We start from the raw sequence: 144,179 nt of genomic DNA on the forward strand, positions 1-144,179 counted from the left end.
CAGCCTGGTCTACAAAGTGAGTCCAGGCCAGCCAGGACTGGTCTCAAAAAAACCAAAAACCAACCAAACAAAGAAAGAACCCCCCAAAACAAAACCTGAGCTGCTGAAGCTGCCAGATGAGAGCATAGGGGACACCCTTCAAGACGTGGTGGCAGGCACGCACTTCTTAACAGAACTTCAGCAGCACAGGCAGAGCAACGCGAAAACTAAAGGCTCTTCGCAGCCAAGGAAACAATCACCGGAGCCCACAGCACGGGAGGCAATCTTTACCAGCTGTACTGCAGAAAAGGGGCTGATAGCAAGAATTTATAAAGAACTGCAGATGAAACAAAACTACCAATAACACAGTAAAAAATTAAATAGTTAAAAAAATTTTTTGAGGGTGGTGGCGGCACTCATCTTTGATCCCAACAGCTGGGAGGAAGAGGGAGGTGAATTTCTGAGTTGGAGGGCCAGCCTGGTCAAAGTAGCAAGTTTCGGGACAGCCAGGGCTACACAGGAAAACCCTGCTTTTTAAGGGGGGAAAAAAGGGCAAAATGAAACCTCATAAATGGCCAGTAACTGTATGTATGTATGCATGTATGTAACTATTGTTTATTTATTTATTTTAATGAATTATTTTGCAGTGTTGGAAACTGAACCTAGGGCCTGTGTATACTAGGCAAGTGCTCTACCACTGAGCTATGTCTTCAGCCTGATGAATTATAAATCTATTTTTAAAGCTGTTTCACATCCTTAGTCATCAGGGAAGCACAAATAAAGTGCTACGTGAAGACACCAGTACAGCCAGCCAGAATGGCTGACCAAGAAATTTGGCAACAAATGTTAAAGAAGGTATGAGAAACAGGAGCCCTTATTCATCATTAGTGAGAGAGCAAATTAACACAGCCATTATGAAAATCAGTTCGGGGGTTCCTTAAGAAGTGTAAAACACATCTACCATATGACCTAGCAATTCCTCCCCTGGGTACACACCCAGAGAACTCTATTTCCTTTTATTGAGATAGCTGCATACCTATGTTTACTGCTGCTCTATTTACTGGAGCAGGGGACCTAGATGCCCATCAACAAATGAACAAATAATGAAAGTCTGCTGCATTTATGAAGTTGAATATTCATCTCTAAAGAAAAACAAAATCACAAACTTTGCATGAGATGATTGGTTTTTATTTTTGAGATAGGATCTCACCCTGTAGCCCAGGCTTGTGTGGAATTCACTCTATAATACAGGCTGCCTCAAACTCAAAGCAATCCTCCTGTCTTAGCTTTCCATATACTGGGATTATAGGTGTGAGTCAGCATGCCCAGAGCAAAACAGACTTTGCTCCCTTATGGATTTGTTTGTTTGTTTGGTTGGTTTTTGAGACAGGGTTTCTCTGTTTTAGCTAGCTGTCCTGGAACAGTCTCTGTAGCCTAAGTTGGCTTTGAATTCACAGAGATCAGAAGTCTCTGACTCCCAAATGCTGGGACTAAAAGCATGCTCCACCATGCCTGGCTCCCTTATGGAATTTTCTCAGATTGGCCACTCAAGAGACTACAATTTAAATTGTACTTTATTAGACTTTAGATTTCTCAAATTGATCAACCTCAGTAGACAGATCATCCTTATGCTAGAAATTACCTCCTGTCTACTCGCTACATCACATACACTGAACACCTCTCCCTCTCCTAATCATCTAGTTATTAAAGATAGACTCTGCCCAGACAGGTATGGTGCCACTTGCTTGAGGAGGCGGGAGGATCAGTAGTTCAAGGTCATCCTTGCTAAATAGGAAGTTCTAGCCTGGGCTACATGACATACTGTGTGTGTGTGTGTGTGTGTGTGTGTATTTTGTTGTTGCTATTGGGTTTTTTGTTTTGTTTTTGTTTTTTTTTGAGGCAGGGTTTCACTGTGTAGCCCTGGCTATCCTGGAATTCACTCTGTAGCCCAGGCTGGCCTCAAACTCAGAGATCCACCTGCCTCTGCCTCCCAAGTGCTGGGACTAGGACTTGGACACTGTCTTAAAAAAAAAAAAAGTGGGCTGGAGAGAGGGCTCAGTGATTAAGAGCACCGCCTGCTCTTCCAAAGGTCCTGAGTTCAATTCCCAGCAACCACATGGTGGCTCACAACCATCTATAATTTAACCTGATGCTCTCTTCTGGCCTACAAGCAGACAACACTGTATACTTAATAAATAAATCTTTTTTTTTAAAAAAAGTGAGCTACAACTACCTGAAATGTCCTAAATTGCTGTCTCCCCCTGCCCCCTCTGCCCCTGCTGAGACAGGGTTTCTCTGTGTAGCCTTGGCTGTCCTGGACTCAGACTCACTTTGTAGACCAGGCTGGCTTCAAACTCACAGCGATCTGCCTGAATCTGCCCCCTGAGTGCTGGGACTAAAAGTGTGCTCCACCTCAAAGCCACCCTCTGTGGTATGCTGTGTGGAGCTGGATCAGGACGGCTGCAGTTTTCTCTTGCTGCCTGGATCTCTGTTAGGTGAAGCCGAACTGGAAGATCTGAAGGGATAATGAAGGGGAAAAAAGACTCTCTTCTTCCTGTTGTTTCCCGCTCTAGCAGTGTCACCCAGGCAATGGCCAGCTATGGGTTTCCCTAAGCCCTCATCACATTCCTTCTGAGAGACTTCCACCTGTCACCTAGCAGTCCTTCTCAAGGGCCACAGCAATGCAGGGACCCTCCTCTGAGCTACTTGGGGTACCACCATAAATAGGACATCACACTTTTCCCTGGGTCTGGGCTTCTGCTATCTAAGGCTCCTCTTTCAAGTTGTTTGGTTTCAATAATCTCAACTTTAACCTTTTATTTCCCTATCCACTTCTTTTTTAAAATTCTTTTAGTGTGTGTGTGTGTGTGTGTGTGTGTGTGTGTGTGTGTGTCGGAGTTGACTATGTGCATGTAAGTGCAGGTACTCTGAGACTGGAGGTGTAAGGAGCTAGGGTACAAACATTCATGGGTCACCCAACATAGATGGTGGGAACGAAACTTGGACCTTTATAAGAGCAGTAACGTGTTCTTAATCACTGAGCCATTTCTCCAGTCCCCACCTATTTCCTGATTTCTTACCATTACTACTTCTTTTTCTACTTTTCCTTTTTAGTTCTCCTTTATTCTATCTTCAACAATTCTTTACTCTCCCTGTATAGGGATTGAACCCAGCATCTTGTACCTGCTGGACTCTACCCCTGAGCTATACCCCAAACCTGTGTTCTAATTCAAAATTTCAAGATGACTTACTCCTACTTGCGGGGAGTCCCTGCAAGCTCTACTGTCAGCAGGGAAATGATCAGGGTGAGGTAAGAAGGAAAACTGAAGTCAGCACGACTTTTAGCTAGGCTGGATCAAACTTCCGGAGTCTGACATCACACAGTTTATTTTAGACGTATTTAATATAAAGTATAATTTTGGAAAAAAAGTTTTGTGGTAACAATTATCTCAATCCCATGTACACAACAAAGCTTAAGGCATGACTACATTGAAACTCTTTTGCAAAGTACAGGCGACCATGAAGATAGCATAGAGGTCACCAGGCTATAAAGTACATCCCCCCCAGGGTAGGTCCTATTGCCTGAAAGATAAACATCTAAGAAGGGAGAGTGTGAGATAAACATTCTGGGGGATTTGAGTGAGGGCTGGCTCTTCAGATCACAAAACAGCCAAGCCCCCTCTTCTGGGTTGAAATAGGAGACAACCCAGCATGGCTGACATTGCTGCTTTCCCCATTGCTAATCTGCTGGTGCTCAAGCCTTCCCCCCATGCCCTTCCCCTCACTGTGGAGCTGATCGCTTACCAGTTGGAAGTGGAATGGGCCAGTATGGCAAGAAATCAGCTTCTCACCTTTAGTCGACTGCGTTGAAATGTCTAGATAAACAAGTACTTTGGGGCAACACTTGATTTATAATAATAATTTATAAAACCGTAGGTTGGAGATGGCTTCATTTAAACGAACCGAAGACTTCAAAGATGAACTGTTTGCCGGACATGGTGGTGCACGCCTTTAATCCCAGCACTTGGGAGGCAGAGGCAGGCGGATCGCTGTGAGTTCAAGGCCAGCCTGGTGTACAGAGTGATTTCCAGGACAGCCAGGGCTACATAGAGAAACTGTGTCTTGAAGAAAAACAAACACAAACCAAAACAACAACAAAAGCCCAAACAAACATTCAGTTCAAGTAAAAGAAAAAAAAACCTCCATTGGGAAGGCTAAGAGATTTCTGTCCCTACAGGTGATTTTTTTTTTTTTAAAGCTCAACACAAAGTTGACTTAGAATAGTGACATACTGATTGACTATGCCACTGGAGCTTAGAATAAGGACAGTTGGTCAATTCAGTTAAGATCCAGTGATAACCAAATCTCCTCACAACTCCAGGTGCCAACAAAAGTGGTGTCTCCCTCCCAGAGGCACTATAACTATCCCATCACTGGAGGAAAAACAAACAAGCAAACAAACATTCCCAGCTTTAGAAAACACATCAGTTCATGCAGGGCAGTAGTGGTGCGGACCAGTGCGGTCTATAGAGCGAGTGCCAGGACAGCCAGGGCTGCACAGAGAAACCTTGTCTCGAAAAACAAACCAGCTAAACAATTTCAATTCAAGGTACAGTGTAGCTTACGGTATACCTTTGGGGAAGAAGGAAAAGGAGGAGGAAGTGGGAAGTACAGGTAGATGAAAGTGAGGGGGAGTGCTGCAAGGGGCTTGTATCGGTGCCACTCACTCGTTTTCCTAGATACATCACTGCCCAGCACTGGTATGATGAACTGGCTCACTGCCGGCTATGGTTTCAATGCCAGTGCTAGAGACAGCATCCTGGATGACTGGGGTTCTTATTATAAAATTCATAACTGTCCAATAAAAACACAAATTTTTCATATGTTGATGCTTCTCCACAGGCAGCATATAGGGATCCAGGAAACAAGGATTAAAGATGGAAATGAACTGTCTCTAAGAGCCACTTTCTATTTCTGCAATTTTGAGTCCTTCTGATTTGTAGGTCTTAGTTCCCAACAGAGAAATGTGTCTGCCTTGAAATACAAACAGTTCTGTTGCAAAAGAAATTGAGATGCTACCTAGCCAGTTGGCCTCATCAGGACCCTGAACCAATAGCCAAGAAGAAAATGTGTGGTTACTGCACTGACTGGTCCTAATTATGATATGGAAATTGGATTTATTTTTTTTAAGTCTGTGTGTGTGTGTGTGTGTGTGTGTGTGTGTGTGTGTGTGTGTGAGAGAGAGAGAGAGAGAGAGAGAGAGAGAGAGAGAGAGAGAGAATGCAGACACCTGCTGACCTGCTAAGACCAGAAGAAAGCCTTAGATGTTCTGTAGCTAGATTTACAGGTGGTTGTGACCTGTCTAACATGGCTACTGGAAACAAAACTTAGGGTCTCTGGAAGAGCAGCAGGTGCTCTTAATAAATGGGCCAGCCAGATGTGGTGGCACATGCCTTTAATCCTAGCACTCGGGAGGCACAGGCAGGCGGATCCTGTGAGTTTGAGGCCAGCCTGGTCTACAAAGTGAGTCCAGGACAGCCAAGGATATACAGAGAAATCCCATCTCTAAATAAACAAATAACTGGGCCATCTCTCTGACCCCTGAATTTCTATTACATGATGGAGACTAGGACCTAAGTTTCTTTGGAATCAAAGAGATTCTCTGCACATGCTGTGACAGTCTCTGTGACTCCATCTGTCCACCACCATGCTGTGTCTGGAAGATGCTATTTCCTTGGAGTCATCCACCACCTCCAGCTCCAGTCTTTCTACCTTCGCTTGGGAGAGGGGAAGACTATGGACAAAATATAGTTTTTGTTTTGTGTTTTTGGTTTTTTGAGACACGGTTTCTCTGTGTAACCCTGGCTGTCCAGGAACTTGCTCTGTAGACCAGGCTGGCCTCAACCTTACAGAGATCTACCTGCCTTTTCTCCCAAGTGCTAGGATTAAAGGCGTGCACCACCACATCCTGACATGAACAAAATATACTGTATGAAAAACATTTTTAAGGCAGTTTAAAGGGAGAAGAGTATAAGGAAACCTGTGATGATTTCCATGTTTGATAGGAGAAACTAACGGAGAATTAATGCGAGAGAAAAGTATGGATTATTGAAGTGGATTTAGGTCCTTCAGGAATTAGGTTGTGCTTGAGATAGTAGCTAAAGAACACAGACTAGAGACAGGGGATTCTAGAGAAGGGCAAAGGAGCTGACGGCTAAAGCTGGGAAAGAGCTATAGATGCTACCGTCATGACCTCCTACAGAAACTAGCTTTATGGCTCCCTTCTTTTAGACTTGTTTACTTTACCTGTTCCTGGGGGCGGGTGCCAGTGCCACACGATGCATGGGAGGTCAGAGGGTAACTTTACAGGAGTCAGTTCTTCCCTTACACCATCTCGGTCACAGGAATTGGACTCATGGTCATCCCAAGCCATAATGCCTCCACTTGGTGACCTCTTCTCTCTTGTGTGTGTGTGTGTGTGTGTGTGTGTGTGTGTGTGTGTGTGTGTGTGATGTCTATGGATGTGTATATGTATTTGCAAGCATGTTTGTGTGTAGGTGCATTGCACATGGGTGTGCATGCACATGGAGGTTGGAAGTTGGTCATCCTGGATGGGCCCTCCACCTTATTCAATGAGGTAGGGTCTCTCAGTCGAACCCTGAGTTATCTCATATGGCTGCTCTTGCTAAGCCTATTGCTCTGGGGAATCCCCCATTTCTGCTTTCCAAGGCTGGAATCACAGGTAAGCCACATTTATGTGGGTTCTGGAGACCTGAACTCTGGCCTTTTCCCAGTGCTCAGTCGTTTACCCACCGAGCCACTTCTTGTCTTACCGCTCTCTAGCCCTTCCCTGTGAGTTTACAGTAAATATTTCTGATGATCTTTTTCTGTTGTTTTGTTTTTGGTTGGTTGGTTTGGTTTGGTTTTCGAAACAGGGTTTCTCTGTATAGCCCTGGCTTTCCTGAACTCTCTTTGTTGACCAGGCTAGCCTCGAACTCACAGCAATCTGCCTGCTCCTTCTCTGGAGATTTTTGATGTTGCAGCTATTCTTTTTAGGCTTTTCTTTTCTTTTTCTGAGACAGGGTTTCTCTGTGTAGATTACAGTTATTCTTTAAACTTACAAATATTCAGCCAGGACCCCGAACTTCAGAATTGGCATTACCTGTATATGGATATTCGAACATACTATTCAGTGGACGTTTTCTTTGCTTACAGTGACCGTCCCAGGGCTGACAATATGGCTGAACTGGTAAGGACACTTGCCACCAAGTCTGATGACCTGCATTAGATCCCTAGAATTCATTTGTGGAAAGAGTGAACTGACTCTCACAAGCGGTTGACAACATGGTCTGACACACACACACACACACACACACACACACACACACACACACTCTCTCTCTCTCTCTCTCTCTCTCTCTCTTTCACACACACACATTCTCTCTCTCTCTCACACACACACACTCTTTCTTTTCTTTCTTTCTTTTTCTTTTCTTTTCTTTTTTTTTTTGAGACAGGGTTTCTCTGTGTAGCCTTGGCTGTCCTGGACTCACTTTGTAGACTAGGCTGGCCTCAAACTCACAGAGATCTACCTGCCTCTGCCTCCCGAGTGCTGGGATTAAAGGCGTGCACCACCACACCCGGCTCCACACTCTTTCTTTCACACACACACATTCTCTCTCTCTCTCTCTCTCTCTCTCTCTCTCTCTCTCTCTCACACACACACACACACACACACACACACATACACACACAAAATAACTCTAAAAGGATAGGTTTTTTTTTTTAAAGAATGCTCTTCCCTAAATATCTAAAAGGGTTTCTCCTTTATTGTCTTTAAATCTTTAGGTTCTTTCTTTTTTTTTTTTTTTCAAAAAGTGTATTTATTTTAGTGTATGAGTGCATGTGTGTCTGTACACCAGGTGCATTCATGATACCCCTGGAGGCACAGAAGAGGTCGATGTTGGATCTCCTTGGACAGCAGTTACATACAGTTGCGAGCTACCATGTGGATGTAGGTTTTTGAGCCAACCCTGAAAAGATGATCGATAAGATACAAGCCTTAGAAAGACTTATAAGTGAAAGTAAGAAAAATAGACTGGACAGTGGTGGTGCGTGCCTGTAATCCCAGCACTTGGGAGGCAGAGACTGGCAAATTTCTGAGTTTGAGGCCCTTCTGATCTACAAAGCAAGTCCAGGACAGCCAAGGTTACACAGAAAAACCCTGTCTTGAAAAACAAAATAAGCCAGGCGGTGGTGGTGCACGCCTTTAATCCCAGCACTTGGGAGGCAGAGGCAGGTGGATTTCTGTGAGTTCAAGGCCAACCTGGTCTACAGAGCAAGTTCCAGGACTGTTGCACAGAGAAACCCTGTCTCAAAAAACCAAAAAACAAAGAAAAGAAACACACACACACACACACACACACACACACCCCCCAAAAGGCAACCACAGACAGAGGAATTTAGATAAGAGCCTACCATGCCACCACGTGGTAAAACTGAAGAAAGCCAGCCCAAGGTTGTTAGAAAACCAACCTTCCCACACTGAGGAAAAATAGCTCCGTTTCCTACAATCCCCTTCCCTGAACCACTCACTCCTCTCCGAAAAGATGCACCTATTGAACTGTGGGAACCAATGGAATGGCCATAGCATTTGGCCAACGCACAGTTTACTGATGGCTCATCAACTGATGGAAAACGCAGCCTAGAGATTTATAGATAGAATGACCAATGCTATGGTTATAAGACAAACAGCTAGAAAAGCAAAAGGAAAATCTCTGTCTTCTCCAGTTCCTGGTGCATGTGCAATGGCATAGCTCTATGATCATCATACTTAAATGGCAACAATATCTGTCATGGGGGGCATGAATGTGTTATTTTTAAAGAATGAGAATCCCAACTGTTTGATTTTACCAGTGAAGACTCAGGAGACAGATATTGTGGTGAAAGACTACTAGCTCAGAGAGACAGATAAAGCACCTACCTACCTTCCTCCTCAGCTGAAGTCCCAAGCAAAAGCCTTTCTTATTCAGCTCATGTTCCTGCAGGAAAAGGCCTGCTAGCTCACCCAACAGCTCAGAAGGAAAAAGCCAAACACCCAAAGCCAAAGAGCTCCTTCTTCCTCACGATGTCTTAAACACCCTTCTCTCAAAGTCCCTTCTTTCTGCCTTATCCCTGTCAGCTGGCTTCTGGCTACACCTCTTGACCCAGGGTTAACTTTATTAAATCCTTTGTACAGAAAGCTCTTGGATTAAAGGTGTGTGCTAGGGCTCAACCACACCAAACAAGAAACAGATTTTTACAGTTCACAATCTTGGGGTTCACAATGGGATCAAATATCCTGCAACATGAATGGAAATGGCCAAACCTAACAAACTTTAGCAAAGACATCAGACTTTATGTAGCTCATATAGGCAATAAAGACAAAATGGCTGACAATAATGAAACAGTGGACAAAATTGGCATCATGTTTAATTAATGCTAGAATATTAAAATTGGCCAGGGAACAAAATCAGAATAAATCAGCAAAAATGATTACACATTTAAAAAAAAAACAAACTTGAGAGTTTACTCCTAATGCTAAAAAATAAGGGGAAATGGAGAACCAAACTAAACCAGGGCAACCCTATGAGAATAACTATCATAAGGAATCCATAGCCAGGCAAGTTCACACCTTTAATCCCAGCACTTGGGAGGCAGAGGCAGGTACATAAGAATTACGGTGATTTAAATTTAAGAGCCCCTTGCAAAAGGCAGGCTGAAATTCAGTGACTGTCCTTTGTGATCTAAAAATAAATACACTGAAACTTGAATTTATATATAAAGAGAAAGGGGAATATAGGTCTATTTATCCACACATACTAAGGTATGTTTAGTTTGAAATTTTCAAAAGAATTGTTTAAAATTTCAGTTGAAAGATAATACTTTTTTCTGTTGCCAAAAAACATTTTGCCCTACAAAAGATATAACCTGCCGAAAAAAGAACCCTCCAGAGTCAGGACTGTGGCAGGGTTTTGTTTTTACCATTTTAGGGGAATAAAAGCATCCAACTAAGAAATCTGAAGACCGCTGGGCAAACAAAACATCTGAATAAAAAGGACAGATCGGCAAGAAAAAAGGTTGCAAGAAAAACAGTAAATTGACCAAATATTATCATCCATTTCCAGCTTGTCTCTGCTGCCCTCTACAGACAGAAAACATCAAATAGTCTCCATGTGGTCTCAATTCAACTAAAAATTAAAGCGGTCTTTCCGGGAGCGTGGTGCTCGCCTTCTCCAAACCCACACACGCCTGTTAAAGGAAAATCCAAAATCTTTGTCTCATATATCAAAAAAGGCACCTGGTATGGGGCAAAGGAAAATAAAATATAAAAGACTAAGTCAGGTGCAGTGGCGCATGCCTATAATCCCAGCACCCAGGGAGGCAGAGGCAGGCCAACTGCTGTGAGTTCAAAGCTAGCCTTGTCTATAAAGTGAGTCTTGGGCAGCCAAGGCTACACAGAGAAACCCTGTCTTGAAAAGCCAAAAGAATAAAAAATAAAAATAAGGGGAATAGTCAGCCGGGCATAGTGGTATAGACCTTTAATCCCAGTACTTGGGAGGCAGAAGCAGGCAGATTTCTGTGAGTTCTAGGCCAGCCTGGTCTACAAAGTGAGTCCAGGACAGCGAAGGCTAACACTGAGAGACCTTGTCTCAAAAAACAAAAACAAAAACAAAAAACCCAAAAGATATAAATATTATCTCAAAATCTCTTAAGATTATTATGTATATTTAAACTTTCTGTCATGAGACTAGTAGTCATACAGAATTCTAATTGTAGAAATAAGCTCTGTCTAGCTTCCTGTACGTGTTTCCAGGCTGGAGTCTGAAACAGGTAACTAGGAACAAAGTTTATGTACCTTGGATGTACTTAGATTTTGGTCCTCAAACCTTGCTGAGATCTCCTGACTAAGGCATTTGAATGTTGACAGGGGGGCTGGAGAGATGGCTCAGAGGTTGAAAGCACTGGTTGCTCTTCTAGAAGTCTTGAGTTCAATTCCCAGTAACCACATGGTAGCTCATAGCAATCTATAATGAGATCTGGTCCCCTTTCCTGGCGTGTAGGCATACAGGCAGGCAGGATACAGTGTATATAATAAATAAATCTTTAAAAATACATATTTATGTATTCTACCATTCCTGATCGTAACCTTCTAGGTCTCCAAGAAGATGACAGGCCCTGCAAATCCACCTGGAGTGTGGTACCGCTAACCACTGGGGTAAAGTGCCTCATATCTCTTCTGCTGCATTCTGCCTAGCCAGGATTGCCACTAAGCTGACCAACACCACCCAAAAATCAGCTTCAGACTGCAAACTGCTCAGGACATTCAAATCTCTGAATTCCTATGAGACAGACAGAAACATTTTCAGAACTTTAAACTCAAAATACTTAATCCTAAGACTGCCAAATACAACCAACTTGGACACTGTAGAAAGCTTGGCAAAAATAGCTTCATTATTGTGCATAGTTTTACTGTGACAGAGTTAAAAATCTCTTCTTTTTATTTAGACAAAAGGGGGGAAACGTTGCAGGATATTTGATCGCTGTGAACCCCAAGATTATGTTGTTTATTGGAAAAACTTGTTTCTAGTTGTGGTGTGGCTCAGCCCTAGCACATACCTTTAATCCAAGAGCTTTCTGGTTGAATATTATAAATAGCATTAAATAAAGTCAACCATAGGTCAAGAGGCAGAGCAAGCAGTTGACAGGGAGTGAACACAGGAAAAAGCCATAGAGAGTAAGAGGAAGTCAGGAGGACAGATAGAGAGACAACAGGAAGTAGAAGGGAGGGATATTCAGTTCGAAGATTTTTTTTCAGACAGTGTCGGGGAAGGAGCATTCCTTCTTTGGGGATATTGTCTGAGGAGGAAGGTCAGCTGGGCGCTTTCTCTGCCTCGCTGAGGGTTTCTCTGGCCCTGGTTATCCTGGAACTCTCTTTGTAAACTAGGCTGGCCACAAACTCACAGAGATCCACCTGCCTCTGTCTCCCAAGTGCGAGTACATGTGCCACCACACCCCAACTGTGAAACTTAAATCTTTTTTTTTCTTTTTTGTTTTTTTTTGAGACAAGGTTTTTCTGTGTAGCCTTGGCTGTCCTGGACTCCCTCTGTAGACCAGGCTGGCCTCGAACTCACAGCAATCCACCTGCCTCTGCCTCCCGAGTGCTGGGATTAAAGGCGTGCGACACTATGCCTGGCTGGAATTTAAACCTTACAAAGCAGGTTTTTTTTTTCTTTCTTCCTTAGAAGACTTTATTTTTAACTATGTGGGTAGGACATACACCTTATATCCCAGCACTTATGAGGGAGGCAGAGACAGGCATATCGCTTTGAATTTTAAGGCCAGCCTGGTCTACAAAGTGAGTCCAGGACAGCCAAAGCTACACAGAGAAACCCTGTCTTGAAAAACCAAACCAAGCCAAAACAAAACAAAACAAAACCCTATGTGGGTAGATGCACATGATTGCAGCACCCTCAGAATTCAGAAGAGAGTGTTGGATCCCCTGGAGCTGGATTTACAGGTGGTTGAGAGCCATCTATAGAGCACAGGTGCTGTGAACTATCAGAGCCATCTCTCCAGCCCTGACAACAACTTCTTTGGGAGTCACATATCAGATATCTGCATATCAGATATTTACATTATGATTCATAATAGTGCTATAAAGTATCAATGAAATCATCTTATGGTTGGGGGTTACTGCATTAAAGGATTGCAACATTAGGAAGGTTGAGAACCACTGCAATTCAGTTATCTACAATGAGATGCTGGTTGATCAAAAAGGGGGTGATTTCTTTTTTTTAAATAATTTCTTTTTTATGGGCATTGTTGTGAGGATGTCAGATCTCTTGCCACTGGGATTACAGACAGTAGTGAGCTGCCATGTGGGTGCTGCGTCATTTAGAAAAACAGACAGTGCTCTTAACAGCACTGAGCCATCTCTCCAGCCTGGGACTGATTTCATCCAGGGCTCTGATAGGTGTTTCTTGTCCAGTAGTAAGATAGTTGTCAGAATCTATAAATAACTTGTGCTTTTTACAAAAAGCCATGCATTAACAGTCTGCTGACTCTTGTCAATGATAATAAGGCAGCTGTCAGTTGTACACTACTCTGCAGATACTAAGAAACAGTATTTTTAAATTCTGACCCAATGTGGGGTTGGCATTTTGACAAGTGGGAGAACAACTGCTTTCCAAAAGCTGTTTCAAAGGATATTTTGAAAAATGAATAGCCGGGTGTGGTGGTACACACCTTTAATCCCAGCATTCAGGAGGCAGAGGCAGGTGGATCACTGTGAGTTCGAGGCCAGCCTGGTCTACAAAGCAAGTCCAGGACAGCCAAGGCTACACAGATAGACCCTGTTTCGAAACAAAACAAAACAAAACAAAACAAAAAAAAAGAAAAGAAAAAAGAAGAGAGAGAGAGAGAGAGAGAGAGAGAGAGAGAGAGACTCTCTCCAGCCCCTATAATCTTGTTTTTATTTTCTTCCTTGCCCTACGCCCCCTCACCATGGGACTCAACATTGTAAACCAGGCTGGCCTTGAACTCAGAGATACACCTGCCTCTGCCTCCTGAGTTCTGGGATTAAAGGCGTGCACCACCACCACCACCACCACCACCACCACCACCACCACCATGCTCTACATTCTTAAAACAGGCAAATAGGTAACATGTCATTTTTACCTCCTAAAGTCAGTTGTTAGAGATAGAGCTAATCTGACAAATGACTGCAAGATTCCCAATGGGTCTGAATTTCAAACGAACAATGATTGATTAATTAAGTGTATGCCTGATAGTTCATAAATATACTAAAACACAACTCACCATTCATCTGAAATTCATACTGAACTCAACGAATGCCTTTTAATTTTTTTCTCTGGCAATGCTATTTATAAAAATAGAGATAACCCAGAGAAAGTGAGGGTGCAGCTCAGTGGTAGAGCACCTGCCTAGCATGCACACGGCCCAGATTCAATCCCTGCATTTGTCAAAAGGAGAGAATATGATAAGCACAGGTAGCTCTACATCTTTGCTCTAGTTGGTCACTGAATAGTTAGGGAACTTTCCAGCAAAGCCCTAGGATTGAGCTAGCTTGTGACCAGATCCTGAGCTATTCTTAGGCTGAGGTTTTCCAGGGATGGGGGGTGGGGGTGGGGAGGGGAAGATGTCATATTTTAAATTGTGGATTTAAGGTATGTACTGAAGAGAAGGGAAGAGGGTATGGGTTTTTTTTTTCCCCCGAGACAAGGTTTCTCTGTGATAGCTTTGGCTGTCCTAGACTCACTTTGTAGACCAGGCTGGCCTCGAACTCACAGCAATCCCCACCTGCCTCTGCCTCCCAAGTGCTGGGATTAAAGGTGTGCGCCACCACGCCCGGCGAGGGTGTGTCTTATATGTTGGCACAGTAAAGGTCACTTCAGACAAGGCCTCTCTCCCCTACCCTAAGCAAAAAAGGCAGGAACAAAATAATGGTTTATTAATTCAAAGGAGTCAGAGGGCCTTCTTTTTAATTTATTTTGGTTTTCAAGACAGGGTTTTTCTGTGTAGTCTTGGTTGTTCTGGACTCATTTTGTAGACCAGGCTGGCCTTGAACTCAGAGATCTGCCTGCCTCTGCTGTGAATAAATGAGCCACCACTGCCCAGTTGTTTTGAGACCAAGTCTCCTGTAGCCCAGGCTGACCTGGAACTTCTGATTCTCCTATCTCCACTTCCCAGTTCCTTGGATTACAAGCATGTACCACAGTGCACACAGGGTAAAACTTAAAAAAAAAAAAAAAAAAAAAAAAAGCAACCTTTAGGTATTTTCCTATTTGAGGGAGTATACTCCATTGGAATTCTCTCTCTTTTTATTTTATTTTTTTTTTATTTTTTTTGGTTTTTCGAGACAAAGTTTCTCTGTGTAGCCTTGGCTGTCCTGGACTCACTTTGTAGACTAGGCTGGCCTCGAACTCACAGCGATCCGCCTGACTCTGCCTCCCAAGTGCTGGGATTAAAGGCGTGTGCCATCATGCCCGGCTCTCTTTTTAATTTGGTGAGTTTTTAGTAAGTTTAGAATGTTATAATATGAACTTTCAAATTAACTAGTTGCTAAATGACATAATTTTGCTTGATAGGTGAATCTTTTCCATTTTTAGCCCATCTTTATATTTTTTTTTTTATCTTAAGAATTTCTTTAGTCCATCTTTCATCAATGGTTGTATTCAACCACTTCTGTGCCATCTCTGGTCCTGAGGATGCAATTCCTGCTAAATTGAAAGGGCAAACCCGACACCTGCCTATTTCAGGAGTTAATTACCACTAATGACAGGATAGTTTCTTGGAAAAGCACCACATTGAAAGGGGGACTTTCAACTGTACCTGGTAAAATTCCAATGCTCACTGGGGTCAACTTGGGGACTCCTGGCACTACTGAAAGGCAAGGAGCTACTTCTGGCCTGTGCTGTTGCTGCTGGTTAACAGCTGTGCATCCTCAGGGCTCCCTGATTAAGACCTCTGGCCTCACCACTCCGGTGAAATAAGATACTGCTATGTTCTCATAATGTTTCTTGTGGCTTGCAAATGCATCTGGAACCAATGGACAGAGAACTTTCTCAATTTGATTTTGGCAATTTTCTTCTCACTTTCTTTTGTGGGGGGAGGGGATTGTTAGCACTAGGGGTTGAACCCAGGGCTTGAAGCATGGTAAAAGCATGTGCTCTACCACAGAGCTACAATATCAGCTCCTTTCTCTCCCCCAACCCCCAATACCAAGTGTCCTATTAGCCTGAACAATTTTTTTTTAACCCATAGGTGATAGGTTGAGGGTGAATTAGAAAACTGAATTGGGGAGAAGGGTAGTGATAAATTTTTGGAGGGGGGCAGGTGCACTAACAAAAAAACTCACAGACACCCTCCTTCAAGACGTCCAGTCCAATCAATCCCGGGTTCCCTGACTTGGACAGGGACTGGGCGCCCCAGGAGGCAGCGAGCGGCGCTGGGCGAGCCGCTGCCCCCTCCCGAGAAGGAGGGTAAACCGGCAGCCCGGCTGCCACTGTGATTGTTACGCGTGTCCAACTTCACAGAGTGTAGGGCGTCGGGGTGCACCGGGGCCGCCGTCCAGCGCCAACCGCGGCTCGGCGCGGGCAGCAGCCGCTGCGAGCCGCCGCCCGCGGGGGAGGGGCGGCTGGCGCCCGCGTTCTCAGGCCCGGCGGCCGGCGGAAGGGCCCCGCACCGCGGAAGCGCGACCGCAGCTGGGGGGGAGGGGGGGGGAGAAGGAGGAGGGGGGGGCGAGATCAGCTGCTGGAGGAGGCGGAGCCTCGGGGGGAAGGGGAGGGAGGACGCGACAGTGAGGAAGCCGCGAACGCCGCCGCCGACCGTCTGCACACCTCGCTCCGTCTGCCATGGCTGGTTAAAGAAGCCTCCGGCTCGCCGCGCGCGGGGAGGGACGGGAGGGGAGCGACGGCCGGGCGTGCGGCCGAGGGAGGGGCGGCGGCGCGAGCTGCGGCGGCGGCGGTTCCAGCATGAAGAGGAGAGCTGGCCTGGGGGGCAGCATGAGGTCAGTGGTGGGCTTCTTGTCCCAGCGGGGCTTGCATGGGGACCCCCTGCTCACTCAGGACTTTCAGAGGAGACGCCTGCGGGGCTGCAGAAACCTCTACAAGAAGGACCTTCTCGGCCACTTCGGCTGTGTCAATGCCATTGAATTCTCCAACAATGGAGGCCAGTGGCTGGTCTCAGGTAAATCAACCCACTTCCTTCCCCTCCCCGCGCCTCCCGATCCCCTTCCAGCTGCCCCCTGCCCTTCCCCGCCACCCGCCTGCTGCCCCGCGTCCCCACCCCCGCCCTTCTCAACCCCTCTCCAGCGGTGGGAAGATTTGGTGTGAAATTAATACCATTGCAGGGGGAGGGAGGGAGGGAGGGAGGGGGAGGGAAGGAAAGGATGTCTTATATATATATAAAGACCTAAAATGGTTGACAGGTCTTTAATGCGCTTTATCCCAAGTGCAAAGTGGTCCCTCCAGATGCCTGCCCCACAAGTGTGGGTCGGGGAGGGGGGGGCGAGGTTACGGCTTGACTAAGTTGGATGGCAAACTCTTCCTCTGCGTAGTTTAAAAGGTGTGGGGGGCATGGGGGGGGCTCGCAGCGGGGAGAGGCCGAGGCGCGCCAGAGGCCAGGGGAAGCTCGAGCCCCAGTCCTCCGTGTCTTGGGGAAAAAAGGGGCCTGGGAGCCGAAGGCCGGTGGTGACAGGGCGGGACACCGGGGGGCCAGCAGGCTTGGGCGGGTGGTGAGTGGCGGCTGGGAGGCGTCTCCTCCCACCCCCCCTCCCGCGGCCTCTCTTAGGGCCCAGTCCCATCTCCCTTCACGCAGCCTCTTCCGCGTCTTGTTTTTATTATGGTTCCGAGGGCTGTGGAGACCGGGGGGGGGGGGTTGGGGGGACCCCAGCCTGAACTTGGATGCGCTGCTCCAGAGGCAAGGGGTTCGGGACGACCCCCGAGAGACTCGCTTGCGGGAGGGCGGGCCCAGCACCCTTTAACGTCCGCGGCTCCTGTTGCAGGGCTGTTCGCCTCCCCCACCCCGGGCCTACTTGCCTCCAGGGTATCCCCGCCGGGGTGGGGAAAGTGGTGCAATCGAGGCCGGGGCTCCGGCCGGGCGGTGTAGGCCTTGCTCTCCCGGGGCTCTTAGCGACAGGCAACTGAATCGATAGCCTATTGCTCCCGGGGAGGCCCGGCCGGAGCGGCGGCGGCGGCGCCGCCGCCTGCGTGTAAACCGCGGCCCGGGTCGCTGGCTGCGGCCGGCTCCTCCCTGGGGTCGTGGCCCCGGGTGAGGGCGGGTGGGGCTGGGCTCTTGCTGGGGAAGGGGCGGCTCCCAGAAACCGGGCTGCACCACGAAGGGCCTAGACCAGTTCGGGCGTTCCCGCCTGCCTCCTCCCTCCACTGCTTTTCCTACGCTGAGAGGGTTGAAGGGGAGCCCAGCACTGGACGCGGCGCTTACTTCATCCAGGTGGATCCCCGGAATGCTTTTCTAATTTGCGTCAGTGGGCTGCTCTCCAGAAACTTCGGCCAAAGCCTCTGTCTTCGAAAGTAACAGGCGGAAGTGACACCATGAGTATGGTCCAGTTTGTAGGTAGCAGAGATGAGAGGTCTGTGATTGTTTCACGACAAACCGGGTATTTCTCCACAACTGGCCTCACCTTTTCACAGCAGCAGATCGGTTTCCCCTTGCAGAGCTTGGACCTTAGATGACCGCCCCCCTCCCCAAAGAAACCTGGCAGACCTTACTTTAAAAAGGAAGCTTCCTTCCACCAACCACGGCGTTGAATTTTACCTAATACATTTCAAGTACAAAAATGGAGAAAGAACCCCTCCTTGAAGGCTGTTTCTGTGTTTGTAATACAACTCTCTCTTGAGATTAATGTATTACAACAGAGGCTCGGAGACACAGTCTGTACCAACGGAATGAGGGAGTGAGGTACCCTTACAATGAGCTAATTAATCATAAATGATCAGGCATTGCCCCAGCTTAACACACCTTCAGCATAAACATGAAATATAATGTACATGCCACAGTGTTCTCCCGTTTAAAGTTAATGCATTTTACTTTTTTTGTTTGTTTGTTTGTTTTTTGAGACAGATTTTTCTCTCTGTAGACCAGGCTGGCCTCCAACTTAGTGATCCTCCTGCCTCCACTCAGATTAAAGGTGTACTCCAGCACCACCCTGTACATTGTATACTTAATCTTAACTAAAAGGCAGAGAAGTAGAGAAGTAATAGTTAATACATTTAAAAAAAATATGTCAGAAGGGCCACAGAACAGTATGTACTCGAAGTGTTAAATTCTGTGATCCTTACCTGAAGGGCCTTTCGCTTTTGTTTTGGCTACAGGGTCTTGCTGTGCAACCCATGCCGCCTCTACATCCTCTATATCTTATCTCTAGTCTTGGCCAATTTCTTTTTAATTTTTGTTTGAGACGATGTAGTTTCAGTTGGGCCTGAACTTAGTACTCCACTAAGAATGACCTTGAACTCCTAACCGTGCTGTCTCTACCTCCCTGATCTGAGCTTTGTTTCTTTTCGGTTTTAGGAGACAGGGAGGGTCTCACACTGTTACTATTGTGTGTGTGTGTGTGTGTGTGTGTGTGTGTGTGTGTGTGTGTGTGTCTCCCAGGCTGTTGTGGAAACCACACTGATATTTTGGCTGGCCCCAGGTGCCCTACCTTCTAGAGTGTTGGGACTGTAGGTGGGGGAAGCCATCATGCCAGGCTCTTATTTTCAGTTTAGAAAAGGAGGGCTGGTTGCATAGCACAAGTTCTGGTTTTAGGTGTCCGGTTCCTTTTCTAGTCCTGAGTTATCCATCTGTCGCAGTCAGTACTTCCTGGGTTCCAGCTCCGCTGCCCTCCCCCATCACTCCTCCTAGCTCTCTTCTTCCTGGTTTTTGTTTGTTTGTTTGTTTTTGTTTGTTTTTATCTACTCCTGCCTTTGCTCTTAGTCTTTCCAGCAGTCAGTTCTATTGGCCCTTCCGGTTTGAGACATAATGATTTATTCCCAGAACACAAATTTTGGTTAAAGGCAACTCACCTTGCATTATGAGAACAGCTTGTGTTAACACAATTCTTCCTGCTTGCTTTTGACAAGGAAGCCCCCGTGGGGATTCATAAGACACCATAACTTGTTAAAGCTAATTAAAAAATAAGTTTTCCCTTGAGAAGGCCTTCAGTGATCTTTTCAGATTTAAAACTATTCATAGTGTCGTTTTTACATGCTTTTTTTCCTCTGGATTGTTGAGACAGGGTCACATAGCCCAGGCTGTAGCTGAGGTTGACCTGTGACCTAACTCCTTGTTCCTCCTGCTTCCACCCCAGGGGTTCTGGGATTACAGCCGGGAGAACACACCCCTTGGTGATATTTTCCTACCTGTGACTGTCCCTTACTAAAACAGTTATCACCTGAGGGGTAATTACACACTAGTGTGAGCCTGGTGATCTGTTCCCAGTATGGTGGATATCAGACTCTAGGAGTTCTCTTGTACATCTTGGTTTTTTGCCTTGCTTTGGATTGGTAAAAGCCTCTAGCACAAAGTGATATCCCTGACAGAGTGCCTGTAATTGATTGTTTTCATTTGCCAATAGTGTGGGCAGGCCCACATTTTGTAACTGATACACAGGATTTGACAGAATTAAGGCCTAGGACAGGAATATTTGTGTGATTCCTGTGGCCATATGAAGAATTATTGCTTAAGGACACATCACTCTCTTGTCCTAACAGTTAGTTTGTCTTCCAGGGTGTGGTGAGGCTTCTAGTTACAAATGTAAGTTTGAGGAAATCAGGATGAAAAAAGTACTCCGCTCTGATAGCAAGGGAGATACTGGTTGATACTTTAAATTATTTGACATTTCATTAAGAAAATTTTTTTTCGTAATATATTTTTATTTATGTGCATTGGTGTTTTTGCTTGCATGTGTGTCTGGGTGATGGTGTTAGATCTTGGAGTTAAAGACAGTTGTAAGCTGCCCTGTGGGTACTGGGCATTGAACAGTCAGTGCTCTTAACTGCTGAGCTCTCTCTCCAGCCCAAATTTTTATTTATTTGTTTTAATGTATATAGTTGGTTTGTGTGCATGTATGTCTATATACCATGTCTATGTCTGGTACCCTCAGAGCTCTTTGGATTGGAGTTACAGGTGGTTGTGAGCCACTATGTAGTGCTAGGAATAGGACCCAGGTCCCTTGGAAGAGAAGCCAGTGCTCTTAACTGCTGAGACATCTGTCTAGTGTTTTTTTTTTTTTTTTAGATTTATTTATTATGTATACAGCATTCTGCCTGCAGGCCAGAAGAAATGGTTGTGAGACACCATGTGGTTGCTGGGAATTGAACTCATGACCTTTGGAAGAGCAGTGTGCTCTTAACCTCTGAGCCATCTCTCTATCCCCCATTGTCTAGTCTTATTTGACACTTGTAGTGGTGGAAAGTGGCCATGCTGATACACACTTGAAATTTCATCTGCTTGGGAGGTTAAAGTAGGAGAAAGTGGACAGTTCGGGTAATTTAGCAAGAGCCTTTACCTAAAAAAATGGAAAAAAAAAAGATTTAGCTATATGTACATATATAGGGTGATTAGCCTAGTTTCTTGAGATCACTGTTCAAGTCTCATCTTCCTGTCTCCACCTCCCCAATACTAGGATTACAGGTGTGTGCTTCAACCATGGCTGCTCTTAAGGAAAATTAAAATATTGTCATCAAAAAAGTTACTTTTATTACTCTTTATTATTCACCAGGAAACAGTATTGCTATGATACCATGCGAGCAGTGTGTATTGAGGGACATGTAGTTAAAAATCATTGCTAGGCCACTTGGACCTGTGATTTACAATACTGAGAGCATCTGTGCCTCTGATTTCCTGCTTTGTACAGTGGGAAGACCAGGGCCTACCTGAAGGATTGTTGTGAGACTTGATGCAAAGTAGATGTGGGATGTTGAACAGAATGCAAGCATTGGATAATAAGACATGTTTGTTTTCTTAACTTTTTGGTGCTTATATGGTGTCACTATTGTTGCCAATTTGTTCTAACACTGTTGGTAATAGACCTGCAAATTGGGCAGATAGTATGGTTTTGTGACATTGTTGTTATTGTTGTTGCTGTGCTCGAGATTGAACTCAAGTTCTGGGCACTCCAGGCAAGTGTCTTACCACTGAACTGTATCCTTAGCCTTTAGTGGATTGTTTGGTTTTTTGAGACAGGGTCTCAACATGTATCCTTGGCTGGCCTTGAACCTAGACCAAGCTGGCTGAACTTGCAAAGATCTACCTTCCTCTGCCTCTTGAGTGCTGGGATTAACGTCGTGCGCCACCATGCCTGGCAGCCCTTAGTATTTGTTTTTGAGATATATCACTCTCACACTGGCCTTAAACTCTGGATCCTTCTGCCTTGCCTCCAAAGTGCTGGAATTAGAAGTGTGACTAGTTCTATGACTTTGTGAAATGAAGAGGCAGTGTGATATGAAAAGCACCAGGGATAGGGTGAGATGTGATTTGAAGTTAGAAGTCTTAGCAGTCACAGATTGTGTGAGTTTAGGTAAAGTGCTTCATTATTCATTCATAAAATAAGGGTAATAGATTGCCCTAACTGTAAGGCAGATGATAATGAATGGTCGGTGATTTTGCTATGCATGAAAGAGCGGAGGCTGGGGATGTACTTCAGTTGACAGACCAGAGGCTTGTTAGCAGGCACTGAACCTTGGCTCTGATCACCAGCACCACATAAACCTGGCACTGGACAAAATAATATATAAGCCAGCAGTGGTGGCACATGCCTTTAATTTCAGCACTTGGGAGGCAGAGGCAGATGGATTGCTGTGAGTTCAAGGCCAGCCTGGTCTACAAAGTGAGTCCAGCACAGCCAGGGCTACACACAGAGAAAAAACCCTGTCTCAAAAAAACCAAACAAGGCCAGGCATGGTGGCGCACGCCTTTAATCCCAGCACTCGGGAGGCAGAGGCAGGCGGATCGCTGTGAGTTCAAGGCTAGCCTGGTCTACAAAGTGAGGCCAGCACAGCCAGGGCTAACACAGAGAGACCCTGTCTTGAAAAACAAAACAAACAAACAAACAAAAAAAAACCCCAAACAACTACAACAAAAAGTTGTCAGGGTGGTTCATGCCTGTGATCCTCGTACTTGAGAAGTAGAGGCAGGAGGATCAGAAACTTAAGGCTGCACAGTGAAGTGGAGGCCAGTCTAGGCTCATGTTTCCAAAAGGAAAAAAAGCAAACCTGTAAAAGAGCACATAAGCTACAGCAAAGCGCACCCACATAGTTAAAGGCTAAATCTAGGATATTCCCTTCTTAGTACTCTATAGCCTTCTTAATATCATTAGGATTCTTTACAAGAAGCACTCATCCCTTTAATAACACACACACACACACACAACACACACACACACACACACAGGAACTAATAATAAAGCATAAGCTAGACTTTAGAAAGTAAGGTTTACAGCTGGATAGATGGTTCAGTGATTGAAAGCACTGTCTGCTCTTTGCAGAAAACCTGGGTTCAGTTCCTAGTACCCACATGGCTACTTAGAATTGTTCATAACTCAGGATGATGTGAGTAGCTTCCAAGTTGAACGTCTTTGAGATTTTTTTTTTGGAAGACCAGTCTGTGTCTGGCATGGATTATATAATTGCTATTATATGTATGTATGTATATATGCATACACATCTACAGTTATTTGAGACAGGGTTTCTGTGCAGCCTTGGCTGTCCTGGACTCTTCTGTAGACCAGGCTGGCCTCGAACTCACATTGATCCACCTGCCTCTGCCTCCCAAGTGCTGGGATTAAAGGCGTGTGCCACCACTCCCAGCTTATATCTTACTTTTATTAATTTTATGTGTATGGGTGTTTTGCTGCATGTATGTGTCTGTACCACTTGTGCCTGGTGCACATAGGCCAGAAGAGGGAGTCGGCTCTCCTCAACTGGAGGTACAGATGCTGTGAGCCACCTGTAGGTGCTGGGAAAGAAACATAGTCCTCTGGAAGATCATCCAGTGCTCATAACTGCTGAGCCACCTCTCTAGCGTCTCTTATATTTTATAACTGTAAAGGTTTATGTAAACAGAATCTTAGCAGTTGAAAAAAAGGGTTTCTGTTCTTTGCTAATGAGAGTTTACTGTAATATTTTCCCTTCATTAAAGTCTGAGGCATTGGACTCTGTAGAGCTAGCACATTAGTAGCCCATATGTATTAAGTTTTATATTTCAGTGAGATTATTCTTATTTCATTCTGCTACTTATGACTAAATGTTAAGAAAAGTACTTTCAGAAGCTTTTCATGTAGCAGCTGTGCTGTTCCAAAGTGAAGAGTTGTGAATGGGGAAAGACATTTAGTTGTTATAGTCATAATATGTTATAAAGGGAGATAGCTATTCATTTACATGGACTGCCAGCATCATCGGTTATAGGAATCTGTAGTTACAGAGAGAGACTGAGTTGCCTTTGATGATGTCATTTGTGCTCTGTCCCTCCTCATCCATGTAGTGAGGTCAGCAGTATCTTGTGGGGTTGGGATGAAGACTGGATGAGCTGACACGGGGGCCTAGTCCTGGCTCTTGTCTAGGGGTCCTGCTGCTGCTACAGTTGCTGTTTTATTTGCACCTCACAAATGAACAAAAACAAAGACCTGTTCCAGTAGTGTCAAGCTCTCTAAGTGGGTTACTTTGCCAGTGTGGTCTATCTGTAGTTTCATTGTCCTCAACATAATTGTTTGTATTAAATTGGTGGTGTCCCATAACGGGAGATTTTACAGGATTGGGAGGTCTCTCCAACTGAGTCTCCAGTGTGAAGCTGAGCTATACTTCTTTCTTTGGAAGGTCTTGTTTCCTTCCTAGACTATTACTCAAGAAGAGGAGTTTGTTTTCATTCTTAAGGCTGGTTTTATGAAGTCCAGGTAAGCATTGAACTCACTATGCAGCTGAGAATGGCCTTGAATATATGACCCTCCTCTTACCTCGTAAGTGCTGGGATTATGGATACAGGCCATCACACACTGCTCAGGGTTCTTTGTTTGTTTGTTTGTTTAAATATACATGCCTGCCAAAATTACACTACAAAGCTTTTTTTTTTTAAATCCCTTTCTTTTTTTTTTTTTTTTTTGAGACAAGGTTTCTCTGTGTAGCCTTGGCTGTCCTAGACGCTTTGTAGACCAGGCTGGCCTCGAACTCACAGCAATCCGCCTGCCTCTGCCTCCCGAGTGCTGGGATTAAAGGCGTGCGCCACCACGCCCGGCCTTTAAATCCCTTTCAAGTCTTTATCTAAACTCTAGTTGTTTCACTTGGCCTCACACTTAGTTTGAACCCCTGAGGATTGCCTTTCCTAGCCTGAGGTAAGTTGACTGGCTTAGTAACAATACTTTAAGAGTTATTTTGCAAGCTGTGCAGTGGTGGCGCGTGCCTTTAATCCCAACACTTCGGAGGCAGAAGCAGGTCTACAAAGCAAGTTCCAGGACAGCTAGTGATGTTGTCACATGGAGAAACCATGTCTAGATAACCAAAAAAAAAAAAAAAAAAGAAAAGAAAGAAAAGTTATTTTGCAGCCGGGCATGTTGATGCACGCCTTTAATCTCTGCATTCAGGGAAGCAGCAGCAGCCAAATTGCTTTGAGTTTAAGGCCAGCCTGGTCTATAAAGCAAGTCCAGGATAGCCAAGCCAAAAAAGAAAAGTAAAAGTTATTTTGCATATGTGCATGCATGTGTTTTCTCTTTCCACCTCTATATGGTTCCCGGGGATTGAACTCATGTCTCCAGGCTTGCGCAACAAGTATCTTTACCCACGGATCCATCTCCTGTCGCACTTTATTACTTTTTACTATAACGGGTTCTGACAAAAACAATTGAAATTTGGATGTTTGGCAGCTTTTGTTTTAGTCTCAGAGTGTTAAAATACTGTTTATTCTTCCTACATTAATTAATACAGTTACCAGCTAGTCCTTCAGTGACAGACACAGAGGGATTCTGGTGTTTTTGTTTTAAAGATTTATTTATTATTATGTACACAGTGCTCTGTCTGTATGTACACCTGCGTGCCACAGAGAGCACATTATAGATGTTTGTGAGCCACCAGGTGGTTGGTTGCTGGGAATTGAACTCAGGACCTCTGGAAGAACAATCAGTGTTCTTCTAAGCAAACTTTATGGTGCTAAATTTTTCTTTGCAAAGAGTTTTGTGAAAATGTAGGCAGGCAGCGATCTTATATACAGAAATAAAACCATAAACTGCTCACAAGGTGTGGCTGGAGTATCTGGTGGAATTAGAAGGACTTAGTTCCCTACATTAGAAGAGTTGAGACTGGAAAGAACAATGGCCTTGTGGTCTGGGAGTGCTGACCCTGCAGCAGCCGCTATCTTACTAACTCCTCCATGGATCCTTACTGTTTAGGCGCCGAAAAAACTCTTTTCTGTGTCTAGCTTTTGTTCTGCTGAATGTTAACGACTCTATGCTTGACTTGTGTAATTCAAAAAGATATTTTCAGTAGTTATCAGAATATGACAGTTAAGAGAATCCTCCCATCCACTTCTTGTTTTTGTGTATTTTGAGACAGTCTCACTTTGTTGCCTGGGTTGGTCTTGGACTCATGTATCTAGCTGCCCCTGCCTCTTCAATACTGGGACTAAATCTGTGTGCCTTAGAAATTTTTTTTTGTGTGTGTGTGGTAGTACATGGCTTTAATCCTAGCACTTGGGAGGCAGAGGCAGGGGGATTGATGTAAGTTCAAGGCCAGCCTGGTCTACAGAGTGAGTTTCAGGACAGCCAGAGCTACACAGGGAAACTCTGTTTCGACCCCCCCCCCCAAATTGTGTGCATATGTGAATGTGGGCACCCAAGTGTCATGACATGCATGCAGAGGGCAGAAACATCTCTTGGAAATCAGTTCTTTCCTGCTGCTTTCGAGGATTTGGTGATTGAACTCAGTTGTCATCAGGTTTTTGTGAAAGCGTTTTTACTTGCTGAACCACCTTGCCCATCTATATTTTGTTTGGTGTGTGTGTGTGTGTGTGTGTGTGTGTGTGTGTGTGTGTGTGTTGGGGGCAGGAGTGGGGTTGGGGGTTGAAGCCACTGTCTCTCATGTATGCCTGGCAAGGATTCTTTCATTGAGCCCTACCTGCTTTAGTTATAATTTTTGCAAATATTTGCTAATCTGATTTAAAGAAAATGTAATTCTTTGGGGCTGGCTGGCATGAAGGCCCAGTGGTTAGGACCCAGTTCAGTTTCCGACACCCACATCAGGCAGCTTCCAACCCCCTGTAACTCCAGCTCAAGAGGATCTGACACTCTTTTCTGGCTTCTGCTAGTACCTGTATAAATGTGGCATACAAATGCACACACAACACTTAAATAAGAATAAAATAAAGAGAAAAATTCTTCCTACTTTGGATGAGTAATGTTAATGGCTGGAACATATTTTTAGTTTTTTTTTTTTTGATATGTGTGTGCACTTTTTTTTTTTTTGAGCCAGCATCTTGTGTAGCCCAGGCTGCCTTCAGACTATATTTATAGCTGAGGTTGGCCTTAAATTCCTGATCCTCTTGCTCTCATCTCCTGAGTGCTAGGAGTGGATTGTATGGTGGCATGGATATGAATAGTCCCCACAGGCTTACCATATATTTGAATATTTAGTTCCCAGTTTGGGAAGAATGTCTGGGAAGAGTGAGGAAGAGTGTGTCACCTGGGTAGGCCTTGTGATTCCCAGTCTTCCTCTCACTGTCTTGTGGTTATGGATCAAGATGTGAGCACTCTGCTGTTTCTTTGCTCTGTCATCATGGGCTCTGAAACTAAGTAAGCCAAACCAAATGCTTTCTTTTATAAAGTAGGACATGTGCGTACAGATAGGCATCACGGCTGCCCACTATGCCCTTCATTTGGGGCAGGGTCTCATTATGCAGCCCAGGCTGACCTCATACTCTATTTTTTCCTGTCAGCCTCCCTAGTGCTCATATATAGGTGTGTGCCACCATGCCAGTTCTATTTAAATTTTTTTTATTTTTAGGTGAGGTCTCATGAAGCTCATTCTGGCTTTGAGCTCACTATATAGCTAAAGCTGGGTCTTGAACTCCTAATCTTTTGTCTCTATTTCCTCAGGACTGGGATTACAGGCATATATCACCGTGCCCAGATTATGTATGCTTTTAAAAATTGGAATGAGGCCAACTCTATTTATTTTATAACATTTTTCTAATTAAATATTTTTTTCATATGTAATTGACTATTTTGAAGAATATTTTTCTTTTCACTTAGCACTGTTGCTGTTTGGAGACTGATGGTGGGTTATCCTATGCACAGTAGCAGTCTTCCTCCGAGCTTTTACTCAATATATGCCTTGGTACCTATAGTTCCCAATTGTAATAACCAAAAAAATGTCTGTAGATAGGTTCCCCTGCAGTGCCTGCTTACAGAGGCAAAAATCACTTGGATTAAAAAAAAAATTGCTATAAAACAAAATTCTCAAATTTTTGGTCTCAAGACTTTTTTACATTGAAATCATTGAAGGTCTCAGAAAAACTACAGTTTGAGTTATCACCTTTATGATTTTATTGCATTATAATAGAAAATGAGAAAGTTTAGATACACATTTAGAACAAGTATTAATAAACGTGTATGTGAGTGAGTGAGATTCTACTTGTTTATTTATCTTGGAGCTATTTTTAAGCTTTTGGTATGTAGCCCAGGCTAATCTAAAGCCTCACTTTTTATTCCCATAGGCTGGCCTTGAACTCAGGTTCTCCCACTTTAGCCCCCTGAGTGCTGGGATTATAGATAGGTGCTTTGTCATTACTCAGTCTTTTTTTTTTTTTTTTAATGTATATGAGTACCCTGTCTTCATGCACACCAGAAGAGGGTATCAGATCTCATTATAGATGGTTGTGAGCCACCATGTGGTTGCTAGGAATTGAACTCAGGACCTCTGGAAGAACAGCCAGTGCTCTTAACCTCTGAGCTATCTCTACAGCCCCCCATTATTCAATCTTAACTTTAATTTGTTTTGTTTTTCCAGTCAGGGTTTTCTTTTTGTAGCTTTGATTCACCTGGGACTCTCTCTGTAGACCAGGCTGGCCTTGAACCATCTGCCTCTGCCTGTCAAGTTATGGGATTCAAGGTATGAGCCACCTCCACCACCCAGCTAACTTTTTTCTTTTTAAGTTAGACTCTCATGTGTCCCAAGCTGCTTCTGCCTCCTGAGTATTAGCACTACAGAGATGTGCCACCATACCACGTTTATGCTGGGAATTAAACCCAGGGCTTCACGTATGCTAAACAAGCACTCTACCAACTGAACCACGCTGCTAGCCTTTAAAAATTTTTGCAAAAATTATTTACTTTTTTTTTTTTTCCAGAGTAAAGACAACTTGTAGGGCTTGATTCTCCCCTCCCGCTATCAGGCTTATTAGCAAGTGCCTTTATCCACTGAGCCAGTTCACTGGCTCCTTAAACTAAAACATTTAAATCACTTTATTAGTATTGCCACAAATTTCATCAGAACTGTCTTTTAAAACATTAACAAGTAGTTGAGTTCACTGTGGCAAACACAAATTTTGTTGTTGTTTTTTGAGACAGAGTTTCTCTGTGTAATAGCCTTGGCTGTCCTGGACTCTTTGTAGACCAGGCTGGCCTCGAACTCACAGAGATCCGCCTGCCTCTGCCTCCTGAGTGCTGGGATTAAAGGCATGCACCACCACGCTCAGCGCAATACAAGCTTTTGAAAGTTCTTTTCACTTAAAAATTTGAATGTTATCACTGGCTATAGATAACTGCCTGTTATTTTGAGGTTACAGGCTTATCTTGTACATTTTGAGAAAATACTGACAAGTCCTTGAATATTGAAAACAATAGTTTGTCTGTTGCAGATTAAAAAAAAATGTTAGAAATAAAAAGACACCCAGGTGAGCATATGATGTAGAACTCACTGTTGTTGTATGTACTTGTGTATTATTGAGTACTTGGAATTTTAGCATAGTATTAGGATTCAATCCTGTGGTTGAAATTTGATTTCATTATTTTTACTGTTTCATCAAGGGCATGTTAAATGAAGATGGCATTTTTAAAATTTTCATTTTATTGCAAGTGATTATCAGTTAATTAATAAACTAATGAGGGATTGGACAGGTGCCTTCGGTTGAGAGCACTTACTGTTCTTGCAGAGGACCAGGGTTTGGTTTCTAGCACCACCTGTGGACTTACTATCATCTATAACTCTAGTTACAAGGAAGCTGACATCTTCTTACCTCTGAAGGGCACCAGACCACACACATGGTACTCATACATACCTCTAGGAAAAAGACTCATACATATAAAATTAGATGAGCATAAAATATGATAAAGAATACATTGATGGGGGCTGGAGAGATGGCTCAATGGTTAAGAGCACTGATTGCTCTTCCAGAGGTCAAGTTCAATTCCCAGCAACCACATGGTGGCTCACAACCATCTATAATATCATCTGATGCCCTCCTCTGGCATGCAGATGTACATACAGGCAGAGCACTGTGTACATAATAAATAAATAAATCTTAAAAAAAAAAAAAGAATACATTGATGACCAGTAAAATTTGTGTCATTGCTCCAATCAGCACTTGGGTAGCAGTGGATTTATTACCCATCATTACTTTCACAGTGTCAACACAATTTAAAAAGAAAATTTGCTGGTGAGGTGGCTCAGTGGCTAAAAGCCCTTGCTGTACAGGCCTGATGTCCTTAATTTGATTCCTGGAATCCACAGTGAGGAATCCCAAAATCCCAAAAGCTGTCCTCTGACCTTGTGGTAGTTAGAGTGAGAATGGCGTCATTGCTTTGGCCATAGTGTCACAGCAATAGAACAGTAACTAAGACAGGAGTTGGTACCTGTTGCTTTTACAGGCCTAGAGACACACACACACACACACACACACACACACACACACACACACACACACTCTCTCTCTCTCTCTCTCTCTCTCTCTCTCTGTGGTGCAGTGTACACTTTGGTTTAGGAAAGTGGGGCTTAATGAGCTGTCCTAGCGTGGAAGACAGTGGTGCTGACAGCGATAGACTACAAAGGCCCAGTTCAAGATTTCAGAGTGGAAAGATCTTAGCATCTGGACAAGAGACTATTCTTGTGATGATTTGGTAAATAATATGGCTGGTTTTTTGCCCTTGACCTGCCAGGTGTTAAACTGAAGAAGAGTTTTGGACTAATGTCATTGGCAGAGGAGATTTCAAGAGAACCTAGTATGAACTGTGCCCTGTGGTTATTAATAATCACTCTTAGGCAAATCTATAATGAAAAAGAACTAGTAGGGCAAAAAATGATAAATGTATAGTTTAGGAGAAAAAGAGCACCAGGAAATGTTTGTGTTTATTTTTGTTTGTTTTTTTTTCCAGACAGGGTTTCTCTGTGTAGCCTTGGCTTCTCCAGGACTAACTTTGTAGACCAGGCTAGCCTGGAACTCAGAAAGATCCACCTGCCTCTGCCTCCTGAGGTGTGCGCCACCACGCCTGGTGAGCACCAGGAAACAGTTCCAGGACAGCCTGATCTACACAAAACAAAAAACAAAACAACCCCCCCCCCCAATGTTAGAGCCAAGTCCTGAGCTCAAAGAGATGAGAAGTTTAAAGAAAGGCCTATTAACTAAATGGAATAAAGGAAATGGTGATTTCTGTCAAGGCCCCACCTAGCTGAAATGCCTAAGGAATCTCCTAAAGCAAGGTTACTCAACAAAGGCAAGCATCAAGTCAAAACTATGCAAATGTAATTCCTCCAGGGGTCTAGCTTCCATGCCAAACAAACAGAAGAGCTTGGCGGCTTTGACCTTCGTGCCTCTTGAGTGTGCAGCCAAGGATGCAGGCCTAAAGGAGTTGTGGAGTCGTATTCCACAGTTCAGGGAAGCTGCTGAGGCCAGCTGTGTGGCAGGGGTATCCCCGCGTAGAGGCCAGAGAGACCATTGAGTGAAGGTGAAGTCTGGATTCCACTGGGGGGACCAAGATGTTGGAGATGCCAGAGCTATGGGATACCTGACCAGGAGAACTGCAGTCAGCAGTCAGGAGGAGCCCGAGAGAGAGAAGTGTGCTGCAGCCAACAAAGCTGAAGGGAGTGGGATATCTGAAGACCCATCTAATAAGCCCTTTGATCACAGACACACAGGGTGGGGGTGGGGGTGAAGGTGTTCAGGACTTGGAGTTTGACCTGATAGATTTCAGTCTTGCTTTGGTCCAGTATTTCCTACCTGTGCCCCATTTTCCCTTCCCCATTTTCCCTTTTGGAATGGTAATGTATATTCTGTGCCACTATGTGTTGGAAGTATATAATCTCCCCCCCCCCCCCAGTGTAACAGTGAAGAGTTTGCCTTGGTGCACTCAGGAGGCAGGCAGATCTCTGTGAGTTCAAGGCCAGCCTGGTCTATGGAGTTCTAGGACAGCCAGGGATATACCTTATAGGGGGAGAAAAGAGTTTACCTTGAGTCTCAGAGGAGACTTAGGACTTGTAAATGGTTTTGAGACTGTAAAAGAGTATGCAGAATTTTGGAGTTGGACTGAATGTATTTTATATTACGTATGGTATGGCTATTGGCCTATGGGGACCAGGAACTGCAGTGCATTGTTTGAATGAGAATGGTCTCACAGGCTCATATATTTCAATGTTGGGTTCCCAGTTGGTGGGCTGTTCAGGAAGGATTAGGAGGTGTGGCTTTGTTGGAGGAGGTGTGTCACTGGAAGTGGGCTTTGAGGAAGCCCATGTCAGGTTCAGTCAATCTCTGCCTTGGGCTTGAGGATTAGATGTTAGCTTTCAGTTTCTGCTTCAGAGTCATGCCTGCCTGCCTGTTTCCACCTTCCTCACCATGATGGTCAAGGCCTCACCCTCTGAAACTGTAATCAAGTCACCAATTAAATGCTTTTTTATAGTGTGCCTCATGGTGTCTCTTCCTAGCAATAGAACAGTAACTAAGACAGCCCACTATACTCTTGAATGCTACTCACAACTTTTTTTAAAAAGCATACTAAAGCCGGGTGTGGTGGTGTACACCTATAATCCCAGCACTTGGGAGGCAGAGGCAGGCGGATCACTGTGAGTTCGAGGCCAGCCTGGTCTACAAAGTGAGAAGGCCACACAGAGAAGCCCTGTCTGGAAACCCCCCCCCCCAAAAAAAAGCATACTAAAATTGCAGGCTTATTGAAACATTACTTATATTATCAGCTATTTTAGAGGGTGAGGCAGGAAGATTTCTAAGAGTTCTCTAGGCCAGTCATCTTAGTGAGACCCTGTCAAGTGCAAAAGAGCTGGTGACGTAGCTTAGTGTCGAGTTGTTTGTCTAACACCCTCAGGCCTTGGGTTCAACCTTTAGAATACCCAAAAGGAAGAAAGAAAAACTATTTTGGCTTTACAGATTTTCTGAAGTCCACCAACACACACTTTGAAACCAGCTGTCCTGAAGCACATTATGATAGCATTATATGTTGTTAAACATCTATGTTAATACTCAGGAGGCAGAGACAGGCAGATCTTTGTGAGTTTGAGACCAGCCTGGTCTACAGAGTGATTCCAGGACAGCCAAGGCTACACAGAGAAACAAATACAACAATAACAAAAAAAATTCGTCAATTCTTGTTCTGCTTATCTTTTTTTGTGTATTCCTTGTAACTAGATCATCTTAGGAATGAATTTTTCCTTTAGAACATATCTTTAGAAATGTAATTTTGAACCAGTAAGTATGAATATTTTTGTATTTTAAAAATACATTGTATAGTTTGGTAAGGTGGTGTACGCCTGTAATCTTTGTCCTTGACAGGTAGAGGCAGGAACATCAGGAGTCCAAAACTAGCTTTAGCTGCATACTTAGTGTGAAGCTGATCTGGGATATGTGAGATTTTGTCTCAAAGAACCAGAAAAATAAAATACATTTGATATATATTACCAAGTAGTCCTCCAAAGCTGTCTGAACTACTTTATGTCTATTTTATTCTGAGATTCCAGCTGTTGCTGGGCATTATTTTATATGCACCTATTCAACCAGCATGTGGAAAATGATGCTATTTAATAAGTGCATTGTGGGCTGGAGAGATGGCTCAGAGGTTAAGAGTACTGTCTGTTCTTCCAAAGGTCCTGTGTTCAATTCCCAGCAACCACATAGTGGCTCATAACCATCTACAGTGAGATACGGTGCCCTCTTCTGGCAGGCAGGCACACATGCAAGCAGAATATGTATAAATAATAAATAAACATTAAAAAAAATGCATTGTTGCTTAAATTTCCTAACAACTGCCCTTGATTACTAGTGAGGTCCCACAATTTTTTTTTAATCTTAAACTTTGGCTATTGTGTAGTCTTCCTTTAGTCTGATTACAGTGTGTGCACCTGATTATTTTGTAACTGTTAACTTTGTTAAAATAGTTTTCCTGTGCCTTCTGAGACTATCCCGTACTTAAAGTGTTTGCATTTGGGAGTCTCTGCCTCAGATGAGAGGCTCTCTCTTGAGGTAGTGAAGCTGGCTGGTAATTTTTTTCTAAATTCCAGAAGTTTAAACTCTGCATTTAAAATTTTTATCATATTTAACTCATAACTCATTCTGTTATTTAGCTTTTTCTTCAAAATTTGCCCTGTTGATCCCCTTTGTGTACGCACATGTGTGAGTGCTCATGTGCACCTGCATATATGGAGCTGCAATTGCATGAGTGCTTGTGCCTGTGGAGACCAGAAGTCCATGTTGGGTGTATTCCCTAATCACTCTCCACCTTATTGTTTGAGAGAATCTTCTACTGAACCTAAGCTCACCAACTTGACAATGCTAGGCTGGCCAGCAAACTCCAAAATTGTCCTATCTCCACCTGCTGGGCACTGGGATTGCAGGTGTATGCCACTGTACGTGCTCCTAGCCCCAGCCCCACAAGCCATAACTTTATTGGTGGTATAAATAGTGCACATTTCAAACCAAGCTATAATTCCACTCTCCCACCCTCTTTGGCAGGGTCTCACTGTGTAGCCCTGGCTGGAGCCTGGAATGCACACACTGTTGTAGATCAGGTTAGCCTTGAATTCAGAGATCCCTCTGTCTTTGCCTGGCATTAAAGGCGTGCACCACACTCCTGGTTTGTAATTTTCCTTTTGCAAAGTGGAACAAAAGAGTCCTTGTTTTAAGAGAGTGACATTGTTAATTCCATAATAGCATTTATAGGATCCCCATTGTTGCTTTTTCAGAGCTGGCATGGCCTTTGCATTCAACACCTTTACTTGCGAGTTGACCAATTCTGTATTTAACTTCCACATCTGTTAACAGCAACCATTTTCTCATTTTGTGCAGTTGGGAGTCTATTTTCTTGAATGTCTAAAATACTTTAACCTTGTCTGTCAGCAGTTGCCAACTGTGAGTGCTGAGATAAATCTTTAATGCTGGCTTCTCACAAAGCTGTAGGTATCTGGAGCTGGGCTCCTGTAAACATCTGGTTTTGTGATGACAAAAACACTACACGGATTAGAATTCCAAGTAGACCTCTAGCCACCCTAGAATCTGTGGGAGACGCGCTTGGGACATACCTTCCTTTCATTCCCTTGGCTGGTGCTTTTTTTATTTTTTGTTTATTTTTATTTATTTTGCTTTTTTGAGACAGGGTTTCTCTGTGTAGCCCTGGCTATCCTGGAACTAGCTCTGTAGACTCGGCTGGCCTCAAACTCAAGAGAGCTGCCTGCCTCTGTTTCCCTAGTGCTGCGATTAAAGGTGTGCACCATCAACTGCCTGGCTATTGGCTATTTTTATTTATTTTTTAATGTAGGTGCTGGGGATTGAGCTCAGGTCCTCCTGCTGGCAAGGACTCTACTGACAGAACCATCTCTCCAAGCTCTCTAAGTTTATTCCCTTTAAAGTAGTACCGGAAAGGAAATCTTGTATTGCTATAGTCTATGAAGCTGTGAGTTTTGTTGTGCTAGTCTTTGTTGTTTGTTTTTGTTTTTGGTTTCTCTGTATAGCCTTGACTGTCCTGGGCTCACTTTGTAGACCAGGCTGGCCTCGAACTCACAGAGATGCACCTGCCTCTGCCTCCTGAGTGCTGGGATTGTAGGTGTGCATCGCTACTGCCTGGTTGTCTTTTTTTTTTTTTTCCTTACTACAGCTTAAACTACTATAACAGTTTCCCCACTGTCTAGAATCATCCAGTGATCCTTAGCAAAAGCAGGGACATATTGGACTTCAGTCCCCCCTTTTCCTCTAATTGGTGGGACTAGCTAGCTTGGCCTCTTTCCTATGTTTCCTCATGAGCAAAATGGGGCCATTGGAGAAAATGATCTCCCAGGGATCCCTCCAGCCCTGTTCTGTGAGTGGTGTGAGGAGGAAGAACATTTGAGCACTGTAGGTTTCTTTTGTTTCTGCCCAGGGATTAGACATTGTCTAGGACTGGGTGGGGTTTGGGTTGTAAAGCTGTAGCGTTACTGTATTCCAGGACTACTAGTTAGCTGCTTCTAGAGGAACCATTTTGCCATAGGGTCCTAGGTATCCAGTTAAAGCAGTGCTTTGATACCCACTGCTAGCAGTGCTCCAGGACAAGGCAAGCCTCATTCTGTTTTCTCTTTCCTGAGCTGAGTGAGGATCTCATTCTGTAGCCTAGGCTGGCTTCAAATTTTCTCGGTCCTCCTGCCTCCTGAATACAGGATTATAGGTATATATATGTCACCATGCCTAGCCCTTATTTCTTACCCCTTTGAAATGGGAATAATGTTGCTCTCTTACCTAGTTGGGGGATATGAAATAAAATTAGATACATTTATCTTTCAAAACATACTAGGTAAAGATAGGATGCTGGCCGAAGTTAGTACCTGTAATGTTATTCTACCCCAGGCTTAGTTTGTAGCCTAGGAATGCTTTAAAGTTTTTATCTTCCTGCCTCAGTTCCAGAGTAGTTCTAATTATAGGACTGTGCAGCAAGGCCTGGTTCCACCTCTGCAAACAGCGAAGTCCAGATGAAACCCATATGTTTTCAGTCCTGCTTGTACTTGCCATTTAATTCCCTGACCAATACTCCTGACTTAAAAAGTGCCATTGAATGCCAGCTGTGTGCCTTGGCAAATCACCCAACCTAGCTTACCTATGGACAAAGTCTACAAAAACTTGGGCAGGTGGTGTAGCTCAGCTGGTAGAGTGCTTGCCTAATGCCCTGGTACCTAGCTCCACACAAAATCTGGTGTCTTGTTGGTCACGTAACCGAGGCAAGATGATCAGGAGTTCAGGGTCATTTCAATTTTTAAAAATCTGGCCATTTAATCTGGCCAGTAGCTCTTCGTTGCCAATAGGCTGCACTGGGGTAAAGGAGCAGTCTGAAGCCAGAGCATCTGCATTCAGATCATTGGTTTTTTAGTGGCCTCTACTTGCCAACTGCTAGGATTGCAGGTGTGTGCTACTGCACTCAACTAATATTTTTGCTTTTAAAATGGGTATCATGTGATTCATAGTCTTATATTACCTAAGAGAATTTGAAAGACGGGGGCAAATTCTTAATAGAAATTAGGGTGTTTTGAGGTATGTAAGTCAATTTTATATATATATATATATATATATATATTTAAAGTGTATTTAGGTTTAGCATTCAAGGATACAATCCCTCCTGGAGGGGAAGGCAAGGTGGCAGGAGGGTGAAACAGTTGGTCAGATGGCACCACAGTCAAGAGAAGAGCAGTAAATGCTTGTTCAGTACCACCCACTTCAGAAATTCAGATTATTTCTCATTGTCTAGTTTTAGTGGTCCTTTATATCATTTGAATAGCGTATTAGAAAGCACCTGCAATCTTTTCCCTGCTTTGTTACTTGTTCTCTTGAATATGTAGTTCTTTTCCATTTTTCCATTCTTACCACTTTGAAGTGCCCCAATACCAGCCTAATAGAGTGGGCACTGTAATAATTTCCCACACAGTCACCTAGGCATGGCTGTGCAGGTGTGTAAGCAAAAACATGCAAGATAATCATGTTCAGTGCTACTTTCTCTTTCTTATTTTTGTTTTTCAAGACAGGATTTCTCTGTGTAGCCTTGGCTGTCTTGAACTCACTTTGTGGACCAGACTGGCCTCGAACGCATAGCCATCCTCTTGCCCCTGTCTCCCTGAGTGCCTTCACGCATCACGTCTGTCTCAGAGTTTACTTCCAAATTTTTTTTTATTTTTTAAAAAGATTTATTTGTTTATTATATACACAGTATTCTGCCTTCATGTACACCTACAGGCCAGAAGAGGGCATCAGATCACATCATAGATGGTTGTGAGCTACCATGTGGTTGCTGGGAGTTGAACTCAGGACCTCTGGAGGAGCAATCAGTGCTCTTAACCTCTGGATCATCTCTCCAGCTCAAGATTTTTATTTTTAAGCGTGTGTGTGTGTGTGTGTGTGTGTGTGTGTGTGTGTGTGTGTGTGTATGCTTTTGTACATGAGGGCATTGCCCAGGGAGGCCACAAGAAGGCGGTGAATCCTCTTGGAACTGGAGTTACAGATGGTGCTCCTGAGCCCCCTGATAGGAGTGCTGAGCACTGAACTCTTACTGTTCCTCTGTAAGAGCAGTACCTGCTCTTTCTTAACTGCTGGGCTAGCTCCTAGCCCCAGCGCTCAGCTCACTTTTTAGTTCATTCAGGTGCCAGAAATTCTACAGAGAACAAAACTGCCAAAATTACTGATATTCTGTCACTTTAAAAAATGTTTTGCAAGCCAGGTATAGTGGCACACATGCCTTTAATCCCAATATTCAGGAGGCAGAGGCAGGTGGATCTCTGTGAGGTCAAGGCCAGCCTGGCTTACAAAGCAAGTCCAGGACAGCAAAGCCTACACAGAGAAACTTTGTCTCAAAAAACAGTGTTTTACATAAATGGGCATTAGAATCCATACCCTTTTTTTGTTTGTTTTGTTTTTTGTTGTTTGTTTGTTTGTTGAGACGGGGCTTCTCTGTGTAGCCTTGGCTATCCTGGATTCACTTTGTAGATCAGGCTGGCCTTGAACTCACAGATCCACCTGCTTCTACCTCCCAAATGCTGGGATTACAGGCATGCGCCACCACACCCAGTGACCCCATACTCTTTTATATCCAATATTGAGTTGGTGGTCTGTGGCATGGTCTTGTGTAGGTGTGGTAAATGGTCCTAAGTACATAGTTTACGTAGCACAGCATAGCTTCACCACTAGCTTGGTTAGTCCATTCATTGTATTTTTTTGAAAGATTTATTTATGCATGCATATGCATATCCCCTGGAACCAGAGTTACAAACTGTTATGTAGGTGCTGGGAATTGAACCCAGGTCCTCTAGAGGAGCAACCAGTGCTCCCAATCACTGCGCCATCTCTCCAGCTCCATTCATTGTATCTTTTAATTGTGTGTAGGTGGAGGCTGAGAGTGGCTGTGATTTGCTGCTCTTGCAGCTTTTTTTTTTTTCTTTTTTGAAAAGGTATGTTATTGGCTTGTTATAAAATTCAAACAGGAGGTGTGGGCGGGATGGCACAGCAGTTAAGAGCATTGGCTGCTCTTCAAGAGGACCCAAGTTCAGTTCACAGCACCTATGTCAGGCAACTCACAAGTATCTGTAACTCCAGCTCCAGGAGGGATCCAACATCTCTGCCTCTGCAGGAAGCTGCACATATCCACACACCCCCCTCCCACATTTTAAAGTCAGATAGGAATGAATATAACAAACAGTTTAGTGGTGAGGTAAGTAATCCTTAATAGTTTGTTCCTCCTTCCAGACACTTTTGAACACATCTGTAAATATATAGAACACGTATACTCTCACTCTCTGGGAGCTAGCTCATGCAGTATGCTATTGCTTTTGTGATTCAAACCACTGAAAATTACACAGAGGTAAGAGCTGGGCTCCCATGAGAACTGGGCTGTATCAACCATAATAGGAATGTTAGGGCTTGCAGGTCCTTAGTTGTCTGTACACTGTCCCATAGTCTCTAAGACCAGAACAAGATTGCTTTGAAAAGTTATGCTAGAAATACTGCTTGAGAGTCCTTTGATTGCAAGTAGTGAAAACCAGTTCTAGTTCTATTGGCTATTTCCTGCTCCCCTCAAAAAGACTTTACTAGAAAGATTCCAGGTAATAAGCAAATAAATATTTGGTCTGAAACAAGACAGGGTGAACAAAATAGTATTTGGTGAGGTATATGTTATCAGTGTCAGTGGTTATCCATTTTATTTTCTGTATTATCTATTTAAGGGTCAGGCGTGGTGGCGCACACCTTTAATCCCAGCACTTGGGAGGCAGAGGCAGGAGGATCACTGTAAGTTGAGGCCAACCTGGTCTACAAAGTGAGTCCAGGACAGCCAAGACTATGCGGAGAAACCCTGTCTGGAAAAAAGAAAAAAGAATCAAAACTTGGCTGGGCTTGGTGGTACAGGCCTTTAATCCCAGCCCTTGGGAGGCAGAGGTAGGCCAATCTCTGTGAGTTCTGGAGAGAGTTCCAGAATAGCCAAGACTACACAGAGAAACCCCGTCTCAAAAACAAAACAGAACAAACAAACCCAACAACAACATGGTAGCCCCATGGTAGAGCACTTGCCTACTATGCATAAGACACTGAGTTCTATCTCGATCACCACTTTTTTTATATTAAACAGCCAACCAAACAACAAAAATAAAACCCAAACAATTCCTGGGAGAGTGTGGCTGCTGTAGAGTTCATGTGTCTCATGGGTAAAATTCCTGGATTTGTGTGCCCTCAGAATCTTCTGCAGTTGGCGAGATGTAGATTCAGAAAAAATGGGAGTTGAGGTGGCAAAGCCAAGTGTTGGCCTTGTAGTATCAACTGTTTTAACCCTAGGTTCTTGTCCCCCACTAAAGGAGGAGATGATCGCCGAGTTCTGCTATGGCACATGGAACAAGCTATCCATTCCAGGGTCAAACCCATACAGCTGAAAGGGGAACACCATTCCAACATTTTCTGCCTGGCTTTCAACAGTGGAAACACCAAAGTCTTCTCTGGAGGTAAGAAGAGACATTCTACCATAGGAGGTTAGTAAAGAGAGTAGTAAGAGAATGTGTTTTTCTTCTGTATCTTATTGAGCTGTAGAATTACTGGCTTCCTATCATTTTTCTTCAGTATATTACAGCATTTTAGACATGTGAATTAGGATTCCATCGTCCTTTCTTCCTGTCCCCATTCTCCCCTTCCTGCCTCTGTCTTTCTTTGGTTGAAAAAATTTCATGTTCTTTTTTGGTTTTGTTTTTGTTTTTTTCGAGATAGGGTTTCTCTGTGTAGCCTTGGCTGTTCTGGACTCACTTTGTAGACCAGGCTGGCCTCGAACTCAAAGCGATCCACCTGCCTCTGCTTCCCGATTGCTGGGATTAAAGGCGTGCGCCATCACTGCCTGGCTTTCATGTTGTAATTTGTTACATGCACGCACGCACGCACGCACGCATGCACGCGTGCAGAGAGGGAGAGAAAAAGGAAGCAATAACCTTAGTATATATGGTACACTGGTTTTGCTTTCTATTCTGTTGTCTCTTCTGAGATTTTATTTTTGTTCTATTGTATTTATTTTAATTATTATTGTATGTGTAGGTATGTACACTCCTTCCATCTTTATATAACTTCAGGAATCAAACTTGAGTCACCAGGCTTGTGCAACAAGCACCTTTGCCTCCTAACTCATCTTTCCAGCTATAAATTTTCATCTAGAAAGAAAGATTTGACCATGCTATTTTTTGAGACAAGGCTTCATATAGCCAAAGCAGAGGATGACCTTGTATTATGACTTCTGTGTCTGCCTCCCCAGTGCTGGCATGATAAGTATTTCCTGCCTTCCCTCTTTCCATCTCTGTGCTGCTGCTGCTGCTGCTACTACTACTACTTTTGCTTGGCTGATGACAAAGGGTCTCAAGCAGCCCAGGGCAGCCTTAAATTTCTTCTTGAATGAAGCACTGGGATTGTAGGCCCCATTGCTAACAGTCGGCTTGATTTTAAAAAGCAGACAACAACAATAAAAACCTTTTTAAAAATTACACTTATTTATTCAGGGAGCATGCCATGGCAAGCATGTGGAGGTCAAGGACACTTTGCTAATGGTTCTTTCCTTCCACCATATGGGTCTAGGGAATAAAGTATGTGTGCATGTGTCTACATGAGTGTATGTGTGTGCATGTGCCCATGGACTTGTACATGTGAGGGGCCAAAGGAGACCACCAGCTCCTCCTTCAGAGCTGAATCTGTGAGCTTTTTGTGCCTAGTTGTGATGCAAGGGCTAGGATGTGAGGTCCAGATCTCATGTTCCTATAGCAAGCACTCTTAGCTACTGATAGCCCCCACTGTTTCATTTTTCAAGATACTGGTTGTGACTCAACTTGATGTCCTGACCTATAGATGACCCTGATTTGAAAAACATCGTGTCAGGCTATTGTTGGACTGGTTGATATGCAAGCCAACTTTTTGGTGATGGCTACTTCATTAGCCACTGTGTTTCTGACTACAGAATTTCTAGTCCTGACTTTCGTGAAACTGCAGATTTTCCCCTTGGTTATCTCCTGTGTTTCAGAAGCATTTTAAAAGCACATGTCTGGATAGAAGATATAATTCTGTGTAGCACATTTGCCTAGGTCATTCAAGGCCTTGAGTCCTGTTGACCTGGCCAAATTAGGGGTGGAGGGGACAACAATTTTAAGCATCAAAGTAAAAGAAACTGCTGAATGTGCACTTTCACTTGTCAAACATAATTTTTACAAATTTTGTCTTTTTTGTTTGTTTGTTTGTTTGATTTTGTTTTGCAATAAGATCTCCTTATGTAGCCCAAGTTGGCCTTAAGCATGAATCCAGGCATATGTCACCATACCTAATTACATGGTTCATCTTAATTGTGGCCTTGAATTCCTGTTTTTCATATCCCGACTTCTAAATTTGGGATTATGCAAGTGAGCCCCTATGCTTAACTCATTTTTCTAATTATCTAGAATTCATCCTCCAATCTGCCTTTTATATGTGTATTCATATCTCTCACTCTTCCTGAAGTCATTGCTTACACATTATTTTTTGTTTGGTTGGTTTTTGTTTTTGTTTTCTGAGACAGGGTTTCTCTTTATGTAGCTCAGGCTGGCCTTGAACTTGAGGCAGTCATCCTGACTGCTTCCTGAGTACTGGGTTTCTAGTTCTGAGCCACACATGCAGCCTATCCTTGTCCCACTGGCAGGAGTTTAGAGCTGCTTAAGCATCTTTGATGTCTAATTCTTTCTGAACATGAAGGGGATAATTGTCCTTAAAGCTAAAAGCCTCATTTTCCCACAGTTGGCTGTCCTCCTACTGTTGGTGTAGTTGGACTCTTAGTTCTTAATGGATGGGACAGAATCTTTTCTCATGTCCCCAGTCCTCACTGTGTCAGGCCTGGGAGGTATTAGCTTGAGTTCATTTGTCATTAGTATGTACCCTCTGGAGAATTTATAGCTAGGACTTAGAAAATTGAGACTACTTAGACCATGCCCTTACTGATAGCTTTGCCTTCCATTTAGATGGCCTTGGGCTATGCATTTGAGGGTGTGCTAGTGCTATATCTTCACAAACTCTAATTGTTTTTGGCTTTATAAGCCGTTTGAAGGCATATCATGAATATAGTGCCTTTAGATTCTTAGAATAAGGATATTACAGAAAGTTGTGGAAGAAAGCCATACCATCATTTAGTGTTGCACTTGTCAGATTTGAATGCAATGAAGGCTGAGGTAGAAACAACAGACATTCACTGGGGGTCTATCAAGTACTCAGCCCTATTTTGAATGCTTTTATGGGCGTGTATCCTTGTAAAGTAGATAGCTATCGTCCTATGTCCACTTAGACAGCCAAAGCCTAGGGATGCTAAGAGCTTTTACTCCAAGTCTTACAGTCATGGTTGCTTTGATGGGCGTGGCTGGGTTAGTCTGGATGAGTGACTGATTGCACATTCACTTTTCCTGAATGGCAACAGTTGGTCCCTCAGAACTGTTACCAGGTTATACTTTACTGCTTTTTAAAAACAAAAGATGCTTTAATCCCAGTACTCAGGAGGCAGAGGCAGGTGGATTGGTGTGAGTTCAAGGCCAGCCTGGTCTACAAAGAGAGTCAAGGACAGTCAAGGCTACACAAAGAAGCTCTGTCTCAAAAACCAACCAACCAAACAAAAAAAACAAAGCAAAACCAAAAGATGGCTCTGTTCTTAATTTTCTTACAGAAAATATGCGGCTTTTGGAGCCAGGTTCTTATGTATCCTAGCCTGGCCCTGAGCCTCCTGATCCTTCTGCCTTCATCTCCTTTATGTGTTGGGATTATAAGCAGGAACCACTCACTGTGCCTGGCTTCTTAAAGTGTCTTCATAGTTTTTTCTAACTTAACACAACTATTTTGTGTTTTGTATTATGTTGTATTTTGAGTGTCTTGTATTTAGTGTGTGGTGTATGTGCACGTGTGCACACACACATACATCACAGTACATGTGTAGGGCAACTTTCAGTAATTAGTTTTCTCCTTCTACCATGGGTTCTGGGAATCAAGGTCAGGAAATCAGGTTTTCAACATTCCATCTGCTGAACCAATTTGCCAATTTATGTTTTTGTTTTTTGTTTTTCTTGGAAACTTTAAAATCCCGTATTGTCATGTGGAAGGAACCACCTTGCAGGAATTGTGAAATGTCTGTCTTTTTCCTTTATAGGAAATGATGAGCAAGTCATCCTCCATGATGTTGAAAGGTAAATAGATTATCGCTGTGTGAAGGTGACTGACTGCTTTTAGGGGAATAGAGGCAAATATCTCCATAGACATGTATTTTAGCTTTTGAAGAAAATAATATGGAACCAATGTTAGTTTTCTGAAAAAAGAAAACAATTCCTATAATAGTTTCAGCTTTATTTTAAGAAAATGAGAAAGGTTTGCCAAGTTGTCATACAGTTAGAGATAAGAAGAGGGAAGGATTTTCTTCTTTATTATTAATTCATAATAAAGATTAATAGTTAATAACATTTGTTGAGTTTTCACTATCATATGCCAGACACTATTCTAAGGGATTTTTATGAATTGATTCATTTAACCATCACAGTGCTTTTGTGAGGGATGCTGTGATATCCATGACAAGAGAGAGCGGAGGCCCAGTGCTGTTAGGTTACTTAAGGTCATGTGATGCCAGGGCCTGTGCACCAGGTTCTGTATAGCTCAGAGCTGTGCTGTTGATGGCCATGCTGGTGTGCTGGGAGCCCTCTCTGCTTCTGCTGTTACTAGGTCTGGCTACTTTAACCCTCCCACCCCTTTGTTTTTGGAAGTCTAGTATCACCCTCAGAGCTCCATACAAGTGATAAATGGCAACACAAAACTCAGCTACCGAGTCACTTTGTTGTTGTTGTTTTGTTTTTTGAGACAGGGTTTCTTTGTGTAACAACCTTGACTATCCTGGGCTCTCTTTGTAGACCAGGCTGGCCTTGAACTCATAAAGATCCACCTGCTTCTGCCTCCCAAGTGCTGGGGTTAAAGGCATGTGCTACCACGCCCAGCCCTAGTCACTTCTAAATATGCTTAGTTTCAAAATTATGAAATTTATAAAAGTGTAATCCTTTTAAACATATATACACATTTTATGCACACATATGTTGAACATTGAACATTGTCTTTTAGCTAATTGAGTATCTTGTTGGTTTACTTAGGTTAAATTTCTCCTGGGCATGAAAGAAACTGAACCCTAGCTAGGTACTGTAGGCTGGGCCTCTGCACCATGCTTGTGCCTATGTGCTTTTCTCTTGCTCTCTGTTTTTCAGCAGTGAGACCCTGGATGTGTTTGCTCATGAAGACGCAGTATATGGCTTGTCGGTCAGCCCAGTGAATGACAACATTTTTGCCAGCTCTTCAGATGATGGCCGGGTTCTCATTTGGGACATCCGGGAGTCTCCCCATGGAGGTAGGTCACTGTGTACAAAGTTGTTGAATTGTGCTGAACAGCCTGATATCAAGTTCATTTCTATAATCTCTGTAAGTAACATCCAGAGAAAAGAAGCTAGGACCCTCACATGTAGCACACGTGACACTGGAGGTCCCGTCCTGCCCCGAGTAGTCAGAAGTGGAACTACCTGTGACTCTGCAAACCCTGCAGGAGCAGATGTGATGCTTTACTGTGGGGGGGGCCACCCAAGGCGCCTCTCATGTGGTGCTGTCCCACGCAAGAAGAGGGGCAGGCACTGTGTACTTCTTGCAGACACAATTTTAGGCTTGTTCTTTTGTTTTAAAAACACAGATCCTCACCTTATCTGCACCTGGGGTTGTAAAGGGCTTGCACGTACATCCCGCCCCTGGGAATGTTCAGCAGATACCTTCTCCCTGGTGTGTTCCCAGTTTCTGACTGGAGGACTTGTTTTATCGACCCTGAAGCTCCTCAGGAAATGTGTTGTCTTAGCTTATTTCCTGCAGAGGGGTTTCCTCTCTGTCACTAAAGGCTGTTTCTTCTAATCCTGCCACATGGCTACCTCTGTAGAGCTCAAACTAGTAACTTGTGAGGCCATGGTTACTATCCTGCTGCCTTTGTCTGGCAGGACCTCGGTCTGTATTTCCTCATATATCAGACCTTTACAGTGATAGGCGTCTCAGTTCTGGATATCAAAGAAGCCTGTCCTTGGGGTCAGCAGAGCAGCTCACAACAGACTGCATCTGTGGCTGCACCTTTGGTGCTTGCATGTAGACTCTTTTCCTGTTCTGTGTTGTCTGATGGCCAAGGTGACTGAAAGCTTCCCTGCCCAGGGCTCCACACTGTATTTACAAACATAGATGAGGAGGTGGGGTGGTTTTGTCGTTATTGAGTGTAACAGATCCCAGAAGAGTACATTCTTTGAGGTAGCAAAGTGATGGAGCAAAAGGGTGCAGGAGTTCCAGGTCAAGTTGATTAGGGACTGTCTGGATTTAAGGACAACTCAAGTGTTAAACTTAAAATAAGAACTAAGGGGCCACAGAAATGGCTCAGTGGTTGAGAGCACTGGCTGCCCTTCCAGAGGGCCTGAGCTCAATTCCTGGCACCCACATGGCAGCTCACAACAGCCTGTAACTCCAGTTCCAGAGGATCTGACACCCTCTCACAGACATACATGTAGGCAAAACACCAATGCAAAAAAACCAAAAAGATTATTAAAAGAACAAAATTTGAGTCTTGCTGTGTGTGTAACTCAGGCTGGCCTTGAACTCATAATCCTTCTCCCTCAATTACAGAAAAGGGGCCTCTAGGCTTTTTTTTTTTTTTTTTTTTTTTTTTAAATACTGGGAGTCAAATGTGCAGTTCTGGACTAATCATTTAGTTAGGAAGCATTATGACCCAGAAGGGAAACTGTACTGTTGTTTTACCTTGTCTTAATTTTTCACTGTTTTACTTTGTCTTCATTAAATTTATTTGTATAAAACTTGTGGTTTTATAAATATTAAAGGTATAATAACTTTACCAGGAGTTGGTTGTGAAATATTTTTAGTGGAATTCATTTTTAGATCTATAAGCAGCTTACTTTTTTCCCTTTGAAGCTAAATGGATTTGACTGGTATTGGGCGCCCAAGTATACACGAAGGTGGGTTGCCTGATGGGGTATGTTCTAGACAGCAGTGGTACCACCCCTGGGGTGGTGGTCAAAAGTACGCTACTGTTTGCGTCCACACTCCTGCCTGGCCACCTGCCCTTGAGAGAGCGGTGTCTCAGGTGACATGATTGTAATTTCTGTTTTCACAGAGCCCTTCTGCCTGGCAAACTACCCATCAGCCTTTCACAGTGTCATGTTTAACCCCGTGGAGCCCCGCTTGTTGGCCACAGCCAATTCAAAGGAAGGAGTGGGGCTGTGGGACATTAGAAAGCCTCAGAGGTAAGTCCTTGTAAGGACCTCAGACTTGCCTTCTTCATTTCTCAGGGAGTAGAGTAAGCGAGTGCTGAGCTCAGTTGGGATCCTCTTACCATGCTCTGCTCCTCTAAAGCCAGGAGAGCGTGCAGCTAAGTACCAGCCAGACAAGAGAGCAAAACTGCTTTCGTGGAGTCAGAAGGTGTGGACTGGACTCTCTAGGTGGGCGCGTGTGAAGAGTTGAAAGCCTGCCTAGCTCCCTCCCTACTTGCTCAGGAGCTCCGATGTGGGAAGAGGCGGGGCCTTGTGTTCCAAGCTAGGGTTTCTTCAGGCCACAGGATGACCCTCCTACCTAACTCCCAAAATTAAATGTGTTATCTAATCATGTATAGTTTTTGATACAAAATCTTCAAAAGGACTAGTGACTACAAGTTAACAGCTAGTTCTGTGGGATATTAGGCAGCTAATTTGTTTCTCCATTTGGTTGTTTTTTGTTTTTTTGTTTTTATTTTTTATTTATTTATTTATTTATTTTTCCTCCTTTATTAATTTATTCTTGTTACATCTCAATGGTTATCCCATCCCTTGTATCCTCCCATTCTTCCCTCCCTCCCATTTTCCCCTTATTCCCCTCCCCTATGACTGTTCCTGAGGGGGATTACCTCCCCCTCTATATGTTCATAGGGTATCAAGTCTCTTCTTGGTAACCTGCTGTCCTTCCTCTGAGTGCCACCAGGTCTCCCCCTCCAGGGGACATGGTCAAAGGTGAGGCACCAGAGTATGTGAGAAAGTAATATCCCACTCTCCACTCTACTGTGGAGAGTGTTCTGTCCATTGGCTAGATCTGGGTAGGGGTTTAAGGTTTACCGCCTGTATTGTCCTTGGCTGGTGCCTTAGTTTGAACGGGACCCCTGTGCCCAAATCTGCCTATTATAATGTTCTACTTGTAGGCTTCTAGGACCCTCTGGGTCCTTCTACTTTGCCTTTCTCCCATGATTCTCTCATCTAGAGTTTTTGTTTTTAAACTAAGTACACTGGCACAGTCCTGGCTTGATCGTATGAAGCACTAACTAAGGAATCATTAAAAGTGGTGGGGATGGAGTATACAGGAGGCCCTTTCATGTTCCTTAAGTCCCCCAATGAGGCAAGGCCTCTTTTTGGCACTTGTACTGAAAACTTGTCTTATTTATAAAAGGCAATCAACTTCTCTAGAAATCTATGTGGAAATAAAATACTCTGTGAAGCAATATTGCAGAATGCTATGCAAAGTAAGCAAGGTTCTCATTTATTAATGGACCTTGGGTGAAACAGGCATTAAATAGAGGGTTACCTTCCTTGATTTTCAGTACTAGCTGGTTCTCTTCACAGGGCAGTTCAGGGAGTTGGAACTGCTGCAGCAGAGTGTCTGTGTGAGCAGAGTTCCCTGAGGCTCCACAGGACTGAGGAGACTGCCTCTATACTCCATTGCACATTCCCTCACCCCCATCCTGCTCTTCTAGTGCACATAGTGACAGGCCCCTCGATCCCTTTTGTACTGTGTGCCTAAGGCGGGCGCTGGCTGAGAAGAAGACAGTCTCTTAGGTTCACCATTGGTTCAGAACAATGATTCTGTCTAAAAGGCAGAATTTGGACCAACTATGGCAGCCTCCTCCCAGCTTGCTGTCTGCTCTACTTAGAATTGCAATGCCAGCTGGCAACTGGGGTGGCGTGCTGAGGTTGTAGAAGGCTTGAGTGGTTTATGATGTCACAGCAGGGTCTTAAGAAGAGTTGCTGGCGTCTTCATTCTCATCTTCCTCCACTCCCCAGCCAGTTTCCTGCTGTGTACTGGCTGCCCTTCATCCCTTTTTCCCCTTGCTCCTCACTAAATGTGGTTTCTTTTTAAATGTCTAAGACATTCAACATTTTCGTGTTTGCTAAGTGGTAGGAAGAAGGTGAAGTGATGTTTGGGTGCAGTTGCAGGTCCTTGTGGAAGGGTGCTGTGCAGAGGGAGAACAGGGTCTGCCTCTGTAGGAGGAGCCCAGGCCCCTCACTGATGATTACCATTTTATTCGTACAGTAATATATATTGAATTTAGAGCTTTTACATAGAAAAGTGTAGAGAGAAAAGAGGAAAAATCCATTCGAATGTATATCAGTTAATTTCTTCTTAGTTTGTAGTTACTCTAAAGTCACAGTAAATACAGTGAACAGTTTATGTGTCTGTCTTTTAAAAATATAATTTAATGCTGATTCAAGTAAGTATGTATGAATGAAGGAAACATGAAAGAATACCCATGCTCAACTTCCCCCATTTATTTATGGCGCATATGCGAGTGAGTGAGTGTGTCTATCTGTGTGTATGTGAGTATGCACACACACTCATGTTCCACAGGACATGTGTAGGAGAAGAGAACTCTTCCCCCTCTATCATATGGGTCTCATGGGTCAAACTGAAGTCCCTAGGCTTGGCTCTCAGCAAGTACCCTAAACCTCTTAGTCTACTCCTGGCCCTCACCCTTTTCTTTTGTTTGTTTGTTTATTTGAGGCAATGTCTCAGTTTGTAGCTCTGGGTAGCCTAGAAGGCTGACCTTACATTCACAGATATCTATTTGCCTGCTTCTGCCTCTGCTTCCCAAGGACTGGGGTTAAATGTGTGGTACCACACCCAGCTCACTATCTTTTTTCAGTTAACAGTATGATAGAGATCTTTTCAAATTAGCACTTACAGATCTGGCACATTATTCAAGGGGTACATATTCTATTAATAGTATATACCTGAAAGCTGAAACTTCTTGTTTCTTATAAACGATGCTATGCTAATCCCAGCACTCAGGAGGCAGAGGTAGGCGGATCTCTGTGAGTTTGAGGCAGCCTGGTCTACAGAGCTAGTTCCAGAACAACCAAGACTACACAGAAAACAAAAAGCAAAAAACAAAACACAACTATGTTGAACCTTGTGGTTGCATATCTGTTTTGACCTCTTTTTGCAAAATGCCTGTGAAGAATTGGTGCATAAAGGGTGTGTTTTACTTTAAAATTGTTTATTTGAACTTTTTTGTGTGTATGTGTGTGAAGTGAGGGGTGGGTGCTATGGAAAGCATGTGGGGTCAGAGAACAGTGTGCACAAGTTGGTTTTCTCCTTCACCATGTGGGTCCAAAGGATCAAACTCAGGTCAGGACAGGTCATCAGGCTTGGTAGCAAACACCTGTATCCCCTGAACCACCTGGATGTGGGGTGTGGTATTTAAGTCTCCCTCTCTCTTTTCCTTCTTTGTTCCTTTTCTTTTTCTTTATTTTTTATGTGCATTGGTGTTTTGCCTGCATCTATGTCTGTGGGTGTCAGATCTTAGAGTTACAGACAGCTGTGAGCTGCCATGTGGGTGCTGGGAATTCAACTCCAGTCCTCTGGAAGAGCAGTTAGTGCTCTTAACCACTGAGCCATCTCTCCAGCCCCATTCTTTTTTTTTTTTTTTTCTGTTTTGAGACTGGATTTCATGTAGCCCTTGCAACCCAGACTGAACTTGAGTTCCTGATTCTCTTTTATTCTGTTCTTGAAGCAGTAGGATTGTCACTCTCTGTTCCCTTTGTCCCTCCCTCCTTCCTTCCCTTTCCCTATGCTTTCTTTCATCAAGAACTTACTGTATAGCCTAGGCTGGCCCTGAAGTTTAAAATATATATATATACTATTATTTTCATATTCCCACTGCTTTTTCCATTATTGAGGGGGGGTATACTTACACCATGACATGTGCAGGGAGGGTCAGTGACAACTTTTGAGAGTCATCTCTTTCTTTCTGCTGTGGGATCTGGGGATTGAGCTCTAGTCTTCAAGCTTGTATTGCATTGCAAGAGGTTTAACCCACTGGCCATCTTGCCTCCCTAAGCCTTGAACTTTGATCTCCCTGTCTCCACCTCCCAAGTGATTGCAAATGTGTGTCACCGTGCCTAAGGAAGGTGTTTATGAATTTTTGATAAAGTCAAATTGTAGCCAAGTGTGGTGGCACACACCTTTAATCCCAGCATCTGAGGAGGCAGAGGCAGGCAGATCTCTGTGTGTTTGAGAGCCAGCCTGGTCTATAAAGTGAGTTCCAGGACAGCCAAGGCTACTTAAGACTTTAAACTTACTTAAGACACTGTGAGAGGACCTGGGTTCCAGTCAAACTGTACCCTCACCACCAAAGGCTACATTGACTTACAAGTCTACTAACTGTATTCAGACCTGTACCAACAAACTGATGCTAGTCTTCTGGGGGGAAATTGTATTATTATTTTAACATTTTCTTCCGTTATGGGTGGAATTTTATGTTTTCTTTGGTAACCTGTAGTTTTTTAAACACATTCGAAAAAAAGCATCTACTAAGACCAGTGGCTGTCTGGACTGATTTCTGGTTCTGGGATAAGCAGAACACAGGCCCGTTGGAGTGAGATGGCTGCCTTGTTATTGCAGCTCTTCTAATGTTCTCACGGTGACATGGAGTATTAGAGCCTTCCTAACTTCACACGCCTGATTAAGGGACTCAGTTACAGCTCTTCTCTGAATTCCCAAAGTACAAGTTGGTCTAGAGGACGACAATAGGGCTGTCAGTCTTTTCCATGTAGATTAATTATGCTGAGCTGCAGCAGAGATTTATTTCCTGAGTACAGCTGCCTACAAACCCCAGCCCAGATCTTAGGATAGTTTGGAGTCCTTAGGGGGATGAGGCTTGAACAGAAATAGATCTATTTCAGGGATACTCACAGAAAGAGATATTAGGGGTCTTGTAAACCCCTTATAATTGCAAATAAAACTATACCTAATCTGAGAGATGACATGCAGTATTTTTTCCTCAAGGACAAAAATATTTTACTTGGTGTCATAGTGTATGCCTACAGTCAGGAGGCAGAGGCAGGCAGATCTCTTGAGTTCAATGTCAGCCTAGTCTACAGAGTGAGTTCCAGTACAGCCAGGGCTACACAGAGACCCTGTCTTGAAAAATCAAACAAAAGTTAAATGATGTTGAGCAGGGTGTGGTGGTACACAGCTTTAACCTCAGCACTTGGGAGGCAGAGGCAGTGAATCTCTTCGTTAGAGGTCAGCTTGGTCTACATAAGGAGCTCCAGGACAACCAAGGTTACATAGGGAGACCCTAGTTTTGCTTTTGTTGTTGGTTTTTGTGGTTTTTTGAGACAGGGTTTCTCTTTTAGTTCTGGCTGTTTTGGACTCACTTTGTAAACCACACTGGCCTCGCAGAAGAACTCACTGAGATCCACCTGCCTCTGCATCTGAGTGCTGGGATTACGGGCATGTGCCACCACACCCAGCCCTTTTGTTTTTGTTTTTGGATTTTTTTTCCAGACAGGGTTTCTCTGCGTAGTCTTGGCTGCCCTAGACTCACTTTGTAGACCAGGCTGGCCTCAAACTCACAGTGATCCACCTGCCTCTGCCTCCCGAGTGCTGGGATTAAAGGAGTACACCGCCATGCCTGCTATTTGTTGTTTTAAAGAAAAAGAAAAAAGAAATCTTTTTATTAGGTTTCATGGAGACCTCAACCAAGAAAGATGAGTTGCTTGGGGTCCTGAGGATTCTGGGTTTAGTCTGCTGTTATTCTGTACTACGTTTATAAGTTATCTCCGGTTTATATAGCGTGGGAAGTGGGTGAATTCAGGGTCTACTCTGAAGAGCTAGTGGGCTCTTAGAGCTATAGTCCCCTTAAGAGCCGTGAGGAGGCCCTTCCACTGAGTACCTCTCTTCCCCAATTTATGGGTATTAAGGTGTTGAACATTTGCTGTTGCCTTCTCCTAAACCAGACTGCTCTACTTTAGCTTGAAGCTTGTAGGTGTATGAACAGAGCCATTCTGTTCCACTGCTGCCCTGAAATAAACCGATGAGAGGGTTGGTTGGCAGAATAAAAACTTAGTGATGGAAAGGACGTGGGTTAGCATCTGGTCTGACCGGAGGGAACTATACGGGAAGAGGCTGAGGAGCTTGAGTTCTTGTAGCGTGGGTCTGAAGCCTAAAGACAGTAGTGTAGATCAAGGTGGCACATGTTAGGGCCATGTGACCCTGAGCTGAGCTATGCCACATTTCATTACCAGGGATAATGACAATTATAAGTAATTACCACCTTTACTTCCTATGAGGTAGGCTTTTTTTGTTTTCTGTTTTCTGAGACAGGGTCTTTCCAGTCCAGGATGGCCTCAAGCCTGCTACATAACTGTGGATGACCTTGAACTCAGCAGATCCTCCTGCCTCTGCTTCATTATAGGCCTGTGCCACCACATGTGACTAGGTCCTAAGTGTCTGTCTTTTAAAAAAAAATATTGTCCTTTAAAAAAATTATTTTATGTATATGAATGTTTTGCCTACATATATGTATGTGTACCACTTTGAAAAGCCAAAAGATCTTATATATCATTGGACCTTTTTCACAGTAACAGCTAAAACTTAACAGGTACTACTTTAAACATCTTTGTGTAGTCAGGGTCCCACCACTTACTGAAGGTTTGATATTATCTTAAATCCTCAGGTAACTTGCCTGGCCCAATAGACTTAAAAGTTGGAAGGTTTAGCTTTAGGAGTTCGGGTGGTGACAGTTGGGTTATAGAGAGGTGAAACATGCATATAATTGACTAAAAGAGAGACCTTCACACCTACAAATATATTTTACATATTCAAACAAGATGTCCTGTGGGTAATTTCTGGTGTATGCTCACAGCCATCCTCCTTTGTCAGTGCCAACCCCCACTTACGTCATGTTCAGGCTTTTGCAAAAGCCTTGGAACAGTTGTTGGAGCTGAGGTCCTCACTGTCCAGGTACCTGAGAGAAGCGAGGCTTCCCCCATAGTTCTCTGCCTGCCTCAGTCCTCACTCATCGTGTCCTTCCCTTTCACTCTTTACTTTCTGTCAGGAATTGTTAGTTCTATGTCAAGTAGCAGTCTGCAGCTTTGACAAGGATAATAGAGAAATGGTTCTTTCTCTCTCAATAATAAAACTAGGCAAGTCAGGAATTCCTATGAAGATTTGCCTTATTAGATGATATTTTAAGTGGTGGTCAAGTACAGATTTGCACTTGTGTGGCTAGTTTTTGTCAGTTTGACATCTGGGAAGAAGGACTCTCAGTTAAGGCATTGCCTTCATCAGACTGGGTGTCTGTAGGACATTTTCTTGATTGCTGCTTGCTGTGGGAGGACCTGGCCCTCCAGGTGCTGCCACCCTGTGCAGGTGGTCCTGGGAAGAGGTTTAAGGAAGGTGCTCTGGAGCAGTCCAGTAAGCAGCAGCCCTCTGCTTCAGTTCCTGCTTCTAGGTTCCCCTTAAACCAGCACTCAGGAGGCAGAGGCAGGTGGATCGCTGTGAGTTCAAGGCCAATCTGGTCTACAAAACGAGTCCAGGAGAGCCAAGGCTACACAGAGAAAGCCTGTCTCAAAAAAGAAATTAAAAAAAAAAAGAATTAAAAACAAAAATCAGACAATAAGCATTTGAAACTTTAAAGTTTCCTGCCCAGGACTTGAGAGGTGGAAGCAAAGAGGATCAGGAGTTAAAGGTCATCTTCACCTGAATGGCAAGTTCGAGGCCAGCCTGAGTTACTGAGACTTTAGAAAGAAAAACAAGGAAGAAAAGTTAAAGCTGTTCAACTTAATTATTCATGAGGTAACTGAAAATGCTCAGAGTGGTTACAGTGGGAAAAGACTGATAGTGTTGACAAGTTGTGACACTGGTGAAGCTGTCATATTTTAGGCAAATCTAAGTAGGTACAGCTGTGAGGGGAAACTGTTGGTGTCTGCTGAGGCTGAGCATATGATCCAGAAACCTCACTCTTAAATCTACCTAAGAGATAGGATTGTGTCTCTCCATTATAACACGTAGATACACACAGGAGTATCCCAGCTGTCTTTAGTCAGCCAAAAGCTAGAGCAAGCTTAAGTGTCCACTGAAGGAAAGTGGGTAAGCAAAGTGTACAGTGGACAAACATGAAAAGAGCAGACTGTTGACTGATGTGGATGAGCCTCGTGGTTATAATTTTGAGTAAAGGAAGACAGTTCAGCTACAAAGGATCCTGGTGTTTTAAGGAGAGGCAGATTATAGGTGTTTTAGAATAGTGGTTACCCCAGGGTTGGTATTGACTGAACTTGAAGTCATATCTCGATCCACATATCTCGATCCACTTATGAAATACCATATTGAACCACATACATGTAAAGTTAGTGCATAGTACTGTATCATGTTAGGTGTAGGGGTGGGAGCTGAGGATCAAACCCTGGCTTCACACTCTGCCATTGCGGTGCATTCCTAACTTATGTTGTATCTTAAAATAAGTTTGACAAAAAGGAATATAAACTGGAAGCTGCAGAACCAACCATGTAGACAAAGGAGAAAATGTCTTTGTCTGCAGAAGGCAGCCGTCCTACATGAACATGGAGGTCTCTGTCTGACTTAGGATAGCTGGTTAAGTCTGATCGTTCGCCTCCATACAACCTCCTTTAGGCTGTCGCTCTAAATATTTTTCTCCTTATCTCCTTGTTCAGTGTTTCTACTGATAAAGTGAATATATTACAAAAGCAAACAGAAAGGAAACCACTCCATTAAAAAAAAGCGGAAAGTAACTCAAGGCTGCTGTTGCTTAAATGAGTATTTTTACTTTATTCCCTATGATCTGGTGTTGGTAACAACCTCATTGACTCTATAGAGGTGTGACTTCAAGGGACAAAAGAGGGCAGACTGAAGAGGGCCCAGAAGTTTAGATGGCACAGTAGAAAACTACAGCAGAAAATTAAGCCTCATTGGAGTTTAGTTGTCAGATCCATTAGCTCTAGTCAGAGCCCGACTGGTTAGCTTCTCTGTCCTTTATTTTTTTTTTTTTGGTTTTTTTTTTTTTGGGTTTTTTTTTTTTTTTTTTTGGTTTTTTGAGACAGGGTTTCTCTGTGTAGCCTTGGCTGTCCTGGACTCGCTTTGTAGACCAGGCTGGCCTCGAACTCACAGCGATTCACCTGCCTCTGTTTCCCGAGTGCTGGGATTAAAGGCGTGCGCCACCATGCCTGGCTGTCCTTCTTTTTTAAAAAGATTTATTATGTATACAATGTTCTACCCGCTTATATGCCTGGCCGCCAGAAGAGGGCACCAGATCTCATTATAGATGGTTATAAGGTACCATGTGGTTGCTGGGAATTGAACTCAGGACCTCTGGAAGAGCAGCCAGTGCTCTTAATTAACCTCTGAGTCATCTCTCCAGCCCCCCTCCCCCTCCAATCCCTTCTTCCTTCCCTTCTCTTATTGTCTTTGTATTTTGAGACAAGGCATCACTGTGGAGCCCAAGATAGCCTTACTTTCTGGCAGCACTCTTCCTGTGTCAGCCTTCCAAGGGTGAGCCACCATACCTGGCTTAGCTAGACCTTTACATCTCCCACTTATCTTTACACACAATATTTATATAAGTGTTCCACCCCCTGAACAATTGTTAAAAGCCTGCTTTCCCCCCAGTGCTATGTTCCATTCTTCTTTGCTGACCTCACTCTTAGAATTTTTCTGGGTGAAATCCTAGAGTCCTGGGTAAGTTTCCTGCCTTTACTCATCCTTTGAGTATACCTGGAACCTCTTGAGTTCCAAAACCCTGTTTCCACCTCATAGCCATTGCCTTCTTTTCTAGGTGCTGTCCCTACTGGCTCCTCACTTGGCCTGCTGGGTTTAGAGCAGATCCTTAAACCTCACCTTTTACTATTGTTTTACACCTTGTTTGGGTTATCTTTGTTCATATTCATGGCCCCAGAAGCTATATTGTGAAGAATACTATAAGATGTAAACACTTTTTTAAATGAATAATCTATTTCACTGGATAAAAAATGAAAACTGGGGTCGGGTGTGGTGGCACACGCCTTTAATCCCAGCACTAGGGAGGCAGAGGCAGGCAGATTGCTGTGAGTTCGAACCTAGCCTGGTCTATAAAAAGCAAGTCCAGGATAGCCAAAGCTACAGAGAAAACCCCAAAAAAGAAAGAAAAGAAAAGAAAACTGCTTAAGCAGCCTGCCCTTCTGTGCAGTCTTTCTCCTTTCTAGATACTCCGTTCCCACATGTCTTCTTCATTTTTTATTTACTAAAAATTTTGTTTTAAAGATAAGGGTATTTTGTCTGCATGTGCATCATGTATGTGCTTTGCTCCTGTAGAGGCCAGAAGAAGTCATTGGATCCCCTGGAGCTGGAGTTAGAGCTGGTTGTGAGCCAGCCACCATGTGTGCTGGAAATCTTACTCAGGTCCTCTGTAGAAACAGCCAGTGCTCTTACCTGCTGGCCCATTTCTCCATCCCCTTCTCTCTGGTTTTTGTTACAGGGTCTCATTTTGTAGTCCAGACTGGCCTGGAACTCAGAGTCCTCACGCCTCAGCCTCCCAGTGCTGGAACTACAGTTCTGTCACACAGTGCTCTCTATTCTTGATTGTTGTTTATCCATTTAGTTCCTAGCTACCACAATCAAGTCATTAACCCCTCAGGAAAACCCCTCACCAGACCTCCCTGTTATTTCCTTGAAAACTTGCTCCTTGTGCTCTCAGCACCTATCATGGCATTGCCACAAAGTATGTATCTAGTGGTCAGATGTCCCCTTACTCTGAGGGGCTTTCTCTATTCCAAGTCTCTGTAGAGTGCTTAAGGCCTGCACCATTTGTGTTGCACCAGTCAGTCAATTCTATTGCTGCCATTGGCTACTAAGTGACTGTTTTATGTCAGTGAAACCAGTTTATCTGTCCTTACCAGAAAGAGAGGTGTTAACTTGCTCTATAGTTGTTGATTTTTCTCTGAACTAAAGGACAAGACTGTTTTATTCAGCTTTACATTTCTAGTGGGTAGCATAGAACTTGGGATATTATGGGGACCTAGTAAATGTTGAATGAATGCATAATGTTACACTCAGACCTCAATAGCTCTAATCTTATTGTCTCAGCCTCTCCTGCCTAGCAGCCTGTACTTTCAAAGTGTAATAATCCTGCATTATTAGATACAGACAGAAATCTTGTATCTAAGGAGTAACTCCTTAGCAGGGGGTATGCTCATTCTCTTTGGGCTTTGAATGTGAAAGAGGCAGCCAGGTATTCTAGTAAAGTTGCTTTTTAGCTTTCAGACACAAGGTGGCGCTGTGAAGTCAGTTTTGCCCATTGGTGAACTACAGCCTCACATGGCTTCCCTACCTCTGATCATCAGATACCACAATCACCTGGTTGCTTGTTAATGAAATTTGTGTCCAGAGGTTGGATTGTTGGTCTAGAGCAGTGATTCTCAACCTTCCTAATACTGTGATCCTTTAATTTAGTGTCTTATGTTGTGGTGACCCCCAACCGTAAGATTATTTTCCTTGCTACGTCATAACTAAGCTTGTTATTGTTATGAATTGTAATGCAAATATTCTTTGGAGCTAGAAGTTTGTCAAAGGGGTTGAGAACCATTTGTCTAGAGAAAGACCTATGAGCTGCTGGTTTTAAGTATACCCTATAAGCAATTTTAGCAATTTGCCTTTTCTCCAACAGTGGAAGGCATCTATGGTCAGCTAGAGAGGTCTGTGTGAGCTTGCTACCAAGTTTACTAATACCCATAATCTTTGGGCCCTAGGGCAGGGGACAACATTGTGAGTTGGCTTTCTCTCCCTACACCTATATGGGTCCCAGGGATGCAGCTCAGGTCCTCAGGCTTACACAGCAGCACCGACGTCTCTATAGTCTCTCTTTTCTTAAAGGTTTATTTTATGTGTGTGTGTTTGGTCTGCACTTATATGCCTGGTGCTGGTGGACACCAGAAGAGGACATCAAGTCCTCTGGAACTAAAGTTATTTGTGAGTGTTACTGGTGTTTGTGAACCACTTTATGGGTATTGGAAACTGAATCCAGGTTCTCAGCAAGAGCTACAATTATGCCTCACCATAGCATCTCTCTAGCCCCCTCCCCACTTTATTTTTATGGGTGGGAAGGTGATTTTGGTTTTGTTTGAGACAAGATCTCATCATGTATTCAGTGGCCTAGACCTTATGATCTTCCTGCCTTATTTGTTCAGTGTTGGGATCTTAGGCCTTTACCATAATGCTTCCCTGAAGTCCCTCCCTCTCCCTGGCCAGCCTTGAACTACTGGACAGAATTCTCTTAGCTTGCTTGCTTACTTGTTTTTCTTTTTCTTTCCTTTCCCTTTCTTTCTTTCTTTCTTTTTTGGAGACAGGATTTCTCTGTGTAGCCTTGGCTGTCCTGGACTCACTTTGTAGACCAGGCTGGTCTCAAACTCAGAGATCTGCCTGCCTCTGCCTCCCAAGTGCAGCGATGAAAGACATGTGCCGCCACACCTGACTCATCGGCTCTTCAGCAGTGTCCCCTGAGCCTTGTAGGGGTGGTAGTCATGCCCTATTAAGGCTAGGCACTCAACATTCACTTACTCTCAGCATTTTGAACAGTTATGAGTTTGCATTAACTGCTGCCTACTGTATAAAGCTTCTTTGACTAAGGCTAAGAGTCATACTCTCACCTATGAGTATAAACATAAATATTTAGGGCTGTCAAGATGGTTCAATGGGTAAAGTCACTTGCCACAAAGTCTAATGATCTAAGTTCAATCCTCAGGATCCACATGGTAAGAGGAAAACCAAGTCCCACATTCAAGTACCCATATACATGCACACAGAGGAGAGAGAAAATGTAATAATCGTAACTATTTAAAAGGCCATCTAACAACATATTCATTTAGCAAAGGATAGTAATGTGTTCCTCCCTAGAGCCTATGTCCTTCCTAACAAACAATTTTCATAAAAATTTTAAAGAGTTGTATATATGCCCCCTCTAGCCCTTCCACAGGGTCTTGGCATGTAGCCCATGCTAACCTTCAACTAGTGACTCTTGAGTTTTGCGATTGTAGGTGCACACCATTGTGCTTGGTTTCTGGATCTCTCTGCTCTCTCTCTCTCTCTCTCTCTCTCTCTCTCTCTCTCTCTCTCTCTCTCGTATGTGTGTTGCACTTGGAACTATGAACCATAGAATCTTTTAAATATTGGGGAGTTATTTTTTCATTTTATGTAACAGGATTTTTAAGTGTGGGAGAGGGGAAGGGATTTGTACGCTGGAAGCCAGAGGTCCCCTGGAGCAGAAGTTACACGTGGTTGTGAGCCACCCAACCTGTGTGGTGGGAACCAAACTCAGGACCTCTGGAAGAGCAATGCATACTCTTAACCACTGAGCCATCACTTCAGACCCGAGCTCTATAGAATCTGACGTTACTGTATCCTGACGACGAAGGCAAAGGCCGGCTGTCTAAACTGCTGAGATGTAAGGTATCATTCTATCCCTCTGAAAGGAATCACATTTTGTTCTCTATCTGTGAAACACCCCTAGCCACAGCAGATTCTCATGCCCCCTCTGTGTGGGAGATTAATGTTCCTACCCAGAAGTGCAGGAGGAGAAAAGTGAAGCCACAGACACCTGCTCTGTAACCAAACTACAAATAGCAGAGCAAGTTTCTTGGGTGGGGATAGAATAGACCCACCGGCCAGTTCTGGGCATGATCCTCTTCAGGTCTGACTAGAAAGACTGGAGGGCTGCTATTGACTGGTGGAAGGGAGTCTGGTGGGGGCCCTGGCTTGCTGTCAGGGACTTGAGCTGATGCAGCCCTACTGCTGTGCTGGTGGTGCTGGCCAAGTTTGTTTCTGTTGAGTCTTGTTCCACCCCTCCCCCACCCTCAGCTCCACAGATGCTGGCTTATTTGCAAGCTCCATGCTGACTGTACATTGAAAGCCTCTCATTGTTTTTGAACTCAGTGTTTAGATAACACCACATGCCTGTGGTGGCCTGGGCACCCTATAAAGGAAATGCCTGGGCTGCAACAGCCCAACCCCTCCCCCTCCCTCCCCCCCCCCCTCCCTCTCTCCCTCCCTCCCTCCCTCCCTCCCTCCCTCCCCTGAGTGTGGCTTGTGTTCAGGACATTATAAGATCATTTATTTCTTTGCAGGGTTTATTACTTGGGGACTTGAGGGATTCTAAGCTAAAAACAAGTTCTGGAAATGGTTTTTAGTCTTTCCTCTTTTCCCATCCATTCCACCCAGGAGGATTGCAAGCTATTTTATTTAAGCCTTTTCTCTGCATACAGCCCAGCACCACAGCGTTTCTCCCCTTGGTGAAAAGATAGCTTTGGGAGGGTGAAGTAAGCATGACTGTGGCTGGTGTTGGCAAGTTGCTTTTATGACCATGCCAGGTTGGCAGCTGGCCCTGCACTGGCGTTTCCAGCGCCATTCTTCCCGTAGGCTATCCTTATTGTCCCCTTATTCTTCCTCATCACTCTCCTGCCCTAAAAGCTTGCACTTGGATGGCTCAGTAGTTAAGAGTCCTTACTACTCTTGCAGAACATCCAGGTGAGAGTCCCAGCACCAACTCGGTGGCTCTAGTAACTCTAGCCATCTGTAACTCTAGTTCAGGGGGGCTGACACCCTCTTTTTGACCTGCATGGGCGCTAGAGGCACATACTTACTTGCAGGTAAAACATACATACACATAAGTAAATTAATGTAATTAAAAAAAAAAATCTAAATCTGTGCTGGGTATGTAGTTCATTTGGCGTTGTTTGCCTAGCATGCATGAAGCCCTGGGTTCAGTCAGCATCACGTATGAACCTGTGATGGCACACACCTGTAATACCAGCACTCAGGAGGTGGAGACATGAGGATCAGAAAGGCAAGTCAGGACCTTGTCATCAAAAAGTTATTTAGAAGCATATTGTGTGACTTTTAAAATGTTATAAACATGAAGCTACAGAAAAATGGAACAAGAGCATATGGCTCCTTAGTGAAGCTAAATAAGTAAAATTATACACATTAACCAAAGTACATTTCAAAGCTATCTATAAATCTGAGAATTGAAAAAAGAAGTTAAAAAAAAAAAAAAAGAAAAGAAAAGAAAGAAAAAGGCAACAAGAGCCAGAGAGATGCTCAGCAGGTCAAGGTACTGGCCTCAGAGCCTGATGGCTCATTTAATCCTTGGTAGCCACATGGTGAAAGGAGTAAACCAGCTCTCACAGGGACAGGTTGTCCTGAGCTCCACTCAGGTGGCTGTGGCCCTCTCACATAATGTACATGTGTCTGTATGCATTCGAATACACACACACAGACACACACACACACACACACACAAACACATGATAAACAAAGGGTAAAAACTTTTAAGAAGTTCAAGGTCAAAGGTGTGTGTGGTGGTGCACTCTGTGAGGCAGAGGGTAGCCTGGCTTACAGAGTGAATCCACAACAGGCAACACAGAGAAAGGTTGTCTCAAAAAAACAGGAGGAGGAGGAGGAAGAAAGAAACCAGGTCACTTTAAGCCAGCCTGTACTTAATGGACTTTGTCAAAAATTTAAATAGGCATCAATTTAGGTCTCTCTTTTGTTTGGTTGGTTCTGTTTTTTGTTTTGTTTTGTTTTGTTTTGTTTTTCTTTTTAGACAGGTCTCTCTACATGGTCCTGGCACTTGCTATGTAGAGAGTTCTGGCCTTGAACTCACAGAGATCCATGGCTTGTCGTCCAGTCCTCTCCCTCCCCCGTCATCCATCCCCTTGTACTAGGATTAAAGATGTGCATCCAACTTAGGTGTCTTAATTGATTTTTATAACTTAAATTTGTTTTCCTCTAAAACTATTGGAATTTCTCCCCTCTCTTCTATTCCTGCCCTTTCTCTTTTTTTTCTTTTTCTTTTTTAAAAATAATTTATTCAGATTACATCCAGATTGTCTCTTCTTTCTGTATTTTTAAGACACGGTCTCATAGCTCAGGCTGTCCTTCAACTTGCTGTGTAGCCAATGATAATTGAACTTCTGATCCTCCTGCATCTACTGCCCAAGTGCTGGGACTGTAGGGATGCATCACACGCCCAGCTCATTCAGTGCTCCGGATGGAACCCAGGGCTCGTGAATGTTAGGCAAGCACTCTACCGTCTCCACACCATTCCTCAGACTGAGTTCACTGTTTCTTTATGTGGCAACATTGGCTGTGTGAAACAGGTTATTAGCTTTGACCTTGCATTCTTTTCCAGTATCACCGACACACATACCCTGACTTTTTTGGATTTTTGAGGCAGGGTTTTCCTGTGTAGCCCTGGCTGTCCTGGACTTGCTTTGTAGGCCAGGCTTGCCTTGAACTCACTGAGATCCGCCTGCCTTTGCCTCTTTGAGTGCTGGGATTAAAGGTATACACCACTGTGCCCAGTTTAGCCTGACTTTTCTAATGGTAATGCAGTACTCCAAAAAGCAAATCTGAGATACAAAAGAGAACATGGTTGTATCGTGGGCAGTCATCCCTCTGTAAGATAAGATCCAAGTAATCAAGAATTCTGTCGAGGGCTCAGAGATTAAGAGCTCTCGCAAACCATCTGTGTTTGAGGTTCCCAGATCTGTCTGGTGGCCGTCTGTAACCTCACTTCGAAGAGATACAGTGCCCTCTTCTGGCCTCTGTTGGCACCAGGCATATAGACACATACATAGACATTCTCACGTTCACAAATACACACACAGCATACATAACACACACACACTAAAGCATAATAAGTGAGTCTGAATATAGCACTGTTTAGGACCACTAAATAAATGTGATTGCATATATTAATGTAAGCATATTTCAAAGCTAAACATAAACTTGAGAATTGAAAATGACATGCTGCCGGGCGTGGTGGCGCACGCCTTTAGTCCCAGCACTCGGGAGGCAGAGGCAGGCGGATCGCTGTGAGTTCGAGGCCAGCCTGGTCTACAAAGGGAGTCCAGGACAGCCAAGGCTACACAGAGAAACCCTGTCTCAAAAAAAGACAAAAAAAAAAAAAAAAAGAAAATGACATGCTAAGCAAGTCCTCACAAATACGTCTGTCAGATATATTGGGCTAGAAGGCTGAAGATGGTGCTCCATCTTGATGCGGCAAACTGTCATTTTTTTTTTCCTTCTCATTTTGGAAGCTGCTAACCTGCACTCAAGTAATTAAGTTTCATTCCTTCTCAAGTCTCTGATGGGGTTGAAGACCAGATAATTTAATCTTAAAATTAACCTTAGTTGTTCAGAGGTTAAGAGACAGAGATGTGATGAGACAGATATAGGTTCTCATCCAGAATTTTAGACTCACCAAGATAGGAAAGATGTTTTCTACAAGGTTGCCAAATACAATTAGCCAGAACACCACGAGTGTAACACTCATATAATCCCTGAGTGTTTCGTGGTTCTTCTTGCTGTATGTAATTTTTTTATTTATGTGCATTAATATAAATGTATATGCCAATAAAATAAAATCTTTAGGAAGAAAAAGAAAAACTGAGAAGCAAGGGCTGGTGAGATGGTGCAGTAGGTAAGGGCATTGCTGCCAAGCCTCACAGCCTAAGTTTGATCTCTGGATGGATCTGGATGGTGGAAGGAGAGAACCACATCCCACAAATTGCTTCTGACCTCCACACATGCACCATGGTGCATGCCCCTCACCCCACAAGTGAATAAATGGCCAAAACAAAAAACAAAACAACCTTTGTTTTAAAGTAGAGGACGCAGGTGTAATCTTCCATTGCATTAGGTGATGTGCTGTACATTTAAGTTTTTATTTAGTGTTACTTGTTTGATTGTGCCATGTATAATATAATTTTTTCTTTCTTTTGTTTGGTTATTTGTAGTTGTATTTGTTTGTCTCACTATGTACCCTTAGTTGACCTGGCCCTTACAATAGAGATCCACTTGCCTCTCACTCCTAAAGTCATACATCAACAGAGATGGCTATGAAAAGAAAAACTTATGTATATGAATTTTGCCTTGAATATATGTCTGTGCACCTCTAGCATGCCTAGTGTCCATGGAGGCCAGAAGAGGGTTTACTGGCTCATCTTTTAACAAATTAAAAATAAATGCTTTTTATGCTTGTGTAATTATTGAAAATTATCAGAAGACACACTGATGATTCTTGTATTTCTAATGCAAAAGAGAAATATATTGCTTACAAATCCATTATTGGCCATTTGGGGTAAACACTACTGCCTCTTCCAGGGTCTTTCAAGTATCTATTTGGGCATGGGTAAACAAAATAACTTATTTTAATTTCTCTATTTTTGCAAGATGTGTTGATACCTTTTCTGTTACATTTTTAAAAAATATTTATTTTACATATATGAGTGCTCTATCTGCATGTACACCTGCACGCCAGAAGAGGGCATCAGATCAAAGTATAGATGGTTGTGAGCCACCATGTGGTTACTGGGAATTGAACTCGGGACCTCTGGAAGAGCAGATAGTTTCCGTTTTTTATATTTATTTATTTGTGTATGTTTTAGTGTTCATGCCACAGAGAGAGAGAGAGTGTGTGTGAGTGAGAGAGAGAGAGAGAGAGAGAGAGAGAGAGAGAGAGAGAGAGAGTGTGTGTGTGTGTGTGTAGGTCAAAGGACAACTTTGTGCTGTGTTCTTCCACCATGTAAGTCCCAGGTTTGGCAGCAAGTGCCCTTACCTACTGAGCTATCTTCTTGCTCTTGATAATCTTTACTTGTAAAACTTATTCAAAATTTACCATTGAAGATTGAAAGAGGGGCCTAACATTTTTGTTTTGTTTGTTTGTTTGGGTTTTTTTGTTTGTTTGTGGTTTTTCAAGACTGGTTTCTCTGTATTAGCCTTGGCTGTCCTGGGCTTGCTTTGTAGACCACGCTGGACTCAAACTCACAGAGATCTGCCTGCCTCTGCCTCCCAAGTGCTGGGATTAAAGGCGTGCACCACCACACTTGGCTTTACCATTTTATTTTATTAAAAAAGTTATTTTTTAAATATTTATGTGTGCTTTGCTGCATGTATGTCTGTGCACATGTGTACCTGGTAGCTACAGAGGCCAGAAGAGGGCATCACACTCCTGGAACTGGAGTTACAGACAGTTGTGAGCTGCCATGTGGGTGCTGAGAACAGAACCTAGGTCCTCTGGACGAGCAGTCAAGTGCTCTTAACCACTGAGCCATATCCCTAGCGCTGAGGCTGACATTTAAATAATTTATTTTATGTAACCAAAGAGCCCGCCTGCCTGCCTTCCTTCCTTCCTTCCTTCAATTTTCAAGGACTATTTATTGTGTGGTTGTGTTTGTTTGCTTGGTTACTTTTTTTTTGAGACAGGGTTTCTCTATGTAGTCCCGAAAAACGTGTCTTGGAACTCACTCTGTAGACCAGACAGGCCTCTAATTCAGAGAGTTCTAGGAGTAAAGGCCTGCTCCACCACCATCCTGCTTCAGGAGCTGTTTCCAACATAGTTATATTCTAATAGAAGATACTTTTGCATTTCAGTATCCTTTGGTTGAAATTCTGATAAAAGCCTTATAGCCTGGACCCATGAAGAAGCAACTTTAGCGTGTTTTACAGGCTTCTACTGTCTGCCTCAGATGGATCCTTGTGCTCTTGCCTTCCAGTTCTCTCCTGCGCTATGGTGGCAACCTGTCTCTCCAGAGTGCTATGAGTGTGCGATTCAACAGCAACGGAACCCAACTCCTGGCCCTGCGGCGCCGCCTGCCCCCTGTCCTCTATGACATTCACTCCCGCCTGCCGGTGTTCCAGTTTGACAATCAGGGTTACTTCAACTCGTGCACTATGAAGAGCTGCTGTTTTGCAGGGGATCGTGACCAGGTGGGTACCTTCACCTTGTGCATCCCATGACTTTCTGTATCGCTCTCAATTTCTCTTGTGGGCCACATGAAGTAGAAACTATTGAGGAGAATAGTGATTCTCATATTTTTGCCTCATAGTGACTGTCTTTGCCAGGATGCCAAGGGTACATTAATTCAAGACACACACTGTAAACCAAGGCTAGTTATAGCATGGTTCTAAGAAACCAGTTCTGCCACATTTGTGAGTGGGTCCTGAGATTCTAAGGACCTGTCAGTGAGAGACATTTCACTTGCACAGTGATGAATGAAAACCCACATGCCATCCAGAAGACATGCATCTTGAATGGCGTCTTGGGGTGGCATCATTTTCTTAGTTGAAATGGCCTCAGCAGCCTTGTTTGAGAAAGATCTAGGGGCCAAACATGGTGGCACATGACTTTAATCCCAGCACTCAGGAGGCAGGCAGGCGGATCTCTGTGAGTTTGAGGCCAGCCTGGTCTACACAAGCGAATCCAGGATAGCCAGGGCTACACAGGGAAACCCTGAAAAAAATTTAAAATTAAAAACAGAGAAAAAGCTGGCATCATAACAGGGATATCCCTGCCCTAGCTGTGTGTAGTCTTTTCTGGATATTGGGACTGGAGATACTGTGTTGATTTAATGGGGGCAGTTTAGGGGCTGGAAAGATGGCATAGGAGTTAAGAACACTTGCTGTTCTCCCAGGGGACCCTGATTGGTTTCCCATCACCCAGATCAGTCAGCTGACAACCACTTACAACTCCAGCTCCAGGGGAATTCTATGCTCTCTTCTCACCTCTGAGAGTACCCACACATGTGCAGCATACATATACACACTATGTACACATAAATAAGAAGTAAAAAACATAGTAGTTTATAAATGGACTTGGCACACTTAAATCTCTCTGGGCCATAAAAGTTCTGAAGTAACATTTGCCAGTAATCACTTGGACTGGCCTCAGTAATTGATCTGAGCAAAGACAGGTGTAAAGAATCTATACTGGGGGTTCTTCAGCAATATAACATTTCCTTTTTAAGGATAATGAACCTTACATCCAGATTAGAGAAAAAGAAATGTTTGTTTCTTACTAATGTTGTGGACCCCTCACTGATTAATTAGTTTCATAGGCTGTGCCTCATCTCTTTGGGAGTATTGTTTGTTTTTGGAAAGAGATGTAAAAGAAAGAATTCTTTGACCATCTCAAAAGACCCCAGTTTTCATCTAGAAGGGTTTTCTCTCTAAGCTAAAGTTGCAGATGTTGTAAAGATTAATATTTGAGTCAGGAGAAGGAAGGAAGAATGCTTAGTGTGTAAAGTTACATGCAGATAGATGATAGCATTCTTTTAAGTTTTCCAAGATCGTCACCTTTTATAGGTAAAGAATAGATGTCTAAGTGTAGGATTTCTTCTCATTTGGAATTCTAGGGCCTACTTAAGATCCACATCGAACACTACTAGATGGCCTCAGTTATACAAGGGATGTCTCCTACTTAGGAAAGGCCACAGACTCTAAATGATTTTGTTTTTATTTGCCTGTGTGATATTGGGTATGTGCGTGTGTCTGCGTGAGTATGTGGGCACCATATGCTTGTTTGAGCCTGCAGAGACCAGAAAAGGGCATTGGATTCTCTGGAGACACCATGCGGGTGCTGGAAAGTAACTAAGCCCAGGTCCTTTGAAAAGAGCAGCAAGTGCTCTGAACCACTCACCGAGCTGTGTCTCTGGTTCTCTGCTCCCTGACCCCCCCCCCCCCCCCAAAAAAAAAGCCAGGTTTCATGTGGCTCAGACTGGTCTGGAGCTCACCATGTAGTGGAGAAAAACCTTAAACTTGTTAATCCTCTTCCCCTGCTTCCTGAGTCAAGGGCTGAGGCTACAAACATAAGTCACAAAGCCCAATTAATGCTGTTCTGGGGATTGAGCCCAGGACTTTGTGCATGGGAAAACACTATCAACTGAGGCGCATCTTTAGACTGAATTGTCTTTCTTGAGTGGAAAGAAAAAAATCATGTTTTAGATAGGAAGTGATGGGATTCAACTTTTGGTTATGTAGAATGATTGATCTGGTTTGAGTTGTAGAAAGAACCTCCAGGCCTCTTTTTCTTCCCTGTTTCCTTTGTTTTTGTTGATCTTTTCCGTCTTCTTTTAACTTATTATGCATGAGATTCTTATCTCATTGACTACTAAAGAACATGCAATAAATGTGATAGTTTATTCTCTAAGTGCCATGAAATAGGCTGAGGTGAAAGAAAGTAGATGTTCTGTTTTTTTTCGGACTCTATTAGCATCCAGAGCCTGTCTTCATGGAATTCCTAAACCCAGATCAAAGGCCTCTGCCAAAGTAAGGCATGTAGGACCATGGTCCTAGCTCTGTGAATATTTTGGCTAGATGTTGCTGCTAATTTAAAAGTATTGCCTAAAAGTGTTTATTATTAGGCTTATAGTTATTGTGGTGGTATTATCCAACCTACTTTCACAATCAATAAAGGCACAGACATATTTTAGAATAGCCTTATTTTTACTTGGGGCATGGCAGATATTAACTCCTGAGCTACCTTCCATTATAGCCCAACCTCCATCCTATGACATCTGCTTCTAATAATTTCTATATGGGCTCCAACCCATAATCCCAAAATACTTGCTAATGTCATTCATCTGGGCCATTTTGTTCCATATGGAACTTCAAAGTTTGTCTTCTGGGCCCACATGGCTCCTTCCAATCCCAAGGTGATCCTCCTCCTCCTTCCTTCTTTGGTACCTGTCTGTTTCCTTCTCCCAAGATCCTTCTCTCCTCAAAGCCCAGGAACTTTGGCCACATCTACCGCATTTTGCCTTGCCCAGGTTTAGGCCTTTTAATCAGCCAATCAGGAATAATTTCTCAGGCAAGGTTACAAACGTAATTTTGAGGTACATGAGTGTCTGCTCGTAAAAGACAGCAGGCAGACCTCAGGGGGGAAATAATTAGCAATGAAATACAAAGCACTATACCATGCCCCAACAGCTGGGTGAGTCTGTGCTGTGATGGGTTGTTTTGTGCAGTGACAGATAGGTAGCAGCATCTCTGGCCTCTCCTCACTAGATGCCAATAATGTCATCTTTTGTTCTCCTGAGAGGCAAAAATGGCAATATAGTGCCAAATGTCCCTTTAAAAAGGGAATGCATTCTCTGGTTGAGAAACTGTCACCTTAGTTTATAATTATCTAGGGGCACTGGGGTTTGTATTGCCAGAGCAGAACCATATAAAGTGTGTTAAAGATACAACTGGTTTTGCCTTATAGATTAATACGTAATGATAAAAAAAAAAAAACATTGTGTGCCTTTTGATTTTCTCTATTCATATTTGACTAAAGTTGTTTTTTTATGACTTGTATCCTTGTGGAAGAGTTTGTAGACATTATTGTCTCTTTGATAAATTATACTGCTTTTTGATTAAGTAAATGGTTTTTCTTGGATGAACAAGGATTTAAAAGTTATTGACTCTGGTCTTGAGTCAGTCTTCAGTCTGCTCATGTCCCCTTTTATAAATTATCAGAGGCATCTAACCTGGTGGATTAGGAAATAGATTTATATTTGACATGTCTGTTCACTCCTTAGGGACTAAGCTAACTCATCATTGTCCTGTCTCTTATCCTAGGATGTGGTAAGAGCACTGTAAATATTGTTGAACTGACTCCTGAGCACTTTGATCAATGTTTGGTATTTAGCTTTCTGTAACTGTAAATCAGGATTGATAATCGTATCCTCCCCCGCCCCAACTTTTAGAAGCCTTGATTAGGATGAATTAAGTAATAGATTTACACTGGGTAGTGATGGTGCACACCTTTAATCCCCGTACTCAGGACGCAGAGGCAAGCAGATCTCTTGAGTTCAAGGCAGCCAGGTCTATAGAGCAAGTTCCAAAATAGCAAAAAGAGAAGTAATGGCTTTACAGTGAAACTGGTCAACTAAGCTTAGAGCTTTAAGTGTGCAGACAGTTTAAGTGCCAAGCAGACTCTTGGAGCATGCCCCTCAAAGGGTTCTGACCTTGCATAGTCAAGGCTCCTGCAGCAGTGGCCAGGTCACAGTTCTTGACTAGTTCACACAGGATCTTCTATACATGTTGCCCAGTCTGGCCTCAAACTTGCAGTCATGTCTCAGCCTTACATCTCAGTGGGTAGGATAGCAGGCATCTGCCACTGTGCCCAACTGCTCTTTGTATTTGGCATCATTCCTATGTCTCTACTCTTGAGAGCTCCCACAGCCTGGGGCTCTGTGCTCTGCATCTTCATCTAGCCAATGGCTGGATAACCATCCCAGAGAGGAACTTGGAGATTTCCATAATAGGAGTGAACAAACATGGATGAGCCTATCTGTCTGAGAGTGCCTTCTAGAAGGCTTCTACTACAAGGAGATCAGTCAGGACCTATGAATGGATCTAGATACTGTGCCAGAGGGCCTGCATTTGTTCTTATTTTTAATTCTTTTTTTTTTTTAAAGATTTATTTATTTATTATGTATACAATATCCTGCTTGCATGTGTACCTGCAGGCCAGGAGACGGTATCAGATCACATTATAGATGGTTGTGAGCCACCATGTGGTTGCTGGGAATTGAACTCAGGACGTCTGGAAGAGCAGCCAGTGCTCTTAACCTCTGAGCCATCTCTCCAGCCCTTATTTTTAATTCTTACCGCCGGGTGGTGGTGGCGCACGCCTATAATCCCAGTACTCGGGAGGCAGAGGCAGGTGGATTGTTGTGAGTTCGAGGCCAGCCTGGTCTACAAAGCGGGTCCAGGACAGCCAAGGGTACACAGAGAAACCCTGTCTCGAAAAACCAAAAATAAATAAATAAATAAATAAATAAATAAATAAATAAATAAATCCTTACCATCCTAGATTCACTAGGTAGTTTATTTGTCTCAAAATAAAATTAATATTTTGATAAATTAGACTGAAGGAATAAGTTCTAACTAGAGACTGTGTGAGATCATTCAGACCATCTCTTCCTTTTGAGAAAGCTGAGGTTCAGAAAGGTAAGGTTCCCAGATCACCATGTGCATATTTATAGCTGAACAAGGACAAGAACTCAGATCTTAGAAGCAAGACAGACTGTAAAAATGAGTGAATTTGTCTGGAGTATACAACAAGGAGCAGTGGAAACTAGTTAACGGCAAAGCTTGTATTCTGTCAAGAGTGGGCTAGCTTCCACACCTGTTTCATCCTTCACCACCATGACAGCCTCTGGGTCGCCAAGTATCTGGCTTTAAAAAAAAAAAAAAAAAAAGGTAGATTTTTCTGTGAAATCTTGTGCTTAATTACTATAACAAGTTGATACTGATGTAGTAATAGAGCGAATCAGTGTACTATCTGAATTCTGATGTAGCCACCATGAGACCTCTCCATCTCACTCTCCAGGGTATTCAGCTCATGTTTGGTCCCATGGTGTGTCGTGTTAGTGGGTGAATGAGAACAATCTTTCCTAGCCTCATGCCTTTTAAAATAAAAAAGCAGGTGTTTGAACATTTATTGTACTCCAGATGCTACGGTGGACCAGCTCACATGACCTTGCATGGTTTGGTTTTCATTCAAAGCTCTGTGTAGTCTGCATTCCCTGCTTTAGGCTCCCAGTGCTGCATGATTTGTTTATCTTTATTATATTTGAATTATCCAAATTTAATAATATTCACTGCTAAATTAAGCGACAGTAGCATTTAGTTGGCTGAATATCAGGAGAAACAAAACCCTAACAAAAGATTTGAGCTTTTGAGGCATAGTCTCACTATGGCCCAGGCCATAGACCTTTGGTCTAAAGTGATCCCCAGCTTCAGCTTCCTCCCTTGAGCAGTGTGGCTACAGGCCTTGCCCATCCTTGGACATGTACGCCTCTATCCTAGAGTCTAGTGAGTGGCCTCACGGCAAAACAGCATTTCTCCTGGAGAAAGCTGCCTGGCCTCAAGAGTTCTCCTCTCTCCTTTGACTCATCCTTACATTTTATTTTCTCTTCCAGAAGCTGGAGTGGTTACATCTTGTCTCCTAAGCTTTATAGTCCTGTGTGTATGCTGGGCAAGCGAGCAAAGCTTTTAACAGATTAAAAAGAATATTAGTATTCTACCTGCTGGCTTTCTGGTACACACTTGCCTTTTAATCCTCCTTTTATGATTTCTTGAGTGGTTCTTGTCCTGGCCTGGATCCAGCAGGATGTTCAGGCTTCTCAGAAGCCAGTCTTTCATGCTGACAACTTGTGTACCAAGAAGTAGACGTGCTAAATTTACAAATCTCAATTAATGCTAGGCCTGCTTGTCTCCATCTTGTTAAAAAGAGGAAGGGGAAGGAAAGAAAAATATAACCAAGTGTTGAAAAGGATGGGCAACAGGGTGACTGAGCATTGGGTCCTCTTTCTTGTGGGTTTGACAGTTGGCAAGGACCCCCAAAATCATGTTTTGTGAATGAATCCATGAATCCAACAAAATGACCTTAAAGATGTGGCCTTTCCTTACACATGACATCACTATTTACCCTCTCTCTGTTGATGCTGTGTGTGTAGCGTGAGCAGCAAGAATGTTTGTGTAAATATACTGCTAGGCAGTAGTGGCGCACATCTTTAATGCCAGCACTCAGGAGGCAGAGGCAGGCAGATCTCTGTGAGTTCGAAGCTTGCCTGGGCTACACAGAGAAACCCTGTCTCAAAAATGAAGGAAGGAAGGAAGGAAAAAAAGAAAGAATAAATTTACCAGAGAGAATTGCCCTGTAAAACTCCTTTCTATGACTGTTCCCCGCTGCTCACACTCACTTGAGGACCTCGAATGTGATGTGCTCTTTCATATAAAATAAAAACACTTTCTACAGGAAAGTGTAACTCTTGAGTTCTATCCTTTGGTTTGTGTTCTGGCTTTTGGTTACTTTTTTCCACTTCCTTGCTTTTATTTTCTTCTCTTGTATTTGAATCCGCATAGTGACCTATAGATGTAGTTGATTTCAACCTCCTTGAAAGAGAGGCTCAGTGTGATTCGAAATGGCTGATAGCGTCAGGAGTGGGACTAACCCGGGATTAAACTCACTTTGTTGCCTGTGATTGTGTCCTTTTTTCATAAGCACACTGCCTTCTGTGTTACTAAGATCAAGTGGTCTTTGTGGGCCAATGAGAAAAAGCTCATACAGAGCGAATGGCCTATGGATTCCTTGTATGTATTGCTTAGGGAGTGAATCTTTAAAGGAATTTTGTTTTTAGGTGTGTGCTCATGTGCCTGAGCACATATGTGGACGACCTTCAGGTGTTATTCCTCACCTTCCCACCTTGTTTGAGATAGATCCTCACTCTGTAAGTTTCAGACAGGGGAGTCTTCTGCCTCTACTTCCCCACTCCCTCTAGGGGAGTACTGGGCATTACAGGTGACTTTTTAAGTGGGTGCTGGGGACTCAAACTCAGGTCATCAGGCTTGCATGGCAAGTGCTTTTACCCACTGAGCCAATATTTACTAAGGAGTAAATATTTTATAAATTTGTTAGTTTGTTTTGTTTTCTTGAAACAGGGTCTTAATTGTATAGCCATGGGACCCAGAACTGGCTTTATAGACTAGGCTGGCCTGAAACTCAGAGAACCGTTTGCCTCTGATTAAAGGCATGTGATGATGATGATGATGACGTCTGGTGGTGAAGACCTGAAGCCGTAGCCGCTGCAGTCACTGTGGCAGTCCCCAAATGAAAAGCTAGAGGAGGACCAGGAACAGGTGTAGCTCAGCGGTGGCGTGCTTGCCCTCCATGTGTGAGGTCGTAAGACTCAACCCCTCTACCAAGGGTAGATGAAGAGGACCTGTATATTAAATCAGCTGTTTTGAATTCTTTTGAACCTTAGGCCTTTAAAAAAATCTGGAAGCCATGAACACTGTCAGAAAGTACGTATAACCACGCAGTGTTGCAGATAATCATAGGGTTTACAGGACTCCTGGAACCTGGAGGCTACTACTAAACTCCAACAAAGAATTTTTCCGTTGGATGAGGTTCATTTACAGACACACTGAATTTTAAGAACTTAGAAATTATAGCCAGGTGTGGTGGCACAGCCTTTAATTCCAGCACAAGGGAGGCAGAGACAGATGGTTCTCTGTGAGTACGAGGCCAGCCTGCTCTACAAAGAGAGTTCCAGGACATCCAGGGTTACAGAGAGAAACTCTGTCTTGGGTTGGGGATGGGGGTGGGGGTGGGGGCTTACAAATCTGGAAAGCCAACTAGAGGTGGTCAGGTTAATAACTATTTGACTGAAAAGTAACACAAGGTAACCTGGATTTATTCCTAGATTAGGAACAAATAGAGTTGCTGTGATCTGGTAACATGACATGACAGTTCTCCTTTAATTCACAGCCCTAGCTAGGAGTAGGAACCCACTTGGAAACCTCGGTAGACTTTAACTGCTAGCCTGCCCAGCCTCCTTCAGCATACAACGCAGCCAGTAGCTTTGCCTCTTTTTCACACTTCTTTAAACTTTGAAGAAAACTGAAAATCATCTTCTTAAGAATGCTTAGAGCTGGACACTGTGGCACACATCCCAGTACTTTGGAGGCAGAGGCAGGTGGATTGCTGTGATTTTGAAGCCAGCCTGGTCTACAAATTGAGTCCAGGATACATGGAGAAACCCTGTCTCGGCAAAAACAAAAACAAAAAAGCAATTAAAAAGAATGCTCAGAGCCTTTCCTTGAATGATGAATATACTTGAAATGAGACAATCCAGTCCTCAGATATAAAAACTGAGGCCCGTGGAGGGAAGGCTGGGTACTGATGCCATTTGGTTAATGGCTCTTCAGCCCAAAGCTGGGTTTCTAAAATGAATTTCCACAATTTCTTGTCTTCAAGTAAGGAAGGCTACTTGCTTAAAAGCAGCTGATGGTGATTTGGACAGAGCTTCGTAAGCTTTTTCTTTCCTACTGATTATTTGAATATTATTGGCTGCTGTTATGGAATATTTCTTTATTAACATATTTTCCCTACTCAGACCTCATAAAGTTTGGTTATTAATAAACCAAAGAATTCCAAGAGTTTAATAGAGCTGAAATGGCAAGCGATCCAAAACAACAAGAGTAATCTAACGTTACAGGCAGAACTAGTATTGTTCTTATGGGTCTGCATATGCACATGCACCCTTCCTCTGGATGTATGTGTGCATGGCTGTCATCCTCCGGGTGTGCTTATGTGTATGATTTCATTCAAAGCTAGTGCAATTCTGTTTGTCTTATCACCACTTCAAGCTGTGGCTTGCCCATTTTGGGAGAAATTTTGCTCTATTGCTTTAGATAATATGTATGTCAGGTAATAGAATAAATGACATAATCAAATGTTATACAGCTAGCAAACCTTTTTCTAGAAATGATCTCTAAAGAGTCTGTCACAAAATTATACTATCTTATTTTTTCCCCTCTGACAAAGGTCAGGGTAACTAAAGAGCTATGTTTAATTAAATAAAAGTAGTTGTTTTTCTTCTATTACTGGTCCTGGCCACAAAGCCATCTGGTTTTTCTAACCTGGTCAATACAGTTAATTAGATAGACATGCCATTTACTGGAGAATAATCAGTTACTATGGAAGGAGCCTTTGGAGAGAACTTTTTTTTTAATAAGCAAAGAATATAAGTTTATTACAATATTTTGTTAATTTTTTAAAAAATATTTTTAAAATTAATTTATTCATATTACATCTTGATTGTTAGCCCTTCCCCTGTTTCCTCCCATTCCTCCCTCCCTCCCACTTCCCACCTTCTCCCTTCCCCTATGTCTGTGATTGAGGGAGACCTCCTCCCCCTATATATGCTCTTAGAATATCGAGTCTCTTCTTGGTAACTTGCTATCCTTCCTCCGAGTGCCGCCAGGCCTCCCCATCCAGGGGACATGGTCAGAAAAGAGCACCAGAGTTCGTGTGAGAGTCAGATCTCACTCTCCACTCAATGGGGGAGAATATCCTATTCGTCGGCTAGGTCTTGGTAGGGGTTCGAAGTTTACTGCTTATATTTGGAGAGAACTCTTAAGTTGATCACACAATAATTGATGTTTCCTTCAGTAGATGTTGATATGCAGACATGCATATCTCTCTCTCTCTCTCTCTCTCTCTCTCTCTCTCTCTCTCTCTCTCTCACACACACACACACACACACACACATACACACACACACACATGCTTATCTTTCCATTCATCCATCTACATAGCTGTCAAGAAAGCAGCAAGAGATTTTTCTCTTCCCAAAGGGCCTGGTAAGACCTATTCCAAGTATTAATTGGACTACATCTGGTGGGCGGCTTGTACCTTTTGCTTTTTATTTATTTATTTATTTATTTATTTTGCTCAAATAGGTTATTTTTGTTGATAACCATATTTCTAAGGTTATATAAAATTTACAATGTAGTTGCCAGAAATTTGCCTGTATTCCAGATAGTCATTTGAAATCACGTTTTCTGTAGTAGGCCTAATTTAGATCTTTCTTTGAGCATTCAGGTTCCTAAATTGTATGTATGCATGTGTGTACCTGTGTGTACATTCATGTGTGACTTCTATGATTTTTAGGTGAGTTTCTCAGCTAGTAGAAGCACCTTGCAAAAGGAAAGAGATATTTCTAGAGAAAGTATTTAGAGATGTAGAAGAGCCGGGCTCCATGGCACATACCTTTAATCCCAGCACTCGAAAAGACAAAGATCTCTGAGTTTGAGGCCACCCTGGTCTACAAAGTGAGCCCAGGATGGGGGGGGGGGGAGGAGCAGAGAGGGGGGGGGCAGGAGAGAAGGAGGAAGAAGAGCACTTTTTAGTTTTCTATTGCTGTACTAAAACATCATGACCAAAGGTAATTTATAAAAGAATATTAGTTTGGCTTATAGTCTCAGAGGCTTAGGGTTCATGATGGCGTTGTGAAGGGACAGCTGAGAGCTCACATCCTAATCTACAAAATAGTAGAGGCAGGGAGAGTGTGTGCAAAAAGCCCACAGTGACACACTTCCTTCAAAAAGGCCACATGTCTGAATCTTTACCAAACAGTTATACCAACTGGGGACCAAGTGTTCAAATATACGAGCCTATGGAATCTCTTCCTGTTCAAACCACCAGGAATAACTCAGTGGTTAAGAGCACTTACTGCTCTTGCACAGGACCCAGGTTTGTGTCCCAGCAGCCATGTGGTAGCTCTACAGGCATCTGTGACTTCACTTCCAGGGGATCAGGTCCATGTATGTGGTGTGCTTATATACATGCAAGTAAAACATTTGTATACATTTTTTCCTTTTTTAAAATATATATATTATTAATTTATTCATATTACATCTCAATTGTTATCCCATTCCTTGTATTCACCCATTCCTCCCTCCCTCCACTTTCCCCCTACTCCCCTCCCCTATGACTATGACTGAGGGGGACCTCCTCCCCCCGTATATGCTCATAGGGTATCAGGTCTCTTCTTGGTGGCCTGCTATCCTTCCTTTAAGTGCCACCAGGTCTTCCCATCCAGAGGACGTGGTCAAATATGGGGCACCAGAGTTTATATGAAAGTCAATCCCCACTCTGCACTCAACTGTGGAGAATGTCCTGTCCATTGGCTAGCTCTGGGTAGGGGTTCGATGTTTACTGCACGTATAGTCCTTGGCTGGTGCCTTGAGCAGGACCCCTGGGCCCAGATCCGTCCAGCATAATGATGTTCTTGTAGGTTTCTAGGACCTTCTGGATCCTTCTATTTCCCCATTCTCCCATGCTTCTCTCACCTAGAGTCCCAGTAGGATGTCCTTCCCTCTGTCCCACTTTCCTGGTAAGTGAAGACTTTCATGGGACCTGCCCCTTGGGCTAGTGTCCAGATATAAGTGAGTATATACTATTTGACTCTTTCTGCTTCTAGGTTAACTCACTCATTATGATCATTTCTAGTTCAATCCATTTGTCCACAAATTTCAGAAATTCCTTGTTTTTAGTAGCTAAGTAGTATTCCATAGTGTAAGTGTACCACAGTTTCTTTATCCATTCTTCTACTGAGGGACACTTAGGCTGTTTCCATGTTCTGGCCATTATGAATAAGGCCGCTATAAACATGGTTGAGCATATGTCCTTGTTGTGTGCTGGAGCAACTTCTGGGTGTATTCCAAGGTGTGGAATAGCCGGGTCTTGAGGAAGCTTTATTCTCAGTTTTCTGAGATAGTGCCAGATAGATTTCCAAAGTGGTTGTACTAGTTTGCATCCTCACCAGCATGTGGACCTCAACATAAAAACCAGAGACACTAAATCAGTTAGAAGAAAAAGTGGGGAAGAGCCTGGAACAATTGGCACAGGAGACAACTTCCTGAACAGAACACCAACAGCCCAGGCCTTAAGGTCAACAATTAATAAATGGGACCTCATGAGGCTGAGAAGCTTCTGTAAGGCAGGAGACACTGTCAACAGAACAAAGCGACTGGAAAAAGATCTTCACCAGCCCTATATCTGACAAAAGTCTAATATCCAAAATATATAAAGAACTCAAGAAACTAAACACCACCAAACCAAATAGCCCAGTTGAGAAATGGAGCTCAGAACTAAACAGAGAATTCTCAACAGAGAAATATCAAATGGCTGAGAAACACTTAAAGAAATGCTCAGTGTCCTTAGTCATCAGGGAAATGCAAATCAAAACAGCTCTGAGATTCTAAGCAACACTATATAAATTTGTTTAAAATTCTTGCCCAAAAGCCAAACGCAATGTCTCCTTTGACCAAGGTAGTGTATGGTTCTCTTGCCTTTCCTCAGCTCTGAGTATTTGAGGAAATGGGGTCACTGCTGCCTACAAAGTAGTAGTGGAAAAAGTCTTCCTCCTTTGGCATCTCCTTGTTCTGTTCCACTGTACAAGGTTAAAGTTCCTAATAACTAAGATTTTTGGGGTTTGTTGTTTGTTTTGAGACAAGGTCTCTCTTTGTAGCCCCAGTTGTTCTGGAATTCTCTATGTAGACTAGGCTGGCCTCAGACTCATGGAGATCTGCCTGCCTCTGCCTCTTGAATTCTAGGATTAAATGTGTGTACCACTGTGCCTGGCTGGAGCTGGGTTTTTAATTTGTTTTGAATGATGTTAAATAAGAAATTTATCTTAATAAAGTCCAGTTCTTTGCCCCACTCTTTTTTTTTTTTTTTTTTTTTTTGGAGACAGAGTCTTATTCTGTAGCCAAGACTTCCCTGAAGCATCCAGTTTTCCTGCCTGGATCCCCCAAAGTGCTGTGATTAGTGGCATGTGCCACCACACCCAGTTTGATACCTTATTTCAAACAGCATCTATGCATTCTCACCCCAGAGATCCCATTTTATGTAAAGCTGATTCACAGTAAGGGACTTCTTCTGGTCTAGGTAGCAATATGTTTGGCACGTGAGTAGTTACCCCAGATTCCTATGTTTAACATGTCCATTCCCTTTTATGATTTAGGACTTTGCAACAAGTGTTCACATTTTAAACATCATCACTATGAGGCTGGTGACATGGCTCACCACAGCTGCCAACCTGTGTTCCACCCCTTTGATCCACATCGTAAAGGGAGATGACCTTCTCCAGAGGTTGTCCTCTGAGTTCCACACTCCTTCCATGACACAGGTCACCATCCTACCCCCACCTGAATATATAAACAAACATCACTGCGGAAAAGTCCCACAAAATACTGTCAAGTTCTACAAGAGGAGTGAGGCAGGAGATCTGAGAGTTCCAAGCCAGTCTAGGCTATGTAGTGAGACCCAGTCTCAAACTGCGGGGAGGGAGAGGGAAACAGCAGATGAGGAGAAGAGGGTAGTCAGGGAAAAGAGATGGGCTAAGTAAAGATAAGATGAGGAGGGAAAGGCTGTTTTTAAGCTGCAGGCAGGCATCCTGGAGTATATAAGACTCTTTCTTTAAAAATACACCAAACCAAAATATTTTTTAAAGACTCAATTGGAATATGGAGAATGCCTTATAAGCACAAGGACGTGATTTCAACATGCTACCCCACCCTACCCACCCCACGCACAGCTTCCAGAACCCACATGGAAAACTGGATCATGGTGGCCCAGGCTTGTAATCCCATCGATATGAAAAAGATGCTAATACCAAAAAGAGACAAATTACACCTCTGTTCTCACCACTTAAGAAGTTCAGTACAAATGATTGTTTTATGAATGTTAGTGAGATCATGCACTATAGCTTTCTCTTGGTAGTGATTGGCATTAGAGCTCTTCTGTCTTTGTTTCTTGTTCGGTTTCCATGGCAGAATGCTTTAGAGAGCCCACCAGGACGTCAGTCTTTGAGCACCAGCAATTGGCAGGCCTCACTCAGTCTGAGGCTTCACCCAGCCCTGTTCTCGGAGGCTATTTTGTTTCGTTTTGTGACAAGATCTTACCGTGTAGCCCAGGCTGGCCTGGATCTCTGTGAGGTTTAGGCTAGGCTCTTCCTTGTTCAGCCCTTTGCCTCAAAGCCTTCTGAATACTTAGGTTTCAGGTTTGAGTCATTACACACTGTTGACCACTTTATATTTTGAAATATCCTAGGCTTCTCTGGCCTTTTCTGGAATAGTCTTCTCCCAGATACCCACATAATTTGCTCCCTCATTTCCTTCAAGGCTTTGCTCAAAATGCCATTTTATCAGAGAGGCCTTCTGTGACCACTCCACATAAATGGAAACAAACTATGCCCACCACTCCCTAGATTCTCTATCCAGATGATTCGCTTTTCATTTAACGTTTACTCACACCGGGAATATCATGTATGGACTTGTTCCTAACATTGTTTGCCTTCCCCACATTATATGTGTATATAATTTTCCCCACTCAAAAAGATGATAGTTCCATGATGGCAGAGACAAGGTCTCTCTTTGCCATTTCTGTATTTCCTCCCCTGGGGCAATGTTCAACACATAGTAGACATTTGATAAATATTTGTTCAAAGAATAAAAGAATGAACTCATTTTTACTTCAGGCTCTCACAGTTAACAGTATCCCAGGCAGCCAACTGTTAATGTTGGCTGGAGTCCAGCAGACAACCACTAACTGCCATAAATGAATTCCTCAGGGCATCTTGTAATGCCAGTGTTGGTGAGCACTTACACAGTCTGACTAGGGGCCGAGACCCCCTCCCTGGAAATTATCCCAAGTAGTTCTTTCCTGGTAGATGGAAGAGAAGTTTTAAGGGGAAGAACCATCAGAACTTGCCTTATCCCCAAAAGCATTTAAAGCATTCTAAGCATTTTCTGTGTGTTTGAGAAGCTACCGTATTGAAGCCAACAGGCTTAACTCTGAGGGAGCGTTTTCTTCCTTCTAAGGCTGTCTTCTGAGTCAGCGTTCTGTCTGGACAGCCTGCCTGCCCCTCTGACGTTCCCGCGCTCTGCCCCAGTGAGTTGTAAGCAAGCAGGAAAGTGCCCATCCTTCAGCAAGGAGGACCTGCAAGGAGTATGGCCTTGCAGTACTTCTTTTAGTATGCATGTCTTGTTTATTTAGTTTGGGGGGTTTGTGGAGGGAGGGAAGCAGGATCCTATGCCAGCTTTACAGCCTCTTCTAAACCGAACATGAAACAATGAGGTATTGGCTCATAAGTTTTATTCCATGCATACATACATGCATGCATGTAATCAGTGGATGATTCTTTTGTATTCTGGCTCCCTCTGTTTTAATAGAGGTTCAGTTTTCAGGTGCAACTAATTCTTTGGAAATGCAATAAACAACAGCCGAGTGGAGAAGTCTAAGGGAGAAAAGACTAAAGCAATGCCCATGGCTGCCAGCAGTTGTAGAGCACAAACAGCGGTGTCCTTCTGTCAGGACAGGCAGCTGGGCTGGCTCTTCGGGCTGCTCGCAGCAGTGTTTGGTTGAAGACTGCCCCTGTGAAACACTCATTTCTGGAGCAATCTGTAGTCAGACTCTGGAAAAAGCCTCTGGCAAAGAGATGTGGTGCTGGGTAGTTGGCAGTCAGGCAGAAGGCGGCCCAAAGGCTAGCGAGCTATGCCGGTTGAGTCGTAGCTACAGGAGACCCATCGCTGTGTCTTTGGCCCTCATGACTTTCTCTTATGTTAGCTTAGTGCTCACCCTGATCTTGTCTTGACTCTTCTGGGAACTGCCAAGCCCTGTGTCCTCTGAATGGAACCTAGCAGCTTGTATACCTACATGTTTTACATTTTCGACTTGTAAGCCCTTGGGAGTCTATGTGTCATTTTATATGTGCCTTTGTAAGCAGGAGAAGAGCTAGCATATCAACTGAGCTCTGGGTTAGTATATAGTGAGTAAATCTGTTAAACTTGTTGTGAAACTCCTGGGCTCCTGAATTCCAGCTTCTAAGCTGCAGAGAGACTTTTCAATTGGAGTGTAACATGCTGCCTTTGAGTTTCCCGGTCCTGAGCAAATTTACGGTGATTTTCTGACCACTTTGGTGGCAGATTAGAAGCGTCAGGGTCTTGTCTGGGTTCCACCATTCATTCTTGCAGGACAATCAGCCTGGCTCTCTCATTTAGCTGGTGAAGATAGTAAGTGGGTGCTTTCTCTGCAGTGCCTTAGCCCTTGAAGACAACATAGTTTCATTGTAAACTTCCTACCTTTGAGCCAGGTGGTGGTGGTGTTGCACACCTTTAACTCCAGCTCTGGGAGGCAGAGGCAGGCAGATTTTTTGTGAGTTTAGGGCCAGCCTGGTCTGCAGTGGGAGTTCTAGGACAGCCAGAGCTGTCGCACAAAGAAACCCTGTCTCAAAAAACCAAAAAGGAAAAATTCCTACCTTTGCCTCCCACTCATACTCCTTAAGTGTTTTGAAGGCTAGTAAATGTGACGCGCGCGCGCGCGTGCGTACACACACACACGGCGTCTCTGTGTAGCCTTGGCTGTCCTGGACTTGCTTTGTAGACCAGGCCAGGCTTGAATTCAAAGAGATCCTCCTGCCTCTGCCTCTCTGAGTACTGGGATTACAGGCATGCACTACCACCACACCTAGCTTAGTAAATGATTTTTTTTTTTTTGAGACAAGGTTTCTCTGTGTAACCTGGGTTGTCCTGGACTACTTTGTAGACCAGGCTGGCCTCTGCCTCAGCCTCTCCAGAGTGCTGCATTACAGGCATGGGCTGCTGCACCCAGCTAATAAATGATTTTTTTAAAGCCATAATGCCTATTGAACCTTGACTCATAGACTAACCAAGCTTTCTACCACTGAGCTATATCCCAATCCTGTCCATTGATTTTTAAGTAGTTCCAAAATAATTGTGTGTCCATTGGATTTAAATTGATTTAGAAGTTCACAATGTTGTCAGAAAACTATAAGCCTTTTATTTATTCATTATATAGGCCCTCTTTTTTTTTTTCCTGGAAAAAAAAATGAGCAGATGGAAAAACCTTGTCTCAAAAAAAAAAAATCATTTTCTAAGCTGGGCATGGTGGTGGTGCACACCTGTAATCCCAGCACTCAGAGAGGCAGAGGCGGGAGGATCTCTTTGACCACGAGTTACAGTAAAACAGTTTTGTCAGTATCTGGAAATAAATGAGCTGCTAAAGTTTCTACTTATTGCTGTTTACTCATAAACACATCTAATTCTAGAATAGATCTAACAATCATGGCCTCTTTCAGACCAGGTGTCTTACCACATAAAAAGATATTGCTTATGCCCACAGTGCTGAGTCACGGTTGGATTGTCAGTAGTCTGCTGCTCCAGGATGTCAGGGAGATGCAGAGAAGATGAGGATGCTTGGCCTCAAAGAAGATCTATGAAGAGTCTAGTTTTTATTTTCTGTGCTTTTAAAAATTGTAACAAATAACACCTAAGATTTGCCATGTAAAACTAGTAGGTTTGAGGTGGGTGTAGACATACATGTCTGTAATCTCAATACTCAGGAAAGTAAGACAGGAGGATTACAAGATTCGGGCCAGCCTTCGTACCTAGTAATACCCAATTTCACCCACACCAGCCCCACACGCCAAGGGAGCTGGGGTGTAATTCAGTAGCATCCTTCACATGTATAAGGCCCTGGGTTCAACACTCAGTGTCCCTCAAACTTTTAATTTAAAAATGTGCAGTTGTAGGGCTGTTGAGATGTCTCGGTAGGTAAAGTTGGTTGCTGCCAAAGTTGATGTCCTGAGGTATCCTCAGGACCCACATGGTAAAAGGAGAAAACAGACACCCCCAAGTTGTGTTCTGGCCTCCACACAAGTACATGGTATGCATGTACACAGAATAAATAGATAAAAAGGTTTTAAAAAAAAACCTTTAAATGTACAGTTGTACCTGGAGAGGTACCTCAGTAGCTAAGAGTGTTTGCTGCACAACCATAAGGATCAGAGACCATGCGTCCCACAACGCCTCATAACTCACACTTTGGGATGTATGACACACATGTAAGCACAAACAAATCTTTTAAGTGTACAGGTCAGTGTCGTTTTGCTCTTTTTCATTGCCCAGCTATTGCTGCTGTTTTTATCTTACCCCTAGAAGCCGTGAAGTGCAGCACTTCGTTACCCAAGCCTTGGCCACACTGTTCTACTTGCCATTTCTTTTGTGTCTGCCTCATTTTGCCTTAGCTGTCTTGGGGGTTCATTCACGCTGCGGTCGCTTCCCTTCAGAGGCTGAGTAATTTCCCTTACGTGTGCCGCCATGCTTTGTCTGCCCATCCCTTGTGAGCAGGCCCATGGGTTGCTTCTACTTTTTCGCAGCTATGACTGTGCATGTACAGGGGATTGTTGGTGCTTGTGTTTAGTTCTTAGACTGTCTTGGACTAGAACTGCTGCCTTGTAAGATAGTTGTGTGTTGCCTTTCTGAGGAATTGACAGAATATTTCCTCAGCCTGCAACAAACTGCCTTCCCACTAGCAGTGCTAATAGAAGTACACTTTCTCCACAGCCTGGACCATACTTGGTCTTGGGGGTGTTGTTGTTGTTGTTGTTGTTGGTTTGAGACAGGCTTTCTCTGTGTAGCTCTGGCTATCCTAGACTCAATTTGTAGACCAGGCTGGCCTCAAACTCTGAGCTCCACCTGCCTCTGCCTCCCTATCGCCTAGCCCTTTTCTCATTTTTAAGATTTAGTTGTTTTGTTGTTGCTCAGTTTCAGCTGCCAAGCCTTGTGATCTATAAATATTTTGTACTAGGATAATTACTCTGTGGCACCTTAAATATATGACATTTTATACTGTTTTTAAAAGGTGTGTGTGTGTGTGTGTGTGTGTGTGTGTGTGTGTGTGTGTGTGTAAGTACAACAGTGCACAGGATCTGTTCTTTCCCTCTATTGTAGGATCTAGGGATCATCAAACACAGGTCATCAGGCTTACACAGCAATTGCTTTTGCCCACTGAGCCATCTTACTAGCCCTGTTCTTAATAAAATTTCTCTTTACAAAATGATATCACAAGGTTATATATATTGAATTGTAAGTGTAATTGAACAGTTGTCTCTCCAATTAGAAAATAATATATAAAATGTCTCTTTTGTTCCAACAGTATATCCTTTCAGGCTCGGATGACTTCAACCTGTACATGTGGAAGATCCCTGCAGATCCAGAAGCAGGTGAGTATGGCCCAGTGTGGATGTACAACTCTGGGTGACTCCCTTTGTGCCATGTAGTTCCTAGAGAGAACACTGTTACAAGAGATGAATATGCTTCTTTAAGAAATTATTTTTTAGATTTTTATCTTATGTGTATGTATGTTTTACCTGTTTATAAATATATGTGTGCCAAATGTGTGTCTGGTACCCTCTAGGGTGTGAAATCCCCTGGAACTGGAGTTACAAATGGTTGTGAGCCACCATGTGTGTTCTGGGAGCCAATCCTGGGTCCTCAGCAAAAGTAACTGTACTCTGAATTGCTGAGCCTTCTCTCTGGTACCCTAGACTTTTTTCTTTTAATATAAGCAGTTTATCAGAAAAGTGTCGAGGGGATTTTTAAAATAAAGATTACACATCATCTTTATCTAGCATAAATGCTACTTAGATATATTTTCCTCCTAAGAATCTCCTCTTTTAAAGGTTTAGTTTACATTTATTTATTTGAGTCTGTATGCATGCACTTTAGCCATGGTGCACGTGTGGAGGTTAGCAAATAATTAATGTGCCAGAGTCAGTTTCTCTTGGCATTTTGTAGGGCCAGGGGCATGGACTCAGGTCGTCCCTCTTGACAGCAAGAGTCCTTCCCCCTGAGCCACGTCTCAGTCCAGAACCTTTCCTACTTTCATTCCCTCTTTATGAGAGAGATTGGAGGCAGCTCCTAGAAATAGGGTTCCACTGTGTGCTCTAGACTAGTTCTGAATCTTCCTGCCTCAACTTCCAAATTGCTGAGATTCTAAGTGTGTGCTACCACACCCTATTCCTAAATATTTTTCTTTAGACCCTAGAAATCTCCTTTATATCTTATTTCAAAGGAATTTCTCAAGATACTTAAGTTTTTTATCTTAAACTATATGTATGTATTTGTGTATATATAGTTATGTGCTTTCCTGTGTGTGTGTGTGTGTGTGTGTGTGTGTGTGTGTGTGTGTGTGTAGGGGGGTGTGAGAGTGTGTGTGTGTGTAGGGGGGTGTGAGAGTGTGTGTGTGTATGTGTGTTTGCTCGCTCTCTTGCGTGCGCAAATGAGTGTCTGTAGCCCTGGAGGCCAGAGGCCTTGGAGCTGTTGGAGCTGAGAGCATGTGGCTGGGAACTGACCTCTAGTCCTCTATAAGAACAGGAAATGCTCTTAACTCTAGAGCCCTCTCTCCAGCTCTAGAGGGTGTTTTGTTTGTTTGTTGTTTGTTTTTGCTGTTAAGTCCTTTACCTTATCCATCACATATCTTGCTTATTGTTTTATATGTGATTGGCCTTGCCTTCTGATGGACTCCTTGGTGATGTTAGCTAAAGAAGGGCTTCTCTGTTGATGGACAGGTGTGTTGCTTGAGGTTTGACAACCGTAGATATCAAATAGCCATTTCTGTTCCTGCTCTAGATAGGTTCTGACAAAAGCCTGTATTTTCTATAAGTTTGGGTCTAAGTCATCTCATTGTTTAAGATTTATTCATTATATTGAATTGTGTTTTACAAGAGCAACAAGTGCTCTTAACTGCTGAGCAAACCTCATTTTTTAAACAATGATGTCTTTACCTATTTAATATTATCTACTTGTAGAAGAACTTCCTTGAGGACAGCTCAGCTCGGCCATCTGCTGCCGCAGTGGTTCATGGATGGCATCAAACTAGAACATTGCCATCAGAACACAGAGGACTCTGCTATGTGTGTGTGTGTGTGACACAAAGCAGGTCTACTACTCAGAGTTGAGCCTTTTTTTTTTTTTTAGTTTTTCAAGACAAAGTTTCTCTGTGTATCCCTGGCCATCCTGGAACTCTGCTCTGTAGACCAGGCTGATCCTAAAGGTGTGTGCCTAGCTGAGTTGAGACATTTTTTAAAAGGCTCGGTCTGTCGCTGAATGAATAACTTAACTACCAAAATTTTAAACCAGCTGGGGCAGCGGTGGGTGTGTCTAGGTGCTGTAGTCTAGTTATTAAATAAGTTATAAAGTTCTTCCCTTCTGGGACTTGTGGAGAAGCAGCTCCCTTTCTGGCAGTGAGTCTGCTGGAGCAGAGGATACAGTGTAACTCCAACTCAGGTTGATGAGCTGAGAAATGACCTTTGGGTGTAATTGTACCTTTTTCCTGGACTTGCAGTGTTTCTGATTATTAAGCCAATGGAACTTTTAGAGTAGAAAGTAGCCCACTCCTTCTCCTTTCTGGAACTGTTCTCTACACTCTCTTCACACTTGTGTAATGAAAATTGAGAAATAGTGGCAGAGTGAGAGGGTTTGTGTTTGTTTGGGAGTTTTTGCTGCTGTTTCCTTTGTGTCAGGGTATCCCCCTAAGTGCACTGTGCACTGCCTTGGGGTATGAGCCTCTTAGTTACCAGCGCTGCAATACCAGAATAGCACAAGCTAGGTGGATTAAAAGATATAAAATTTAAAGCCACGCATAGTGGCTCTTGCTTTTAATCCCAGCATTTGGGAGGCAGAGTTCAGTGTCAGCCTAGTGTACGTAGTTCCAGGATGGCCAGGGCGATATAAAGAGACCCTATCTCAAAAAACCAAAGCAAGCAAACAAAAACCCCATAGATGTATTCCCTCATATTTCTGAAAGCTGACAGGTCAGGTAGATTGTGTTTCTTTCTTTGACTTGAGGGTGATCTTTTCCCTTGGTCCCCACTTCTCTCTGCACATGTGCTCCTGACACGTCTTCCTCTTCTAGCAGGGTAGATCTCACCTGCCCTTCGAGACGTTCTTCAGAGATGGTTCTATACTTCCTCAAGGACCTGAGGTTGCCTCTTCTGCTGCGCTGCTTTCACTCTGAGTCTGTCCTGCCTCTGTGTGACAGTTAATCCAATTAGTGAATTCCACAGATGTAGTCAGACTGGGTGAAAGTCTTTGCCCTGTTGCTTTTAAAGTGCCCTATGTGGTGATTGGAAAAGCACACCCAGGGCCAGGTACACACCTTTAATTCCAGTACTGGGAGACAGATCAACCAGAATTAAAAAGTAAGACTCCATTTTAAAAATTAATAACAACAAACCAGAAAATACAGCAAGTTTCATATATGCTGTTGCTGGCCTCTGCCTCTGGGTTTCTCTGTTTTCAAGGGCAGGGCCATATGGTTTCCCTCTTTTTGATCTCAGAAGCTGAGACCAACTTTGCTTTCTCTGTATGTCCCTCCAGCATTACATCATGTCACAGAAAGTCAGTTCCTTTAGTCATCATCTTGATCCTGCATATAATGAAAGTACCTTTTGCAGTTATTTTTAGGAAGCCTTGACTCATTTGGAAATCAGCCTCACTGCCACTACTCTGATAGAACCCACTTACATCTCTCATTTTATGTGTGAACTTTCCTTTTCTTTCTAAGCATCCTTTTTTTCTACTTCTACTATTATTGTAGTTATTTTTATTAAAGTAATATGTGTGTGCAATTTTTAACTCAAATAATTATTTAGAACTTAAGACAGCCTTCTACTTTGCTCTATAACAGTTTATAATTTATTTATTTGTTCATTTAATTTTATTGTTGGGTTTTGGGGGGGCAATTAGGATTTGGTTTTTGTTTTTTTCAAGATAGGGTTTCCCTGTGTTGCCCTGGCTGTCTTGGAACTGGCTCTGTAGACCAGGCTGGCCTCAAACTCAGAGCTCCACCTGCCTCTGCCTCATGAGTGATGGGATTAAAAAGCGTGTGCCCCCACCGCCAGGCATACTTGTTTAAGACAGGATCTCAGTATATAAAACTGGCTGGCCTGGAACTTGCTCTTTATCTTGATTCTTCTGTATGGAAGCTGTTTGCTAGACAATTAAAATACAATGCAATGGCCAGCACGATGGCCCGACTGATGTGCTTGTGTATCGGTCTAAAGCCTGCATTCAATCCTCAGACCCCACAAGATGGCAGGAGACAGTTTTCTTCTGACCTTTCTATCTAGAGTGCTGTGACAAGAGTAAGTCCACACTTAATCATACATTTGTGTGCGCAAAGTTACACACACACACTCGAGCACACACAAAATAAAATAAAACAAGACATACAAATTTAAAAACATGACTATAAGTGCCATACAACAGACTGGAGCTATGGTTCTTCCAGATCTGGATTTTACTTTAATTCTACCTCCAGCTTATGTCCCCATAGTGAAACTTTTTCAGGTCACCATAAATAATAACACCCCACCTCAGTTTATTCAGGATGTGTGGTTCCTAGCAAGTAGGCTCCAGAGAGGTATGTAATGATATAACTGTTCTCTAGGCGTGTTCTCAGCCTTTGTTCAGACTGGCTTCAGAAATGCTTCAACACCCCCCTCTCCTTTTCCACCCCTGAAACAGGGTTGTTCTGTGTAGCCTTGGCTGTCCTGAACTCCCTTTGTAGACCAGATTGGTCTTGAACTCACAGAGATCCACCTGCCTCTGCCCCCCAAGTGCTGGATTAAAGGTGTGTGCCATCACGCTGACATCTCTTCTTTATATGTAATAGCTCTACTTTTTAAAATTATATTTGCTGTGTGTGCACATGTGTGTGCCCACACACTTATGTGTGCATGTGCATCTCAAACACACAAACCCGTGTGCCTGGGTGCACATGTAGAGCTCAGGGGACAACTTTCGGGAGATTGTTCTCTCCTATTGCATGGTTCCTCAGGACTGAATTCAGGTGGTCCCAACTTCGCAGCAAATTCCTTTACTCTCAGAGTCATCCTTCTGGCCCTCCAATCTTTAAATGCTAGCAGTTAATTCACAAGTTGGGGGGAGGGGTGTACACCTTTAATCCCAGCACTTGGGAGGCACAGGCAGGCAGATCTCTGAGTTCCAGGACAGCCAAAGGCCACACAGAGAAACCCTGTCTCAAAAACAGCAACAACAAAAACAAATTTATACATACATACATTCCACCTCCAGCATGTGTATATGTGTGTGTATGTATGTATATATTACACACACACACACACACACACACACATCCAGCAAGTTTCAGTGAAACAAACAGCACATCCGAGGGCTAAATGTGGCCCTTGAGTTTTTGTTTTGACTATGTCAATGAGAAATGACCTCATCCATCCTCCTGCATTTTTTTTTCCTTTTGGTTTTTTGATACAGGGTTTTTCTGTGTTATCTTGGCTGTCCTGGACTCTTGTAGACCAGGCTGGCCTCGAATTCACAGAGATCCACCTGCCTCTGCCTCCCAAGTGCTGGGATTAAAGGCATGCACCACCACACCCGGCCCTCCTCCCTTTTTTTAATTAACTGATAATTCTGCACTAAGGCATGGTTTCCCCCTCTAGTCATACTTGTTGAATATAAGATGCTAACATAAGCTAATAAGGGGAGCTGACTTACTATTATACACCTTAATGGCACAATTAATACCTGACTCTAAATGGCAAGTAATCAACATAAATTGAATGCCTACTGTGTCCTTTACAGTGGTGACCAAATGCTGAGAGAGACCTGAGTGTGAGCCATTCAGGGGCATTTTTCCCCCTCACCTTTCTTTTTGGGTGTTTTGACTATGATTTCTTTCTTTACCCTATGAGCATATACAGGGGGAGGAAATCCCCCTCAGGAACAGTCATAGGGGAGGGGAATAAGGGGAAAATGGGAGGGAGGGAAGAATGGGAGGATACAAGGGATGGGATAACCATTGAGATGTAACAAGAATAAATTAATAAAAAAATAATAAAGATTTTATTTATTTTATGTATGAGCACTCTATCTGAATGTGCACCTGCACCATTCAGTACAGATGGTTGTAAGCCACCATGTGGGTGCTGGGAATCGAACTCAGAACCTCTGGAAGAGCAGACAGTGCTCTTAACTGCTGAGCCATCTCGCCAATCTGTGATTTCTTTTTTAATGCTATACAAATCTTAAATAAATTAAAATTTTTAATGCAAATAATCCTGATATAATGGTTTGGCCGGTAATTCATGTAAGACTTGAGCTTGGGTGAGGAGAATATTTCTACTGTAAGACCCAAACCCCTATCAAACTTCCTACCTAGCAGGGATAGGTCGCCCTTTTTAGTTGATAGAACTTACTTCCAAAATCCCTGAGAACAAGTCAGAGGAAGGAATGGAACTGGAGTTTTGCTGTGGTGAAGAAACCACTTGTGAGAATGCCTATACCTCTGGAGTGGAAGGAAAGGTGTCTGTTGTGTGTGCTAATCCTGAACATAAGGCAGAGCGAGCCAGGGAAAGGAGCAACAGGCCTAAGATCCAGTGCTGCCACAGTCAAAGAGCAGTCTAAGGACAGGTCTCAAGGCTCACACCCTTAATCCCAGCTGAGCCTGGAGCCTCTCTGAGTTTGAGGACAGCCAAGGCTGCACAGAGAAACTGTGTCTCAGAGTGGGGCTGAGGAGGCAGGATGGAGACATTGTCCTTCGTATCCTAGTGGTCTTACGTGAAGACCACTGGAGTCATCTAAAGGATTCCCTTTTTGAGAAACTCTTTCCTAAATGGAAGGAAAAACCATGCATTTCACGATTAAGTCACTTAAGCCACCCCACAGGCATAGGCTAGAATCAGCTAGCTGTAGGGTGTATTTGTCAACCTACATATATGTGTGGATGGTATTGCTCCTTTTTTCTATATTTAACGTGTGGGGGGGGGCGACACAGAGAGAGGACAGAGAGAGCACATGTGCTTGTGTGCATGTGCACAAAGGTCAGAGGTCAACCTGCAGAAGTTGGTTATCTCCTCCTACTGTGTGGGTCCCGGCAATCAAACTCTGCTCTCCAGGCTTGGGACCTGCCTGCACCAGCCGAGCCATTTCTCTGGCCCTCTCTTCCTATTCCTAGATGTACATTTGCTCTCAGTGAGTTAGGCTTAAGCATCTGGTTTTTTCCTTCCTTGCAACTGGAAAAAACAACTGTTTTCAGTTGGTCACACGTAGTTGGTTGCAGACACATGTGAAGTACATATGAAGGAAGAGTTTGAGGTAATTGTCTCTGTAAATTAAGCATCGCTGCCTGTGGGTCCCAGAGCTGTGCTGACAGCACTGTTGTCCTCATCTGGCTTCTCTCATCTCTTAAGTGGTTACGTGTTCCCCAAGAGCCACTGCTGCCTCTGTCTTGTCAGTACCCTTGATTGTGCTTCTCTGTGCCTTACAGCCTGCAGCTGCTGCTTCCGGCCTTTTGGAAATGTTAAGGTTTCTTTGGGCATCTCTTGTAAGTATGCCAGGAAGAGAAATGTCTTTTGCCCTTCATATTTACAAACTTTTTGGTTTTTCGAGGCAGAGTTCCTCTGTGTAGCATTGGTCACCCTGGATCTCACTCTATTAGACCCGTATTTGTAAACTCTTGATTCTTCCAGTGGAGTCAAGAGGGAAGCAGGCTGATTGTCCCAGCAGCTCTTTCCCAAGCCGAAGCTCTGCAGGGTATAGCTCTACCTTTCTTTTTCATACTTTGCTCCAGAGAGTATGGCAAGGGGCTTTCCTTGAATTTGTTCCCTTGCTGAGTATCTTAGAGAAGACATTATTGCAAAGTTGTTTGGACACATCATGAAAAAATTTCCTTTCCTTTCCTTTCCTTCATGGTGCTGGCAGAGCTTAACCCAGGGCCTTGGATATACCAAGCAAATGCTGTACCACTGAGCCATATTCCCAGCCAATAAATACTTTCTTGACTTATAAGAATTTCTGTGATAAGAGGGGTAAGAGGTGGGGTATTGTTTGCATGTGCACATACTCAACCTAAAGTGAGTTCTGGATTGATATCTCAAGACATGTGAGGATTCCAAGGTCTGTAAAAAGATAATTATTAAGAGGAGTATGAATAGACTTCAGGACTTTGGTGAAATTTTCATGAACTTGACGTTTTAAATCATCATGAAAGATAGGTGGGAGTTTTAACTGCTTTTGTTTCTTTGCTCTTATTAGAGTAAAAAAATGCTATAGAAGAAACATCCAAAATTAGTAACAGGAACATAGAGACAAAGAAACATCTGGTTAAATCCATATGCTGGGTAATAGAGCCCACCAGTGGAGTTTTTTCTCCCTTTATATTCTACAGTCTAATATGTTCATGTTTCAGTTTGGTCATCAGATATTTATTGAAAACATGCTGCTAGGCCATGTTCTAGAGACTGAGGACACGGCAGAGACAAACGGTCCTGCCTTCACAGAGTCTGCTGTTAGTGAGGGAACAGTAGACACGGATAGCACAGAATGTCTAGTTGTGCAATGGAAAACAGTAGAACAGAGCAAGAGGTGTAGGAATGGCATTGGTGGGGTTTGGGGAGTCAGTAGATGCAATTTTTGACTGGATATCATTAGAGCCTTCATTGACAAGGTAACATTTGAGCAAAAACCTCAGAGGGTAAGAGACATAGGTGGGGGAGGGACATTTCAGGGAGCCTGCAGGAACGTCTTAGAGCAGGTGTGGGGCCTGGTGGATTTGACACACACAGAAGCTAATGGATTGAGGCAGACATAGCAAGGGTGTCAAAGGGGGTACACAGCGGGAAATGAACTACAAGGTAAGTAGAAAGGAGGATGTATATTCATCTGTCCCAATGGACAGAGTAGCTGGGGAGCCGTCAGAACACAGTGAACAGGGGAGACATGATACGGCCTACTGGCTGCTGAGTTAGGGTGTGAGGCAGCAGTAGGGCTGTCAAGGAGAGAGAACTGGGGAGAACTACTGTGTGTCTCATGAGACATGTGAGGAATGGTGGTAGTTTGAACCGAGGCCCTAAAGTTAGATGAGAAATACGTGTAGAAAGTAAAACCATTAGGATTTCTTGAGTGACCAAGAAAGAATGACCATGCCCAGGCGTGCTGGTGTGTGCCTGTGATCCCTGCCAGGTGTGCTGGTGTGTGCCTGTGATCCCTGTCAGGTGTGCTGGTGTGTGCCTGTAATCCATGTCCAAATGTGCTGGTATGTGCCTGTGATGCCTGCCAGGTGTGCTGGTGTGTGCCTGTAATCCATGTCCAAGTGTGCTGGTGTTGCCTGTGATCTCTACCAGGTAGCTAAGGTAAAATGAATTCATGGCCAGACCAGACTATATGGTGAAAGCCTGTGCTGGGAGGGAGGCGGGGGAGGCAGAAAGGAAGAGAGGGAAAAGAGCGAAAGAAGGGGAAAGAAAAGACAGAAGGAATTCTTGAGAAAAAAATGAAGTAGGTTGTGTTGACTCACATAAGTCAAATAAGATCAGTTGGGTTGAAGACTTAACCATTGGACTCTTTGACAGTGTCACATGCTATCTTATGCTAGAATTGCCAAAGCGCAAGAAGACAATTTTAGCATTTTTAATATCCCTTGTGTCATTGGAATTACCTGATACTTCAACTTCTAAAACATTGTGCCACTTTGCTTGTATTTGCTCATAGCTATGCTTTGCAGAATTTTGATGTGTCAATTTAAAGTGATAGGTTCTTTTGTGATTGCTTAAAACATTTTCTATTCAACATCTGTTTTGCCTGAGTGTAGAATTATGCACCACTCCTAACAGTTGTTCTTCACTGATTTTCATTTGGCAGTTATCTGTTACGTTCATCGTAAGTCCCTGGCTCTGGCTTTCTTGGGTACATCAGCATCTAAATTTGAAAAATCCAAGTTCTTTTTCTCTTCTTGGAGGCCTGTGCTCTCACTTGGAAGTGCAAAAATAAATAAATAAATAAATAAAATAAAAAATTCTGCCTTAATTTTTTTAGTTTGTTTTGTTATTGTTTTGGAGGAAAGGCTCACTATAAAGCCCATGGCCTCAAGCTCTGAACCTTCTGCATCAGCCTGCTGAGAACCAGGACGACAGGTCTGCACCACTACACTCAGCCTGCTGTCTTAACTTGCTGTCACCCTCCTCCAGTCATCTGGTCTCTGTCCGTCAGTACTGCTTTAATACTTTTGCCTTCCTAATCTTAGTGTTAATTTAATTGGTCTTCCATCCTTTTCTCACAAAGGTGTTTGGCCTACCTGTTAATGAGTTCTTGGAAAAGAGAAAAAAGTCCAAAGTTTCCAACAAGAAAACCAATAATGGCATTTAAACATCTTTTCTCAGTGTGTATTTATTTTTATTTTATGTGCATTGGTGTTTTGCCTGCATATGTCCGTGGGAGGGTGTTGGATACCCTGGAACTGGAGTTATAGGCAGGTGTGAGCTGTCACGTGGGTGCTGGGAATTGAACCCAGGTCCTAGAAAAGCATCCAGTGTTCTTAATCACTGAGTCATCTCTCCAGTTCCAATAATGGCATTTTATTGAGGCTCCATTTTGGATTGATTTTGGTACAAAATACAAATTTTTTTATATGTGTAACTAATTAGGTGCTACTAGATGAAGGCATCAAGAAATCTTGACCCGCACTTTAATCCCAGCACTCTGGAGGCAGAGGCAGGCGGGTCACTGTGAGTGTGAAGACAGCCAAGGCTATGCAGAGAAACCCTGTGGGGGGGGGGGGGTGGGAGAAAGAAAGAAATTTTGACCCCATTGCTTTTAGCTTTTAAATTGAAAGCATAGTCATTCCTGGAGGACTATGAAACCAATGACATTGGCAAGAGACAAGTAGCTGAAGCTGACAAGTGAGAGAAATGTCTGACTGTTGAGAGACTTACCGCATGTCATGAAAAGAGAGTAAGTAGAAGAGAGGAGCGAGATGAGGGCTTTAATGTTTAGCCCATTGTCTCCTCTGTAGGAACATTTGGGCCAATTTGGAGGGAAAAGCCAATTTGACTCACTCCCTCCCTCCTTCCTTCCTTCCTTCCTTCCTTCCTTCCTTCCTTCCTTCCTTCCTTCCTGTAGTTGTAGGAATTGAATTAGGCAAATGCTCTACCACTTAGCTACACCCCCAGCCACATATATATTATTTTGAAACAGGGTCTCATTAAATTGCCTAGACTGGCCTTGAACTTGTAATCATCTTGCCTCAGCCACACCAGTGACTGAGTTTACTCCCACACCCAGGCCAGTTGTTTGGTTGGTTATTTTAGACAAGGTTCTAGCTGGCCTGAAACTCACTGTGTAGCCCAGACTAGCCTCAAACTTGTATCAATTGTCATGCCTAAACCTCCCAAGGACCAGGATTATGGGCTTAAACCCTAACATACCAACTACCTGAGCATTTTAGAAAGGTTTTGTCTGAGTTACTTGGATCCCAGTGTTTCCTAAGGTAGTGAGTAATTAACATTTTGGGATTCTATGAGATAATCCACTCTTGCTTTCTTTCCTGGTGTCTAATAGAACAGATAAGAGGATTTGTAGACTTTCCCACCTCTAGCATCCTTACTTCATGAAAGATGGCTACACTAGAACTTCAACTCTGACCTTACTATTTGTGTGTGTGTGTGTGTGTGTGTGTGTGTGTACACACATGTAGGAGTCAGGACAACCTCAGGTGTCAGTCGTCACCTTCCACCTTGTTTGAGACAAGGTCTTACTTTGTTTGTTTCCTACCACATGGGTGCTAGGAACTGAACCCAGGTCCTCCACAAGAGCAGCAAGTGCTCTTAACCACTGAGCCATCTCTGTCATCTCCCAGACTATAAACAAGTGAGTGCTGTCGTGTTGGCAAAACCAACCAGAGCAGGTGGTGCCAAGATAGGACTATTTTAACAGAACTGTGAACAAATAACAGCTTTGGAAGACAGGCCCTTTTTCCTGAGTATGTGCTAGTTTATTTGTTGGCAGTCATTATTAGCAATTAGGTCATGCCCTAGCTCAACAGATATTTACATAAACCTTACAGGTCATACCTAGATCCAGCCACGTGAAACCTGAGAGCCATACTGCATATCAGGGCATCGTGAGCTTTTCCGACTTGCAGTCCTTTTTCACCTTCCCTGGGTATACAGGCATATCAAATAGGTAAACATATCACATAATTACTGACAATAAATGATAAAAACTTCAAACAATTATTTGGTATCCATATAATTTTAGCATATATGAAAAAAACAAATTTGCATCCTAATGTGGTAGGTTTGCATGTTTGTTTACTTACTGCACAGCTGGGGATTGACCCAGGGCTTTGGGCACCATTGAGCTACATCCCAGCTTGTCCACAGAGAGCATCTTTGACATCATTCAGAGCTGATAGATATTTTGATTCTGTAATCATCAATGTTGAACATGCTGCTTCACATAAATAAATATATAAAGTATAAAGTGGCAGACTATATTTAGGCCTCTCTGGGAAATTGTTGGGCTTAATCCCAAGCAAAAATCATTTAACAATTTTTTTTATGAAACTCAAGTTAGCAACTCATAACAGCAAGTTTTGGAGTCACACCTTTTAAGCCCAATGCAATCCCAAGATATGCTGATGCTGATTTGATATTTGTGTGCTCAGGCAAGTACTGGAAGTGCGTAGACTGCCCGTCATTGTTGTGGTTCTGGGAACACAGCTTTGGTTGTACTAATAAATGGCACAAAAGCTTCCTGTACCTGTTTTACCATCAGAACCTTGGCTCTATTGACCTTCAGATCACTGGATACCAGTTTGGATAGGAAGGAGGAAAAAAAAAAGCCACCACAGTAAGATTAAACAGAAGATTGACACTAGCTTTAATCCATTGTATTTGCTAGTGACCACCGCAATTTAGGGGTAGGGGCAGGGGCAAGAACAGGATTTTAAAAAGTAGAATCCAAAAAACCATGACTATGTGCTCCTTACCAAACCACCCTTTCCCACAAAAGAAAGTCACACAGCTACTCATGCTAGTTAGTGTTTTTGTCAACCTAGAATTTCCTAGGAAGAGTAAAGTGAAGGGCTATCTAGATAGGACTGGCCTGTGGGCATGCCCCTGGGAGTTGGTTTTGTTTTGTTTGTTTTGAGACAGTCTCACTTTTGTGCCCTTGGTTCCTGGAACTCACTATTTAAGTCAGACTGGCCTTGAATCCCTAGAGATTCATCCTCCTGGAAGACTGCTTAACCTTAATTGATGTAGAAGACCCAACCTGAAAGTGGATAGCACTGTTTGGGCCCTGGTCTGTAAACCAGTGGAAACCTAGCTGAATATCATGTATACCTGCATTCTCTCTGTTCTTGACTATGGATGTGCTAGGACCAAGTGGCTCATGTCCTGCTCTAGTACTTGCCCCAGTGATGGACTATAATGTGGAATTCACAGCTAACGTAAACCCTTTCTCCCCTAAGTCACAGCAGCTAAAGTAAAACTAAAAGGGTGCTCCTAAGGGATGCTGTGAGCCTGTATCTAGACAGCTGTTGTATGCCTTAGGATCCATAGGAATGGATCCTTCTCCTGTCCCTAGGTCCAAGCCATCCTTCCCTCCTTCCATCCCACTCTCAGGTACTCGACACTGTGACATGATGTGTTAGGATTTTATCCAGGAATGTGTTACAGGTCAGACACACCAAGAATTCCACTGTCTTGGTCTACTTTATCCAGGAAGTCAAGTGTGGAAATTTTTTTAGAAAGGGATTAATTTGGGGAAGCCATATTGCTGTAGTCATCATTCCTTCACTGAAATACTGGGAAATGTTGAGAATGAGTTTTGATCAAAGTTATTTCTGGGAATGGGAAAGAACAGTCACAGTACTTAATGGTCCTTTGCCTCCATGGTAGAGGCACAAAGAAAGTGTTCAGTGGTTAAATAATACTCTTTGGTATGTGTCTGGATGCCTCACACTCTGCATTATTAACCTCATGTGTATTCAGTTATGAGTGACTGCTGTGAGCAACCTTGTTCAAAATGCGGTGCATATGTTTCGTGTGGGTGTAATGCCATTGCCAAGTACTGAGCCTCTGGGTCTGTCCCAGGTTCATTCATGACAATACCTTTACTCTGTGAACACAAATCCAGGCCCCTGGTACTTTACTCATCCTCTAAAGAATGCCTGCAAAATGTTCCCTAAGACAGCTTTCTAGCAGTGGCCTTTTGTGAGTTTTTTGTTTGTTTGTTTGGTTGGTTTTTGTGGTGCTTGTTGCCGTTTTATGGTTTTTCCAGACAGGGTTTCTCTCTGTAGCTCTGGCTGTCCTATACTCACCTTGTAGACCAGGCTGGCCTTGAACTCAGAGAGATCCACCTGCCTCTGCCCCTCTGAGTGCTGGAATTACAAGTGTGTGCCACCGTGCCCACTGGCCTGTTGTTTTAAGGTCCATTCTGTAGTTCAATTTTTAAAAATTACTTTAATTACATTTACTTATCTATTTACTTTGGGGAGGGAAAACCGTGTGCCACAGCTTGTAGGCAGTCAGAGGACAACTCCCTCCATGGTTGTGAGGCCCAAGGATTGAACTCAGGTTGTCAAGCTGGCAGCAAGTGCTTTTATCCACCACGCTCCCTGGCCCTTCTTCCAACTCTTCACACTTTCTTATTATGATTGTGATGCATATCCCTTTTGTCTTCAGTTCTCCATGCTATCCAAGGGCAGAAAAAGGACTCTTGGCATTATTATTCTGTTCCTCTAATGTCATCGTCATATAAATCAAAAACTAAACACATTAAAGATATCTTGTGTATTCAAATCGTCACGTGTCACCAGTTTGGCATGCACCTGGCTTAGCATCCTGACTTGTCCCAAGCATTCGATCTCATTTTGCTCTGTTGCTTTTTCTAATATAACATTTAGATTCAAACTTGGAGACCAGAAACTTGAAGTTTTAAGTAGCCTTGGGTCATTGACAGTGGAATTGCTGTGGGTGGGTGTGGGCATCGCTTACAGCTAAATACAGGCTCTTGGTAAGAGCACATATGCTGGGAGGTGTTCTGTCCCTCTCCCATAGCAACTGTCTAAAGAGTATGCATTCTGCTCTCCTACAGTTGATAAAAAGACTTGGCTCCTGTTCAGAGATGTTTATATGTCATTACTGGACCTTGCCTGATGATCTGATTTTGTTTCCTTCTGTCTTCCCAGGTGGCATTGGCAGGGTGGTCAATGGAGCCTTCATGGTGCTGAAAGGGCATCGGTCCATTGTTAACCAGGTTCGGTTTAACCCTCACACCTACATGATCTGCTCTTCTGGGGTAGAGAAGATTATCAAGGTGAGGCACTTCCCCTTCTGTCCTTTTAGGGAAATGTTTGTAGGGATTTATCTAAATATGTTGAATAGTTATCAAAATTCATAGTGCCAGGAATGATGGTATATACCTGTGATCTTAACACTTAAAACTGAGGTTAGGAGAATCACAGGCCCAAAGCTATCTATGCTGCAGAGCAAGACTCTGGCTTTAAAGGGGATTAAAATATCACAAGTTGGTATTTTTTAAGTAGGTGGGGCATGGGGGTACATGTTTTTAATCCCTGCTCTCAGGAGGCAGAGGCAGGCAGATCTTTGTGAGTTCTAGGCTAGCCTGGTCTACAAAGGGAGTCCAGGACATCCAAGGCTACACAAAGAAACCCTGTCACAAAAAAACAAAAAGGAAACAAAACAAAACCCCAAAGATAACATAGTCTACATATCGAATCCAGGCCAGGCAGGGCTACATACTAAGCCTGGTTTCTTGTTTGTTTGTTTTTAAGAATCATTGTAGTGTGTTTATTAATAAATCATATACTTTTGTTTTGTTTTGTTTTGTTGGTTTTTGAGACAGCTCTGGCTGTCCTGGACTCTCTTGGTAGACCAGGCTGGCCTTGAACTCTCAGTGATCCGCCTGCCTCTGACTCTCGAGTGCTGGGATCAAAGGCGGGCCAAACCAGTATACTTATAAAACTGTGTTTAACATGTGTTCATTTTTATCAGAAATGTACATTTGTTTGGGTGTGATGGCACACACCTCTAATTAAGTGTAAATACTTAGGTACAGGCAAGAGGATCAGAAGTTCAGGGTTATGCTTGACTGCCAGGGAGTACAAGGCCAGCCTGGACTAGAGACCCTGTTTCAAGAAAAGAAAGTGTGTGTGTGTGTGTGTGTGTGTGTGTGTGTGTGTGTGTGTGCGCGCGCGCATGCGCGCGCTCTTGCTTGCTTGCTTGCTTGTGTGCTTTTATATGCTTGTTTGTTTGTTTGTCTGTACTTATATATGTTATATAATTACATAAAGATAGGTATTTTATTGGTTATGTAAGGATCCCAAGCTGATCAGATTGTATGTGTCCGATATACTTCTATATTATATATGTTCCATAAATATCCCTTCATGTGCTTCTCAGTAACTACTAATCAAACATGCTTGTTTCTATGGAGAACCTATGTAGATCTCAGTCTAGATTTTATGACCTTAAACCAAACTTTTGGGCTCCTGGCCCAACATCCCCTGACTTCCCTTTGACCTTGAGCTATACCTCCAGATCCACTTTTAAAACAGTCAGCAAGCTTTGATGCCCAAAGAGATTCTGGGCACTACTTTGCTGTAGTGTTGTACTGGCTTCTGGTCCTGGCTTGTAAGTTCTGCTTTCCATTTCACCTTGTGATTGGGAGGAGCACGGTCTCTTCTGTTACCTGTTGTGTCCAGGGTTAGTACAGGTTTAGTGAGAGTTGTCAGAATCATGGCTAAATTGTCTCATAGTACATTTTAAAAACAAAAACCGGCATGTGGCTTTGACTGAGGTGACTTCTAACCATGCCATCTGAACAGACTCAGCTTGGCTAGGAATATCTGTGTGGCTGACACAAAGGGAAGCAGCCTGGCTTGCCACAGAAGGGTAACCTACTGCTTGTACCCCTTTTCCATGTTGAGGACTCTTAAAGGTTTGGGAAAGGTATAAAATGTTTCCCTCCCTCCTCACCTCACCCAGTACTAGGGATTATACAAGGGCCTTGTAAGTACTAGGCAAGTGCTTTACCACTGAGCTCTTCCTGCCCCCTAAAAATGATAAATTCTTTAGGACCCATGATAACTTGACTTTTATATAAGGAGAGGTAATTCTTCCCACAATAGTTTAAAATCCTCAATGTTTTTTGTTTTTGTTTTTTTATTTTTGAAGACAGTGTTTCTCTGTATATCCTTGACTGTCCTAGACTGACTTTGTAGACCTGGCTGGCCTCAAACTCACAGTGATCCACCTGCCTCTGCCTCCCAAGTGCTGGGGTTAAAGGCATGTGCCACCACACTCGGCTGAATTTTTTTGTTTGTTTTAAATAACAGTAAAACCTGAAAGAATTCTCAGAGGAAAAGTAAAACTATTTGTGATGATTTAGTATTTTATTGTTTGAGATTTTTAAAAAATTTGTTCATTTTACATCCTGATTGTAGCCCCCTCCTCGTGTGAGAGCTTCACACGTGCATATAGTGTATTTTGATCAAATTCACTCCCTACGACCCATCCCCTGTTCCCACTTCTATCCCCTCCCACTCTAGTGCCTTGTATTTTTTTAAAGTCCACTTAATCCACTTTGTGCTTTCAGCATGTGTGGGGAGGTGTAGGGGGCGTGTTTGGGGAGATGTAGAATGTATGTATGGGGGGTGTAGGGAGTGTGTATGGGGGGTGTAGGGAGTGTGTATGGGGGCATAGGGGGAGGTGTAGGGAGTGTGTATGGGGGGCTGTATAGGGCTGTAGCTTCCTGTGTTCTGTGTCTGAATGAAACTGAACTTTCTGCAGCAGAAATCAGATGCCGTTAGCTCCTCAGCTGGGGTTGGGACTTCGTGCCTAACTCCCTGTCCACGCTAGGGTTTTGTGTGGCTTTGACTGTGATTCATATGTGCCGCTGCCCTGCTGTGTCCAGGAAGCAGCTTTGCTGTAATCATCCATCCCCTCTGCACCTTACAGTGTCCCTGTCTGCAGTGATCCCTGAGCTTTAGAAGGGAGAGGATATAGATGCATCACTTGGCAGAGTACTCTGCAGTCCCTTATATCTGCAGATGATGGCGTTTAATCACAAATTGCTGTCACATGTTTAATGTGTGGAGAGCCAGGTAGGAGCCTTAACTCACCACATTCACTTGCTAGTGGGAAGGGAGTAGACAGCTGACTGGACCATTTCAGTCATATTTCGCTTGGACAGTCACTGAAATAGCCCTGTCCCTCACAGTGCTTCCCCTCTCCTTTGCCCTATGATTAATAGGTTGGCACTGTAATGTGCCCTTTCTAGGCCTGGTGACGTCATTCTCTTCAGAGAGCTCTCTGCTTGGGCATCTCCTTTAGAAGAGAAATTCCTGTCTGGCATGTACTTGGATGCTTCTGTGCTGAGTCTCCCCAGATACTGTTTAGTCAACTGAAGTCTTAACTCTAAAGGTCATAGGTTGGAAACTGGCCAAGTTCTCAAGAAAGAGAAGAGAATGTTTTCTCTGTGAGGTTATCCAGACTGAGCAGTGGAACTCACTGCCCCCAGGTTCCCATAGGGACAGAGAGGCACACTTGGCCATGTAAACCTTAAGTGTGCACAGTGAGAGAGAAGCACAAAGAGGCTCTCTGCTTTGGCTTCTCACAGGTATTTCCCCATTTGCCATCTGCCTGGGAATAGCACAGGATGCAGAGCATTGTAGGTTGGTTTGGTGGCATGCACTCAAGAGGCTGAGGCAGGAAGATAACCATTCACAGGTCGGCCTGAGCTACACAGTGAGACTGTCTCACAAAAAAAAAAAAAAAAAGGAAAAATAACTGTGGGAGAGGCAGTGGGAAGGTTGAAACTAAGTGCTGGCCACAATCCTCTGTTGAGCCCACAGCATCCCAAAAGACCCCTAATTTGCAGCAGTCTGTGTGTCTCCTGTTTGTGAGTGAGGGCCTGCCAGCTTTGCCTTGGGGTTTACCTGGACCTGACAGTTGCTGTTTAATGAAATGTCACTTTGCTGCTTACTGCTTGTTCCGAGTCACATCAGTGGCTCCATCAGAGCTGACATCCTCTCTACTCCTCCCTTCCTGTCCTCATCCTTTGTCACCTTTTCAGCTTGGCAAACAGTCTCCTTTGAGAGAGCCGATCTCTTCACACCTCTAACAGGTCCTTCGCTTCCCTGAAGACCTACACGTAGCAAAAGAAGGCATTTGTTTTATAGATAAACCATGAGGGGATGGGGCAGATTCTTGTCTTCCCCTCAAAGCTCTATTGAGATAAACCGACTGTGTCCTGCTGTTCGTGGTTGGCCCTATGAGGGACGTAAGGATAAAGATTTCACACATCTCCCTAGGAATTGATGACCCAGGAGGAAAGAGAAGAAATAAAGATAAAAGTGTTCCCAAGACCCAGAGACAAAAGTTTTTTGTTTTTGTTTTTTCAAGACATGGTTTTTCTGTGTAGACCAGGCTGGCCTTGAACTCACAGAGAATCCTCAGCTGAGTGATGGTATTAAAGGTGTGTGCCACCACTAACCAGATGAGAAAACACTTTAGAAAGAGGAATTTTTCTCCTTTGGGATAATCTCAGTAGAGGTTACTGTCTGAGCTAGATTTGGAAGAATGATAGACTTCAAGAGAAGAGCAGAGGAGGCACCTTCAGAGCCCCCCCCACTTCTTTTCTCACTTTTCCTTGATGACTTCTACATTCACTCTCTGTTAAGTCTTTTAAATTTAAAAAAATTAAGACAATTTTCTTTTATATATGTATTTTTTTCATGTTTATGAGTGCTCTATTTCCATGTATACCTGCACATCAGAAGAGAGCATCAGATCACATTATAGATGGTTGTGAGCCATCATGTGGTTACTGGGAATTGAACTCAGGACCTCTGGAAGAGCAGCCAGTGCTCTTAACCTCTGAGCCATCTCTCCAGCCCTCACAGCTAACTTAATTAAAAATTTTAACATTTATATATATTACGTATTCAAGCATTTTACGTGTATGTATATTTGCACACTACATGCATTCCTGGTGCCTGCAGAGGTCAGAAGAGAAGGACATTGAATTCCCTGGATCTGGAGTTACAGATGTTTGTGAGCTGTCATGTGGGTGCTAGGAATCAAACCTGGGCCCTCTGGAAGAGCATCAAGTACTCTTAGCCACTGAGCCATCTCTCTAGCTCCAGCTCTGCCGCAATTTTGAATTGTTGACTTTGAAATGGTTCAGTACCAGGACAATAGGGAGTCAGTAATTCCGATGGCCAGCTAAAGTACTTTGGTCATAAAGCTTTCTGGCCGTGGGGTCAGCCACCAAATTAAAGAGAAACAGCATGCCTGTTGGTGCGCAACTGTGGCATAGTTCATTTTATCACTCTCACGACTGTGGTTGAAAAATGGAGGCTTAGGTGCCGGGCGTGGTGGTGCACACCTTTAACCTCAGCACTCGAGAGGCAGAGGCAGGCGGATCACTGTGAGTTCGAGGCCAGCCTGGTCTACAAAGTTAGTCCAGGATAGTCAAGGCTACACAGAGAAATCCTGTCTCAAAAAACAAAAACAAAGCAAAACAAAAAAGTGAAGGCTTTCCACAGTGAAGACATTTGCCTAGGACTGTGGGAAGTCATGCGACTTGGGCTCCTGCAAGCGCTGACTTCTAGGAGAAAGCTTTGTTTTGCTCTAATCTTAGGGCTACATTAGGGGCCATCTAATTAACTGTTTAGATGAAGGAGCTACGCCTCACCCAGGGTCACCAGTTAGCACAGAGTCCCAAGTCCCAAGTCTGCCTCTTCTCCCCCGCCCCCAGAGGGTTTCTCTCTGTAGCCTTGGCTGTCCTGGTCTTACTTTGTAGATCAGACTGGCCTTGAACTCACAGAGATCTACCTACCTCTGGCTCCCGAGTGCTGGGATTAAAGGCGTGTGCCACCACCGCCTGGCTAGTCTCCTGCCTCTTGATCTAGTCTTATTCTATTGCCCCAACCTTCAGGAATATATAGTTCTGCTCAACTTGACACATTCCTAAGCCAAAATAAAACTGACCTGTAGTGCTGTGCTTTTCATTCCTGAAGAGAAAATGTGAGGGCTGGGAGATTAGAGCTTTAATAATGGCTTGTCAAGAGGCTGGAGAAATGGGTCGGTGATTAAGAGCACTGGAAGGACCTGGGATCAATTCCAAGCACCCATATGGTGGCCTCTAACTTTCTGTAACTCCAGTTTCACGGGACCCGTCTACCTCTTCTGGCCTCCAAGGTGGGCAAAACACCCATATACATAAAAGAAAATGTTTAATTTTTAAAGTGGCTTGTGAAGTTGTTAAGCCATTTCTATTAGAGTGGATTTCTATGAAGGATAGATAGATTTGTTTTCATATTAGGGAAGATGGCTAATAGCATTTTGCTATTTGTAAACTGGGAAAATGAAACACTTGGCTCAGAATTAAGAATAAAACCTGAAAAGGTATCCTAAGATGATTAGCTTTTGAACCCTTTAGCTCCCTTCCTAAGACACCAAACTCTTATTTCTTCAGAAATCTGCACAGATGATCGTCTGTAGTTGGAGCCTTGTACTGCCTAAGTGTTTTCCAACCATTGGCTGTCACACAGAATTTGAGTGTCTCTCAAACAAAACCTTTGCTTCCTGCTACTTGTTTTACGTATATTGTATGTTGCTATATTTTGCTAAACCTGTCTGACTTCTGCTGACTCCTTTGAGTGCTTGTTAACAATGCATGATCTTGGAATCTGTGACTTAATGAGTCATAGTCTCTTAAGAGTCGGGCTTCAGAGCCAGCCCTCTGCTGGAGGGCACACCGAAGTTTAAGACTCTTCCTTTCAAGTTCCTGAGGGACAGTCTGAAGCTAGAGAGGGGAGGATACTTGGAGAGGTGTAGACAGGAAACAACTGAAAGAAGAACAAATCTGGGTTGACTGAGAAGACGCGTTAGCCTTAGGTGTCGTCAGCCTCCTGTGGACTATAATCTTCTAGAGAGACCACCACTCGGGGATCACCAAGGACTGTATGTCAGGAGTAGGCCTCAGGATGTGAATTTGTTCTTAGTGTTCTCTGAGTTGGGTACCATCTAAAGATAAGCAGCAGCCTGTCAGGCAGAACGATGGCTGGACTTTCATAAAGATGCCATGGCTGTGGGCTGGCCTTGTAACTGAATCATGCTGCTTTGTGCACCTGTCTGGCAGTCAGGCAGAGTTACTTGTTCTCATTTGCATAAGCTAACAGGACTGTACAGCTCAGCTTTTGAGTCAGAAACACTTGACTTTAAACTGGCGGGGACATAATACGAGACCTGTAAAGGATGGGACTGCAGTCACCTCTCTGGGGACAGTGTGTCTCAACTCTTCCTGGAGCAAGCCAGCAACTCCCTGCTTAAGAGAACACGGTTTCCTGGGTAACTGACGCTGCATGTCCAAGAGGGAAGTGCAGTGTAGGCAGTTGTCTATTCTTATCAAACGCCAGTGAGTAATTCTCATTGGTTAAAAATAGCATATTGCTGTTTGGGAGAAGTAGAGCTATAGGCTAAAATGTTTTTAGGGTGTGTGGTTGGTTGGTTTTGTTTTTTAGGCAGGGTCTCACAGTGTAGCCCTGGACCTTAACTGTGTAGAGCAGACTGGCCTTGAACTCACAGAGACCCGCCTGCCTCTGCCTCCCAAGTGCACCACCATGCCTGGCAAGGTGTATTTTCACTCTGTGCATAGCTTCAATTTTCTGAGAGTTTTTAAATCACATTGTCTAATATTCAAGTCATCTTTCATCCCACCTCTTAGATTAATGTTATAATTTCCAAAATACTGGAAGAAAACTTGAGGGGAAAGAGATATTATGTGGATATCCTTGGCCTAAAGACGTCCTTAGGTCTCTGGATACAAGTCTAATTCTATGCCAAATTCTATGCTCTTACCCACCTGCAAAAGCCTCACTTTTGACAGACATTTATTAAGAGCCGGTCTACTAGAGAGCTTTAGTTGTTTTGGGGGTAGAGGAGGGGGCCCTGGGGGTTTGTTTTGTTTTTAGACAAGTGCTGACTATACAGCTCAGGTTGGCCTTGTGTGACCCTCCTTTCTCAGCCTCCCGGGCGCTGGTATTACAAGACTGCCATTGGACCTGGAGAGAAGATACTTTTAAAGTTGCTTGTGACTTTAAAATGACAGGGCGTCTGGGAGGAGTTCTTTAGTGGTCTTTGCCATGGCCAGCTATCAAACGCTTCCCACTCAATCCTGGTTGCTTTGTTTTTCGTCTTCTGTGTAGATCTGGAGCCCATACAAGCAGCCAGGATGCACAGGAGACCTTGACGGTCGGATTGAAGATGATTCCCGCTGCCTCTACACCCACGAAGAGTACATCAGCCTTGTATTGAACAGTGGGAGTGGCCTGTCCCACGACTATGCTAACCAGTCAGTACAGGAAGACCCCCGGATGATGGCTTTCTTTGACTCTTTGGTGCGGCGTGAAATTGAGGGCTGGAGCTCCGACTCAGACAGTGACCTCAGTGAGAGCACTATCCTTCAGCTACACGCGGGAGTTAGTGAACGCTCTGGTTACACTGACTCTGAATCCTCAGCCTCACTGCCCCGCTCCCCGCCTCCCATAGTAGACGAGTCTGCCGACAACGCCTTCCACCTGGGGCCCCTACGTGTCACTGCCACAAATGCAGTGGTATCAACCCCAGCAACACCAACTTGTGAGGATGCAGGCTCTCGACAGCAGCGCCTATCTGCTCTGCGTCGCTACCAGGACAAGCGCCTCCTGGCCTTGTCCAATGAGTCTGATTCTGAGGAAAATGCCTGTGAGGCCGAACTGGACACAGATCTCTTCCCTCGGCCTCGGTCACCCAGCCCTGAGGATGGATCTAGCAGTTCCAGCAGCTCCAGCAGTTCTGAGGACGAAGAAGAACTGAACCAACGCCGAGCCACCACCCGGCAGCGAAATGCTATGCGGAGGCGACAGAAGACAGCCCGGGAAGAGCGGCCCAATGCTCCAGTCAAGCCTGCTAATACCTACATTGGAGAGGACAATTATGACTACCCCCAGATCAAGGTGGATGACCTCTCCTCCTCCCCAAACTCCTCCCCAGAGCGGAGCGCTTCCACTCTGGATATTCAGCCAAGCCGGGCACCACCAGCTGCCAACATGGAGTCAGTTGAGCGAAAGATTTATAAAGCTTACAAATGGCTCCGCTACTCCTATATCTCTTACTCAAATAACAAAGATGGAGAAACCTCCTTAGTGACAGAGGAGGCAGATGAAGGAAGAGCAGGAACCAGCCACAAAGACAACCCAACCCCTTCTTCCAGCAAGGAAGCCTGTCTCATGGACACAACCCAGAGGGACCAGGACCTGCCCCCTGAAGGCTGCAGCAAAGATGCCTGTAAAGAAGGGACGTCTACCAGAAATCCCAGCAGTGGCACTAGCCATGAGCACAGTAACCATCCTTGGGCAGAGGCGGCAGAGGGTGACTCTCAGGACACTAACAGTGGGCCTCTAGAACACTCTTTTGAAACCAAGAAGCTTAATGGAAAGGCCCTGAGCAGTCGGGCTGAGGAGCCACCCTCTCCTCCTGTCCCCAAGCCATCTGGTTCCACTCTCAACAGTGCATCCAGCAACTGTCCCAGGACCCAGTCTGATGACAGTGAGGAGAGGAGCCTTGAACCCCTCTGTGCCAACCACAACAATGGACGCTTGCACCCCCGACCCCTTCACCCCCACAACAATGGGCAGAACTCTGGGGAGCTGGAGACAGTGGCCTACTCTTCTGCAGGACACCCAGACACTGACCATGATAACCTATCCCTGACAGGGACACTTCTACACAAAGATTGTTGTGGGTCTGAAGTGGCCTGTGAGACCCCAAGTGCTGGAATGAGAGAGGACCCCACTGACCCCTCAGCCACAGATAGCAGCAAGGTTGTTCATGGCCACAGTGCCCTCAAAAGGCACCGAATTGAATTGGAAGACACAGATTCTGAGAATTCCTCCTCAGAGAAGAAATTAAAAACATGATAAACACAAAGGGAAAACAAAAAGCTACAAAAAAAGTAGCCTTACAAAATAATTTTTCTTGTTTAGTGAACACAGAGGAAAGGAAAAAGTATTAAAGGCACATAAAACCAGGGCCTGAAACGTGTGTGCTGCTGCTCCCTTCTGTCCCCCACTCACCAGTGGGTCGGAATGTCCAGCTGGCACTGCCTTGTGCTCTGCTGTGAGGGGCAGACTCCTAATGGTTCTTCTCTAGGGAGATGTGAGCATAGCATTCCGGTCAGGTTCTGTGACAGTGAGCCCGTCTTGGGATATTCGGTTTGTTCTTGTGTGTGTGTGCGCCCACTGGCACATGTGGGTTTGTTGTCTTAGGAGACCTTTCTTTTAATTGTCCATCAGCAAAGGCCTGTCGGTCTGTGGCTTCTGCTATCTCACCTGTTCATTGTTCACATGACATGGTGTCCTGGTCCTAACAAAGAATGTCTCTTAGGTCAGGTTGTGCTGCGGTGAGTTGTAGATTTATGCTAACAGGAAGGAGAGGTGAGTGGAAAGAGGCCTTCCTTTGGCACATTGGCTGTGCTGAAGAGGAATACATGGCTCCTTTCTTAAATGTTCCATGTTTTCTCCAACTAACACATCACTGGGCATTCACTGTGGCTCTGAGTGGAACACTGTCCATGCTAATGAGAGGTTGACACTAGAGCTCAGACCCTGATTGTGTCACTGTTTGCAGAAGGGGCAGAGTTGTGAGGTGCCGTCCAATGACTAGTGGACAACACACTTTAACCACCTATGTGCTGGGCTCCTAACAGGCCAGCAGGTGCTTCCTTGGCTCCAGGTAATGGAGTCCAGGCATACTGAAAGAAGAAAAGACCTCTTGGGAGGGCTTTGTACTCTAATGAAATGGCTGGTAGAGGAATGCTAATGAGTCGTAGTGAAGAGCAGAGTGTGGTACTGTATTTTAGTCCAGTGCTAATCCATCAGCCATTGGGGCTGGCACCTTCCCTCAGGCTTGCAGTTGTCAGAGGCTGTGGAGTTCCCCTGAACTTCGCAGAGTAGTGATGTCTGTTAGGCAGTGTGGAGAGACAAGACTCTGATTTGTCTCCTGGCTCCCGGAAGACATTCTGTTCGTTTGACATGGGTAACAATGGAGAGAAGAAAATGTCAAATTCCAGTGTGTAGTGGTGATTGTAGTCCCTGAGTTGTCAGTGAAAGGTTGTACAAGACAGGAAGACCTAACGATGCCCAGATGTCTTGTTGGTATAGATGTTAAAAGCAGGAGGAAAAGAAAACAGTGGGACTTTGGATGCAAAGGTTCTAGACAGCTGGAGCCTGGCTGACCTGGCATAGGGAAGACTTAGACACGGCAACTGTGGCCTCAGCGTTCCTTTCTAAGGAGGACCTGTCCTGCTGGACCAGAGCAAGAGAAGACCACCTGTGGAGGCTGAAGAATGGATGAAGTTCAGTGCTGGGAGCCAGGGTTCTTAGAAAAGGAAGGTGGTTGGTAAGAGGCAGGATATGTCCTCTTTCTGAGCCTTGTGGAGAGGAGATGAGTGATGTGGCTGAGGTGTGCATGCACGGTTTGGGAAGGAGAGGAAGGCGCCTGTGTAGGGTGGGGACGCATACAGTCAGCAGCTGGACTCTCCCTGGGGAGTGGGACAGTGCTTCTGTAACCAATGTTAGAATTACTTTAGATTTGTAATCAAAATGGTTCTATGATTTATCTTTTGACTATTTACAGATAATTGTAAATTCCGGTTTTATAAGCCCAAGTCATTTTACATTTGCTTTCCCAAAATTATTAAATTGGAATTTTTAATCCTTTATATACAAAAAAGTTATAACCACTCAGTGTGTGTCTCTCTTGCCCTTAGTCAGCATACCTGGTTCTTCTGTTCTGTTTTACTTTAATCAGATTGACAATATCTTCCTGGAGGAAGAAGAAAACAAAATTAGCTATTGATAGTTTCCAAGTGCCAAGTGTGGTCTTCCATGCTAAAAGCTGTCTATTTCATGTGGGTACTCAAAAAACATTGGGAAGTCTGAGTTCATTTAGTCTGTAACTGTAGATGCTGAGAAAGGTCACCCTTGGGGGATGTGTTCCATCCTTGCAAGAGACTTCAGCGCCATAGGTTCAGGTTGTCAGGAGCTGGGCCCCGAAATTACCACCAGAGCAGAAGAGAAAGGGGCGCATCTTTTAGCCACTCCACACTCCTTTCCAGAGGGCCAGGAACAACTGCAAAAGTCCCTTTGCTCAGACCATTGTAGAATCCAGGCCTCCTAGGTGCCAGATTCTTCATGGTGGTGTTTTCCTTGCAGGTGGGGGGGGGGGGGGCAGTGAGGAGGCCAAGGCCTCCTGGAAGTGCCTCTTAGGCATCTTTCTTCCTGCATCCTGTACATAATGTTGAAGTGGCAGGTCCAGGTAGTGAAACTTTCTCCTCCCTTTATTACCTGGTTTTGTAAATGAATCTCACCCGATAAATGAGTCCAATGAGTTGTTGGCTTGAGGCAAATGAAGTTTGCAACTGTGCTGATTTAATAGGAGTCTCGTGTTGTCTGTCAAGGTGCCTTCCTCTGCTGAAGCCTTACCTCCTCACAGCCCTGCCTCTTCTCACCCAGCAATGCTGACTCTCCTCTGTGTATATGCAAATAAACCTATTAACCACTTCTCCCCGGCTCCTTCCTCTCTTCCTAGGAAGACTTGGTTGCTTAGACACCCTCTTCCTTTATTTCTTGGCCGTTTTCATTCCTGTCCGGTTGGAAACTTGAGTTAAAGCCACACTAAAGGCTAGAAGACAAATACCATGTCTGACAGTGGTCATGTCACTTCTAGGTTTTGAGACAAACGTCACATCTGGCAATGAAAGGCTGTGTCCACTTGGTCTCCTTCTCCAGACTCAGGGACTCAAGATGATGAGATCCTGGAACTGGCATTTTTGTTAGTTAGATTTTCACATTGCACTAAAGTACCACCCCCAGCTTCCCCCAGCAGATATTTTCTGATGCTTCCAAACACCATGATGCTTTTCATGACATCTTAGGTCCATTGCAAACTGTAAAAAGAGAACAGAGGCCAGGCGTCGTGGCTCAGGCCTTTGATCCCAGCATTTGGGAGGCAGAGACAGGCAGGTCTCTATAAGTTCCAGGACAGCCAAGGCTACACAGAGAAACTGTCTCAAAAAAACAGAGAGGGGAGTAAAAAATAGCAGAACACGTGTCATTCCTATAAGACTGTTAAATATGTGTGACTGAAACATTGCTATCCACCAAGGCTTGTCAGAAAAACACCCTTCAGAGGAAGCCTGTTCTTTCCGTACAACTGTGTAATATGCCATGAGAGAAACACCAAGGTGCAGTCACACTCCAGAGCCCTGGCCTTGTCCCCAATAGCAGGATAAAGGCCTTGGTTTTTGTTGGGAAGTTTAGGTTTGGTATTTGGGGTGGGGGCGGGGGTGGTGGAAGTTTTATTTCTATTTATTGTGTTTTGCTTCAAAACAATCACAGTCTTGTGGTATAGCCCAGGCTAGTTCCCAACTGACAGTCCTGCCTTCAGCTGCTAATGTAAGCTACCATTCCCGCCTGTATCTTTTTTTTTTTTTTTTAAGGACAGGGATTTACTAAGTAGCCTATAATCCTGCTTCAGCCAGGGTACTAGAATTGCAGATGGACACAGACACACACACCATCATACCTAACTCTAGGATAATGGCCTTTGGCAAGCTGTGTGGCTCTCTCTAGTGGGGTTATTCCAGTCAGAATAGTCATTTGTCCTTGAGCATTTGATCAATTTGTCCTTTAATCCCAGCACACAGGAGGCAGAGGCAGGCGGATCTGCAAAATGAGTTCAAGGCCAGCCTGGTCTACAAAGTGAGTTTCAGGACAGGCAGGGCCACACAGAGAAACCCTATCTTGCAAAGGAAAAAAGAAAACATGAGTTTGAATAAACAACGTAATTTTCATTGTCTTTAAAGATCCATTGTGTCTAACAGTATAAATTATAATCTGACCCATCTGAACTCTAATTGTATTTTATTTCTAGTAGGTAAGATGCTTTTTGGAATGGAAACTTAGAGCAGGAGGAGTCCCTCGCTCACTTTATAATGTGTAGAAGGGTTCTGCGGAGCCCAGCCCACGTTGAGGAAGTTATCTAGCTTTTCAGATGGCCTTGGTTGGGAAATGACTCCTGGCTGAGCTCCTGGTACTGGTTTCCTTTCCCTTTATCTGCCTGTGGTTTACTCCACCAAAGCGACCTAAGGTGCCCAGGAGCCCATAAAGAGCCCTCGGATAGGAAAGAGGCTGTGTTGTCCAAGCAACTTGAAAGGGAAGACATCTGGGGGTTAGATTTTTAAGAGTCTGCTGTGGAAGAAATGAAGTGTCAAGTAGTGTCCATAGCGTCCTGTGCTAGCATCCAACATGCTAATTAGAGGCATGGGGCTCAGCGCTGGGCCTGAAGCATAGCTGGCTTGGGCAAACACTAAACAAAACCTTCAGGTGTATCCCCACGTTTTCAGTGAAGTCAACAGAAGTATAGAGACCAAAGAGACCGTGGTAACCAGGACACCAGTATAGTTAAACGTGTGATGGTGATTGGCAGGATTTCACAGGTTAGCTGACTTGTTTTCTTTTTTCCTTTTTCCTTTTTAAAAAAATTTTTAAATGGATTTTCAAAACAAGAGTTTCTCTTTGTAGCCCTGGCTGTCCTGGACTTCCTCTGCCTCCTGAGTGCCGGGATTAAAGGTGTGTGCTACCACACCCGGCTTCTACTTGACTGTTGGAGATTCATTAGTGGCTGTTGAAGGCCTCTACCTTTTTATTTCACTTAACCTGTATCAACATTTATGCTAGAGGTTGAGTTTACAGATGCTTGTGAGCTAGAAACTAAACTTGGGTCTCTACCATGGCGTGCACTCTGCTGAGCCGTCTCTAGCCTCCACCTTGTCCTCTCAGTATCTGAAAAATCAGTGTATTCCAACATCTCTAGGTGCACCAAGACCCCCACCTTACAACCACAGCTGATTTCCTGTCTTCCAAAAAGACCTGTGAGAGTGTAAAGAGCACTCAATTCATACGAAGTGTATCCTACATTGGTTCTGAGTGAAGAATGATCATGATTCAGACAACTCCCCCAAACTCTTGGGAAGTGTCAGATAGGTTCCTCAACTCTTAAATGTGAGCCTTCTGTTGGAGAACCCTGGATCTGAAGGCTCTTGAGATTCTACTCAAATATTATCATTTTTTTAGGCATCTCTGGAGGGCCCAAAAGAGCCGTTTGGTGAGCCAAGATGTTTGACAAATATACAACTGCTCAGAACCTCAGCCTCTTTGTGTGTGTGTGTGGGGGGGGGCAGGGGGCGAGGAACCAACATAGGATCTATTTGTGTATGTGTATATATATTAACATGATGCACCATAAGCACATATCTGAGAACATAAGTATTTACTGTGTCTGCACATCTTTTCCCCTGGTCCTTTTCAATGACATCCATATGTACGTGACTAGAAGGGTTTTTGGATGGCGATCTACAGGAGTATGGATAGTCAGCATCCTCCATACTGAGGATGAAAGAACAGCTGTTTCTCAGCAAGTCTCAGTCTGCAGCCACAGGAAAAGAGTGAACTATCCCTATTTCCATGGGCCTCGGGAAGATTACTTTGGAGCTTTTGGGGAGACCTCTCTGACCTCTGATTCAGGGAGCCACCCTAAGGGCTGTAAGTTTAAAAGCCAGGCATGGCTGAGAGAGACCTTGTAGATCCTTGCTCAAGACAAGCTTGTAAAGGCTGAGATGAGTTACAAAGTTTAAATTTTTTTTTATTTTTTTATTTTATTTTATTTATTTATTTATATTTTTTTTTGGTTTTTCAACACAGCACAGTTTCTCTGTGCAGCCCTGGCTGTCCTGAACTCTCTTTATAGACCAGGCTAGCCTCACACTCAGATATCAGCCTGCTTTTGCCTCCCTGAATGTCAGGATTACAGTGATGGGCCACCATGCCCAGCTATACTAAAATCTTAATGTGATACTGGAAAAGACCTAGGCCTGGCTCTCTAAGCTTCTGAGGTTGAGTTTTTGGACCTGGTCCTGGGCCAACCCTAAGAGAACCTGGAAAGGGGAAAGCCATGGAAAAGTGCTGCATATGCCAAAGAAGGGTTAACCAATTCTCCATGCAAGGGGTGTGTGTGTGTGTGTGTGTTGTCTCTTGTTGGGGGATGGTCTGATGTATTTTGATGCTAATTACTACTTGCTGACTGTGACACCCCCCACCTTTTGCTTAATAGAAAGCCACACACCTGGGCAGGGCAAATGAGATAGAGGTGTAGCTAAGGTGTCCAGGCTTAGAGACAGGAATCCTGGGAAGGAGGAGGAGGAGGAGGAAGAAAGAAGAAGAAAGACTGAGGAGGAGAAGGCTGCCATGGCTGAAGCACGTGGCTGGTGTGTATGGAGATTTGGCCCAGATGAAAAACATTAGCAAATATTTGGGATTATGGATGGGAGGTAGCTTGATAGAAATTATTAGGAGCAGATGTCATGGGATTGGGGCAGGTATGCATACCTGCCCCACCATGGAAAGTAGTTTAGAGGATTAATGTCTGCCCTGCCCCAGGTTAACTAAGGCTATTTTAAAATATAACAGGTGTTTGTGTCTTGATTGATTGCTAGGCGGGCACACTGATAATACTAATAATATTAATAATTAAAAACAACACAGTAGCTCCTCCAAAAAGAAGCTAAACCATCAAGGAAGTCTGACTAGCCAAGGAAGGAAAGGTGAAGTTCACCACCTGCCTCATTAAAGGATCCGACTTAACGATACATGGTTGTGGTTCTCGGGTTGGGCAGAGAAATGTGAGAGGGGAGGGGTTTGCATTGGTGGTGGGAAAGAGGCAATGGAATTAGACTAAAGGTGAAGTGCTTCCAAGTAAAGTACATCTGCCTGAAAGGAGGCTAGAACAGAGCATCATGGGTCAGACAAAGCCCCAAAGAGCCAAAGCCTAAAGAAGCACATTGGAAGCCGGGTGCAAGCCTTTAATCCTAGCACTTGGGAGGCAGAGGCAGGGAGATCTCTATGAGTTCCAGCACAGCCCGGGCTGTTACACACAGAGAAACGCTGTCTTGAAAAAGCCAAAACAAAAAATGAAGGAGGAGGAAGGAAATGGAAGAAGAGGAGGAGGAGGAGGACCAGCAGCAGCAGCAACAACAACAACAGTGCTTTGGAGCTGACCATACAGTACAGGCGGAAAGGCCCTCACCAACTGCTTTTGTCCCATTATGAAAATGGAAAGTCAAGTTCCAGTTGGTGGTGATCACTAAGGCTAGTGCTCCCATCCTGTCTCACGGCTTCCTGAATGTGCTTCCTGGGGCCTAGCTTCCTTCATGAAATTCCTTACAGCCTCACTCTACCAAGTGTGACTGGGGCTGGATCACAACATACAGCAATAGTAAGGGAGAGCCTGATTGGTTAGGTTTAAAGCATGCATGGACTTAAGTTCAAGAAAGGTCCTAGTAGCTATGTGTAGTGGTGTACACCTTTAATCCCAGCACCTTGGAGGCCTACGCAGTGAGTTCCAGGACAGCCGAGGCTGTATAGAATGACCCTGACTCAAAAGGGCCCCATGAGCAAAGGCATCCTTTCAAGTGGAATCTTCCAGCCACAAGCTAAGTCGTTCTCTTCTGGAACTAGCAGGGACAAGCAGTTTGCAGTTCATGTCTCCTATGGGTCTGGGGTGGATTTGTTTGTTTTGTGGTGCTGAGGCTTGAACTCAGGCAGCTGATCTCAGCTTTATCTGATTCCGCACATGATTATCTCTTGGGAAATAGCTGGCTGGCACAGAGGTCAGTGCCTGGATCACCTGTTGCCCAGCTTGGACCTCCCATGGAGAGACCTACCAAGATGTCATCGGTTGAGTTCCTACAGATTCAGTGGGGTGCTGCTTGTGTCGCTCAGGAGCATGGTTAAGCCTAGTCACCTGCAGCCTGTCTACTGATTCTCTTCCCCTGGTTTCAAGTCCAGTAGACAAGCGCGTCATAAGGCAGGGGGATTAAGTTACTCCTGAGGGGACAGTTTAGCCCTGCTAAACACTGCACGAACCCCTCTTCACCCTCCAGGAATCCAGAGGAAGGTATGCTCTTGGGTTCCACTTGGAGTGAAGGAAGGGTAAGCTGGGCTGATACTGGTGAGACAATAGCATGTGTGACTCTAGGAGCTTCTAAGCAAGAGTCAGACTTACCCAAAACATCGAAATTGCTGGGGATCAGGTTTACGAAGCCCAGCTAGGATGGTGCTGTAATCTCAGCACCTGGGAGGCGGAGGCCCAGGGATGGGGAGTACAAAGCCAATGCTACATAGTGAGACCTTGTCTTAAAATAAACAATGCCTTACCACCACCACCCAAAAAAAAAAAAAAAAAGCCAGACAGTGCTAGTGCACACCTTTAATGCCAGCACTTGGGAGGCAGAGACAGGTGAAACTCTGAGTTCAAGGCCAGCCTGGTCTACAGAGTGAGTTCCAGGACAGCAAGGACTACATAGAGAAACACTGTATTTGGGGATGGAGGGAGTCAAGCGCTTTTTTTTTTTTTTTTTTTTTTTTTTTTTTTTTTTTTGGCTCAGTGGTTAAGAGCACTGTCTGCTCTTTGAAAGGACCTAGGTTCAATTCCCAGCACCCACATGACAGCTCACAACTATCTGTAATTCCAGTTCCAAGGGCTCTTGACACGAATGCACATAAAATTAAATACATTTTTAAAATACCAGCTCATCTGCTCTAGTTGGGATTCCAGCAGTATAGTCCTAGGCTTCTCTGGTTTTGAAATCCACTTTTCCTGTGCTCACAATCCTGTCTTCTTTCGGGTCTAATGACCTGCCGACCATCACCCATGACAGTGCTATAAAGCAAAATGCTGACCAGAAATAGAGGTGGAGTGCCCTGCGGACTCTAAAAATGTCACGCCTCTATCTTCATCCTCAGCATGCATTGGAGCACATACGCAAATGAAGTTCAGTGTTGTGAAACTAGGGCCCCCTTCTTTTCCTAAACACTTCGGAGTAAAGTGAGCCACAGAAGCATCTAGAAAACCAGAAGCTTTGAAAGGAATGAAATGGCAGCAGCTTTGGGGGAGCCCTAGGCACCGTAGCTGCTGCTCTCCCATCCCAGCTGCCAGCAGGCCTCCAGTGCCATTGCCGGGGACTGACCGACTGTTCACTTAGGGCTGGCGTCTGTCAAGCAGGGTTGTTGCTTTCACTTTAAAAAGAGCCTATTACGAGGAGAGCAAACTCATGAAACCAAAATGAGGACAAAGCCATACACATCACACACGTGGATTCTCTAAGACTTCTGCAACAACACTCTTCTGCCTTTTGTTTGGGTTTTTTGTTTTGTTTTGTTTTGTTTTGTGTTGTTTTGTGTTGTTGTTGTTGTTGTTTTTTAGTTTTTCAAGACATGGTTTCTCTATGGATCCTTGGCTGTCCTGGACTCGCTTTGTAGACCTGGCTGGCCTAAAACTCACAGCGATCTGCCTGCCTCTGCCTCCTGAGTGCTGGGATTAAAGGCGTGCCTTTAAAGAGGCACCATGGGGAGCCGAGTGTGGTGGCACATGCCATTAATCCAAACAGAGAAAAGCAGATCTCTGTGAGTTCGAAGTCAGCCTGGCCTACAAAGTGAGTCCAGCACAGCCAGGGCTACATAGAGAAACACTGTCTCGAAAAACCAAAAAAAAAAAAAAAAAGAAAAAAAGAAAAAAAGAAAGAAAGAAAGCACCATAGCACCTGGCAGTCGTAGCACACACATCCCAGCACTAGAGAGTCAGAGGTAGGTAGATCTCTGAGTTCAAGGCCAGCCTGGCCTACAGAGTGTTCCAGGACTGCCAGGAATGCACAGAGAAACTCTGTCTGGAAAAATAAAATAAGAACAAGAATAAAAAAGACACCGGGTGGTGGTAGCACACGCCTTTAATCCCAGCACTTGGGAGGCAGAGGCAGGCAGTTTGCTGTGAGTTCGAGGCCAGCCTGGTCTACAAAGTGAGCCCAGGACAGTCAAGTCTACACAGAGAGACCCTGTCTTTAAAAAAAAGTTTTAAAAAGGCATCATACAAATAGCATAGCTGATTAAAAGCACTACAAAATACTGAATTGTGTACCTTGGATGGGTAAATTTCAGGGCACACAAGCTATCTCTTAAAAATGTTTAAAAGGAAAAATCAAAAGGGAAAGAAAAAGCTCCTGTGAACTGGCCTTGGCTACTTCCTCCTTACACTTCTGGTTTCAAGCAGGAACTGCACAAAGTTCACCTGGGTTAACCCTGCCTAAGGGCCACTGTACTCCAGTGGCACATGGTTGCCTCTGGCCTTTTCAGGCCTGGGAAAATCAGACTGGCTAAGGGTTCCTGGAAGGAACTCAGAACTGGAAGCAGGGGCACTGGTTAGCAACATCTGTCATCTGCTCTCAGAACACTTCCTCAGCTGCCTATGGATGGATCTTTTGAGCATACCAGCCTCAGCAGGCATCACAGTGGAACAAGAGAGAGACACCAGAGACACCTGGCCAGCAGTTCGTCAGTGGTATCTGGAAGAAGACACATGTTGTTTCTTTTTTGTTTTTTGTTTTTGTTTTTTTTTTCTTGTCAGCACCAATACTGGTTGGGTGATTTTAGAACTCTTGGGGACTCTGTTCCTTTTAGGAAGTGGGTACAAAATACCAGGAGCAATTCGGATAGGAAGTAAGGAAATGCACATGAAAACTCTCAGCACCGTCCTATCCCATAGATAGAACCCGCTAGCTGTTCGCTGGATCCCCAACCTCACCTGCCCCTCAAAGCAGGCAGCCAAAAATACACAATCTTGAGTTTGGGGAAGTAGGCAGAAGGGTTAAGGTGGAAGTAAATTCATAGCCATAGTTGAAATCTTCCTGTATCTCAGAGCTGAGTGCTGAGAAACAAAGATGAACACAATGGTTCTGAGTCAGCTGTCCTGGGTCCAAGAGAATGGAACCCAGTTTAACCCTGGGGGTCAGCCAGGAAATGAAGTCGCTCGCTGACAGTTGCCTGACGGGCTCCGCCTCCCGCTGTGCATCTGTAGATGGGCTTCTTTCATCCAGCCTACAATAATGCTCATCTTTCGCAATTTACTGACGTAAGCAGAGATGAGAAGATTCTCCATCAGATTCCTGACCACCCTTCCTGTGCAAACAGAGTGGGCGTGGCCAGTGAGCCACCCGGGGGTGCAGCTGTAAGTCTCTGGGTAGAGACAACGACAGGAGCCAATTTCCCTTCAGGAGCCTTTGAAGTCTGAATGAAATCTTGCTTCATGAAGATGCTGGTGATGACAGGTGACAGAAAACGCCTGTGCAAACTGATAGCGCCGGAACCCAGGACAAACAGCTTGCTGAGGAGCCCATTGACATATGAAAGTGGACCTGGCTGCCAGGCTCTTCCTGAATCCCTCAGTCCCTACCTGTTACAGGGTATGGCTGGCATACCCTGCCCACAACCCTAAACTTCTCCAGCCAAGGAGCTGGGCTGCCCTTCCCTATATATTCCACACGTTTTGTTACAGTCCTTTTGGCTCTTTCGTCTACCCTTCGCCCTCCTGGCCTCTTGGTCTGGCTCTCAGCTCTGTTCTCCTCTTTCCTCACATGACCCAGATTAGGGTTGTGTTCACTCTGGACTCTCCCAGATGTCCCTGCCCCTGGCTATGTCTCCCTTTTATATATAATAAACCTTTTCCTCTACCATACCTGGGACTAGTCATATCCTTTTCTGGTTTTTGTTGTTGTTTTTTGAGACAGGGTTTCTCTGTGTAGCCTTGGCTATCCTGGACTCATTTGTAGACCAAGCTGGCCTCGAACTCACAGCAATCTGCCTGCTTCTGCCTCCCAAGTGCTGCGATTAAAGGCATGTGTGCCACCACGCCCAGCTCCTTTTCTGTTTTATTTCTCTTTTCTTTCACAAACTACATGAAGATGATGGAGAGTTATTTCCTGCCACTATTGCTGAAAATGTCCAGAATGGAGTGGCCCCAACATATCCCAGGGTGCTACCTTTTCCTGTGTGGCTCTGCCCCTGCTAGCTGTGTCTGCTTTGTCTCTGGCTGGCCTCTTCTGAGGGGTTGTGGTAGCTGTCACTGTCATTCTGGACAACACAATGCCTTGTTCTGGGAACAAGACAGAGAAACTTTCTAAAGTCCCTTCTTGAGTCTGAGGGTGGCTCTGCCTGGACCACTACAGCCAGGACAAGGCCTCAGCTCCCAAGGCTAGGAGAGCAAGAGGCAAGACTGACAGGAGCTGGTGACAACCCACCCGGAGTTGGTGACTTGCCATGCAGAAGGAGAGGAATGGATGCCAAGAACACAGCCTCCATGTCTACTACAGGGCCACAGGTGAGACTGGCGCCAAGTACTTCCCAAAGTTCAATATCAGGGTTATGACAAATCCAAGACCAGCTGTCCCCAGCCTCAGCAACAGTGTAGTCAGCTGCCTTTCTCAATAATGTCACCAAAGGCCTTGACTGGTAACCGCCACCCCATTATGAGGGAGACAGGGCTAAAGCAGAGTCTTTGTAGCTATAAAAGGGGCGCCCCCCATTGATCTCCAAGGGACAACTGGGGCCTTTGCAACCAGCACTTGTTAAGAATAGCCAGAGATGAGCCTGTTAATTCCAGGATGGGCCTCAAGGAAGCTGAGGTAGGCTTATACTGGCCATGCTTTCAGATTTGTCATTTCCTGGGAGGCTCTGGCTTCTCCTTCTCTCACCTCCTCCTTTCCTATTCCCAGGCTAAAAATGGACAAACCAGAGCTGATAATTGAGTTAGGTCAGTTTCCTCCCCGGCCCTGCCCTCCCCATAATCTCATTTCCAAGGGATGAGGGATGGCAGTGTCCAGGCTCAGGAAGAAACCAATTCCCTCGTGTCCGCTGGGCCTGTTAATTGGATAGAAGGAAGGGCTAGCTAGCTAAGTTTCCACAGAACCCCATTAGGAACAGATTTCCTATGGTTCCCACAGGCCAGCCCTGGAGAGCTCTCCAGAGCCCAGCCTACAGGGAAATTCAGCTTCCAATTCAATTTCTGAATAAGTAAGTTAAGTATTTTTTTAATTAATTTTATGGGCATGGGTGTTTGGCTAGCATGTTTATCTGTATGCCGTGTGCATGCAGTACATGTGGAAGCCGGAAGGGGGCATTGGATCCCCTGGGACTGGAGTTACATATGGTTGTGAGCCACCATGTAGGTGCTGGGAATCCAGGCCCTTTGGAAGAGTGACCAGTGCTCTTAACCACTGTACCTTCTCCCCAGGCCCCAAGTAACCTAAGTCTTTATTAGATTAGTAGCTGTCAGTAACTGAATGCCTACTGTGTGTAAGGGATAATGCTGGGGACCGTAGCATCTCCTTAGGGGTGTTCTGGACTAATGTTGAAACTGCTACTCTTGGCTAAGGGTCTCTTTTGCCACAGGAACCTCCCTCTATTTGAATGGATATATATATCTTTGGGCAGCTTGGTTGTTTGTGGGGGGCTATTCGTCCGATTTTTAAGACACTCTCATTGTGGATCCCAGTTAGTCTTGAACTTACTAGCTGGCCCAGGCTGGCCTTAAACTCAAGATCCTACTTCTGCTTTTCAAGTGCTGATGGCTAGTTTTGTAGGCACATGCCTTTAATCCCAGCACTCAGAGAGGCAGAGACAGGTGGATCTCTGTGAGTTCCAGGCCACCCTGGTCTACAAATTGAGTCCAGGACAGCCAAGGCTGTTACACAAAGAAACCCTGTCTCAAAAAAACCAACTCCCACCCGCCCTCCAAAGGAAAAAAATAAAAACCCTGAGTGTGAAGTGGCTCCCGGGGGAGCTGCCTAGCACCAGAGGCCACCAGGGTCCCCCAAGTTGTGACCTAGGTTAGGTTCCTGGACAGCCCCACCCCTGTCTGAGCCCCTCTTTGAATGCTTCCAAGGGATGGGCCAGAGCTCAGCCCCTACTCCTGCTCTCCACCCAAGGTACTCTGAGCCTGGAGTCAGGTCAGAGCCTCCGGGACTGAGGTGGAGGGGCACTGACTCCCCTCTTCCTGAGCACTAGATTTTCCTCTCTGGTTGTACTGGCCGCTGTGCCTCATCCACATCTACCCAAGTCTCACCACCCCGACAGAGGAGGATGCCAGTTTTGCCTGTAGGTGTCATGAGAGTGTGCAAGCTTCGTGGGCATGGCTGTGAATCTCTTTACCTCTCAAAATTCCAGGAACAGAGGGAGCATTTGAGACGTGCCTGTTGAGTAAATGGACGAGTAAACGAATGATGGAAACAGCAGCTGCGGCTTTTTCTCTAGGTAACTTTTTAGTTCCGATCTTTTTCTTCTAGCCAAGAATTAAGTGTGCTTCCTGCTGTTTTCTTTTCTTTCCTTCCCCCTCCTGCTCCCCCATCCTCTCCCCGCTCCCCTCTTTTTTTTTTTTAATAGAGCTTCCACTTAACCCAGACTGGCCTCCTGGGTGCTGGCATTATAGGTGAGTACCATTTATGTCTGCTTTCATTTGATGCTGGGAATCAAACCCAGGGCTTCATGAATGCCAGGTAAGCACTTTGCCCTAATTTCCATATACAATACATGGCGGTTCCACATTCTTTAATTGAGCCAACTGAAGAGCGAAAAAGCAAGTGCATCTCTGCTGAATCTCACAATGTCCTTCCTTGTTACTCCCCGAACAGCACAGTGTAACAGCTGTTACACAGTGTGACGCTGTATTAGGCTGGTATGGCTAACCTTGCCATTTTGATGGGAATTGAGAGATAAATAAGAGATGAGCGAAACACACTTCACTGTGTGTGTGCCAGAGTGTTTCCCAAGGTGATTAAGAAAGGTAGACCCATCCTGTGGGGCCTCCATGCAACAGGAAGGAAGATGAGGACTGAGCATATTTCTTCCTGCTCTCTGCTGTTATGTGTGAATTGCTCTGTCCCACCTTGGCCTCCCTCCACTATGCTCTGTGTTGGCACAGGCCCTGGAACAATGCAGCCGGTTGACCAGTGTGTGACCTCTGAAGCTCTGAGCCAAGGTAAACCTTTCTTTCCTTGAGCTGTTTCCTCTGGTGTTTTGTCACAGCGACAAAATAAAAGACAACCTTTAGTCCCAGCACTCGGGAGGCAGAGGCAGGTGGATCTCTGTGAGTTCAAGACCAGCCTGGTCTAACAAAAGTGACTCCAGGACAGCCAGGGCAGTTATACAGAGAAACCCTGTCTTGAGAAAAATTTAAAAACCAAAACCAAAACTGATCTCATTATGTATCCCCAGCTGGCCAGGAATGTGCTTATATAGACCAGGCTAGCCTGAAACTCATAAAGACTTGCACCAGCAAACCCAGCCTTGTATTTTTAGTAAATTTTGTCATCTGTTATTAGCCACTATTTATTCGATGTGTACAGGTTTATGGATGCTTCCAGGCTGGTTGTTGTCGAACACTTAGTTAGAACTAGATGCAGAGAGAAGCCCCTTTCATCCTCAGACCTGCTGATGAAAACCTGCTTCCTATTTATCTGTAGATTGGGAACACAGCCCGAAGAGTGCTGGTCTCAAAACCACCAGCCCTCAGCAAGGAAGGGAAAGAAAGAAAACGGTGCCTCAGCCTTTGCTGAAGAGAACTATAGGCCTGAGCCCATCATTGGAAGGGGGACGTAGGGGGGAACCAGTGTCACCTGGAACTTTCAGGACTCACAGCATAGTTCCCTTCACACCATGGGGCCAGATCCCTTTACTCAGGAGACACAGGAAGTTTCCAGGCTCCCTGCGCTGTGCCTACTCACCCACCCCTAAGTCTTCATGTCAGTGTAAGCTATAGTTTTGTTTTGTTTTGAGACAGGTTCCTCCGTGTAGCTCTGGCCATTCCTGGAACACACTCTGTAGACCAGGCTGGCTTCGAACTCAGAGATCCACCTGCCTCTGCCTCCTGAGTGCTGGGACTAAAGGTGAACACCACCACACTCCAACAAAGCTACATTCTTTACTTCGGAGTTAAAACCCAAGAAGATACTTTGGAGAAAGTGTGGCTTTTGGTTTGTTTTTGTGCTCTAGTATTTTCTCTCTCTCTTCTTTTCCTTTTCGAGAGAGAATCTCACTATATATCTCTGGCTGGTCTGCAATTCCCTACATGGACCAGATTGGCATGAACTTGTGGTCATCTTCCTGTTTCTCCCTCTGGAATGCTCAAAAATGGAGTTGCAGCCTATATGATCTTTAGCAATGAATTCCAGTAAAAAAAAAATCCAGTGATTTTTACATCACAAGCCTGTAGAAACCAAGCCAAGACATGGAGCACTCCTGCCACGCCAAGGCATTCCGTGTGTCCTTTCCTGCCCCTACCTGGTACCACACCCCAGCCTGACAGGCAAGTGTGCTCTGCCCTGACGTCCAGTGCCAGCATTCTTCAGCCTGTTCTCTAAGAATGTGTGTGGAGCCTCCTTTCCTGTGCTCTAAGGCCAGGTGAGCCCAGTACGACCTGAGGTACAGACAAGAGCTTCCCAAGGACACCGCCTGGTGAGACCAGCTGTCCCCACTGATTTTGATGAGATGTATCCGAGGCCTCCCTTGACCTTGAGCCTGGCCTGCCAGGCCTCCCTCCCTTACATACTGAGCACTGAGCACAGAAGCTCAGTTTCCAGAGTGAGAGGCAAAACCAGCTGGGAAAGCACAAAGTCGCAAGACCCTGAGTTTCAGTCTTCCACTAGCTGTGAAACATCCTTCAGCCCCACTCCCGCCCCTCCCAGGGTCTGCTTCACAAAACTGGCGTTATAATGAAAGCTTTTTCAGAAGCTACACAAAGTGCTTTATGATCCCACAAGTGCCATAAAAGCAGAAGGAACCATTACCTTACCACAATAAATTCCCAAATCCTGTAAGGGGCGCAGCCCAGGAACTGCTCATCCGGGCAGGTTACAATGGCCTCTGACTAAAGGCCCATAGCACCGTCATCTTCTTCAAAGTAAGGGACCTGAAGTTGTCTGGGAACCCCTGAAAGGCCTTGATACAGCCTCTTTGCTACTTTAATTGCAGCTTTTATTTATTGAAGCCTCACTGTGTACCTAGTAAAGCACTTAAAGTTGAATATGCTAAGCGTGGCGGTGTGTGCCTGTAATTCCAGGATTTGGGACGTGGAAACAAGAGGATCAACTACACAGTGAAATCTACACGAGGCCCTGTCTCAGGGGAAAACTAACAAATCTTCATAGGTCCTGTTTGTCAGATATTGTTCAAATACACAGGAGTTTAAATAACACGTCCAAAGTCCTATAGCAAGAGTTAGACCAACAGTAGCAAGTGATAGACCTACAATTTGAGCCAAGAACTATGCTTCTGTATCCTTCAATCTTCTTTTTAAAAAATTTTTTTTCCTGCTTTTTGAGACAGGGTTTCCCTGTGTAGCCTTGGCTGTCCTGGACTCCCTTTGTAGACCAGGTTGGCCTCGAACTCACAGAGATCCTCCTGCCTCTGCCTCCCAAGTGCTAGGATTACGGGTGTGCGCCACCACAACTGGCTCTAAAAATATTTTTTTTACATTTATTTTCTGTGCATGCTTTGCCTGTGTGTGTGGATGTGCAACATGCCTATTGCTGTGGGGGAAGTCAGAAGAGGGTGTCAGATCCCCTGAAACTGGAGTTAGAGATTATTGTGAACCACACCATGTGGGTGCCGGGAATTGAACCCAGGTCCTCTGGAAGAGCAGTCAGTACTCTTAACCACTGAGCCACCTCCCCAGCCCCTGTGCCCTTCAGTCTTACCCTGAGGGACCCTAAGATTTCTGCCATAAAAGAGAAATAGTGTCTGCCTTGTGTAATCAAAACACTATGTAAGAGAGTTTAACATGTGCTATTGTCTGTAAACGCTATCTTCCCTTTGCACCACAGTGGATGAATTTGGAGGGAAAGATGCTAACACCTCAATGGCGTCCAGGCACCGCTGAAGATAATGAATAACAGTGTGGTCAGATGTCCCCTGGGGCAAACACTTAGCACTCCACCAGGCATGCATATCCAGCCAGCCCGAAACGCTCACAGTTAAATGTTCTCCGGCATGATGCAATAATAACAATATTACCCAGACTATTTGCTGGAACTGTAAGGTCTTTTCTGTTAAGATTTTTTTTTTAAATGTCATACATGAGTACTATATCTTCTCTCTCTTTTCCTTTTGTGTTTCTGTAACTTCTAAGTTGTCTATAATAATGTTACTTTTAGGGGGTTCAGTATATGTGTATGTATGTGTATACTGGAGATTGGACCTAGGGCTCTGCACTAAGCATGTGCTCTGAGCCATTTAAAACACTTTAATTGAATTCATTCATCCATCCATCCATCCATCCATCCATCCATCCATCATCCGTTCATCCATTCATTCCTCTGGTTTCATTTTGTTTTGCTTTTTCAGTATTGGGGGCTAATCCTTGTACCTGCTACACAGGCACCCTGCTCTTGGTGTACATGTGTGGCCCAGTCTTCCATGCACGGTGACTCTGAGCCTATAGACACATGCTACTAGTACAATCACAATACAGAGCATCCTCGTCACCCGAGAAGGAGGGCTCCCTGCACTCCCAGTGGATCTCACGTGTACAGCTACAAGCTCTGCCACCATGCCGCTCAATTAGATCTATCTTTTCTGGGGTTCGACGTAAGTTGGAGCACACGTATAAACTCCTCTCTGTCTCTCTTCTTTCTCTCGTTGCGATTTTCTTCAGAAGCATACGTAGTGTCCTGTCCTTACTGCTGTCCATTACCCGGACATACCCCACTTTTTGTCTGCTCACCTGTTGATGGGCACCTTGCTTGTTTACACTTTGGCCTTCTGTGAGTAAATCTAAATCCAGAGCTACAAGTGGGACACGCACTTCCCTTCCGCTGAGATCAGTATATACGAGTGGATTGTCAAGTCACATGGGAAAACTGCAAAATCGTTTTTTTTTTTTTTTTTGAAGTGGCCGTACCACTTCATGTGTCTGCTAGCTTCATATCTTTGCCCAAACTTCTGCTGCTGATAGCTTCTAGTAGGTGGGTAGTGGTCTGTCTTGTGGTTATAATTTACTGTTTTCCTGATGTCTACTGAGGATCTTTGCGCTTACTTCTCTTCCATATATCTTCTCAGCAATGAGTTTGCTCAAACTTTACTCTATTGAAACAAAAATCAAGGGGCCTGGAAGACAGCTCAGAGCACTTGCTGCCGAGTCTGAGCACCTGGAAAGGACAAACTCGAGTAAGATACAGTGACTAAGGAAGCCCACTGTGGAGTATGTTTGTGCTTATATACCAATAAAAATCAAAAAGCTTCTGTGCTTGGTGGTGCACACCTTTAATGCCAGCATTAGGCTGTGTGGTGGTTTGAATAGGAACGGCCCCATACACTCGCGGATTTGAATGCTTGGCCCGTGGGGAGTGGCTCTATTAGGAGGTGTGGCCTTGTTGGGGTGGGTGTGGCCTTGTTGGAGTAGGTGTGTCGCTCTGGGAAGTCTTTGAGGTCTCCTATGCTCAAGCTACACCCAGTGTGGAACACAGTCTCCTCCTGCTGCCTGGGGATCAAGATGGAGAACTGTCAACTCCTGCAGGAAACCGGAAGCCAGCCCCAAGTAAAATCTTCCCTTTCTAAGACTTGCCGCAACCATGGTTTCTCTTCACAGCAATAGAAACCCTAACCAAGACAGGCAGTCTTGGTGGGCATATCTCTGTGAGTTTAAGCATAGTTCGAGGCCAGCCAGGGCTACATAGTGCGAGTCTCTCTGTCCCACACTCTTCTCTCTCAGAGCCCTGGCCTCAGCTGGCCTTGCACTCACAACCTTCCTGCCTTAGGCTCTCAAATGTTAGAATTACAGGTGTCTGCCTCTTCACCCACCTCCCTTTCCAGTTTGTTCACCTTCCCCCCCCCCTTTTAAAAAATATTTATTTGTATATGAGTGCTCTGTCTGCATGTACACCTGCATGCCAGAAAGGGGCACCAGATCACATAATAGATGGTTATGAGCCACCATGTGTTTGCTGGGAATTGAACTCAGGACCTTTGGAAGAGCAAGACAGTGCTCTTAACCTCTGAGCCATCTCTCCAGGCCCAGTTTGTTCACCTTTTGTTTCTTTTCTATGCCTTTGTGCTATCAGAGATTACAGTAAAATATTGACAGGAGGGCCTGGAGAGATGACTCAGCGGTTAAGAGCACTGGCTGATCTTGCAGAGGACCTAGGTTCAATTCCAGCTCTAGGGGATCCAACACCCCCACACAGACATATATCCAGGCAAAACACCAATGCACAATAAAAGCAAAAATTGACCATGGTGGCGCACGCCTTTAATCCCAGTACTCAGGAGGCAGAGGCAGGCAGATCGCTGTGAGTTCAAGGCCAGCCTGGTCTACAAAGTGAGTCCAGGACAGCCAAGACTACACAGAGAAACCCTGTCTCAAAAACAACAAAAACAACAAAAAATTGACAAGAAGAGCTGGGCAAGGTGGCCCACTCCTGTAAGTGCTGGGGCACTTGGGGAGGCAGAGGCAGGGGCAGGTGGATCTCTGAGTTCCAAGCTAGCCTAGTCTACAAAGAGAGTCCAGGAGAGCCAAGGCTACACAAAGCAACCCTGTCTTTAAAAAAAAAATTGACAAGAAGTGAGAAAGGCATATATTACCTTTCTCTTTTTTCAATCTTTAGGGAAAGTAATAGGTATTATGTTATAGCATGCTTTTGGCAGGTTATAAAACCCCTTCTATATTTAGTTTGCTGAGAGGCTTTTAAATTGTGAATTGTGTCAGGTTCTTTTTTTTTTTTTTTTTAACATAGCTCTAATGAGATGGTTATACAGCTTGTAAGACTTGTGCTGCTCTGGCCAGTTCTGATGGCTTACTCTCCATGGTGAACCAGGATCCCTGCCCAGTGTAAACCTGACTTGGTAGCGCCTCATTTCCCTTTCTCTCCAACGCTGAATTTGATTAGCTGAAATGTGGTTAAGTAGCCTGTGTCTGTGTTCATTACAGACTGACTCTGTTCTTGTCATCGTATAATCACATGCTTAGTCTGATTTGGGTATTCACAGAAGGCTAGCATGTAAGATGAGCTCAGACATACCATTATCCTTTCTGTTGTCTGAAGGACTTTGATCCTATTTCTTTCGTATGTTTAGGTGGAAATTACCACTGAAGCCAGATAGACTTGGAGCTTTCTTTGAGGGAAGACCTTTTTAAAAATGATTTCTTTATTTTTATTTTATGTACATTGGTGTTCTGCCTGCTTGACTGTGTGTGTGAGGGCATCAGAGCTCCTGGAACTGGAGTTACAGTCAGTTGTGAGCTGCCATGTGGGTGCTGGGACTTGAACCCAGATCCTTTGGAAGAGTACCCAGTGCTCTTAACCACTTATCCATCTTTCCAATCCTGAGGGAAGACTAATTATTTAATTAAGTTAAGCTTTTTTTGTTTATTTTATTTTTTATTTTTGGTTTTTCTAGACAAGGTTTCTCTGGGTAGCCCTGGCCGTCCTGGACTCGCTTTGTAGACCCAGCTGGCCTCAGACTCACAGCAATCCACCTGCCTGTGTCTCCCGAGGCTAGGATTAGAAGCATGTGCCACCACATCCAGCTTTTTGTTTATTTATTTATTTTTGAAACAGGGTTTCTTTGCATTGCCGTAGTTATCCTGGAACTAGTTCTGCAGACCAAATTGGCCTCCAACTCACAAGAGATCTGTCTATCTCTGCCTCCCAAGTGCCGGCATTAAAGGCGTGCACCACCACAAGCTGACAACTTTTTTTTTTTAATTGAAATAAACTTCACATAACACAAAAGCCATTATTTTAACCATTTCAGGGGTTTGTTTTGTTTTGTTTTTTACTAGACTCATGCTGTTGCTTGGCTGTCACCATTATCTATTCCCATCATGCCAGAAAGAAGCTTCACATCTCTCCAACTCCCAGGGAAACACTCTGCCTCTGTGGAAGTCACACAGGGTGTGGGGCTCTTGGGTCTGGCTACCTTCACTCAGTGTTACACAAGGCCCATCCCTGTGTGGCAGACATCGATACCTCATTCCTGCATTGCTGACTAATATTTCGTTAAGTGAATAACCCACACGTGGCATCTCTGTTCATCAGCTGGTGAAAACTAGAACTCTTTGTTTTTGTCTCTTATAAATAATGCCACCATGGGCATTTTATGTAACTTTTTGTGTGATTTCATTTCTTTTGGTTGTATACCAAGAAGTGGAATTCCACATATGATAACTCTATGTTTAACTTGTCTGTCTTAAAAGATTTATTTTCTTATTTATGTGTGTGTGTGCCCCTGAGAAGGCCCCAAGAAGGCATGAGATGCCCTGGAGCTGGCATCACAAACGGTTGTGATCCACACAGCATGCATGCTGGGAACCAAACTCAGGTTCTCTGCGGGAGCAGGAAGTGTTCTTAACCACTTAGCCACTGTTTGCTTCCTTTCAATAAATTATAGCTCCCAGCACTTAGGAGGCAGAGGCAGGTGGATCACTGTGAGTTCAAGGCCAGCCTGGTCTACAAAGCGAGTCCAGGACAGCCAAGGTTATACAGAGAGACCCTGTCTCTAAAAACCAAAAAAAAAAAGGGGCTGGAGAAATGGCTCAGAGGTTAAGAGCACTGGCTGTTCTTCCAAAGGTCTTGAGTTCAATTCCCAGCAACCACATGGTAGCTCACAACCACCTATAATGAGATCTGGTGCCCTCTTCAGGCCTACCGGTGTACATGCAGTTAGAACATTGTATACATAATAAATAAATAAATATTTTTTAAAAAATTATAGCTGATTACAGCTGAGCAGACCAGTAATCCCAGCACTTGGGAGCCGGAGGCAAGCAGATCCCAACTTAAAGACCAGGCTGGGCTCCATATCAAAACTTTGACTCCATGTATGTGCCCTGTGGTTATTTTCCTGTGTGTGGAGTGGTGTGACACTGTGGCTTTTAGTTGCATGCCTCTAATGTAATGACCAGTGTCGCCGAGCCTCTTCTTATTTGCCTGTTATGCTTATTTTATATCTTCTTTGGAGTAACATCTATGCAAATTCTTCCCTGAAGTTTGGTTTGTGGGTTTTTACAATTTTGTTTTGTATTTTGTTTTTGTGGTGGTGATAGTGGTTTTTTGAGACAGCATGTCCTGTAGCTCAGGCTGGCTTTGAACTTGTTATGTAGTTGTTGACCTTGGATTTCTGATGTTCCTGCTTCCACCTTCCAAGTTCTGGGACTAGGATTACAGACATGCCTGTTGTACCTGGTCTCTGTGGTCCTGAGATGGAACCCAGGGCTCTGGGTAGGCTTAGCAGGAACTCCTCCCACCTTCTTTGCTCAGTTTTATTTTTTATTTCTAAAAAATATTTATTTATTTATTTATTTATTTATTTATTTATTTATTATGTGTACAGTGCTGTGTCTGCATGTCAGAAGAGGGCATCAGATCACATTATAGATGGTTATGAGCCACCATGTGGTTGCTGGGAATTGAACTCAGGACCTCTGGAAGAACAGTCAGTGCTCTTAACCTCTGAGCCATCTCTCCAGCCCCTTTGCTCAGTTTTATATGGGCTGTTTGTCTTTCATGGCTGAGCTGTTCGAGCTCTTCTGTATTGTGAACACTAGACCCTTAATAGATGCACGATTGTAAATACTTTGTTCAAACTGGTGGGTAGATTTGATTTTTTGAGGCAGGGCCTCATGTACCCCAGGCCCCGTGAAACTCTCTGTCAAGCTGAAGGTGATCTTGACCTCTGGGCCTTTCTCCTCCACCTCTCAAGAGCTGGGACTGCAGGCCTCAGTAGCATCAAAGTGCCGGGAAAGCCTTGTGTATGCTACAAAAACAGAGCCCTTCAACTGAGGTACGTCCCCAACTTTATTTTCCTTCCCCCATAGTTAGGGTTCCTTCCCCCCTAAATTCTTTAATCCCAGCACTCGGGAGGCATAGGCAAGTGGATCGCTGTGAGTTCGAGGCCAGCCTGGTCTATTAAGCAAGTCCAGGACAGCTAAGGCTACACAGAGAGATCCTGTCTCGAAAAAACAAAAACAAACAACAACAACAAAAATCCCTCTTGGCTAGGGCTGGAGAGATGGCTCGGTGGTTAAGAGCGCTTCCTGCTCTTGCAGAGGATGCAGGTTCAGCTCCCAGCACCCACCCAAATGGTTCACAACCATCTGTAACTCCAGTGGCAGAGTTTCCAACACCCTCTTCTGATCTCCAAGGGCACAAAGCACACATGTAATACACAGGCATACATGCAGGCAAAACACTCAAGCAAAAACCTCATTTACATACAAATAATTGTGAAAGAATAAACTATTTTTAAAACAAAACAACCCTGATATCCATATGGGTAGTGTAGCCAAATATCACAAGTTTAGCCCATTTCGCAAAAATATGTGCCGATGTTTTGTGCTATGAATGTTAGGGCTTTATGGGTCGTGGAGACGGGTCAGTGGGTGAAGGCGCATGTCGCTAACCCTGAAGACCTGAACTGGACACCTGGGACTCACGTGCTGGAAGCAGAGATCTGACTTCTAGCAGCTGTCTTCTGACCTCCACATGTACACTGTAGTGTGTTGCATGCCCACACATACACAAAGTAGAGTAAGTAAAATTTAAAAACAGAATGGAATTTTGGTTGGTGGGTGGTGAGATGGTGGCGGTGGTGCACACCTTTAATCCCAGCACCCGGGAGGCAGAGGCAGGCAGATCACTGTGATTTCAAGGCCAGCCTGGTCTACAAAGCAATTCCAGGACAGCCAAGGCTAACACACACACACACACACACACACACACACACACACACACACACAGAGAGAGAGAAAGAGAGAGAGAGAGAGAGAGAGAGAGAGAGAGAGGTGGGGTGGGGGGGAAGTATTACATTTGTTTCTTTTCCTGTATGTGGGCATGCATGTGCCACACTGCACGCGCATCAGAGGACAATTCTCTCCTTCCACCTTGTGTGTCCTGAGCATGAACTCACGTTGCAGGTTTTGGTGGCAAGCACTGTTACCAGCTGAGCCACTTTTCAGGTTCCTTCCCCCAACCCCTCCTCACCTGATCCCCCAACACCCACCTTGGACGAGTTAACAACAACAGTTAACAACTGACTGCCCTGTATAGATTTCCCTCTGTTTTGTTTTGAGACAGGGTCTCCCTATGTTGCCCTCACTGGCTTAGAAATCTGATACCTCTGCCTCCCAAGGGCCTTACCTCTGTACTTTTTGTGTGTGTGTGTGTGTGGGGGGGGGGGGTGGTTTCAAAAAAGGATTTCTCTGTGTAACAGCCCTGGCTGTCCTGGACTTACTTTCTATACCAGGATGGCCTCAAACTCACAGAAATCCACCTGCTTCTGCCTCCCAGCATGCTGGGATTAAAGATGTGTATCATTACGCCTGGCTACCTCTGTACTTTTGATTCTATTCCATTGAACTATGTGGCTCAGCTTATGTCAGTACATGTGTTTTTACAATAGCTATATTTCTGTTTTGTAAATATGCCTTGTTTTTTTTTTTTAAACAGGGTTTCTCTGTGTAGCCCTGGCTGCCCTGGACTCACTTTGTAGATCAGGTTGGTCTCGAAATCCCAGAGATCCTCCTGCCTCTGCCTCATAAGTGCTGGGATTAAAGGTGTGTGCCGCCATGCCTTGCCAAATTGCCTTTATTTTTGTGATCGTTTAAAAGAAATTGAGCATTTCATGGATGCATATAATGTATCTGGTCATAGCTGCTCCCACTCCCCCACCCACCTCCTCCCATGCCCACCCCCTAATATGTTGCTTTAGACCAAGTTTCAAACTCAGTAAGTATTTACTTCCAACTTTGTACTTTTTCCTCAAAATTGAAGCATTTTTTTTTTCTGATTCCTTTGCATTTCCATGTGGACTTTGAGGATCATCTTGTCCCAAATGTCTGCAAAAAGGGCCATTGTGACTTGGGTGGAACACTAGAGCTGTAAATGGCTCTGGGAGCACTGTGAACTCTTCACACCCTGGACATGGAGAGCTTTCCAGTCATCTTAGTGTTCTTTAATTTCTTTGAGCAATGCTTGCGGATTTGAGGGTACAAGCATGAGCTTCTCCAGAAATAGTTTTAACCACAGGCTCAGTTGCTCCAATAGATACTGAGCTCTGTGGCTTTTCTGTCCCTTCTTGGGTAAGCGTTGGTGTTTATATAGTTCAAGGCATTTGTGCTTACTTTCTGTCTTTTCTGTTTTCAGGGTCTGTATGGTCTGCATTAATATCTGCAGGGTTTTGTTTTTTGAAACAGGGTTTCTCTGTGTAGCCTTGTCTGTCCTGCACTTGCTTTGTAGACCAGGCTGGCTCCGAACTCACAGAAATCTGCCCACCTCTTCCTCCTTGAGTGCTGGGATTACAGGTGTGCGCCACCATGCCCAGCAGGTGTCAAACATGGAAGAAAACACTGAGCTATCATCACAATCTGTTTTTAACACAGATCTCCTTATGTTGTCCAAGTTGACTCCAAACTTGTGGACTCAAATAATCCTCCTGCCTGAGCCTCTTGAGCATCTGGGACAGTAAGCACCCACCATTATGCCCAGCCGAGTTCTTTCTCTTTCAAAGATTTCTCTTTATTTAATGGCTTTATTAAAAATTTAATTGGGATATAATAAATTACATATGCATGGAATACACGGTTTGATGCTAATTTTTTACATGTGTATACACCCATGGAAATTATCGTCACAATCCAGCTTTGTTTTATTAGTGTTTGTGTGGTATGTCTTTTTCCATTGCTTTACTTTAAAGCTACTCTGTTTATTCTACAATTTTATTTACTCATTGTGTATGTGTTTGTTCATGAGTGTATGCACACCTATGTGAGTGTATGCACACATTTGTGGGCACACACACCTGTGTGTAGAGGCCAGGACAGGGGATCAGATATGCCACCTTTGCTTTGAGCCAGGGTCTCTCCTTGAATCTGGGGCTTATGTTTTCTTAGCTAAGCTGAAAGCCAGCAAACCCCAGCAATCCTCCTGTCTCTGCTTCTTAGGGGCCCTGAGTTACAAATGTGTGCAGGATGCCCAGCAAACTCCGGATCCTCTGCCTTCCCCTCCCTAGCACTGGGATATAGGCCTGGGACACCACATGTGGTTAAGAAAATTTTTTTGTTTTTGTTTTGTTTTTGTTGTTGTTATTGTTGTTTTTGTTTTTCAAGACAGGGTTTCTCTGTGTAGCCTTGGCTGTCCTGGACTCCCTTTGTAGACCAACTGGGCTCGAACTCAGAGATCTGCCTGCCTCTGCCTCCTGAGTGCTGGGATTAAAGGCATGGGCCACCACGCCCAGTGCTAAGAAATTTCATTTTTAAAAGTCTGAAGAAATGGTAAGTTACATTTACTTGTGTCTTTAACACTTCACTCTTGGCCAGGCATGGTGGCGCACGCCTTTAATCCTAGCACTCGGAAGGCAGAGTTAGGCGGATCTCTGTGAGTGCAAGGACAGCCTGGTCTACACTTGCTCTTTGTTCCTTTGAGTAAACTCAGGCTCATTTGTCAGATCCTTGCTTCCACATTCTCACAGAGCAGGTCTGCTGCTGAGGCATTCCTTCAACATGTGTTTCTCTGCAAAGCCTTGATTTTTGCCTTCCTTTTTGGAAAGTATTTCCACTGGGCACGACATTCAAGTTTTTTCCTTCGGCACTTGAAAAAATATCATTCCGTTCTCTCTTGGCCTGCACAATTTCCACAAGAAATGTTTTAGTTCTTAGATTTCTTTCTATTATCTCCTTTTTAAAAGTTTAGCTATTTTTAAGACTTTCTTTTTTTTTTTTTAAAGACTTTTTTTGGTTAGTTTTTGGTGCTGTTTTTCAAATATTTTTCTGACTTTCCTCCACTTCTGGCTTCGGTTACATGCATCCTAACCCTCTTGATAATAGCCTGCAAGTCTCTTAGCTTCTAGCAACACTGAGTCTTTTTTTTTTTTTTTACTGTATTAGTTATTTTGTTGTTGTTGTTGTTGTTGTTGCTGCTGCTGCTGCTGGAGCTGCAGTAAAGTGCCTGAAAATAAAAGTAACTCGAGGAAAGAAGGGTTGATTCGAATGGCTTTATTTTTATTGATTGATTGATTGATTTACCATGCAGGGTAATGCATATGATGGCAGCAGTGTGAGGCATTGTGTCCTCAGTGAGGGAGCAGAGAGAGACTGGTTCTAACACTCACCTTACTTCTTCCTTTTTATTCAGGTGCTACCCACACTCCGGGTGCGTTGTCCCTCCTCAGTTAAGCCTGTCTGGAATCACCCTTACAGATAGACGCATACATGGTAGTTCCACACACAGTAGAGGACACGATTAGCCATCACAACTGCATTCCTTGTCACCTGGACACCCAAATGCATCACTAACTCACAATGCCCAGGCCTGGCTCCTAAAGTCTCATGTCTTTCTTAAAATGCAAAATGCATTTGCCTATCTGTACAAGTTCTCAATGTTTCAACATTTCCAACACTGTTCAAAACTCCAAAGTCCCATATCTGTCTTTCTTTCTGTCTTTCCTTCGTTCTATCTTTTCCAAGACAGGGTTTCCCTGTGTAGTCTTGTCTGTCCTGGACTCACTTTGTAGACCAGGCTGGCTTCGAACTCACAGAGTTCCACCTGCCTCTTGCTTCCTGAGTGCTGGGATTATAGGCATGTGCCACCACGCCCAGCTCCAAGTCCCATGTTTTAATTGTGATCCCTTGGGGGAGAAAAAGAAAGAAAAAAAGTGATCCTTGGGGGATAAAAAGAAAAAAAGTTACATAATTCCAATATACAATGGCATAGAAAAGGGATTCTGTATTAGGCAGGAGTCTCTAGAGGAACAAAGATGGTAAGAGGTAGAAATATTTTAAAAGAGGACTCACAAGAAATACACACTAGGGACAGTCCTCCTGTCAGAGGCTTAGATCCAGGGTGCCCTGCAGCCACCATGAGGCTCTTCACCTCCCTTCCTGTCCTGCTCATGGCCTTGGCCATGGCTTTGGAAGGCCCAGCCCCCACCCAGGCAGCCCCTGACTTTTCCAGCACATTGGAGTGCTTACTGGATAAACTAAAGGAGTTTGGGAACATTTTGGAGGCCAAGGCCAAGGCAGCCATTGACCATATCAAACAGAAGGAGTTGGTGACCAAGACCCGGACCTGGTTTTCAGAGGCATTGGACAAGGTGAAAGAGAAACTTAAAAACACATTTGTCTGTGTGTTTAGCCGGTCGCCTCGAAGCACGGACTGAGGTCTACGAGATGTGCCAGGTCCCTCGTTATCCCACACCAATAAAAGGCCTGTAGAACAAGAACAAGCATTCCCTGAAGAGCTCTGGGCTGGGGTCGGGGCTGAGGGACAATAAAGAGCTCAAATCAAAAAAAAAGAGAAAAAAAAGAAAAAAAAGAAAAGAAAAGAAATACACACTAGGAACTGAGAAGCCCAAAAAAAAAAAAAAAAAAAGCTTTCTGTGTGCTGGAGACATGGAGAACCTGTAGCTCTCAGTCCATCCTGAAAACCCTAAAGATTCCTTAAGTGTTGTTGGCTTCAGTCCATGTTGAAAGACCTAGATGATGGAGTCTGTTTGTTTGTTTGTTTTGGGTTTTCGAGACAAGGTTTCTCTGTGTAGACCAGGCTGGCCTTGGACTCACAGAGATCCACCTGCCTCTGCCTCTACCTCCCAAGCACTGGGATTACGGGCGTGAGCCACCACTGCCTGGCAAACTCTGCTGAAGTCTGAAGCCAGCAAAGAACAGCAGCAGCAACAGGATAGACACAAGTTGCCAGCAAGAAATGAAGCAAGCCAGCAAACATCGCTCTTTCCTCAGACCACTTTATATCTGAGTCACTTTGGATACGCATCACTCACTCTGGGTCAGGCCTTCTCTCCTTGGTTAATGCTTTCTAGACCCACCCAGTACCACGCCTCTTACTTGAGTTCTAATCCTGTCCAGTTAACAATTAACACTAACCATCATCAATCAACATTCCAAAGTGTGGAAGAGGAAAGACTAGACCAAAGCCAGACTCAGACTCACCGAGAAAACACCAAACCCTGCAGCTAGCTCCACGTTTGGCATCCAGGGCTTGTGACTGACTCTGGGTGGCAACGGGTGCCTTAGTCAGTGTTCTGCTGCTGTGACACCATAACCACAGCAACTCTTACAAAGGAGAGCATTTACTTGGGGCTGGCTTACAGGCCAGGGGTTTAGTCCATCATCATCATGGCAGGAAGCATGGCAGCGTGCAGACTAACATGGCGCTGGAGAGGTAGCTGAGAGGTATGCTTCTGGGTTGGCAGGCAGCAGGAAGAGCAAGACACTGGACCTGGCTTGAGCATTTGAAACCTCAAAGCCCACGTCGTCCAACAAGGCCACCCCTACTCCAACAAGGCCACACCTCTTAATAGTGCCACTCCCTGGTGTAGTGACATTTTTAGAATCCTAGAATTTTGGTTTTTTTGAAAAAAAAAAAAACAGAGCTGGAGGGCGGTGGTGCATGCCTTTAATCCTAATGCTCATGGTGGCAGGGGCAGGTGGATCTCTGTGAGTTTGAGGCCAGCATGGCAGCAGGCAGGCAGACATGAGGCTGGAGGCATAGCTGAGAGCTCAGATCTTAAAATAACTATGAGGCAGAAAGAGCCACCTGGGAGTGGCATGTGTTGCAGGATATTTGATCCCATTGTGAACTCCAAAACTGTGAACTGGAAAAAAACCTGTTTCTTGTTGTGGTGTGGCTCAGCCCTAGCACACACCTTTAACCCAAGAACTTTCTCTAAGGAAGAGCTAAATAAATAAATAGGTCCAGAGGTGGAGCAGGCACTCGGTTGGCTGTGAGTGGACGTAAGTAAACACAGGAAGGAAGGGCATGGAGTTGAAGGGTATTTAAGACATGGTGGAAAAGGAGAAAGGGCTTTTTCCTTCTGAGTAGGAAGGTCAGCTGGGTCCTTTTCTTCTTCTCTGAGCTAGCAGGTTTTTTACCACAGCATCTAGATTCTGAGTCTTCATTGGTAAAATAGAATGGGATTTTGTTTTTAAAATAACAGGCATAGGCTTTTGAAATCTCAAAGCCCACCGGTGTGGTGGCACACGCCTTTAATCCCAGCACTCAGAAGGCAGAGGCAGGTGGATCACTGTGAGTTCGAGGCCAGCCTGATCTACAAAAGTGAGTCAAGGATAGCCAGGACTGTTACATAGAGAAACCCTGTCTTGAAAAACCTAAAAAAAAGAAAGAAAGAAAGAAAGAAAGAAAGAAAGAAAGCACATGGTCTAAGTAACTCTGGAAACATTTCTATAGATAGTGTTTCCATTCCAGGAAGACCTTCAGAGGCATTCTCAGTTTAGGCTTCTTCTTCTCAATTGAATTTTCACAACCGGAAGCCCTTGATGGATGAGATCTTGCCCTCAGGACCCCTCTCCTATTTTTGGTCATGTGCAGATCATGAAGTTTCTCTTTAACAAGCATAGCTGCCTTGTCTGCAACTTTAAATCCACTCACTCCCTTTCCTCACTAAACTGCACATATTTCATATTTTTCTGCTTTTTTTCTGCCTCTCTCCCACTGCAGACTTAGAGCATTGAGTAGTAACTGTGCCACAGCCTGAATATTGTCCTGTCTTGAAATCTCAACTAAACAAATGAGTCCATTACTTTTAAGTTCAGCCTCACTCAGGTCCTCAGGACATGTTTAAAATGCAGCCAGATTGCCCTCAATATCTAAACTTCAGAATACATATCAAAAGACCTAGTTCTCCACAGAGATCCTCCCTGAAGGCTCACCTTTTCCTGGAACTCGTTCTGTCCTGGAACTTGCTCTATAGACTAGGCTAGTCTCGAACTCACAGCGATCCACCTGCCTCTGCCTCCCGAGTGCTGAGATTAAAGGCATTTGCCGCCACCACCCAGCTAAAATGCTAACTTTTAAATTTGATTAGAGTTTTATAAATTTTACGTTGTTGAGAACTGGATTGTGTTGTTTCCTCTATACAGTGATAGACTCTCTCAGGCACACAGATAAGTCCCAGGCAACTATGCTGCACACAGACAATGTGAGAGATACAGAAATCAGCATTTGAACCACACGTAACCTTACGCCAACATGCCAGAACACAAGAGGTTGGGTCAGAAGGATCAGGAGTCTGGACAGCATGAGACTGTTAAGACATATATTACCATGAAGGGCTGATTCTAAAATTTATAGAAAAATACAAATGAGAGCCAAAAATCATCTGGAAAGGAGAGATAATGTAGGGCATACATGTGGCAAACATATTAACCAGAAAGTGTGTTGGCAACAGGTATCCAACAGGAAGGTCCAGGCCAGCATGAACTGCATGAGACCATGACTCAAAAAAAAAAAAAAAAAACCTAACCAGGAGTTGTGGCACACACCTTTTTTTGGTTGGTTGGTTGGTTGGTTTTCAAGACAGGATTTCTCTTGTAGCCTTGGCTGTCCAGGACTCACTTTGTAGAACAGGCTGGCTTCGAATTCACAGAGATCTGCCTGCTTCTGTTTCCTGAGTGCTGGGATTAAAGTCATGCACCACCATGACCCGGCTGGTGCACAGCTTTAATTCCAGCACATGGGAGGCAGAGGCGGGCCTATCTCTGTGAATTCAAGGCCACCCTGGTCTATAGGGTGAGTTTGAGAACAGCCATGGCTACACAGAGAAACCCTGTGGTATATATACCTCCTCCTACCTAAAAACTAAATACTGATGTTTCTAGAAAAAAACATAGAAGGGTGTCTGTATGGGCCAGACATAGACAGATTTCTCAGGCAAAGCCCAAATATCAGTGAGTATAAAACAACTTCTCTCTCCCAGGCAGGTCCCTGGTCTTCCGTGGCTAGGTGACCTGCAGCACCTGGCAGTTCTAGCCCCCTCCTTGCCAGACTTGAGCAGCATATGTTCCCAGGCCCTTCACCATAACACACACACACACACACACACACACACACACACACACACACACACACACACACCCTGCCCCCCCCCCCCCCCCGCCAGAGAGCTTGAGGTGGAGTGGGGTGCCACCCACATAGCATTTTGCATAAATTACCCAACCTTTTCCCTTTAAAGTGACGCAAATTGGACATGGTGATGCATATCTCTAATCCCAGCACTTGGGAAGTGGAAGCAGAAAGGTCAGAAGTTCAAGATCATCCATAACAAATGTAAAGTTAGCCTGGGCTGTGTGAGACCCTGTCTCAAGGGGGGTGGGGACAGGAAGTCAGGTGTGGTGTCACACACTTGCCATCTTATCACTCAGAAAGCTGAGGCAGGAGACTCATTAGTTCAAGGTTGGTTAGGGCTTTGTGGGAAGACTGTAAAGGAAACTTCCGAGGCAGTACAGGACACACCCAGACACCAAATTCTCAGCACAAAGGAAATGTATTACCCCAGAGGGGGC

General features: G+C 44.2%; 2 protein-coding genes across 4 annotated transcripts; both read left to right on the plus strand.

Annotated features, from left to right (window-relative positions):
• Positions 1-16,319: 16,319 nt before the first annotated feature.
• Positions 16,320-113,496, plus strand: DCAF5 (DDB1 and CUL4 associated factor 5). 3 transcript variants are annotated; one of them, XM_084792269.1, is made up of 9 exons: positions 16,320-16,728; positions 40,308-40,451; positions 44,132-44,168; positions 45,225-45,364; positions 47,165-47,294; positions 66,618-66,831; positions 86,201-86,267; positions 101,054-101,181; positions 109,100-113,496. In XM_084792269.1, exons 1-9 carry the CDS (start codon positions 16,515-16,517, stop codon positions 110,849-110,851), a joined length of 2,826 nt encoding a protein of 941 aa, XP_084648395.1. In that variant the 5' UTR covers positions 16,320-16,514; the 3' UTR covers positions 110,852-113,496. The 3 variants fall into 3 exon arrangements, with proteins under 3 accessions (XP_084648395.1, XP_084648396.1, XP_084648397.1); XM_084792270.1 differs by having other exon boundaries at positions 45,228-45,364; XM_084792271.1 differs by having other exon boundaries at positions 16,320-16,549.
• A 26,180-nt stretch (positions 113,497-139,676) lies between these two features.
• Positions 139,677-140,169, plus strand: LOC311603580 (apolipoprotein C-I-like). Its single transcript, XM_084792544.1, has one exon. It carries the CDS (start codon positions 139,721-139,723, stop codon positions 140,018-140,020), a length of 300 nt encoding a protein of 99 aa, XP_084648670.1. The 5' UTR covers positions 139,677-139,720; the 3' UTR covers positions 140,021-140,169.
• Positions 140,170-144,179: the final 4,010 nt, after the last annotated feature.

This window comes from Acomys minous, assembly GCF_964271855.1.
Source record: "Acomys minous genome assembly, chromosome: 8".
Taxonomy (NCBI): domain Eukaryota; kingdom Metazoa; phylum Chordata; class Mammalia; order Rodentia; family Muridae; genus Acomys; species Acomys minous.

Bases quoted from the DNA above. Each gene is read 5' to 3' on its own strand.
- LOC311603580 (XM_084792544.1), top strand. From the start codon at position 139,721: ATGAGGCTCTTCACCTCCCTTCCTGTCCTGCTCATGGCCTTGGCCATG.
- DCAF5 (XM_084792269.1), top strand. From the start codon at position 16,515: ATGAAGAGGAGAGCTGGCCTGGGGGGCAGCATGAGGTCAGTGGTGGGC. The intron at 16,729-40,307 runs GTAAATCAACCC...CCCCCACTAAAG, and splicing joins AGGCCAGTGGCTGGTCTCAG to GAGGAGATGATCGCCGAGTT. The intron at 86,268-101,053 runs GTGAGTATGGCC...CTGTCTTCCCAG, and splicing joins CCCTGCAGATCCAGAAGCAG to GTGGCATTGGCAGGGTGGTC.